General features: G+C 43.9%; 3 protein-coding genes and 1 non-coding gene across 5 annotated transcripts; 1 reads left to right on the top strand and 3 right to left on the bottom strand.

The window, feature by feature from the left end:
* The first annotated feature begins 238 nt into the window (after positions 1 to 238).
* CHRNA5 (cholinergic receptor nicotinic alpha 5 subunit) lies at positions 239 to 42,715 on the top strand. The gene is made up of 6 exons (XM_047796699.1): positions 239 to 551; positions 28,281 to 28,432; positions 33,713 to 33,757; positions 35,776 to 35,885; positions 37,815 to 38,646; positions 42,070 to 42,715. Exons 1-6 carry the CDS (start codon positions 425 to 427, stop codon positions 42,229 to 42,231), a joined length of 1,428 nt encoding a protein of 475 aa, XP_047652655.1. The 5' UTR covers positions 239 to 424; the 3' UTR covers positions 42,232 to 42,715.
* Positions 14,936 to 15,044, bottom strand: LOC125137078 (U6 spliceosomal RNA). The gene has a single exon (XR_007137383.1). It is a non-coding gene; the product is annotated as a U6 spliceosomal RNA (small nuclear RNA).
* Positions 42,716 to 45,978: 3,263 nt separating the features above from the next.
* Positions 45,979 to 64,555, bottom strand: CHRNA3 (cholinergic receptor nicotinic alpha 3 subunit). Its single transcript, XM_047796698.1, has 6 exons — positions 64,309 to 64,555; positions 62,504 to 62,643; positions 62,348 to 62,392; positions 60,328 to 60,437; positions 52,547 to 53,558; positions 45,979 to 46,475 (listed from the first exon to the last, which is right to left on the bottom strand). Exons 1-6 carry the CDS (start codon positions 64,388 to 64,390, stop codon positions 46,347 to 46,349), a joined length of 1,518 nt encoding a protein of 505 aa, XP_047652654.1. The 5' UTR covers positions 64,391 to 64,555; the 3' UTR covers positions 45,979 to 46,346.
* Positions 64,556 to 67,969: 3,414 nt separating this feature from the next.
* Positions 67,970 to 88,396, bottom strand: CHRNB4 (cholinergic receptor nicotinic beta 4 subunit). 2 transcript variants are annotated; one of them, XM_047797090.1, is made up of 6 exons: positions 88,178 to 88,391; positions 83,839 to 83,987; positions 75,414 to 75,458; positions 75,202 to 75,311; positions 73,446 to 74,433; positions 67,970 to 68,907 (listed from the first exon to the last, which is right to left on the bottom strand). In XM_047797090.1, the coding sequence occupies exons 1-6, from the start codon at positions 88,230 to 88,232 to the stop codon at positions 68,767 to 68,769; spliced, it is 1,488 nt and encodes a 495-aa protein (XP_047653046.1). In that variant the 5' UTR covers positions 88,233 to 88,391; the 3' UTR covers positions 67,970 to 68,766. The 2 variants fall into 2 exon arrangements, with proteins under 2 accessions (XP_047653046.1, XP_047653045.1); XM_047797089.1 differs by having other exon boundaries at positions 75,202 to 75,458; positions 88,178 to 88,396.
* Positions 88,397 to 121,896: the final 33,500 nt, after the last annotated feature.

Below are 121,896 nucleotides of genomic sequence, written 5' to 3'. Positions count from 1 at the left end.
CCTATGATACCATCCCCTGGTCTTCCTCTTGCTGGGGTTCTCAGCTCCAGAGTCAAACGCCACAGAAGTTGGGCGTGGAGGCGGGGCCAGGAGTGAAAAGGCGGAGCTAGAACGGATAGGGTGGGACCAAGAAGTGACTGGGCGGAGCGGAGTAGGTGCCAGAGAGGACTAGATGGGGCTGGGACCAGACAGGGGGCGTCCGGGGGCGGGGTTTGGGCGGGGCCAAGCTTCTGAGCCTCCTTGCGCGCCCCCAGCCCGCTGGGGTAGTCCAGGCGGGGCAGTGCGGACTGCCTCGGCCTTAGCTGAGGAGCGGAGCGGCGCTTCCGCAGCGGCTGCTCTCGTTCGACTATAACCCACACTCCCGGCTCCATCCCCCGAGTCCGCATTCCCCGTGGGGAGGCGGTTCCCACGCGGGTCCTGGGCGATGGCGGCGAGGGGGTCCGGGCGCGAGGTCCTCAGCCTCGGGCCCCACCTGCTTCATTTCCTCAACCTTTTTCAGCTGGTGGCCGGGCGCTGGGGCCCAGCGAGCGCGGGGGGCGGCGTGCCTAGAGGTGAGCCTGGGCAGCGGAAGGTGGTCCCGGGAGTTCGCTCTCCGAGCAGGTGGCAGGACGCCAGAAGGCTGGGGTGGCGCCGGGCGGGGGCCGCGGGGCTGCCGGGGTAGCTCCATGCGGGTGCGTCGAGAGCCGCGGGGCTGAGTGTCGAACCGAAAACCTTGTTTCGGAAGGAGGTTAAAATTTTCTCCTGGGGCCTTGGTCTGAGTTTTCAGTTTAAATGGTCAGATACATTGAAATGCAGAGAAAAGGCCACTTCGACTTTTGTTCCTTGACCTGCATCATTGGAGATTGCTGGGTGACTTTGTATGTACTTCGATAGAACTTTTTCAGTAAAAGATGCCGTCGTTATCCAGCAGGGCTTTCCTTTCTTGGTTTCAACTGGGCTTCCCACATTGTTATTTTATTCACAGGCAAGAACGGAGGCTCATTTAGTTTAATACTAGGCATTAGGATTTGATCTTCTACCCCTTGCCCCCACCCCTCGTCCTCCTCCCCAACTCGTCCCTTAGCACCCGAAGTCTTTCTTTTTGTCCGAAGATGAAACGCGTTAGTTGTAGAATGCTGGGCAGTGGATTTCCCTGGCTCCTGGGCTCACCATTTGCATCCTAGGTTCCTCTCTCCTTAGCATTTTGGAACAGAGATTTTTGTTTTGTTTTGTTTTCCTTTTTTCTTTTCAGCCTTTTCTATGTCAAAAGGGTTTGGACAGGAATAGAAAAAACAAAAGAAAATGCTTAGTATCTTTAAAAATTCAAAGCTTTAGAAAGTTTGAGTCAGCCCTCTCAAGACCTTGAAGAAAAATACTTTAACCTACGGAGTCACCTATAGTGTGATCCAAATATAGAAAGGTAAGAATCCTTTAAGCAAGAGATAAAAGCTGACGTCATTACATCAGTGCTTCAGTTTTTATGAGTGAGGAAACTTTATTTGGGGATAAGCAGAACCTTGGCTTTCCTTCCTTAAGGTTTTTAAACTATGACTCCTGGTTCTAAGAAGTGATGATCTTGAAGACTAGAATTTATTGCTTAACGTAGACACTAGAGAAATAACGTGGAGGATGATTTAAATGAATAAAGAAAATCCTGTGCAGAGAGAGTTAATAGTTTAACAGAAAGAAAGGAATGTGATTTTGGAGCCAGATAAACCTGGGTTCGAATTATGACTTTGCTGTATGTTGACTTAGATAAGATTTTCTCAGCTGTCCTCCTTTTTTGCAAAGTGGAGAGAAGCTGGTTACCTCTGAGTCATTTTCAGGATTAAATAATATGTGTGAAAGGCCAGCTGCTGTGCCTGATTCTCTAGAAAATGGTATCGTTTTCTCTACCGCTTTTGGTGAAAGTGGAATTTTTTTCATCTGCTTTAGTATGAAACATTATAGCCAAGATTAAATGGTATAAATAGCTATCTCTTTATGCTTGGGGTTCAATATAATATCCAAACAATCAGAGCTAATTAACTCCTTTCTGCCCAACTCTTCTTAGTAAATACCTCTCTTCTAATAACCATCATGTTATATTACTTTTATTTTATTTTATTTTTGGTGGCCGCCGTTCCCGGGTCAGGGCTGGAATCTGCGCCGCAGCTGTGATCTATGCCACAGCTGTGGCAACACCCGATTCTAAACCCACTGTGGGGACTCCATGAATTACATTTATATTTTCTTCTCTCTTGGTCCCACCCACATGAGCTCTAAAGAACTTTGTATCTAGGTTACTGTAGGAGCCCAGTAAATGTTTGTGGATGAATGAATGGAACAGTAAGATCTCTCTGGATATTAGTTTCCTCATCTGTAATATCATTAAAGGCTTCCCTCTCCAGCTCTAAGATTCCAGGATTCTGTTGCTCTTAATAAGTGATCATTTGAAGAAGAAAGTGATGTTGAATGGATGATGGAATTGCACACTTGCTACTCAGCGTTAATCTACTTCTGTGTAAAACTGCTGAAGTTCTGTCTGCAATCAGGAGATCTGCCATTAATTTGCTCTGTTTCCTTGAACATATTGCTCAACCTTGCTAATCCTTTATTTCTTCATCTTTAAAATTAGAAGGTGATCGTAGGTGGATTTTAGGTTCTTTGCACCATAATTAAATTTACACTTACATTTTATTGTTTTTGTATTCCTCTTAGAGTCTTAATAACTCTTCCTTATGGTTTTCTGTGAGCCAGTCTCTAGGAAAAGAAAATGTCTTATATGTCAGCAGCCATACTGTTTGGCTGGTGGAAGGTCACAGAGCTGTGAAAGGTGCTCAGAGAGCAATTTTATCTGTATTAAGTGTAGATCATTAAACTAGTACATTAAGACAGTTCAAGCCTTTTAAGCTGACCTGACCTGGTAAGGAGAGTGATTTATGGAAATTAGAGTCATTAGTCAGTTATATTTCTTAGCTGTGTAGTTGTGTGGTTGAAACTTTATTTTCAGTGTATATAGTGGCCAAGTTCTGTTTCATTCAAAGGAAAAGTAAATAACTATCTCACAGAAAATGAGAGCTTTGAAAGGCTTTTCTCTTCTCACCTTTAGTCATTTCCATTAACATTGTAAGAAGCTAATAGAAATACACATATAGTGACCGTCTACTCAGCTTTTGCTGTGGTTATATCCAAAAGAGTATCTAGAAATGTAAACTTTTCACACAGTTTAATTTGAAATGAAAAACTGTTTTTGTTTCCTTGCAAATATTGAATATGCTCTATGAACTAGACTTAGCACCCAGAAGGCAGGGCTTTGTAGAACTTCTGATTCATTTCAGGTGTACCTGATTTTGTAAAGGTAGCCTATCCATGGGACTTCGAGAAAGTTTTCAGTCAGAATAGGGTGCTTTTTTTTTTTTTTTGGTTTAAACCTGTAATCTACAAATTAGATCTAGCAAGTAATTTTTTATAATCAGTTTATATGAGTTTTTAGTACAGTAATTTCAATACAGAACATTTTTCTTCTAATAGCATTATTTTTCTCCCTTAAGAATTAGAATTCTTTCAGATATAATTTTAAGTTTAATACTAAATAAGCATGTCTTGACAATGAGAGTTGGTAAATATTGGAAGTTTTGAGAAAAAAGTTAACAATTTGGTTCTTTAGTAATCTGCTTGCCAGAGCAGCATAAGTATAGTTTTATAGTCACAAGAGAAGAGGTTATTTTTAATGATCCTTTTCTGCCCTGCGACTAAAATTTTACTTTTAAATGTTCTGGTCCCATTTGGGGGAAGCAAGGTATTATTTCTCCAAACTGTGTTTAATTCAGTGATCCTCGTGCTCATTTCTTCTAAAGGAGAACTGTAAAATATATTATAGAACTCTAAAAATAAATTATAGAACTATAATATATTATAAAATAGTAGCCATTTTGTGATAAAAATAGAAATTAAATATGAATATTTGAATTCTGACAGAAAGAATATGAACTTTTGATATTTGGTTTCTTTTTATTCTATAATTAATGGAATATATATGTAATCGGGCAAAACTGTTTTTCCTCTCAGTCAGCATTTCTCAATCTCTGAGTTTGGGGCCGGGTAATTCTTTGTTATGGGAGATTGTCCTTTGCCTTGTAGGTTGTTTGGCAGTAGCCCTGGCCTCTTATCCTCAAGCTACTGGTAGTGCCCACCCAAAAATGTCCCCAGATATTGTCAGATATGCCTTAGGGGACAAAATTGTTCCCCCTTTCCCCACCCTTGGGAATCACTGCTCTAAGTCTTATAGACCAGGGTTTCTCAAACTTTAATGTACACAAGACTCCTCTGGGAGGTTGTTGCAATATAGGCATTGATTCACTGCATCAGAGGTGGTGCCTGAGATTCTGCATTTCTAACAACCACTCCAGGTGATATGGATGTTGCTGCTCAGAGTACCACACTTGCAGTAGACAGTTTCCCACACATATGAACTGGATGCATTGAGAGGATCCAATGACAGTAACTATGGAACTAGAATTTGTGGTGAGCTCTAGCCCAAATAGCCTAAGACCAATAGAAACTAAGCTCTATCCCACCAGCCTAACAAATAGAGCTATCTTCCCATTTCCATGTATCCTTCCAGTCTCCACTAGTCATTCATAATTGGACAGTCCTAAGGAGGAACTTTGCAAAAGTCTTATCAAGGTCATAAGGCTGTAGTGAACTGAGGCAGCTCCATGTTCCATAACGCTGTAAATATACTAGGTCATAATTTATATTTATTGCCTGTTGAGAGGTTTATGGTGTCAAATTATGATAGAGAACTCTGCATTTATTTAATCTGATGATGCTCAGACTTTTAAAGTGTGCAAGTTGTCTCTTCTCCTTGAAAATTATTGACTGGACCTAAATTTAACACTGCCTAAGGTAATTTTCATACTGCAAGTGTCCTGAGAGTCAGCGCAAAATGTTAAATTAGGTTTACTAAAGCCTATCAGTTACAGAGAAACTTTATCCGATAATTCTGTGATACAAATCAATAGAAAATATAATGAAAATCCTGGAGTGAAAAAAAAAAACAAAACCCTTTGCCTTTCATCTATGTAATACTGAAAATAATGATTGGTAAGCATACCTATTTGCCACATGGAAAATGTTGATAGAGTATGCATTTCTCCTCATTTACAAAATGGTTGATTATGTTCACTTTTTAATCTGGCTGTTCCTTAAAATAGCCCTGCAAGGACTGCTGCAGAGAGGATCTTTAAAAAAGGTATACAAGACACGTTTTATTAACTTAAAAAAACATACAAGGAGACTTATAGCGGAGATGAACTACCCCAAGAATGCCTTAATTATGAATTAGGGGTATATATCATACATCACTCTTACAGACCTTTCGGATATATTATCTTATTTCATTCTTTGGCAGCCTGTAAAGAGAAAAGGGAAGTCTGGTGGCAGTAACCAGCAAAATTTAAAACATGTATGCCCTTGAGTCAGCATTTACTTCTAAGAGTCAGTGTCATGGAAGTCCGTGTCTAGGTGTAGGAAGATAGATGTACAAGGATGTTAATGACAGAACTTTTTCCATGTAGCATTGTTAGAAATAACCAAAGATTAAAGGCTGTATAGAAGTTCTCATTGTGGCGCAGCGGAAACAAATCCGACTAGGAACCATGAGGCTGCAGGTTTGATCCCTGGCCTTGCTCAGTGGGTTAAGGATCTGGAGTTGCCGTGAGCTGTGGTGTAGGTTGCAGATGCGGCTTGGATCCTGTGTTGCTGTGGCTGTCGTGTAGGTCAGCAGCTGTAGCTCCGATTCAACCACTAGCCTGGGAACCTTCATATGACCCAGTTATGGCCCTAAAAAGCAAAAAAAAAAAAAAAAAAAAAAGCTAAGACTGTATAAATGCTCACCAGTGGGGAAAGCTTCCATAAACTATGATCTACCCATAAGTGAGGCCGCTTTGTGGCTTTTGAGGAAAGAATGGAGATGGATGTATATACACTGACCTAGAGAATTGAATGGACATAAAAGCAATCACAGGAGTTAAAAAGAAAACATTTGTTCCTCCTCTGTGTGCGTATATTTTAAAAGATCTCCACAACAAATTTAACAGTAGTTAGCCTTCGAGAAAGAGAGATGAGGAAGAAGGGAGGGACTTTTTATGTGCTTTTGATTGGAATCTTGCCAATGACCACACATGACTTTTGTAACTAAATTGTTGTTTTGAGAAAAATGAGTCTGGGTCCTAGTTCTGTCTCTACTGCTTACCAGCTGTTGTTAGACCAATAATCTTCATTCAGGGGCAGTTTTGTGCCAGGATATTGGCAATGTCTGGAGACGTATTGGGGTGTCACATTGAGGGGTGGTATACATAGTCCATGGACGCCAGGGCTGCTGCCAAACATTCTGTAGCATCTGGGAGAGCCCCCACAACAAGGAATTATCCAGTCCAAAATATCAGGAGTGCTGAGTTGGGAAGTTCTGCGTTAGACTTCAGGGCTGCAGCCATATTAAGATATGCAAGCAGCATCCTTCCCATTGGGTGGTGTTATCTGCATAGCCATACAGTTTGTAATAATGATATAAAGAAAGTAAATAAATACGCTGATTGGAGTTCCCATCATGGCCCAGCGGAAATGAATCTGACTAGGAACCATGAGGTTGCAGGTTCAATCCCTGGCCTGGCTCAGTGGGTTAAGGACCTGGAGTTGCTGTGATTTGTGGTGCAGGTCACAGATTTGGCTCGGATCTGGCATTGCTGTGGCTGTGGTATATGCCAGCAGCTCTAGCTGCGATTGGACCCCTAGCTTGGGAACCTCAATATGCCATGGGTGCGGCCCTAAAAATAAATAAATAGATAGGTAGATAAATAAATAAATAAAGCAAGCAAGCAAGCTGATTTGTCTCCCCCAGCAAGGCAGGCACCAAAGTTTTCTGCTTTTTACCTCTAGCACCTACCACAGAGGCTGGCATAGGAAGCAGCCACTCAGCATTTGTTGAATAAATGAATGAATGAATCAAAGTAGGAGTCACTAGTATACCTACCCAAAGTAGGTATTTAATATACCTAGGTTGTAGAAGACACTAAAGATTTAAGACTTTATGGAAGTCTTAAACATTATATCTGATGTCTGTTCATTTATCTGAAGTTTGGCAAAAGATTGCTAATGTTCATATTTAGCTGCAGAACACCTTGGTAGATTTTTTTTCAATATTTTTTACTAAAAAAATCATGATTCTTCATGGGAGAATGCCAACAGAAGACACTCTTTTGCCTTATCTTCCTAAAAATTGGTTTTCAAAATCCTTAGCTATCTACTTAGCTACCTACTGGTTAGTGGAGCAAACTTAAAAAAAATTAAAACTACTTTAGACACTACCCAACATAGTAAGGTAATGGACTTTTAAATTTTATTTGCATAACTGTTGTGGCAGCAAAACCAACGTTTTTAAATTGTGGAACTGGCAGATGATGGAACTGTGATATGATAGGGAATACCATCAGGGGACCGTTTGGAGGAAGATCATGAACTTAATTTTGTATGTATTGATTTCACATAGACTAGAGAATTGTGGCATATGGAGGTTAAAGGATAATTAGTGGTGCTGCGTATTCAAGTTAAGGTTTTCAGCTTTGTGGTTTTACTAAATGATGTGAGATTTTGGGGGGAAATGAGTATTCAGGTGTGGACTAGGGGGGAGATCTGCATGGAAGATACTGATTCCATAAAAGCATCTCTCTTTTTCCTAAAGCTTATTTCCATTGCAGTTCCCTTCGAAATGACCTTTGGAGATTCCAGAGTAGAATTTCTGGAATCTGCATTGCTGAGTGCAGCTTTACAAGCCTCCTGAAAAACTTCTAGAAGTAATTATTGGGTACCTCAAAAATTCCCAGACAAAGTAAGGGTTAGATGTGCTTAAGCCAGTAGTTTCTGAAAGACTCAACTTGACTGGTGTTTCTGAAAGTGTGTGCTGAAAACAAACATCCCTGAGGTCTGTCAGGTAGTCAGCACTGGGATGATATTTTTGCATACTTTTACAGACTTGAAATGTAAGATTAACTCTGTTTTTTTAAGACATGTGTGCTATTGTGTTCTTTTTCTTTTTTTTTTTTTTTTTTTTGGCTATGCCTATAGCATGCAAAAGTTCCCAAGTTAGGGATTGAATCTGCACCACAGCAGTAATAAGACCAGATCCTTAACCCATTGTGCCACTTGGGAACTCCCATGGTTGTGTTCCTAATGTTTGCATTTTTTTTTTTTGCCTTTTTAGGGCCACGCCCGAGGCATATGGAGGTTCCCAGGCTAGGGGTCCAACTGGAGCTGTAACTGCCTGCCTATACCACAGCCACAGCAATGCCAGATCCAAGCTGCATCTGTGGCCTACACCACAGCTCACAGCAATGCCAGATCCTTAACCCACTGAGTGAGGCCAGGGATTGAACCCACAACCTCATGGTTCCTAGTTGGATTCATTTCCACTGTGTCACGACGGGAACTCCTAATGTTTGCATTTTTAAGGAATGTATATGCGATGTATTGATTGTCTCAGCTAACATGTTAATGTTGTGGAGTTTTGCTAAGCTTCGCATAATTTAAGGCTAGGTATTGACATTAGCTGTTGTGTTATATTCCATTTTATAGAAATGGATCAGTGGTTCAAAAATAGTGATAATAAATAGCAATGTACAATTCAGAATTTTGCTATAAAGATAGTGTGCACACAGGGTATAAATCTGTATGTTCTGAGATAAATATATCTGCAAATATAGTGATTTCACATACGCTGCACAAGAGGAAAGCAAAATAATGATTATCTGGAAGAAATCAGATTTCACCCTATCAGTAATCCATTCCCCAAGGGTTCTTTGATTGTGAAACTTTGTCAAATAATGGCAGCCCAGAAAGCCTTTGTGACATTTTCAAAGGACAGTGGCCTCTCTGATGAGCCAATTATTTTCTTGAATAAATATAAAATATTTATAAAATTATGAATATAAATATATAATTTATACTATATAAATATATAAAAATTATACTAAGTATAAAATTTATAAAAATAAATATACACAATTTTTATAGTAAATATAATTTATATATATAGCTATATATATAAACTATACTAAATATTTAAAAATTTAGTATAAAATTACAGAATAAAATAGATGAATATTATTGCTGACATCACAGAAGAGACCAAGTTCCCAGAGACATCATGCAGAATTGAATGAATTCCATGTACCAAAAGGAGTTTAAGGCCTGCTATTAATTAGAAGCTTGCAAATCCAGGCACGAGTTATTCTGCTTGAAGAGAAAGCAGACGTGACTATCAACGAAGCTGCTTTAACTGGACAGCTACATGTAAAAGAATGAAATTAGAACACTCTCTAAAACCATACACAAAAATAAACTCAAAATGGATTAAAGACCTAAATGTTAGCCCAGACACTGTAGAATTCCTAGAGGAAAACAGGCAGAACACTCTTTGACATAAAGTGCAGCAATATCTTTTTTGGTCCACCTCCTATAGTAATGAAAATAAAAACAAAAATAAATCGGACCTAATTAAACTTAATGGTTTCCTTTGCTGTGTAAAAACTTTTTACAAAACTAGAAGATGATCCACAGAATGAGAAAAAAGATTTGCAAATGAAGCAACCAACAAGGGATTAATCTCCAAATTATACCAACATTTCATATGTCTTTATATCAAAAAAATAAGCAACTCAACTAAAAGATGGTCAGAAGATCTAAACAGACATTTCTTCAAAGACAGACAGATGGACAAAAAGCACATAAAAGATGCTCAACATCACTAGTTAGAGAAATGCAAATCAAAACCACATTGATGTATCTTCACACACTGGTGAGAACAGCTATCATCAAAATAATTATCTATAAACAATAAATTCTGGAAAGGATATGTAGAAAAGGGAACCCTCCATGTTGGGAATGTAAGCTGGTGCAGCCATTATGGAGAACAGTGCAGAAGTTCCCTAAAAAACTAAATATAGAACTACCATATGATCCAGCAATCCCACTCCTGGGCACATATCTGGAGAAAACCATAATTCAAAAAGATACATGTGCCCCCATGTCCACTGCAGCACTGTTTACAATAGCCAAGATATGGAAGCAACCAAAATGTCCGTCTATAGAGGATTGTAGAATATTACTCAGCCATAAAAATGCATGAAATAATGCCATTCACAACAACATGGATGGACCTGAAATTACCATACTAAGTCAGACAAATATGTGAGATCACTAATATGTAGAATCTAATAGAAATGATACAACAAAACTTACAAAACAGAAACAGATTCATATATTTTGAAACCAAATTTATGTTTACCAAAGGGGAAATGTGGGAGGGTGCATAAATTACGGGGTTGGGATTGATATATACAGAATAGAAAGGTAACAGAGACCCACTGTGGAGCACAGGGAAATTTACTCAGTATGTGTGGTTTTTCAGGTTCTTTTATTTGGGAAAAGAACCTGAAAAGGAATGGAGGTATGTATAGCTGATTTACTTTGCTGTACACCTGAGATTAACACAACTTTGTGAATCACCTGTATTCCAGTATAATTTAAAAAAACCAGAGTTCCCGTCGTGGCGCAGTGGTTAACAAATCCAACTAGAAACCATGAGGTTGCCCGTTGGGTCCCTGCCCTTGCTCAGTGGGTTAACGATCCGGCGTTGCCATGAGCTGTGGTGTAGGTTGCAGACGCAGCTCGGATCCCGTGTTGCTGTGGCTCTAAAAACAAACAAATAAAAAAACAAACAAAAAAACCCCAAAGCCCCGTTATTAAATGAGTGTTGCATGCTGCGTGGTATTAATAGCATGCCGTGTGGAAGAGCTATGACCATCACGTGTGTGGGTTCCAGTGTTTTACTTTTTGGCTAGACGAAACCACTACCTGCAAAGCACAGATCACCCTTCAGTTTATGCATGGTACTGTGAGGGAGACGTGCCCACTGGCATTTTATTTTTAGACCCAAGGACTCAGGTTATAGAAGAAGAGACTAAATTTCGCTAGGATTCTGTGGTCTCTGGTGGAGACTGGAAAAGTATGCTGAGAACAGCTCTGGCAGCATCAGCTCCGTGGGCAGCAGGGCTGGTGGAGCTGTGCGAGGAAGTGGGGTTGAACTGGAGCACTGGGCTCCATTCCTTTATTCCCAGAAAGCCGCTGGTGGGAGCAGCGTGCTTCCTGATCTTGACTCAGAGTTGAAGGAGATAGTAAACGAACATGAATAAAGCGGATCACAGGCACCAAGCCCGGCTTTCCGCCTGTTGCAGGCAGAAATGGGCCCTCTGAGATACTCTGCTTTTCTGCATTGGGCTCTCCTGGCTCTCGAAAGGAAAAGGGCACACTTGAGTTCTCAAACTTCAGGGGTTTGAGAAAAACATTTCTTCATGATACTGATAATGCTGTTTTCCTAATTTTGCACGTTTTCAAGTAGCATAGCTCATTGGTACAGTCATATCTTGAATAGTCAGAACCAGATGATCTGAGGGGCAAACTATGATTTTTAGTTTTGAGGATGTTGGTGTGACAGGCTAACGTGTGTGTGTGTGTGTATTTTTTTTTTAAGGGCATGTGGAGGTTCCCAGGCTAGGGGTCGAATCGGAGCTATAGCCTCCGGCCTATGCCGCAGCCACAGCAACACAGGAACTGAGCTGCGTCTGTGACCTACACCACAGCTCATGGCAACACCAGATCCTTAACCCACTGAGGGAGGCCAGGGATCAAACCCACATCCTCATGGATCCTAATTGGGTTCCTTACCACTGAGCCATGGCAGGAACTCCCCAGGCTAATATTTTTGAAATATCAGTGCCCCTTTATGTTGGTCCTGGTTTTTCCTCTCGTCCTTTGGCTTTTCCCCTTACCTGCTCAAGCTGGCTGAGTCTGTGCTCATACTTCTGAGAAGGAACGTGATGTGACAGCAGACGGTGGGGACAAGGAGTTCATTTTTTTTGCCTTTTTCAGTTTCAAAAACCTGGATCATAGTGGACAACTTGGCATGGACCACGTAATATAAGCGCAGCCTCTTCTTGCTCAGAGAAACTCCTCCCCTGGTCTGGCAGGGGAAGAAAAGACACAGGGGAGGGCAAGAGAGAGTCAGCAGGACTTGAGGTGAAGGCAATGGGCTTGAAGGACACTTGGGTGAAAGCCCAGGTAAAGCCTGGTGCAGCACTCAGAGTCTTTTTCAGGTCCCTGTTCAAGCTGAATTTCCAGATCCACCAATGCTTGCTGCCATTCCTGAGATTCTATAGTTATGAGTTAGGATTTTCTTAATTAGTAGAAATGAAAAATTAGAAATCAGTTAACCAGGGGGCTCAGACTCCCATCATAAAGCTGGATGGTGAAAGATGATAGCACCCATCCTATTTATTATGAATGTCTAGTTCTTAGGTAAAAATAATACATAATTCACTTTTTTTTTTTTTTTTGTCTTTTCAAGCCTATATCCGGGCTAGGGGTCTAATCAGAGCTGCAGCTTCTGGCCTACCCCAGAGCCACAGCAATGCCAAATCCCAGTTATACACGCACACACATTCTTTTTCTCATATTATCCTCAATCATGTTCTATCACAAGTGATTGGATATAGTTCCCTGTGCAGGACCTCATTGTTTATCCATTCTAAATGTAGTATTTGCATCCACCAACCCCAAAATCCCAGTCTATCCCACTCCCTCCCCAACCTCTTGGGGACCACAAATCTGTTCTCTATGTCCATGAGTTTGTTTCTGTCCTGTAGATAGACTCATTTGTGCCATATTTTATTTTATTTATCTTATTTTATTTCATTTTCTTTTTAGGGCCACACCCATGGCACATAGAGGCTCCCAGGCTAGGGGTTGAACAGTAGCCGCCAGCCTACACCAGAGCCACAGCAATGCCAGAACCAAGCCACATCTTGGCCTACACCACAGCTCATAGCAATGCCAAATCCTTACCCCACTTAGAGAGGCCAGGGATTGAACCCAAAACCTCATGGTTCCTAGTTGTATTCTTTTCCATTGAGCCACGAGAGGAACTCCTGTGCCATATTTTAGATTCCACATATAAGTGATACCATATGGTATTTGTCTTTCTCTTCCTGACTTCACTTAGTATGAGAATCTCTAGTTCTCTCCATGTTGCTGCAAATGGCATTATTTTGTTCTTTTTGTGGCTGAGTAGTATTCCATTGTGTATATGTAACACATCTTCTTAATCCATTCATCTGTTGATGGACATTTAGGTTGTCTCCCTGTCTTGGCTATTGTGAATAGTGCTGCAATGAACATAGTGGTGCATGTATCTTTTTCAATGAAACTATTGTCGGGGTATATGCCCAGGAGGGGGATTGCTGGATCATATGGTAGTTATATTTAGTTTGCTAAGGAACCTCTGTGCTCTTTTCCATAGTGATTGTACCAATTTACATTCCCACCAACAGTGTAGGAGGGTTCCCCTTTCTCCACATCCTCTCTAGCATTTGTTATTTGCCATCTTATTAATGATGGTCATTCTGACCTGTGTGAGGTGGTACCACATTGTAGTTTTGATTTGCATTTCTCTAAAAATTAGTGATGTTGAGCATTTTTTCATGTGCCTGATTGGCCATCCATGTCTTTTTTGGAGAAATGTCTATGCAGGTCTTCTGCCCATTTTTCAGTTGGGTTGTTTATTTTTTTGCCGTTGAGTTGTATGAGTTGTTTTTCTTAGGTCAGTCTCCCAAAGAAATAGAAATAGAAATAAATCCATGGGACCTAATCAAACTTAGAAGCTTTTGCATAGCAAAGGAAACCATTAAAAAAAAAAAAAAGGTCAGCCTATGGAATGGGAGAAAATAATTGCCAACGATGCAACAACAAGGGCTTAATCTCCCCTTTCCTTTTTTGTACTCTCCCTTTCCCATCTCTTCTCCCCCCCTCCTTCCTCCCCTCTATACCCTTGTTAATTACCCTTGTTAGTTTAATTATGTGAACTTCTATAATTTTCCTCAGGTATATGTAATCATGTAGCTAGATAGATATACATAAATTTTAATAGCTGATTCTTTTAAAAATAGGATTATAGTATAGCCTCTTTTCTATACTTTTTTACCCTTAAAGAAATCCTCAGAGAAATCCTGACACCTTTTGCTATGTTGTGTTTAGTTCAAATTTTTATTTGATGCAACTTATGACAAACTCGTTTTTTGTTGTGATATTTCAAATGGCCTTTCTGTGATTATTGATTTCAAGTTATTTTTTAATAATTAAGAAAGTACTTAATGGGAGTTCTTTGGTGGCACATTGGGTTAAGGATCCAGCATTGTCACTGCCGTGGCTTGGGTCACTGCTGTGGCATGGAGGATTGGATCTCTGGCCCAGGAACTTGCACATGCCATGGGTTCAGCCAAAAAAAAAAAAAAAATTGTGTTAAAAAAGTATTTAATTGTGGTTAAAAAAACACATACATGCAATTTACCATCTTAACCATTTTTAAGTGTATGGTTCATTGGTGTTAAGTATATTCACATTATTATGCAACAGATCTCCAGAACTTTTTCATGTTGCAAAACTGAAGTTCTATACCCATTGATTTGCAATGTTCTGTCAATTTATGCTGTACAAGCAAAGTGACCCAGTTATACATGTACTCCTTCTCTCTCCAGGCCCTGGTAGCCACATTCTACTTTCTATTAATTTGACTACCTTAGATACCTCACATAAGTGGAATCGTACAGGTGTTTTTTTCATTTTCATTTTATTTTTTTACAAAGAAACCAGATTAAGCTTTAATTTTTCTAAACTTCACTGAATAATTCTCATTGTCTATATAAACACTAAATTTAAAAACATGAACGTCTTCAAAATTCATTTAACATTCAACAAGGATCACATAAAGTTGATACTAAAATGTGGTTAAAGATTAATTGCAATTATGATTATAAATGGAAAAATTACAAATACTGGTAACTAAGCTAGTTGGATACAAAAAGCAAAAAATATGAAACGCTTCATGAATTTGCGTGTCATCCTTGTGCAGGGGCCATGCTAATCTTCTCTGTATCATTCCAACTTTTTAGTATATGTGCTGCCTAAGCGAGGACGGAATCATACAGTTTTTGTCTTTTTGTGATTGCCTTATTTCATTTAGCATAATGCCCTCAAGTTTCCCTGTGTTGTAGCCTATTAGAATTTCCTTCCTTTTTAAGGCTGAAAATATTCTATTCTGTGTATATGTCACATTTTGTTTATTCATTCATCTATAGATGGACATTTCTGTTGCTTTTATCTCTTGTAAGTAAAGCTGCCATGTACATGGGTGTGCTAATATATCTCTTTAAAATCCTGCTTTCAATTCTTTGCAAAATATACCTATAAGTGGAATTTGTGGATCATATGATAATTCTATTTTTAATTTTTTAAGGAACCGCCATATCACTTTCCAAAGTGGCTGCACCATTTTATATTGCTACCAACACTCTACAAATGTTTTAACTTCTCCACACTCTTGGTAAATTTTTTTTTTTGGTCTTTTTGCCTTTTCTAGGGCCGCTCCCGTGGCATATGGAAGTTACCAGGCTAGGGGCCTAATCGGAGCTGTAGCCGCCAGCCTACACCACAGCCACAGCAATGCAGGATCCGAGCTGCGTCTGCCTACACCACAGCTCACGGCAATGCCAGATCCTTAACCCACTGATAGAGGCCAGGGATCAAACCACAACCTCATGGGTCCTAGTCACATTCGTTTCTGCGGCGCTGCAAGGGGAACTCCTGTTTTTTGTTCTTTTAATAATAGTCGTCCTACTGGGTTTGAGGTGATATCTAGTGATTTTTAATTGGTGTTTCTCTAATGATTAGTGATATTGAGCATCTTTTCAAATAGTTGTTGGCCATTTTAATGCCTTCTTTGGAGAAATGTCTATTCAGTCTTTGGCCCATTTTTTAATTGAGTTATTTGGTGGGTGGGAGTTGTTGAATTGTAGGATTTCTTTATATATTCTGGATTTTATCCTCTTACCAGATACATGATTTGCAAATATTTTCTCCATTTCACAGGTTGTCTTTTCACACTATTGGTTGTGTCCATTACTAAACCAAAGTTTTATTATAATTCAATGAATTTTATTACCTTTAGGGTTGTACAAAGAAGTTTTAAAGTAGATATATCCCCATTTGTCTATTTTTGTTCGTGTTGTTTGTGCTTTTGGTGTCATTTTTAAGAAATCATTGCCAAATCCAGTGTCATGGCATTTTCCCCTGAGGCTTTCCTCTAGGAGTTTTATAGATCTTGGTCTTAAATTTAAGTCTTTAATCTATTTTTTTGTCTTTTTTTTTTTTTTTTTTTTTTAGCTGTTTCTTGGGCTGCTCCCGCAGCATATGGACATTCCCAGGCTAGGGGTCGAATTGGAGCTGTAGCCACCGGCCTACGCCAGCAACGCGGGATCCGAGCCGAATCTGCAACCTACACCACAGCTCACAGCAACTCCGGATCCTTAACCCACTGAGCAAGGGCAGGGACCGAACCCGCAACCTCATGGTTCCTAGTCGGATTTGTTAACCACTGCGCCACGACGGGAACTCCTACTTTTCTTTTTTCCTCTTTTTGGTCTTTTTAGGGCCGCACCTGTGGCATATGGAGGTTCCCAGGCTGGGGCTCAAATCATAGCTGAGCTGCTGGCCTACACCATAGCCACAGCAACATGGGATCTGAGCTGCATCTGCAATCTACACCACAGCTCATGGCAACACTGGCTCCTTAACCCGCTGAGCGAGGCCAGTGATCAAACCCACATCCTCATGGATACTAGTTGGATTCATTACTGCTGAGCCACAGCAGAAACTCCTTTAATCCATTTTTCAGTTGATTTTTGTCTATGGTATAAGGTGAGAATCCAATTTCGTTCTTTTGCGTGTGGCTGTCCAGTTTTCCCAGCACTATTTTTTGAAGAAACTGTCTTTCCCTATTGAGTAGTCTTGGCACACTTGTCCTGTATACCTTTAAATGACTGCATATTATTTCACATAATAGATGTCTCACTCCCTTTGATTGTGTTTTTTTCCAAATTTTTGCTGCAATGTCTACTGTGGTAAGCATTTTTGTGCACATGTTCTTATGCACTGTGCTTTTAGTGCTTTGGGAGTCAGGTGTGGGGTTGCTGTTATTTTTGGATAAATTTTGCAAGATTAACATATTACAAAATTACTTTTCAAAAAGCCAGTAACACTTTACATTTCCTCTACCAGTGTCTGAGAGCAACAGGATTTTTCTTTAATCCTAGATCACTGGGGAGAGTTCCCATTGTGGTACAGCAGAAACAATCCAACTAGTAACCATGAGCTTGCGGGTTTGATCCCTGGCCTTACTCAGTGGGTTAAGGATCCGGCATTGCCATGAGCTGTGGTGTAGTTTACAGAGGCAGCTCAGATCTGGCGTTGCTGTGGCTGTGGTGTAGGCCGGCAGCTGTAGCTCTGATTAAACCCCTAGCGTGGGAACCTCCATATGCTGTGAGTGTGGCCCCAAAAAGAAAAAAAAAAAACAAGGAAAAAAAAACCTCCTAGATCATTGGCATCAGGAAGGCCTCTCCCAAGGAAGGGATCACATCTGTGACTAAGAAAAATGAAGATGTTTCCCTGCATCATTATCTATGTTAGTGCTTAACATTTAAATGCGTAGAGAGGCTCCTCTTCTCATTTTCCATAACCTCAAGAAGGCTACCAATAAGAGGAGAGAGGATTGACCTGGGTTGCAATTAGAGTTCTATGATTAACTAGTTCTTATCTTATCATAAAGGTGGAATCACTTGATGAGGAAAAACATGGGCCTTGGTGACAAACCTGGCTCAAAGCCTTGTGACAAGTCAACTTCTCAGCCTTTGCTGTATGATCCTGGGAAAATGACAGCCTCTCAGATCTCCAGTCTCTTCACTTATGAAGGATGCTCACAGATGGTGCTGTTGATGTTTTAAAAATGTGCAATTGAGGTTTACAAAGGAAAAAAAATGTGCAGTTGACATTTATATTACTCAAATGCTGCCTCAGTCTCTTTGGGCTGCTGTGATGAAATACCACAGACTGAGTAGCTGATAAACAATAGGAATTTGGGTTTTTTGTTGTTGTTGTTGTTGTTTGGATTTATTTTTATTTTTTTAAATTGTTATTTCCCCAATACAATTTTTTTCAACTGTACAGGATGGTGACCCAGTTACACATACATGTACACATTCTATTTTCTCCCATTATCATGCTCCATCATAAGTGACTAGACATAGTTCCCAGTGCTACACAGCAGGACCTCATTGCTAATCCATTCCAAAGGCAATAGTTAACAACAGAAATTTGTTTCTCGCACTTCTAGAGGCTGGAAGTCTAAGGTCAATGTGGCTGGTGGAGGACCCTCTTCCAGGTCTCAGACTCCTTGTTGTGTCCTCACCCAGCGAAGGTGCTGGGGAGCTCTCTGGAGCTGTTTTATAACACCCTCACCCCATTCGTGGGGACTCCATCTTCATGACTTAAGCATCTCCCAGATGCCCTACCTACTAATACCATAACCCTTGGAGGTTAGGATTTCAACAGGTATTTTGGGGTGAAGCAAATATTCAGACCCTTGTGAATGCCATAATCTTTTTTTTTTTTTCAAATAGTTAACCAAAAGAGATTATTAAAGACAAAACTGAGACAATAAAAAACCCCCAAAAACCTTAGTGATTGCCAGGGGCTAAAGACAGGAGGGGCAAATTGGTAAAGCACAGAGGATTTTTAGAGCAGTGAAAATACTCTGTATGATACCATAATGATGGGTTCATGCCAATATACATTTGTCCAAACCCATACAATATATAACATCAAGAGTCAATTGTAATGTAGGCGTTCCTGTAGTGGTTCAGTGGTTAAAGAACCCGACTAGTAACCATGAGATTGCGGGTTTGATCCCTGGCCTCACTCAGTAGGTTAAAGATCCTGCGTTACCCGTGAGCTGTCATGTAGGTCACAGATGGAGCTCGGATCCCATGTTGCTATGGCTGTGGTGTAGGCCAGCAGCTGTAGCTCCGATTGGACCCCTAGCCTGGGCACCTCCATATGCAGTGGGTGTGGCCCTAAAAAAAAAAAGATAAAAGACAAAAAAAAAGAGTCAATCGTAATGTAAACTATAGGCTTTGGTGATAATGGTGTATCAACATAGGTTCATCGCCTGCAAGGAAGGTACCACTCTGGTGGAGGATGCTGATGATGGGGAAGGCTGTGCCTGTGCAGAGAGCAGGGGTTAGAAAAACCTCTGTACCTTCCCCTCAGATTTGCTGTGTACCTCAGACTGCTCTAAAAGGTATTATTATTTTTTAAAAATTTCTTCTTATCACCACGGTAAGTTTGGTTAACCTCTGTCACCACACATAGTTAGTTTTTTTCTTTTTGGTTTTATTTATTTTTATTACTCAATGAGTTTATTACACTTATAGTTGTACAATGATCATCACAATCCAATTGTATAGGATTTCCATTCCACAACTCCAGCATATCCCCCCACCCCCCAAACTGTCTCCTTTGGAAACCATAAGTTTTTCAAAGTCTGTGAGTCAGTATCTGTTCTGCAAAGAAGCTCATTGTGTCCTTTTTTCAGATTCCGCATGTTAGTGAAAACATTTGATGTTGGTGTCTCATTGTATGACTGACTTCACTTAGCATGATAATTTCTAGGTCCATCCATGTTGCTAAAAATGCCAGTATTTCGTTCCTTTTAATGGCTGAGTAATATTCCATTGTGTATATGTACCACATCTTCTTGGTCCACTCTGTTGGTGGACATTTAGGTTGTTTCCATGTCTTGGCTATTGAAAATAGTGCTGCAGTGAACATCAGAGTACATGTGTCTTTGTGAGTCATGGTTTTCTCTGGACAGATGCCCAGGAGTGGGATTGCTGGATCAAATGGTAATTCTATTTTTAGTTTTCTGAGGCATCTCCATACTGTTTTCCACAGTTGTTGCACCAATTTACAATCCCACCAACAGTGTCTTAGGGTTCATTTTTCTTCACACCCACTCCAGCATTTATTGTTTGTATACTTTTTGATGGTGGCCATTCTGGCAGGTGTAAGGTGGTATCTCATAGTGGTTTTGATTTGCATTTCTCTAATAATGAGTGATGTTGAACATCTTTTCATGTGTTTTTTTTGGCCATCTGTCTGTCTTTAGAGAATTGTCTGTTTAGATCTTCTGCCCATTTTTTTGATAGGGTGGTTTGGTTTTTTTTTTTTGGTATTGGGCTGCAGAAGGTGTTTATAAATTTTGGAGATTAATCCCTTGTCAGTTGCTTCATTTGCAAAGATTTTTTCCCATTCTGTGGGTTGTCTTTTCGTTTTGTTTAAGGTTTCCTTTGCTGTGTAGGAACTTTTAAGTTTAATTAGGTCCCATTTGTTTATTTTTGTTTTTACTCTAGGTGGTAGATCTGAGAAGATATTGCTGTTGTTTATGTCAGAGAGTGTTTGGCCTATGTTTTCCTCTAAGAGTTTTATGGTATCTGGCCTTATATTTTCATCTTTAATCCATTTTGAGTTTATTTTTTATTTATTTATTTATTTTTGTCTTTTTGTTGTTGTTGTTGTTATTGTTGTTGTTGTTGTTGCTATTTCTTGGGCTGCTCCCTCGGCATATGGAGGTTCCCAGGCTAGGGGTTGAATCGGAGCTGTAGCCACCGGCCTACGCCAGAGCCACAGCAACTCAGGATCCGAGCCGCGTCTGCAACCTACACCACAGCTCACGGCAACGCCAGATGGTTAACCCACTGAGCAGGGGCAGGGATGGAACCTGCAACCTCATGGTTCCTAGTCGGATTCATTAACCACTGCGCCACGACGGGAACTCCCATTTTGAGTTTATTTTTGTGTATGGTGTTAGGAAGTGTTCTAATTTCATTCTTTTACATGTGGCTGTTCAGTTTACCCATTATTGAAGGGGCTGTCTTTTCTCCATTGTATATTCTTGCCTCCTTTGTCATAGAGGAGTTGACTGTAGGTGCGTGGGTTTAATTGTGGGCTTTCTATCCTGTTCCACTGATCTCTGTTTCTGTCTTTGTGCCAGTACCATGTGGTTTTGATGACTGTAGCTTTGTAGTCTAGTCTGAAGTCAGGGGGCCTGATTCCTCCAGCTCCATTTTTCTTTCTCAGGATGGCTTTGGCTATTCTGGGTCTTTTGTGCTTCCAAACGAACTTTAAAATTATTTTGTTTGAGTTCTGTGAAAAACGTCCTTGGTACTTTGATAGGGATTGCATTGAATCTGTAGATTGCCTTGGGTAGTACAGTCACTTTGATAATATTGACTCTTCCAATCCAAGAGCATGGTATGTCTTTCCATCTGTTTGTGTCATCTTTGATTTCTTTCATCAGTGTCTTATAGTTTTCAGAGTAGAGATCTTTTGTGTCTTCAGGTAGGTTTCTTCCTAAGTATTTTATTCTTTTTTGATGCGATGGTAAATGGGATTGTTTCCCTAATTTCTCTTTCTTATCTTTCATTGTTAGTGTATAGAAATGCCATTGATTTCTGTGTATTAATTTTGTATCCTGTGACTTTGCCAATTTTATTGATGCGCTCTAACAGTTTTATGGTAGAGTCTTTAGGATTCTCTAGGTGTAGTATCATGTCATCTGCAAATAGTGATACTTTTACTTCTTCCTTTTCAATTTGTATTCCTTTTATCTCTTTTACTTCTCTGGTTGCCATGGCTAGGACTTCCAAAACTATGTTGAATAGTCGTGGCGATAGTGGACATCCTTGTCTTGTTCCTGACCTCAGTGGGAATTCATTCAGCTTTTCACCATTGAGAATGATGTTAGCTGTGGATTTGTCATATGTGGCCTTTTTTATGTTGAGGTAGGTTCTCTTTATGCCCACTTTCTGAAGGGTTTTTATCAGAAATGGGTGTTGGATTTTGTCAAAGGCTTTTTGTGCATCTATTGAGAGGATCGTATGGTTTTTATTCTTCAGTTTGTTAATGTGGTGTATCACACTGATGGATTTGTGGATATTAAAGAACCCTTGCATCCCTGGGATAAATCCCACTTGATCATGATGTACAATCCCAGTTTTTTTCTTGTAATAAGGACTTATAAGATTCACTCTCTTAGCAACTTTGAAGTATGCAACATGGTTTTATTAACTATAGTCACTATGCTGTACATTATATCCCCATGACTTATTTATTTTATAACTGGAATTTTTTAACCTTTTGAGTCTCTTCAGCCATTTCTTCCAACCCTACCCCACTCCCCACTTCTGGCAACCACTGATCTGTTCTGCATCTATGAACTGGGTTCTTTGGGTTTTTTTTAATTTTATTTTTAAGAGTCCACAAATAAGTGAGATCATATAGTATTTATCTTTCTTATGCCCTGAAGATTCATCCATGTTGTCACAAATGGCAGGATTTCCTTCTTTTTAGTGGTTGAATAATATTCCATTGTGTGTGTATATTGTATGTATGTATCACATTTTCCTTATTGATTCATTTGCTGGTAGACACTTAGGTGGTTTCCATATCTTGGCTGTTGTAAATAATGCTGCAACAAACATGGGGTTGCATATATCTTTTCAAGTGTTTTTGCTTCCTTTGGGTAAAAATCCAGAAGTGGAATTGTTGGATTATATGTTAGTTCTATTTTTAATTTTGGGGGGAAGCTCCATACTGTTTTCACAGTGGCTGCACCAATTTACATTTACACCAACAGTGCATAAGGGTTTCCTTTTTCTCCACATCCTCACCAGTGCTTGTCATTACTTGTCTTTTTGATGATAGCTATTCTAATAGGTATGGGGTGATATCTCATTGTGGTTTGGATTTACATTTCTCTGATGATTGGTGAATTTGAGCACCTTTTCATGTACTTGCTGGCCATCTGTATTCTTTGGAAAAAATGTCTATTCAGATCCTCTGCCTGTTAATTTCTTTTTTGCCATTGAATTGTATGTTTTCTTTATATATTTTGGATATTAACGCCTTATCAGATACATGATCTGAAAATATTTTCTCTCATTTAGTAGGTTGTCTCCATTTTGTTGATGGTTTTCTTTGCTATGTAGAAGCTTTTCAGTTTGATACAGTTCTACTTGTTTATTTTTGTTCTTGTTGCCTTTGCTTTTGGTGTCAAATCCAAAGAATCTTCACCAAGATAAATGCCAAGGAGCTTACCTTCTCTGTCTTTTTCTAGTTTTATGGTTTTAGGTCTTATGTTCAAGTCTTTACTCCATTTTGAGTTAATTTTTGTGTATGGTGTAAGATAATGGCCCAATTTCATTCTTTTGCATGTGGCTGTCCAATTTCCCCAGGACCATTTATTGACGAGGCAGTCCTTTTTACTGTTGTGTGTATGTGCAAGCAAATATATACATATTTTTGATATTAAATATATATTAATTGAAGTATAGTTGACTTATAATATTAGATTCAGATGTACAGTGTATTTGATATTTTTATAGATTACATACCACATAAGCTTATTAAAAATAGTAATGAAATATTGGCAATGTTCTCTATGCTGTGCATTATGTACATTACATCACTATGACTTATTTATTTTGTAACTCATTATGTATTCTTGGATCCTTTATTATAAATTAGCTGACCATATATGTGTGGGTTTATTTTGGGTCTGTCTATTCTGTTCCATTGATCTTTGTGTCTGTTTTTATGTCAATACCATACTATTTTGATTACTATGGCTTTGTAATATAGTTTTAAATCAGGGCCCATGGTGCTGTCAGTTTTGCTCTCCTTTCTCAAGATTCTTATGGCTATTTGGGGTCTTTGGTGTTTCCATACAAGTTTTGGGATTGTGTTGTATTTCATGAAAAATGCCATTGGAATTTTGATAGCAATTGTATTGATATATAGATTGCTTTGGGCAGTATGGACATTTTAACAATAGTAATTCTTCCAATCCTTGAGTATGGTATATCTTTCCCTTTATTTGTGTCTTCTTCAATTTTCACCATTGTCTTATGGCTTTCAGTCTACAGGTCTTTCACCTCCTTGGTTAAATTTATTCCTGGGTATTTTATTTTATTTTTTTGATGCAGTTGTAAATGGGATTGTTTTCTTAATTTCTCTTTCTGATAATTTGTTATTAGCATATAGAAAAGCAACAGATTTTTGTCTATTAATTTTGGTTCCTCCAACTTTATACTGAATTCCTTTTCAATTTCTAAAAGTTATTTGGTAGAGTCTTTAGGGTTTTCTCTATATATAATATCATAACATATGCAAATAATGACAGTTTTACTTCTTCCTTTCCTATTTGGTCCCTTTTATCTCTTTTCTTGCTTAATTGTTCTGATTAGGACTTCTAATACTATGTTGAATAAAAGTGATGAGAATAGGCATCCTTGTCTTGTTCTTGATCTTGGAAGAAAAGCTTTCAGTTTTTTACCATTGAGTATGATATTAGCTGTGGACTTATTATATATGGCCTTTATTATATTGAGATATGTACCCTCTATACCTGCTTTGTTGAGAGTTTTTATCATAAATCGATGCCGAATTTGGTTAAATGCTTTTTCTGCATCCTTTGAGAGGCCCGTGTGATTTTTATTCTTCATTTTGTTAATGTGGTCCATCACACTGATTGATTTCTAGACACAGAACCATCCTTGCATCCTGAAGTAAATCCCACTTGATCAGAGTATATGATCCTTTTAATATATTGTTGAATTCAGTTGCTAATATTTTGTGAGTATTTTTGCATCTATGTTCATCAGAGATATTGGTCTGTAGTTTTCTTGTGGCATCCTTGTCTGATTTCGGAATCAGGATAATGTCCTGATACAATGAATTTGGAAGTGTTTCCTCCTATTTTTTTGGAATAATTTGAGAAGGATTGGTATTAATTCTTTGTTAAGTGTTATATAGAATTCACCATTAAAGTGCATGTCTGGTCCTGGACTTTTTTTTGTTGGGAGCAACAAAATCTTAACAAGTGCTGGAGAGGGTATGGAGAGAAGGGAAGCCTTCTACACTGTTAGTGGGAATGTAAATTGGTACAGCCACCATAGAAAACAGTATGGACGTTCCTTAAAAAACTAACACAGTTACCATATGATCCAGGAATCTCAGTCCTGGGCATATATCTGGAGAAACCTCTAATTTGAAAAGGTATATTCACTCCAGTGTTTTCATGGTAGTGATGTTTACAACAGTCAAGACATAGAAGAAACTTAAATGTCCAATGACAGAGGAATGGACAGAGAAGATGTGGTGTATATACACAGTGAAATACTACTTAGCCATAAAAAAGAATGAAATAATGCCATTTGAAGCAACATTTCTTTTAGATTAGAGAAGGGTCAACACTAGCTACTCTAAATCCCTGTGTATTACTATATGATAAATAAGCCGGTGACATTTTGTTTTAAATAAATGTTTTTTCCTTTGTAAAATCCTGAGTCTTAAGTAAATGTCATCCTTGAATTTCACATATTCTGCATTTCCTTGAGACTCCAGGGTCCAGACAACATTAAAAAAAACTCATTTCTTTAGAGGCTTATTTAAGCTCAGTAGAAGTATAAACATAACTGTGATCCATCCATCTAACCAGTCTTTGGTTATGGCATCTAAACCTTTTAAAATTTTGAATTTTTTTTTTAATCTTAGGTCCTAAGGTAATTGTATACAAATGTATAGTAAACAACAGTGTGACAAATCTGAATAGTTTTTATTCAGTAGTTATATATTAGAAGCATGTAAATTAAAGCATGTTTATTTTGTAGTTGGCTAATGATTTTTTTTTCTCTAAGGAGGTTTTTTTTTTCCATTTTTCAAAATTTAGTTTTATTGGAGTATAGTTGATTTGCAATGCTGTATTAATTTCAAGTGTACAGCAAAGTGAATCAGTCATACATATAAATATATCCATCATTTTTCCCCATATAGGTTATTACCCACTATTGAGTATATTTTCCTGTGCTATGCAGTAGGTTCTTATTAATCATCTGTTTTATGTAGTAGTGTGTATATTGTCATTCCCACCCTCCCAATTCTTCTTTTCCCCAAATGGTTTCACCTCTGATAACCCTAGGATTGGTTTTGAAATCTGTGAGTTTGTTTTTTTAAATAAGTTGTTTTGTATCATCTTTTATTAGATTCCACATAAGTGATATCATATATATGTCTCTTTCTCTGTCTGACTTAATTCACTCAGTATGACAATCTGTAGGTCCATCCATCCATCTGATTGCTGCAAATGGCATAATTTCCTTCTTTTTATGGCCAAATAATAGTCTACTGTATATATGTACACATCTTCTTTATCCATTCCTCTGTTGATGGACATTTAGTTTGCTTCCATGTCCTGGCTGTTGTAAATAGTGCTGCATTGAACATTGGGTGTATGTATCTTTTCAAATTAGAATTTTCTCTGGGTGTGTGCCCAGGAGTGGGATTGCCAGATCATATGGTAGTTCTATGTTTAGTTTTTTTAAGGAGCCTCCACACTGTTCTTCTTAGCAGTTGTACCAATTTACATTCCCACCAACAGTGTAGAAGAGTTCCCTTTCTCCACAATCTATTAAGCAGTTTTTGTTTGTAGACTTTTTGATGATGGCCATTCTGACTGGTGTGGGGTGATACCTTATTATAGTTTTCACTCACATTTTCTCTAATAATTAGGATGTTGAGCATCTTTTCATGTGTTTTTTGGCCATCTGTGTGCCTTTTTTGGAGAAATGTCTGTGGGGATCTTCTGCCTATTTTTGGATTGGGGTTTGTGGGTTTTTTGATATAAAGCTCCATGAGACATTTGTATATTTTGGATATTAATCCCTTGTCCGTTGCTTCATTTGCAAAGATTTTTCTCCTATTTTGTAGGCCATCTTTTCGGTTTTTTTTTTAATGGTTTCCTTTGCTGTTCAAAAACTTTTAGGTTTAATTAGTTTCCATTGGTTTATTTTTGTTTTTGTCATTATTCTAGGAGGTGGATCAAACAAGATAATTGCTGCAGTTTACATCCAAGATTGTTCTGCCTATGTTCTTCTCTATGAGTTTTATAGTATCTGGCCTTATGTTAAGGTCTTTAATCCATTTTGAGTTCATTTTTTGTGTATGGTGTTAGAGAATGTTCCAATTTCATTCTTTTACATGTAGCTGTTCAATTTTTCCCAGCACCACTTATTGAAGACTGTCTTTCCTCCACTTGTTATGTTCTTGCCTCCTTTGTCATAGACGAGTTGACCATAGGTGCTTGAATTTATTTCTGGGCTTTCTATCCCCTTCCACTGATCTGTATTTCTCTTTTTCTGCCAGTATCATACTGTTTTGATGACTGTAGCTTTGTAGTACAGTCTGAGGTCAGAAATCCTGATTCCTCCATTTCTGTTTTTCAATGTTGCTTTGGTTATTTTGGGTCTTTTGTGTTTCTATACAAATTTTAAAATATTTTGGCAATCGGAGTTCCCATCATGGCACAGTGGTTAACGAATCCAACTAGGAACCATGAGGTTGCGGGTTCGAGCCCTGGCCTTGCTCAGTGGGTTAACGATCCTGTGTTGCCGTGAGCTGTGGTATAGGTTGCAGACGCGGCTCGGATCCCGCGTTGCTGTGGCTCTGGCGTAGGCTGGCAGCTACAGCTCCGATTAGACCCCTAGCCTGGGAACCTCCATGTGCCTCAGGAACGGAAATGGCAAAAAAAAAAAAGACAAAAAAAATTTTTGACAATAAACTTTATTTATTATTTTATTTATTATTATTATTATTATTTTGCTTTTTAGGGCCACACCCTAAAAAGGAGGCATATGGAGGTTTCCAGGCCAGGGGTCCAATCGGAGCTCTAGCTGCTGGCCTATGTGCCAGAGCCACAGCAACACCAGATCCGAGCTGCGTCTGCAACCTACACCACAGCTCATGGCAATGCCAGATACTTAACCCACTGAGCGAGGCCAGGGATCACAACCACATGGTTACTAGTCGGATTTGTTTCCACTGAGCCATGATGGGAACGCCTGTTTCGACAATGAACTTTAATATGTGTTTTCTAGGTTTGGAATTTTATGACAAGAAGCTCCCAGCCCTGGTAGTTTAAAAGCTTTTGTTACTTAGATTTTAAATTACTCTGTATTAAGTACTGATTGCTTCTCAGGTAATTCAGCATAGTTACATGTGAATCATCTGATTTAACTAAGAAATATATCTTATCCAGAACATCCCTTCCTGATCACAAAAATTTGTAATATTTCATTTTAAAACCTCCTTTGGTAACAGCCTAACTTATATTTTGGTTCATTAGTAATGCCAAACTTTTTAAAAGTAGAGCTCTTTGGTGGGACAGAAGCCAATCCACTAACTTTTAAAAATTTGTTATGCAGGATTAACTGAACCGTCCTTTGTGGCAAAACACGAAGATAGTTTGTTTAAGGATTTATTTCAAGACTACGAAAGATGGGTTCGTCCTGTGGAACACCTGAATGACAAAATAAAAATAAAGTTTGGCCTTGCAATATCTCAATTAGTGGATGTGGTAGGTGTGCATATCATTACATATTCAACTTCCTGCAGATTTATGGAGAGCGTATTGTGAACCCGGGCACTGTGTTAAGCCACAGAGATTACAAAGGTGAATGAACATGGTCCTTTTCCTCAAGGAACTCACCAGGGAAGAATAATTATTATACCACAGACAGAGGAATACAGTGTATTTGTGTAATCTTGCATAGTTTGAAAATATTTTATCTCATTTGATAATTAAATCTATTTTTAAAAATTCGAATATACTAAATTTTATATGGAAGTTTTTCCTTAAATGTATTTAAAAATGTGGTCAAAAAGTCAAAAATTTTAAAAGAAAGAAATTCAAGAATAGAGTTTGAGGTTTTTAGGACCAAAAAGGATCTGAACAGACCATTGCCTCAGTATCACATTAAGACATTTCAGAGGTTTTTCCATGTGCTGTTCACCAGGGAATAAATTCCCTGATAACTCATTCTTATTGTCATGGATTCTTTCTATTTTAAACTAAAAGATCACACTGGTTTTTAAACTGGTTTCTTCCTATTCTGATCATGTCAATCAATAATTATTTCCCTGCTGTTCCTAGATTAGTCAACAAGTATATATGTGTTTATGTGTGTGTGTATAAATAACATAGATATGCCTTTTTTTAAAAAAAAAAAACTTTTTATTTTTTGCTTTTTTTAAGGGCCAGACCTGCGGCATATGGAAGTTCCCAGGCTAGGGGTCAAATCGGAGCTGCAGTTGCCAGCTTACGCCACAACCACGGAAATGCCAAATCTGAGCCACGTCTGTGACCTACACCACAGCTCACAGCAACGCTGGATCTTTAATCCTTTGAGTGAGGCCAGAGATTGAACCTGAGTCCTTATGGTTCCTAGTTGGATTTATTTCCACTGTGCCACAATGGGAACTCCTCTTTTTTAATTAAAATTTTTTTAAAAATAATTTTTTAGCTTTTAGGGCTGCACCTGTGGCATATGGAAGTTTGCAGGCTAGAGGCTGCATCAGAGCTACAGCTGCTGGCCTACACCACAGCCACAGCAACAGAGGATCCGAGCTGCCCCTGTGACCTACACCACAGCTCACAGCGATGCCGGATCCTTAACCCACTGAGTGAAGCCAAAGATTGAACCCGAGTCCTCATGGATACTTGTCAGGTTCCTTTCCACTGAGCCACAGTGGAAACTCCACCTTTATGATTAGAGAAGCAATGCATGATTTTTAGAGGGAGTTTGGAAAGATCAAAAAATACAAATAAGAAAATAAAAATTGTCTGTAATTCTACCACTAAGAGAAGACTTGGTATTCTTTATTTATTGTACAGTTTATTGTATTTCTTGCCAGTTTTTTCTTTGTGAGCATGTTACAAAATTGGAATATTATTTTGATTACTATTTTTCCCTGTTGTTACATGATAAACATTTTCTTATCACATAATCTTCAAATGTAATATTTAATGGCTATATGAGATTTATAATTCATGTAAACATTCTCCTATTATTGGCAGAAGCTCATTCCCAGTTTTTTTCTGTTATAAATGAGAAGGATGAAGATTTGTATATAAATGTCTGAATTTTTCCTTTCCTTAAGAAAGAAAGTGTATCAAAGGAAATACATTTTTTTTTTTGGCTTCCCCTGTAGCATATGGAAGTTCTCAGCTTGAACCCACACCACAACAGTGACAATACCAGATCCTTAAGCAGTAGGCCACCAGGGAGCTCCAGAAGTTCTACATTCTTGAAGTCTGTTGAGTGATATATGTTACCTAATTGCTTCCGGAAAGGTCAGTGAATCTGGACTCTGCTGATCCTTTGCTAAACAATACAGGGAGATTTTAAGTAGAAATAAAAAGGAAGTAGGAAGTAAATTAGGGCTTGCTCTCAACCTTTCTTGCTAGTTGAGGCTGTTGGCACATAAATGGAATAACATTAGAATGTTGGTGCACTAAATCATGATGTCACAGATATCGGGGAACTCAAATCTTGATTGAGATTATCAAAGAAGGCAGGGTAGAAGAAATGGCACTTGAGCTGGCCTTGTGCTAAGTATAGGATTTGGCATGCAGAGAGAATGGAATTTTAATAACAAGAAACAATAAAATCATAGGTACCTGAGGATACTAAGCCTCTTTGTTCGGCTGCTTAGATGGAAAGGTTAACGTTGGGAGCTCCACTCCATAGGAATGGTCTGACTGGGTGGTGGAGAAGTGAGGGGTGGTGTCCGCATGCCACTGTGCCTTTGCTCCTGCCATCGCTTCTGTTTGGAGAACTTCCTTTCTCGGCACAAGCCGTTTCTCCTTCAGGCCAGATGCATTTGTCAGATTCTGAAATCCAAATTTCCTAAGCCAGTCTCTCCTGTGTTCCAACAGCCCTTTCCTTTGCACTTAAATATGTGCTCATTACACTGACTGGTACTCAGGTGCTGGCATCCGCAAACCAGAGTGAGCTTCAGTCCTTGTGTCTGTTCCAGAGCCTAGCATGCTGTCTGGCACAAAGTAAATGCTGAATGAATGAGAGATCTGCTGGGTCACAGACAAGGTAAAGGCAGTACTTCAGCAAGATCAGTCAGGTAGTTAAACACGCGGCTTCGCAGAGTGAAAGGTTAGGTTAGAAGCTTGAGAGGCAGGTTAGAAGACCACGTATAAGAAAGAACAGGACCTGACCACTGAATATGGAGGGAGGCATCTCATTTTGAAGCCAGGTGGTTAGATGAGTACCCAGTTTGAAAGAGAAAATTGGTTATGGATGTAGGGCAGAGAAGATGAGGGGTTTGCTTTTGCTTTTTATATGCGGTCGTTGTGATGCATTCAAAAGAAAAACATTCATGTTGCTGTACAGCAGAAATGGACAGAACATTGTAAATAGACTATAATGGAAAATTAAAAAATGAAAGAAAGTGTTCACGAGGAAAGTCAGGACTGGCCTCAAGGTGAGAGATGAAGCTGAGGATGCTGGCCTGGGTGGTGGTTATTGAAAACTTTGAATCGATGAGTTTTTAAAGCAGGGATAACAGGAGCCTGATCCTTGAGGAACATTTCTAGAAAATGGTAGAAGCAAGAGTGGTCATGTTTTCTGCCTCTTCTGTGAAGTCTCCTCAGATTCCTGTCTTATTTCCTATGTGTTCTCACCCTCTCTGTAAAATCTATGTCAGGAGTTCACGTCGTGGTGCAGCAGAAATGAATCCAACTAGGAACCATGAGGTTGCAGGTTCAATCCCTGGCCTCACTCAGTGGGTTAAGGACCTGGCGTTGCCACGAGCTGTGGTAGAGGTACTAAGTATTGACAATGTGTGTTCACATTTTTCTGGGGAAAGGGTCCGTAATTTTCCTTAGACTCTCAAATATGACCTACTGCCATATAGCATCATAGGTAATATGTTTACTCAAAGTTTTTTCAATTTTTAATGCCTCTGCTTAGAACTTTTGCGTATTCTAATACAGGGCTCAGCAGTTACTCTGGATGGTGTGTGAGTTGGTGGACAGTAGAGCTGGTGGAGGAGAGTTTAAATTTAGGAGTTTTGAGTTCTAGAATCGGTTCTACCACTGCCTGGTGGTGTGGTTTTAAGCAAGTTGCTTCACCAGGCCAGTTTCCATATTTGCAAAATGAAGAGATTACAGTAGATAAAATCTCTAGGTCCTTTGCAGCTGTAGTGTTTTAATCAAGGCAGTTGCTCATTGGAACAGTCAGTGTTGGGGGCTGGCCCTGCTGTGTTTCCTAGGAACCATTCTTTCCATGCAGAGACCTAGCAACTGCCTTTGTCTCTAGGGACGTACTTCCTCTTGGTCTCCTCCTTTCTCTTAGGTCATTTACCTCTTGTTAGGATGGGATAAGGAATGGGGACCCTCCAGTCACCTGCGCTATTTATACCTCACCCTCACTGCCCATCTGTAGGGATTTCCTCATACTTCTATGGTATCTGGGCTCTGAGCATTGCATCCTACACAAGGTCTCTTTGTGATTGATCCATCATCATGAGCTTTTACTGGTTCAGTTGGCTCCATGATACTTCAGCAAAATTTAACACAAGAGCCGTCACTTTAATTAGACCTCGAACGTACAGTGAAGGACTGGCATAAGCAAAGATATGACAACAGGAAAGTGTAAGTGGCAAGTCCCAAGGACCGCTGGTTCTCTAGAAAAGTAGGACGTAAAAGCTTTATGAATCTGCCACTCAAGCATCTGACCTCAACGTTTTTTTCCTAACATAGCAGCCCCATGGAAAGTTTCAAATTTGTGCCTCAGCAGAAGCAAATGACTGCAAGTTGTAGTCTCTCAAGAATCGTACAAACACTGTATCTCACTGATGGCAAGATGCACATTTTCCCACATTTTGGCACTTTGGAAGTTAAGATGTGTCCTATAATTAATGACAGCTTACAATTCATTATCTGCCTTTTTCTTTCTTTCTTAGTGCTAAGAACAAAAAATAATTCTGTGCTTCTTGGATTGCAGTCAGGTTCGAGGAGATATACTAGTTGAGACTATTAATGTTAAATCTAAAAATGCCCCTGGTGGAGTTCCCATTGTAGCTCAGCAGGTTACAAACCTGACTAGTATCCATGAGGATGCAGGTTCGATCCCTGGCCTCACTCGGTGGGTTAAGGATCCAGCATTGCTGTGAGCTGTGGTATAGGTCACAGATGCAGCTTGGATTCTGCATTGCTGTGGCTGTGGCGTAGGCCTGCAGCTGCAGGTCCAATTTGATCCCTATCCTGGGAACTTCCATATGCCATGGTGCGGCCTTAAAAAGCAAAAAACAAACAAACAAAAACAAAAACAAACAAAAAACACCCCCAAAAAGCCAGTGGTATACTTTAGGTCAGCTTATGTGAAATATAGAGTATGTTGGAAGGAACCATGTAAAACTAGGCTGGAAAAAAAGATCCAGCTTTTCCAGAGAACCAAATTGATGAACAGAATGTAGGTACTATATAGAGAAGAAAGTTCATATAAAAATGAGAAAATTCTTATTTTAAAAAATTATTGTTGGAGTTCCCATTGTGGCTCAGTGGTAACTAACCCGACTGGTATCCATAAGGATGTGGGTTTGATCCCTGGCCCTGCTCAGTGGGTTAAAGGTCCAGTGTTGCCATGAGCTGTGGTGTAGGTCACAGACATGGCTCAGATTTGGCATTGCTGTTGCTGTGGTGAGGGCTGGCAGCTACAGCTCTGATTTGACCCCTAGCCTGGGAACTTCCATATGCCTTGGGTGCAGCCCTAAAAAAAAAAAAAAAAGAATTGTTTCTGTAATCAAAATAATCAGCCTTATTTAAATTTTTATTTTCTAGGATGAGAAAAATCAGTTAATGACCACCAATGTCTGGTTGAAACAGGTATGTATTAAATTCAAAGAGTTGGCTGGTGCCACTGTCATTGTAGGGTCTGTGGCACAAAAAGGGATGTCTTTGGTCTTGGTGGACTGGCAGGATGCAGAAAGATGAGGTAAATGGAGTTCTATTCATTCAGTTAATATTATTTGAGTACCTGCTCTATGCCAGGCACTATTCTGGGCACCTAGGAAACAGCAGTGAACAAAACAGACAAAAGCCTAGGCCCTCAAGGAACTTCATTCCAATGGGAGTAATAAATAGGAAGTTGTGCGGTGCATTTCAAGTTGATAAGCTTGGAGAAGAATACATTAGGAAGGCAGATGGGGGTGTTGGGGACTCTGCTTTTAAATAGAATGGGCAGGGGAAGTGCTGCTGAGAAGGTACCATTTGAACAGAGACTTGAAGGAGGGGGAGAAGCAAGGCCTGTGAGCATCTGGGGATGGAGCTTGTTCCAGACAAAGGGACACAAACCTGCAAAGGCCCTGGGGCTGGAGGATGCCTGGTGTGTTCAAGGAGCAGCAAGGTAGTTGGGCCAGGGGTAGGGGTATAGGAGAGGCAGTCAGCAAAGCAACGGGAAGCAAATGGTGCTCCTAGCAGAGCTTATGAGCAAGTGGCTCAAGGGCATCTAGGACTTTTAACCCTGAGTGAGATGAGAGTGGGCAAAAATGTAATGATTTTCGTAGTCCCTTTGATATAAAGGGATTTTTTTTTTTCTTTTTACTGGGCCATCATATATTCCCCAGCTGCTGTTGAGTGCATCCCTCTGTTCTTTTTTTACCCGTTTTGGCTGCACCGGCAGCATATAGAATTTCCCAGGCCAGGGAGTCTGGGCTGTAGCTGTGACCTAAACCACAGCGCGGCAGTGCCAGATCCTTAACCCACTGAGCAGGGCTGAGGATCGAACCCATGCCTCAGCAGTGACATAAGCTGCTACAGACAACGTTTCATCCTTAACCCACTGCACCACAGTGGGAACTTCTCTTTATTCTTTTTTTTTTTTTTGTCTTTTTGTCTTTTCTAGGGCCTCACCTGCAGCTTATGGAGGTTCCCAGGTTAGGTGTCAAATTGGAGATGTTGCTGCTGGTCTACGCTACAGCCAGAGCAATGCCAGATCCGAGCTGCGTCTGAGACCTTCACCACGGCTCACAGCAGCACCGGATCCTTAACCCACTGAGTGAGGCCAGAGATCGAACCCACAACCTCATGGTTCCTAGTCGGATTCCTTTCTGCTGCGCAACGATGAGAATGCCTTTTCTTTATTATTCCTAATTTTTAATACCTCCTACCAGTTTCCTAACCCCAAACTCCTGAAAGGCCTGTATGTTTTCCTTGGGGTGCAAATTTTTTTTTTCCCACTTTTTAGGGCTGCATCTGTGGCATATGAAAGTTCCCAGGCTAGGGACTGAATCAGAGCTATAGCTGCTGACCTATGCCACAGCTACAGCAACGCAAGATTCCCGACCCACAGGGAGCAAGGTGGCCAGGGATCGAACCCGCATCCTCGTGGATACTAGTCGGGTTCGTTAATCACTGAGCCATGAAGGGAATTCCAGGGGTGCAAGTCTTAACTTGACATGATCACAGAATTGTTACCATGTGGGTGTTGGACAAAGTGTTTATGTGAAATGTGTAATAAATCCAGCTGCTCTTTGTTTGGACCAGTCCAGCTAGTCAGTGACAAAAAGGCTAGAAAAGAGGAGGTTTCCCTTAAACCTGGGCTTTTGGTGCTCTTGGCTGCAGCTCCTGGGCATGGTTGGTTGGTGGGAAAGGGGGTGTTGAGCAGAGCCATGAACACCCAGCTCTGGTCCTCTACTGTGTCTCCTGAGAGCCATGGCTAGAGCCACTGCATGAGGGGACAGGGCTGTCCCCCAGTGCCTGTAAGAAGGACATGGAGGGGCTTCCTCTCTACTGGGAGTGGAGATGCTTTCATGTTGAAGATGTCTGTGTTTGGTAAAGAGAGTATCATTTTCATGGTTTTTGACTATTTTATTGAAATCAAATCCGGTTTCTTTGTTTTAAAGGAATGGATAGATGTAAAATTAAAGTGGAACCCGGATGACTACGGTGGAATAAAAGTTATACGTGTCCCTTCAGACTCTCTCTGGACCCCAGACATCGTTTTGTTTGATAAGTAAGTTATAACCAAAATATCATTTCATGTTTTCATGAGAAAACAACTGTATTACTATTAGGCACTAGGAATTTTTTCTTCCTTTTGAAAATTGTTTAGCTATAAAATCTCATGACTTAATCTCAGGTCCTTTTGTTTCACGAACCTACAGGTTGGTCCTCTCCCCTGCTTTGGCATATTGTTTTCTGATCATAAGCGTGCTCTTCGATTTCAAAAATGTGTGAAACATTTAGGAAATCCAGCAAGGTGTAAGGAAGCTGAGAGGGGATATAATCAATCCCGTTATCCCATCGTGTAGAGGCAATTACTGTTATTAGTGAACTTACTCTGTGCCTGGCAATGTGCTCAGTGCCTTTCATGCTTTATTCGTTCCGTTCTCACAATAACTTCATGGACTAGGTGTCATTACATCTATTTGATGGATGAAAAAACAGAGGTGGAGGGTGGTTATACGTCGTCCAAGACCTCACAGCTCACATGTGGTAGTGGTTGTGGGGGGAGCGGACAGGGTCACAGTGAGGCAGCCTGACATCCCCATTTAGCCACTTATGTTCTTATTCACATTTTTGGCTGACTGCCTTCCAGATTTTTTGGTTTTGTTTTTTAAACAGTGAAGGTCATGCTTCATGTTCATATGTTCATCCTTCTAATTTTGCTGAAATACTGTATTGTAATTTCCACAACAAGGAACGCTGGAAGGTTCTGACTCTGGGCACGTCCATTGTAATAAGTAGCCTAATCACATTTTGTAAATAAAGTGAGATCATTTAGTTATTTGTGAACTCATAGTTATGGGTATTCTACCCAAGTGTGTTTTGAGGATGGTTTTTTATGTAGGGTAAAGGCCACTTGTGGATATTAGTTTCATTTTTTTTTTTTCAAGGACCACTCCAGGACAATTCCAGGAATTTGTCCTCATGCTAAAGCACTTGGTGTTATTTGCGTGAAGGCACTGGCATGGGGGAGAGAGCAAATGCTAAGCAAAAATGTCTTTAACTTTTCAAACCTTTACCTCCATGCTTCTCAACATGGAAGCAGTGAACAAAGCCTTAAGGGTAATAGGATGCAGCTCCCTGGAGCCTCATTTTACTCTGAGTCCTTGCAAAACAGTTTTTTTTTTCTTTTTTCTTTTTCTTTTTAGGGACACACCCGCAGCATAGAGAGGTTCCCAGGCTAGGGGCTGAATCGGAGCTACAGCTGCCAGCCTACACCACAGCCACAGCAACGCAGGATCCCCGACCCACTGAGCGAGGCCAGGGATCCAACGTGCATCCTCGTGGATGCTAGTTGGCTTCCTTTCCGCTGTGTCATGAAGGGAACTCCCCAACACATATATACTTAACATGGATATATTACAAAGGAGTATGCAAAATCGCATGAATTTTAAGATAAAGAGCAATATTTTGAAGATGTTCTTGGTGGTGGTGATGCTTCCTGCTGGACTTGTCTGGTGTGTGAGTTCACTTGGTGGCAGAGCTGAGAGGGACGGCTGTTTTCCAGTGTCGCGCCTGGCTGGAGACTGTTGTTCTCTCCCTGTCAGGGCAGGAAGCATCCAGTACTTGGCGTGGATGGGGAGGAGCACTGTGGGCAGCCTAGGAATGTGGATTCAGGTTCTGACTCTGTGCACGTCCATTGTAATAAGTAGCCTAATCACATTCTGTATAAAGTGAGATCATTTCAACCACTTGAATCTCAGGATTCTGTCAGTTTAGCTCTGTCCCGGAGCCGATGTGGAAAGAGGGGTTCCTTTTCAGCAGAGTAGATTTTTAAAGGCCATGACCTTAAACTAGAGTCCCATACTTGTAGCAGGTATATCTCAAGTATAATAATTTTGAAAGCATTTCGTGCGCCGGTATAAGCTTAGGCTTGTAAAACGCACGCCCAGGATGGTTAATCTCTACATTGTTACTATGTGCATGTGTATTTCAGTGCAGATGGACGTTTCGAAGGGGCCAGTACCAAAACTGTCGTCAGGTACGACGGCACTGTTACCTGGATGCCACCGGCAAACTACAAAAGTTCCTGCACCATCGATGTCACATTTTTCCCATTTGACCTCCAAAACTGTTCCATGAAATTCGGTTCTTGGACTTATGACGGATCCCAGGTTGATATCATTTTGGAAGACCAAGATGTGGACAAGAGAGATTTTTTCGATAATGGAGAATGGGAAATTGTGAGCGCTACGGGAAGCAAAGGAAACAGAACCGACAGCTGTTGCTGGTACCCTTACATCACTTACTCATTTGTCATTAAGCGCCTGCCCCTCTTTTACACCTTGTTCCTTATTATACCCTGTATTGGGCTCTCGTTTTTAACCGTACTTGTCTTCTATCTTCCTTCAAATGAAGGTGAAAAGATTTGTCTCTGCACTTCCGTACTTGTCTCTCTGACCGTCTTCCTCCTTGTAATTGAAGAGATCATACCCTCGTCTTCCAAAGTCATCCCTCTGATTGGAGAGTACCTGGTGTTTACCATGATCTTTGTGACACTGTCCATCATGGTCACTGTCTTTGCCATCAACATCCATCACCGCTCCTCTGCAACCCACAACGCCATGGCTCCATGGGTCCGCAAGATATTTCTTCACAAGCTTCCCAAGCTGCTTTGCATGCAGAGCCACGTAGACAGGTACTTCGGTCAGAAGGAGGAAACGGAGAGCAGCAGTGGACCGCAGTCTTCTAGAGACACCCTGGAGGCGGCACTTGATTCTATTCGCTATATCATGAGACACGTCATGAAGGAGAATGATGTCCGTGAGGTACCTGTCCACATGCGTGCATGCGTGTGTGTGTTTACAAAGGCTGATCTCCTTCGAGGTTAGGCTGGGCGAACAGTGTGACCTTTACGGCTAAGCATAGACTGAGGGCCAGAAGTGTTGACACGCTGTCCTGTAAAAGATTGCTGCTAAAATGTGTTTCAGTTAAAACATGTGCAAAATGTGGCACGTACACAAATGTCACTGCTCCATTTTCCCCATCAGCATCCTTAAAAAACTGTGTTACGCTGAGGCATCGTAATCCGGCCGTTCATTTCTTGGCTTTGACGTGATTCACCATTTCCAGTTTTTAAAAAACTAATTAATTAAAAAAAATTTTTGGTCTTTTTAGGGCTGCACCCGCAGCATATGGAAGTTCTCAGGCTAGGGGGTCGAATTGGAACTGTAGCTGCCGGCCTACAGCAATGCCAGATTCAAGCTGCATCTACACTGGATCCTTAACCCATTGAGCGAGGCCAGGGATTGAATCTGCATCCTCATGGATACTAGTCAGATTTGTTTCTGCTGAGCCAGGACAAGAACTCCTAACTGTTTAAATTTTGTCTTCAGTAACTTTGTTTCAGAATTCTGTGATAATCTGCAGGCACAACTGCATTGTAATTTATCAAAAGTGATTTTATTTCTTAAAGAATGGAGGCATTATAAATTTAGCCAAGGTCTTTTTCTAGGATAAATCTTTTTGCAGTTCACTTACAAGAGAATGGTAGTGAAATTAAAAGCAGTCAGGTATTCTCAGGTGTTACGTATTATACATCAGGGTGTACATGTGAAGCATAGTGTAGTACTTAATAATATGCTTAATTTGCTTAAAAACAAAAATTTGCTCAACAATTTATTACAGAAAAATAACTCATTGGCTCCTTCTTTGTTTTATTAATGTTTTGCAAGAATCAAACAAGAATATATTTTATTCATGTGATCATATTGAACTGGAGTCCTTTCAAAACATGTAATATTTCGGAGTTCCTTTGTGGCTCAGTGGGTTAAGGACCTGACATTGTCTCTGTGAGGATGCGGGTTCAATCCTTGGCCTCACTCAGCAGTGAAGGATCTGGCATTGCTGCGAGCTGTGGCATAGGTCGCAGATGCAGCTCTAATTTGAACCCTAGCCTAGGAACTTCCATATGCCACAGGTGTGGCCATTAAAAAAATGTAATATTTCAATCTTATTACTATCTTTTATTTGTCTCGTGTAACATTTTTAGAGCTATGATTGTAATACTATTTTCATAATTGAGTTTACTTTGAACAGTCTCATTAAAATTATGTGAATTCTTTCACAAATATGGAGAACAAACTAGTGGTTGCCAGTGGTGAAAGGGAAGAGGGAGAAAGATAGGGGTTAGGGGATTAAGAGGTACAAACTTCTATGTATAAAATGATAAATTATAAGGATATATTGTACATGGAGTTCCTGTCGTGGCTCAGTGGTTAACGAATCCGACTAGGAACCATGAGGTTGCAGGTTCCATCCCTGGCCTTGCTCAGTGGGTTAAGGATCTGGTGTTGCTCTGAGCTGTGGTGTAGGTCGAAGACGCGGCTTGGATCCCATGTTGCTGTGGCTGTGGTGTAGGCTGGCAGCTACAGCTCTGATTCAACCCCTAGCCTGGGAACCTCCATATGCTGTGGAAGAGGCCCAAGAAATGGCAAAAAAAAAAAAAAGGATATATTGTACAGCACAGGGAATATAGCCAACATTTTATAATAAATGGAGTATAATTTATAAAAATTTTGATTCACTATGCTATACACTTGAAACTAATATATTGTAAATCAAAAAATAATAAAATAGTACCTAGCATTAAAAATATATATGAATTCTAATCTCTAAAGCTTTTTTAAATGGAAAATTTTTTAGCAGGTATGGTAGGCAGATGGAATGAATCTGTAAAATAACAGCCCTCTCCGCCAAGGAATGTTTGACATATGTTTCTAATAAACTCTTTTAAAAAATTATTGAGAAATAGTTGATTTACAATGTTATATTAATTTTTGCTGTATAGCAAAGTGATTCAGTTTATATATATATATACATATATCTACATATATGTATATATATATACACACACACATATATACACTTTTTCTAATAAATTTTTTGTTTTGCTTTTTAGGGCCACACCTGTGGCACACTGAAATTCCCCAGCTAGGGTTCATAGTGGAGCTGTAGCTGTGGTCTACACCACAGCCACAGCAATGCCAGATCCTTAACCCACTGAGGGATGCCAGGGACCCAACCTGTATCCTCATGGATGTTAGTAGGGTTCATTACCATTGAGCCACAATGGGAACTCCTTCTAATAAACTTTTAATCCTGTGGATTATCAAGTTCCTATTTGCTATAAATAGTTTATAAAGTGAGGCTACCAATGGAGTCTTGAAAAATATAGATATTAGGCAGATTGAAAAAGAATTTAATGAATGTCTGCAAAGTGTTGGGCAAAATGGTCAGGGCTCTTTCCATGAATAAATGGGGCTTATTTTCAGGGGAAAAACTAAGCAGAGAAGTGGTAAGCTGTTAATCCATTAAATTCTACATATCCTGAAACATGGAGAACAGTTCCTATGGAAGACCCCACGCTTCAGAGCAGAAGGCTAGGGAAACCCCTTGTTAAGGACATGGCCTTATGGGAGGAGCCTCTGGTGCTCAGGGCCTGGTCTTAGCCTGCACCTTGCCTTGAGGTCACTCAGACCTGCTGAGCCAGCTCCCTGCCTGGGCTGCAAAAACGGGGAGGGAATGCCTTACAGGCCAGCAGATCTGAACTCATGAGCTGAATTCAGGGGCCCTAGGAAACCCAAGACTAAATAATCAGGTGAGGTGAGGAAGATAAATATATCTATTTCAGCTGCTGAATATATATTATTTGGACTAGCTTTTGTCTTGAAATTAACCTCAGGCTGCATTATCTTTAAAAATTAAAATAAGTAAACACTACCGAGCCAGAATAAGTAAGAGAAATAATTGTATATAGTAAGAATAATTAAAAAAAATTTACTACGAAATATTCGAGTACTATATTTTGATTAAAAAAAAATCTATCAAGGGAGTTCCCACTGTGGCTCAGAGATAACAAACTCAACTAGTATCTGTGAGGACTTGTGTTCAATGCCTGGCCTTGGTCTCCGGGTTAAGGATCTGGTGTTGCCGTGAGCTGTGGTGTAGGTTGCAGACATGGGTCAGATTCTGTATTGCTGTGGCTGTGGTGTAGGCTGGCAGCTACAGCTCCGATTTGACCCCTAGCCTGGGAACTTCCGTATGCTGCAAGTGCAGTCCTAAAAAAAAAAAAAGACAAAAATGTATCAAAATGAGCCATTTGTATTATACTGCAAGTCAATTTGTAAATTAACTAGTTATGTCATGTCTTTTAATTATTTAATGTGTTTTTATTTTTTCTTTTGATACAGGTTGTTGAAGATTGGAAATTCATAGCCCAAGTTCTTGATCGGATGTTTCTGTGGACTTTTCTCCTGGTTTCAATTGTTGGATCTCTTGGGCTTTTTGTTCCTGTTATTTATAAATGGGCAAATATAGTAGTACCAATTCATATTGGAAATGCAAATAAGTGATACTTCCCAAAAGACAGTAGCAGGAATTTAGTTAAAAGGCACATATCTATTATGACCCTATAAAAATTCTGAAAATGCAAATTAGGTTTAAATCTGGTGCAAGCCCTAATAGATGACAGTTACCAACATTGCTTCATCTTAATAGATTGCCCATTAGAACACTTAGCTGCATGACTGAAGTATGATACTAACATTTGATTTTATAAAAATAGCAAAATGTTATCTAAACTGTACTAGTAAAAAATGTTTGTATCCTGGCAAATAATTCTACTTTGTAATCAACAGTGAAGTTCATCTTTTGACTGAGCTGGAAAATTCCGGTTGTATTTGAAGACTGATTCCAAAACTTTCTGCATTTGGTAAAGGTACACATTTAAAAATTCTCTTGCCCTGTGTTTATTGGGTAACAGCTAATATTTAGTATAATATTATACTGCTATATTAAATAATCCGACTGCTTGGTATCATAATGACTGAATATGATATTTCTTTTCTATAACCAATATTTTTAAAAAATGAAAAATGGGGACTGTGAACTCCTTTAAGGCTTATTTTATTTTTTAGATGCTTAAACTGAACAATTATTGTATTAACTATTTTTACAGCTTACCTTCCATTGTGAAATCAACAACTCATGTGGACATGCAGTAACATATCATTAATTTCAATCCTCTTGTTCACATTTTCCACAATTAATAGAACCACCTTCTATATAAATTTATCCTTGATCTTAGAAGTATCTACTACAATTAAGTGAAATCCATTTTAACAATCTGTCTGTGGATACTACTAAATTATTCTGTGAAAAAGCCATCTTCCAAGATTCAAGATTGCATTCTAATTATGTATAATTAGGCACCTTGTTACATACCTATAATGTTTCAATTTTTTCTCTTTCAACAGTTACTGTACAAGAATCTTACGGCTGCAAGGGCCTTTAGACATAATGTAATCTTAGCCTATTACAGCTTACTTAGTACAGTGTCATGTATCACAGGTAGAGAAGATAAAATTTCATCTCTAAATGACTCTGATTCAACTATGACTGGGAAGAAAATACTGATAGAAATCTTGCATTTGATTTAGAACTCTGAGCTCTTGAGAGAACAAATGCCTTATTTATTCACAGCAAGTAACTGGTTTAAGTTCAAGTCAACACTCTTTGGAAGGCGTTAGGGGATCCTGTCTAATTTGCATTTTATTGTAGCTCCGTGTTTAATGCTGTTTGATGAGTGAGTCTCCTTGCTTGATGAGTTTAAATTGCCTGGTGGCTGTCATAGCATGTATACATCCCTGATGCCTCTTCTTAGATCTCCATTACTGTTACTTTAAAATTTTTGCATGTAAATACATTTTATAGAAATCTTCTTTTGACTTACTGAAACACGAGTCAGAGTGGGTTGCAATTTTGTCAGTTTTATTTTTGCACAGGAAAAACATCGTAAGGACTAGTGAGAAGAGTGCAATGGTCTCTGTGAATCACCAACTCTTGCCAGTGGTTATTCAGATTCAGAAGTGAAGGAGTTCCCTGGTGGCACAGCAGGTTAAGGATCTGGTGTTGTCACTGCTGTGGCTCAGTTGGCTACTGTGGCGCAGGTTCAGTCCCTAGCCCAGGAACTTCCACATGCCAGGGACATGGCAAAAAAAAAAAAAAAAATGGAGTATGGGGTACTCACTCCTTAATAACTTCTCTAAAGCAATGGTTCTCAGCCAGGAGCAGTCTTGCCCTGAGGGGACATTTAACAATCTTTGGAGACACTTTGGGTTGTCACACCTGGTGAGGGATGGGGATAGGTGTCTAGTGGATAGTGGCCAAGGTGCTGCTGAAGATCTTACAATGCATAGGACAGACCCTACCCCCCGACACAGAGTTGTCTGGCTCCAAATGCTAATAGTGCTGAGGTTGAGAAACCCTGTTTATCCTGGCCATGCGCACAGCATATGGAAGTTCCCAAGCCAGGCATTGAATCTGCGCCACAGCAGTGACAACACTGGATCCCTGAATCCTTAACCCGCTAGGCTATCAGACTCTGAGAAACTCTGTTCTAAAGGTTCATTAATAATGAATGTGTGGAGTTCCCATTGTGGCTCAGTGGGTTAAGAACTTGACTAGTATCCATGAGGATGTGGGTTCAATTCCTGGGCTCACTCAGTGGGTTAAGGATCCGGTGTTGCCGCAAGTCACAGCATAGGTCAGAGATGCAGCTTGGACCTGTGTGTTGTGGCATAGGCCAGCAACTGCAGCTCTGATTCCACATGCTATGGGTGCGACTCTAAAGAGACAAAAACAATGAGTGTGTGACTAGCCATGATTTCTCATAGTATAAAAATTTAGAATTATGTGAGATAGATAATTGAGGTCCTCTGCGGTGGGGGCATGGACCTTTAGACTCTTGAAAAGCAGTTTCAAAAAAAAGAAGTGGTGCATGGTAAGAAATAATAGTAGTGAGGTCTTGCTGAAATAGTATACAACTTCAAGGAGATTATGGGCCAAAGAAGAAAACCATCCATTATGTCTCAACCACCAAAGGAAAAAAAAAAATAGTTTTCATTTTAACATGGTCCATAGCACAGCATGCTATTTATCACTGTAGAAGAATTATGTTTTGACATTTCTTTTCCTTACCCAAAAGGTTGGTTAAATATTCATTTACATATAATACTCTTGACATTTTTCTTGCATGAATCATTTTTTTCCAACAAAAATCAAGACTACTGGTTAATAAGTAAACCTTGAAATGCCAAAAACAAAGCCAGTAGCTTGATTATAGGAAGTGTGTTACTATTAAGAGCTAAAATATAAGACCTAAAACTATAAAACTCTTAGAGGAAAACAGGACAAATGCATTATAACATTGGATTTGGCAGTGATTTCTTGGACACGAGAAGCACAGGTAACAAAAGAAAAAAACAGACAAATTGGACTTCATGAAAATTTAAAAATTTTGTGCATTGAAAGACACTATCAACAGTAAAAAGGCAAAGCACAGAATGGGAGAAAATATTTGCAAATCATATACCTGATGAAGGATTAATAGTATATAGAGAGCTCCTAAAACTTAACAACAACAAAACCAAACAACCCAATTCAAAAATGAGCAAAGATCTTGTTTTTGGTCTTGCCCTTGGAACAGATGTTTGTATGGAAGTTTCCAGGCCAGGGATCAAACCTGAGCCACGGCAGTGACAACGCTGGGTCCTTAATAGCTAGGTCACCAGGGAACACCACAAAGATCTTGAATGGACATTTTTCCAAAGAAGAGATATGCTTGGCCAATAAGCACATGAAAAGATGCTCAAAATCACTAATCATTAGATACAAATCAAAACTACAATGAGATACTGCCTCACAACCAATAGATTTGCTGTTATCCAAACACCAGAAAATAGTAAGTATGATGAAGTTTTCCAGTAGAGAAACTGGAACCCTTGTGCATTGTTGGTTGGCATGTAAAATGGTATAGCCGTGGTGGAAAACAGTATGGAGTTTTTTTAAAAATTAAAAACAGAATTACCATAGGATTGAGCAATGGCACTTTTGGGTATCTACTCAAAAGAATTGAAAGCAAGTTATCACAGAGATATCTGTACACCCATGTTCATAGCAATGTTATCCACAACAGCTAAAACAGATGAATGGATAAGGAAAATGTATATACTTAACAGTGGAATATTATTCAGCCTTAAAAAGTAAGGAAATTCCGCCATATGTTACAACATGGATGAACCTTGAGAACATTATGCAAAGTGAACTAGGCCAGTCACATAAAGACAAATACTGTATGATCTCACCTGTATGTGGTACTTAGAATCGTCAAAATCAGAAAGACAAAGTATAATAGTGGTTGCTGGCAGGGAGGGGAGAATGGTGAGTTACTTTAATTGGTCTAGAGTTTCAGTTTTACAAAATGAAAGAGTTACGGGGATGGATGGGGATCATGGTTACACAACAAGGTGAATGTATTGAATAGCACTGAACTGTGCACTTAAGCATGGTTAAGATGATAAACTTTATGCTAAGTGTATTTTACCCCAATAAAAAATACAATTAAAAAGAGCCTCCTTCCCCCAACACACACATAAGTAAGCTCAGGCTTATGTGCTGAGCTTAGTGCTTATGCATCATCCCTGGCCATCAGGGGTTGCAGAAACAATCCTGCTGTCCCTAAAATGCACACCAGGATGAAAACCCACAGGAAAATACGATCAATCACCATGGCAACATACTTCCAATCGTCTTGAATCTGAAAGACAAAAGCAAAGATCATGAAAGAGGAAGAAAAGCAGGAAGAAAAAGACAAAGTAAACACATTTTCAATATCGAATATTTAATAAACATGTTTCTGTAGGAGAAGCCATCCTGCCATCAATATGCCAAAGAACTTTTTTTTCCTAATTCATGTAGTCTGAGGAAATCTACAATTCTCAAGATCTTTTTTGTGCACTAGAAAAACTAGGAATAAAATATCTGTTATGGTACATCTGCTTTAAATCAGAAATTTCTTAATGTATACATAACCACCTTTTTTTTTCCCCCCCTACATTGAATTCCAATTTATAAAGTTAGTTAAAACTAGTTACTTGACTGATGCCTCTGGAGGAGGATCCTGGGCCTTTGTTGCAAAAGCTGATGCAATCCAACATCATTTCCCGCTATTTCAAAGTACTAGCTCATATCCCGTTCTAGATACTAATTTCCTTTTGCCATGAAAGGAGCACATCGGGGCAAGCCCATCATCTCTCTTTCTTTTCCACTGCCCCCAGCTCCACAATGCCCAACTAGCCAACTATTATCTTCAATTATACGGGCAAAGTATCACGGAATTTCTGTAGAATTAGAGAACAGGTTGAACATCAGAAATAATTTCTGGCAATAAAGTAGAAGATGGAAGAAAGAGCGAGACTAATTGCATATAATAGAGCTTCAATTTAGGCCTGAAATAGGAAGAAGAATTGTACATTAATTATACTCCTAGACAACTCAGAAAGCAAGGAAACCATAATTGAATTGAGGAAAAAGAGAACCCATGAATCAACTGATTTGAAGAAATAATCACATAATAAAGAGGCAGCATGTGATTTAGTAATTTAATTAAGTGCACTGAAATAGGGCTGGGAGACAGGGTTTTTATTTCACCATTATGAGCCTGAGTAAATGTGTCCTCTTGATGACACTGAGAAGTCAATGGATTAGAACTATAATGCCCTATTTGTCACAAGATGCTTTATATAAATTCCTAAGACTTTGGTTTATAAAAGCTTCAAATATGCAATAGACCCTGTGATTCCTACCAACACCCCCACCCCACCCCCAGCCACTGGCTAAACCTCCTAAGACTCTAGGAGGCAGTGGGGTAGGAAAATGGAGACTCATTATAATCCTGGCTCATGTTCCTTTCTAGGTGTAAGAATCTGGGTAAATTAAGTGACCCCTTTTAGCCTCAGTTTCCTTATGGGTAAAAAGGGGATGAGAACAGTATCTACCTCAGACAGTTGTTATAAGGATGAAATGAAATACATGCTTGGCACAGGGTCCTTAGTGAATAATACCTTTGGATATTAATATTGGCTCTTTTTTTTGTCTTTTTTTTTGCCTTTTCTAGGGTCCCACGGCATATGGAGGTTCCCAGGCTGGGGGTTGAATTGGAGTCGTAGCCACTGGCCTACACCAGAGCCACAGCAACGGGGGATCCAAGCCGCGTCTGCAACCTATACCACAGCTCACAGCAACACCGGATCCTTAACCTACTGAGCAAGGCCAGGGATTGAACCCCCAACCTCATGGTTCCTAGTCGGATTCCTTAACCACTGAGCCATGACAGGAACTCCAAATATTGGCTTTTAAAATAACCATTAACCAAGTATAAATCTCCCTCTGAAACAATTCACATGGTTTTATCCTGGACAGCAAAGATGAGACTTGAGTCTTACACACGCATACAGGTCATCCTGCAAACAGAGCTGGGTGAAAGTTAATTTTCTGTCTAACTCTGGGTATTTAAGTCACAATGATATTGGCCATTCTCTGGAAACTTGGGCACTTTTTCTTTTTACAGCCGTGCCTGTGGCATGTGCAAGTTCCCAGGCCAGGGGCTGAATCAAAGCTGCAGCTGCAGCCTATCCCCCACAGCAATGCAAGATCTGAGCTGCATCTGCAACCTACACTGCAGCTCGTGGCAACATCAGATCCTTAACCCACTGAGTGAGGTCAGGGATTGAACCTGCATCCTCATGGACACTATGTTGGATTCTTGACCCACTGAGCCACAATGGGAACTCCAGCTTTGGCACTTATGAGTTCAAGTAGATGAATATTAGGCAAAATGGTGAACTAGCCCAAGCGCCTGGCTCCCTCTGCCAGTCCAACTCTGGAACTGTCCCAGAAATAAGAGGAGACCATGCTTTAAAGATGGGAAATGTCGCCTGGCAAACACAAGCAGAGGGGTTGGAGGAGCAGGAGGAGGGTCTTGGAGGGACGCACAGGGGAGGACTTTGGAGCTGTGTTCTCTTCTACCCTAACACTGTGTCTCTTTCCAGCCTGCCACTCCCAGCCCAGAGATGCAGGCAGGGTCACTTGGAGGCAAAGCAGCACCTGGCCAAGGTGCAGAGCGGGTGCCCATTGACTGGTGGAGCCTGATGTTTCCCTCCTTGCTGCCCCACATCAAAGACAAGCAACCGAGTTGAATGAAAGGAACATGGAGGAGATCAGAGCCTGGTGGGAGGTCAAGAGAAGTCCCTGGAGGGGAGGAAGCACCCCTGAAGGAGGGTCCGGCCCTGTTTGTGGCCCTGCAGGTCCTCTGCCTTATGGAGCCTGGGTTTGCGCCCCTCCCTCCAACACAATTCAGGAAGGATGGCTGACACCCCCAGAGAAAGTGAGTTTATAGGCCCCCAATACACAACATTAGGTATTTGAAAGAAAATTCATGGAACAGATAAGCTGAGGATCTAAACCAAACATGATATTCTCTAGGAGAGAATATTGCAAACATGAAGTGTGAACAAGCTGTTATAGAAGAATCAAGTGGAAATACAAGGGTGAAAAGTAGCAATAAAGACCTCAAGAGCTTCGGTGACTGGCAGGGGTAAATACAGTCCCAGAAAGAAACAGAAGAGTGAGGCCCTTTCCTATGGCACCAGAAAGGAAAAGAACAACACTTGGGTTACCTTAAAACTTCTCTGAAATGACACTGAAAAATGACACTGGCAAAAAGGCCAGGGAGTATTATTTTTTAAGTATGTAAGGAAAACAACTTCAACCCTAGAATTTTGTATCCAGCTAAACTTTCTCTTTAAAGTGAAGGCACAAAAAAAGTGAATGGAAAACATGAAATAAAATGACCAAAATGTAGCTAACCCTCATAAAACAGTCATTACAACACATGGAAATAAATCATCAATGAAAAGTCAGACTCTGGTTGGAATGAATGAAATAACAGATATACATACATATATATATTTCTTTGTAAATTTCCACCAAATAGAAAACAAGTTGTCTCAGGATATGATCAGAAGAAGATCATGGCTCTGCTCTATGCACATCTCTCAGACTTCAGGAGCAACTCCTACAGAGGAACCAACCTTGGAATGATCAGCTATCAGAACCATCAACAGAGACTATTAATGTGGGATCACAAGCTCCCTACTTAGTTCTCTAACTTGTAACTCAATCCTAGCCCTATCTGAACTTACAGTATTTGTTAAAGTCTTCACTAATAAGACCAAGTGTGAGCAAGTGGGGATGACCAACACAAACACAAACAACAGCCAAGGCAGGTGACACAATGACACTTCTGTCCCTTTAGGACCCAGTGTGTCCAGGGATGGTTGTTCACAGGCTTTCAGCATGCTTGGGAGATGGCTCTGGGAGAACTGAGCCTGTTTAGTCCAAGTTCCTGAGAGCCCAGGACAGTTAAAACCAGCTAAGAGGGAGCCAGAGAATTAGGAAATTAAAAATATTCTTGGAAAATGGTTTTAGAAGCATGTCAGTCACTCAGTAAGAGAAAAAGAAGGAATTCTTCAGACTGAGTAGGCCTCTTTATTCTAAGACTTGTCACCCTTTCATAAACAGGTGCAACCCACTGGCCTGTGGTCCTCATTTCTGCTTTCTCTGGAAAAACTGGAGGATCTAACAACAGTGGGGCCACATTCCCCCAAGGTAACAAACAGATGACCAGAGGTGAGTGGTGGCTGCCACTCGAGATGAACCATGTTCCTGTAGTTGACCACAGTCAGGCCGTTCACTCATTTCTCATTTACCTTCCTGGCATGTCACCTATGATACCTCTTTCAGTAACATTTTTAGAAAAATGTCTGTCTCCATCACATGTCTTGTGGAAATCTAACACTAACCAAAACTCTTGGGAAGCTCTAACATTCTGTATGGTGCCCAGTAAATGATTTTTTGGAATAAAGACAGTTTTGAAGAGCCTGACAAAGACTATGGGTACTTAGAGCTCAGTCTTTAGCAAATTGTCATGAACTTAAAAGAAGTGATCATTTAGAAAGTGGATCAAGAAACAGTAGAGAATAATCTGCAGAAGTGATTAGTGGCAGACAAATGAGAGATTTTCCCAACCATTTCCTTAAAGTCCAACAACTGCTTCTACTGAATTTAAAGAAGTGCCTGACTTCCTGGTTAAATTGCTGGCATCAGCGGGAGATTTTACATTGTTATAGTCACAAGGCTCATAGTTGCTCAGAGGGTGGGACGAAGACACAGGGCAGCTGTCTCCCTCCTGTGTCTCCCACTTTGGTAGGCCATTCACAGCAGAATGAAAGAGGCTCCAGACATTCCCTCCCAATGTTAATTACCTACAGTGCATCAGAAGCTGAAATTATCTGCTAATTAGCTCTTTGCTAATAAGCAACTTAAGGCAGAGCCAGTTAAATTTAAAGCAGAGCTTCTTACAGCATTATTGAACGTGATTCTGGAAACCCTGGAGGGAAACAAGGTGGGAGCAGCCAAACCCAGAAGTGTAAAACTTCCCCATTATTAATCCCTGTCACTAATTCTAGCATGAGATTTTTGGAGGAAATAGTTCGCCCAGTTACAAAGACACGGGCAAGAGTTTGAATAGCTATTTCATGAAAGAAGATATCCAAATGGCCAGTAAGCATATGAAAAAGAGCCCTAATCACTACTCCACAGGGACGTGCTAATTAAAAGTGAGAGATGCCCCTTCACCCACGTTGGCGAGGATGAGGATGCGTAGCGTAGCTGCTGAAACTCTCAAATCTTGCCCTGGGGGCGTGTCAATCAGCTCAAACCCTTTGGAAACCTCGCAGTGTCCACTAAAGTGAAACGTGCTTCTCTCCAGTGATCTAGCAATTCCACTACTACGTATGTATCCATGAGAAATGAGCATATATATTCACCAAACGACATGTAGAAGAATCTTTATGGCAGCTTTATTCTTAATAGCCCCGAATAGAAACGAACAAGTGTCCAACAACTGTAGAATGAAAAAAACAGAGGGCAATGTTGTCATATTGCAGAATATTGAGCACTAATAAAAATGATCCAAAAGAATAAACCTTAGACATTTTGTTGAATGAAAGAAGTCAGATATGAAAGAGTTTTTACTATGCAATTCCATTCATAGGAAGTTCAAGAGGGGGTAAAACTACTCCATGTAAAAGAGGTCAGGATCAGTGGTTACTGAGGAAGGAGGAGGGGGAGGAGGCACTGGCGGGGGTGGGGAGCAGGGGGGGCGCACAAGGGAACTTTCTCAGGCACTGGAAACACTCTATATCTTTCCCTAGATCATAGTTGACGGGTATACACATAGTGTGAAAATCCACTGAGCTGTACACTTAAGAGACTTGTCCTTTATGCCCACTTAAATTGGGCAAGGGGATGACGTGACGTTTAAAATGTCAGCAGCTGATCAATACTGACTGGAGATCATCTGGCCTCTTGCCCTTTGCAGCCAACATCCGAATCCACTCAGGGCATCAGGTGTTCCCACAGCCCAGACGGGGGCAGGCCAGTAGCTACATGCAGGGCACACCTCACAAGCTTTAGCATCCCATTTTACAGGTGAGCAGACAGACCCATAGAGGTGGGGCAGCACATCCAAGAACATATAACTGGTAACGAGAACACTGACAAAAGTAACTTAAAACACCCTAATTCAACGTGGGAAGAAACCAAACCAAAATGCTTTAAAAAAAAAAAAGGAGGAGGAGCTGGTCTAAACACAAGCCACTGATGCCAGTCTAATTCCTTAACCCCACCCTAAGCCTTGCCCATATGGACCCAGTAAATGTTTGTTGAATGAATGAATGACCGATGTCATAAGAGACATATCCTTACCTCTTTGGCTTCATTTTGCGCTTTCATATTTTCAGCAATGTACCTGACACTTTGGATAGCTTCTTTAATTTCCGGCGACAGCGCAGAGAGGGACAGCACGGCGTCAACAGATTCAGAACTGGAGCTCCTCGTGAGGTTGGCACTGAAATTTGAGATTTTTACCCGGCGGTGGTGGCAGTAGCCACACAGCCCGTCCTGACAGGGGTAGCCTTCCTTGCAGCCCTTGGACTCGGTACGGTTGAAGCAGTTCAGGTTTGAGAGCTCAGCGCTATGGAAGGGTCTGGGCTTCGGAGCGTTACCCTCGGTGCTCACTGGCCTGGTCATGAACATGACCCTGGGGAGCAGGTCCAGGAATACAGTCTTCACCCATGTGGGCATCGTGTGCGTGGTTGGGGTCCTGTAGTGCACGTTGAGCACGAACACAGTGATGACGATGGACAGGGTTACAAAAATCATGGTGAACAGGAGATACTCGCCGATCAGGGGGATCACCAGTGACGTGGACGGGATGGTCTCGGTGATCACCAGGAGAAACACGGTCAAGGAGAGGAGGACCGAGATGCAGAGGGTCACCTTCTCGCCGCAGTCGGAGGGCAGGTAGAAGACAAGCACGGTCAGGAAGGAGATGAGCAGGCAGGGGATGATGAGGTTGATGGTGTAGAACAGAGGCAGGCGCCGGATGTACAGTGAGTACGTGATGTCCGGGTAGATCTCCTCGCAGCAGTTGTACTTGATGTCGTGTTTGTAGCCGGGGGCTTTGATGATGGCCCACTCGCCGCTCTCCCAGTAGTCCTTGAGGTTCATGGAGGAGCCGATCAGGACCAGGTCGATTTTTGCCTTGTCGTAGGACCACGAGCCGAACTTCATGGTGCAGTTCTGGTAATCAAATGGGAAGTAGGTCACGTCGATTTTGCACGAGCTCTTAAAGATGGCCGGGGGGATCCAGGTCACTTCCCCCGTGTACTTGAGTAACGCTTTGGTCTTGTCGTCCACCTGGAAGTCCCCCACAGCGCTGCAAGGACAAAGAGGAGGACTGTGGCACACAGGTCGTTACCAGTGGTCGTCAAGTCCAGCTTCTCACACCACCAGCAGGTACACAGCAAGTCACGATTTGTCAGACTGTGGAATATGAGAGCTCGAAGTGCCGTGAAAGGTCGCCCCGTTCCCCACCCCATGTGCCGGTGGGGATACTGGGGCTTAGGACCCCCGCCCCCCACCACCCTGTCATAGTCATCACCCAGGGGGATGCTACTGGTTCATTCCACACCGTAAACTCCCAACTTGATATTTATTGAGACACACCCAGTGCCAGAGATGGTTTTCTCCTTTCATTAAAGAAATAACAGAAATCAATGCAAGAGGTCATCCGGAGGCAGGTGTTTACAAGAGCTTTGGGGATGTTTGCCACTTGCCGTCTCTGTGGTTTGGCACTTGTTAATGCCTCCTCATTCTGTCTCCATTGGGTGCCCAGTGTGTGACACACATGTATGTGAAACCAGACTGTGGACCTGGAAGGGGCTGCAAAGACCACTGTGGAGCCCACTCCCATTCATCTGAGCCAGTTTGATGGGTCTAGTAACAGGTCCTGCCTCTGGATCCTGATTCTGCTGTTCGCCACACTCCCCATTCTTCCCTGCACTGCATTAGAGGGAATAACCCATGTTTTCTGATTCCTTGTCTTTCAAGTCCAGTAAGACAGGTCCCTTTGCCATCTGTGTTCCTGTCTTTCCCCATTTTCTCCCCGTGTTCCTTCTCCCTTCCTTTTAGCTATGTGCACCCTGGCCTCCCTCCCTATTTCTTTTTTTTCTTGCCACTTTTGCAGAAGTTCCCAGGCTAGGGGTCAAATTGGAGCTGCAGCTGCCAGCCTACACCACAGCCACAGCCAAGGCAACAACAGATATGGGCCACGTCTGTGACCTACACTACAGCTTGTGGCAATGACGGATCCTTTAACCTGCTGAGCGAGGCCAGGGATGGAACCCACATCCTTATGGACTAGGATGAGGGATCTTTTAACCCACTGAGTCACCACAGGAACCCCTGACTTTCTTTCTATGCAGAGATATACGTGATTCCTAGGACTGGTCTGTTGGTATTTATCAGCTGGTTTGTGCAATGGAAGATTTGCTGGTGACCAACTCAACACCCTGTCCGGTCTCGCCTCTGAGAGTGAAGCCTGTCTCTCCTTGTGACAATGGCCTTGCCGCCCAGTGAAGGCTCTTGACATTTCGCTGGGTCAGCCTGTGAAGGTGTTCATGTCCTAAAGGGAACCATCCCCGAACCCATTTGCCTGAAGAGCGGAAAAAGATGACAACCTAAATGTTTAGGGATATCCTGTCTTCTTGTTCCTGGACAGAACTGTGTGAAAACAGAAGGGGACGTTTCAGGGCCTCCCACCCTCACGTGGTGTCTATGGAGCAGGACAGTGATTACACGTGAAGACGAGGTGCCAAATCCACTGCCTGCCTTTACTCCAGCCGCCTGGGTTGCTGCAAAGGTGCCCTGCTGGGTTATACACTCGTTGGCCCACTTTTCTCCTTCTGGGCCCCCAGTTTCCCACAGGAAGATGAATCCCAGCTCCTGGCCCCAGAAGAAAGGAGGGCTATGAGAGGGGGATGCGGGGTCAGGGGGGACCCGCACAGCCCCGAATGGACTTGAGTACGTTTGGCCCTGAGGAGGTCCGGGAGACTGGCCCACACCAGACAGAGGGCTGAGGGCACCCTGGGAAAGGCAGAGGCTGCCAGAACAACCTTCCTGATAGCATCATGGATCAACAAAATAGACCTTCAGAGCCCAGGGTCTGGTCCAGGAGTTGGCAAATCATGGTTCACCAGCCTGGCCCCTATTTCTGTAAATAAATGCTGACTGGTGCAAACCTTTTTGGTGTCCACTGTCTAGGGCTACTTTTGAACTATGAGGGCAGGGCTGAGCAGCCGTGACAAGAGTCCACAAGGCCCACAAAACTTATAAGAATTACTCCCCAGCCCTTCACAGAACAGTCTATCTAGTCTGATCCCCTCCTTTTACTGAAGAGGAATCTGAAGGTCAGAGAGCAGGACCCACCTGCTCAGGATCCAACAGACAGCTGGTGGCTGAGCCTTGAACCTGAGTCATCAAGTGTGTGTCCAAAAGGCCAAACACCAGAGATCAGCTTACCTTGGTTGCTGGTGTGCATTTCTGCTATTTTCCAGGGTTCCTGGTACTGTGGCTGCTGCCTACAGAGCCCCGGGTTGTGTCTGCCCAGACCAGGAGGCCTGCTGGCGGCAGTGTCAGCAGCCTAGCTCTGCCACTGGGAGACAGAAGATGAAGACCTCGCCGGGGACTGGGGCCTGGCACGGCCCCAGCCACACAGAGCGCACTTGGTAAGCATTAGTTGACTGAATGAATGACCGGAAAACAAATGATCTTACCCCGTGGGTGCCTAAGAGATGAGGGTCAGCAGAGGGGGGGAAGGTCAAAGCCAGTGTGTTGCTGAACCGTGTGAGTTGATTAAAAGAGGAGGAGGCAGGGACGGTTCAGATGATGAGCAGGGGGCATCTGAGCGAGGGTGATGATGTGAGAAAGATATAATAGCATCTGTTTCTTTCTTTCTTTCTTTCTTTTTCTCTTCTCTCTCTCTCTCTCTTTCTCTTTCTCTTTCTCTTTCTTTCTTTCGCTTTTTAGGGCCACACCAGCTGCACATGGAGGTTCCATGCTAGGGGGCCAATCGGAGCTGCAGCTGCTGACCAACACCACAGCCACAGCAACGTCGGATCTTTAATCCACCAAATGAGGCCAGGGATTGAACCCATGTCCTCATGGATTCAACTCAGGTTCGTTAACCACTGAGCCACAGCAGGAACTCTGGCTTCCGTTTCTTTAATCTCTCCACATTTCCTCAGAAAAATAGGGCAATCTATGGCAACAAGATAGCAAAAGAAAAAACAAAACAAAACAAAAAAAGCGCTGTCCACAACGTCTGCAAAGTTAGGCTATGGAGAACCCCATGCACCCCAGATACGAGAGTGTGGGGTTGAGTCACCACCAGCAGCAGGCCCTACATGGGATTCTTGTGGGATTAGCTGCTGTGGAGGTGGCCAAGCTGAGTTCTCTTATCTTGAGATCCCCAGATAGAATCATCAAGAAGTATCCGCCCTTGAAAAAAGAAGACCTTAGGGTTCCCGCTGTGGCGCAACGGGATCGGCAGTATCTTGAGAGCATTGGGACATAGGTTTGATCCCTGGCCTGGCACAGTGGGTTAAGGATCCGGCATTGTCACGATTGCAGCTTAGGTCACAACTGTGGCTCAGATCTGATCCCTGGCCTGAGATCTCCATACGCCTTGGGGCAACCAAAACCAAAAAGCAAAAACCCACAAACGTCTGCATTTGTGTCATATCCTGAGCAAAGGGAACACCGAAACAGGGAGGGCGCCACAGGTTCCAGTTTGTGGGAGAGGACAGATGGGCGTCCCCCGAGGCCTGCAGAGCGGTCTGGGCTGGTGTGGGCTCTCAAGCTCAGAAAGACCCACCCTTCCAAACTGCTCTCTAGAGGACAGAGACCCACCCCGAGCAAAGCTGCCTAGGGTAGGATCCAAATTGAACAGGGTGGGAGACAGGCTGAGAAGACGTTCAGAAACTAGAGAAGCAGTTGTCTAGAAGGCGCAGGTCTTGGGCTTCGGAGGTGTCCACGCAGAGCATTTTAATGCTTCAAGGGAACTCCCAAGTAAGTAACACAAGGGTCCCACCCCTACTTATTCCCCCCACCACCCCCATCCCTGGGGAGCCCATCTTAAAAGTACAGCAAAGACCATCTATTGAACCAAGAGCAACCAAAAAAAAAAGGGTTAGCCTGAACCCCATCTTAACATAAGAAACATATCAAAAATAATTGAATAACACACAAGCAGGTAAGTGCACATCACAAAAATAGAGCCACAGAGCAAATGAAACCGACAATCTGATATTTCAAATTAAACTAAAGGAAACTAAGCAATCTTTTACAACTGTAAAAGAGCAGCATAAATCAGAAACGTTAAGAAATAATTTGGGTTAGCAGTGGGAGGATGACTAAAGAGCTGGCAGATCTTAGGAAAGAATAGGAAAAAATGAAATTTTAAACATCTCATTTTAGAAATAAAGACTAGGAGTTCCCATCGTGGTGCAGCGGAAACATGGTTCCAACTAGGAACCATGAGGTTGTGGATTCGACCCCTGGCCTCACGCAGTGGGTTAAGGATCCGGTGATGCTGTGAGCTGTGGTGTAGGTCACAGATGTGGCTCGGATCCCACGTTGCTGTGGCTGTGGTGTAGGCCAGAAGCTATAGCTCCAATTGACCCCTAGCCTGAGAACTCCCATGTGCCATGGGTGTGGCTCTAAAAAGACAAAAAATAAAATAAAGACTGAGCTAAAACATTACATTAAGCAGACACCATGGAAAGTGTAGTGATGGGAATAAAAAAACAGAAAGAAAAAAATTATTTTAAAAAAGTGACAAAAAAGAATTTGAGAGAAAATAACATAGACTATAGGTAAAGAAGTTCCAATATATGTGAAAATGAAGTTGCTGGAGAGATAAAGCAATAGAACAAATCTTAAAAACTCTGATTCACAAAACATTTACTGGAATGAAAAGAAGGCTTATTATGTATCTGGTACAGAGTAAAAAACTAGATTCTAAAGATAAAAGAAAAAAATATCTTTGGGTTACCCAAGAAAAAGAACAACCCACTTAAAAACAAGCTGACTCTGCATCCCAATTTAAACCAGGACAGTGCTGGTTTACATCTGTGGTCCTGGCACACTTATTACTAGAGCTTCCTTTCTCTTGCCAAAGTCACCAGATTTTACAAGAAAAAGAATATTCGATTGACATTAGTTGTCACCATGAGTCAGCATTTTAAAGATTTTCATAGAAGGGAAATAGGAGCCAAAGATTTTATATCAGCGAAAATGACCTAAAAGAATTGCCTGAAAAGGCTACAGTCAATTATGAACTTGTGAGAACTTACGCTATATTGTGTCCAAGAACACTTCCTGAGGATTCTACTAAAGAATGAACTTCAGAAGACCAAAAAAAAAAAAAAAAAAAATCAAGGAGAAACTCTCACCAGAGGTTCAGTCCTGAGAAACCAAAGTTTTAACAAGGAGAGAAGACTTGGATGATTTTCTGTAAATGTTATTTTCAGCTTCAGATTCCAAGGAAATTCCTTAGGATATTTGTTCCTCTCCACATCCGATTTGAAGCATTTCACCATGTCTCTCAGTAGTGTTAAAAGCATACATCCTACAGTACTCCAGCTGTTCACCCAAGATTGCCAGCAAAAAAGCAGCTATGAAATTCAAATCGTAAGATTAAAATCTGTGCCCCCTTTCTTAATTTTAGCTTAGCAAAAATTCTCACCACCCTGCCCGGCTCCCTGAGAGCCTTTGGACCAGGAGATTCCTAGGATGGTTCATATTCTGCAAGCCAGTGTAATTTATCTTCTGTCTCAGTTCTTTAAGGACCAATTTACAAACTGCATGAAAGAAACATATTTATGAATGCTGTCTTTTCTTGGGAAAGCAATAAATGAAACATGGACCATCTTTGGAATGGTTCTTTTAGCCAGTGCCTAAAAAGTGGGATTCAGCCAAAAAACATAGCATCTCTAGTCCCAATACTAATAGCGAAACATTAATTTGTACTAACAGAGCATAAAAACCTAAACACAGAATGGTTTTATTCATTAAAATCAGATTAGGTTAATTCTATATGAAGAGTTTTGCTGAAATAGGCTTAATGTGGATTTTTATTTTGTTTGTTTGTTTTTTTTGTCTTTTTAGGGCCACACTCACGGCATATGGAGGTTCCTAGGCTAGGGGCCAAATCAGAACTGTAGCAACTGGCCTACACCACAGCCACAGCCATGTGGGATCCAAGCCGCATCTGCGACCTACACCACAGCTTATGCAAACACTGGATCCTAAACCCACTGAGTGAGGCCAGGGATCAAACCTGCATCCTCATGGATACTAGCAGGGTTCATTAACCACAGAGCCATGACAGGAACTCCAACTTAATGGTTTTTTAAGACATTATAATGCCAGAGATAAAGCACAGGTGCAAAAATGAAGCTTTCTAATACTAGAGAACAAACTGGTATATACTGTAAAACATCAATTAAGATTACACTTGCCTAATAACAGAGGTTAAACATGTCAGGTTTGTGTGGGCTTAGGGAAGAGAGGCAGGTTTTGCAGTTACCGCGATGGGCAAATTCACACCGGCAGAGGAAGAACCTTTGCAAGAAAGAGGGGAGGCTTTCTACAGCTGGTGGGCAGAGGCACACAGGCAGCATCGGGCAGGGGCAGGGAGCATTCATCAGGAAGGTAGAAGAATGAAGCTTGCCTGTGTCCTAACCCGGGGGGGAGGGAGGGGGGGACGGCACCCAGCTTACAGGGAAGGTCAGGTCCCAGGGAGGGCCTTAGTGATACACCCCCCTACCCCACAACACACACACCTGGATTGCCTTCCTCACCCTTCCTCCAGTCTGTACTAGCATATTTGGGCACCGTAACTCAGGCCTGCCTTTCCTGGTGCCTGGTCAACTCCTAGAGGCAAAGGGAGGGGGCATCTATTTTGTGCCACTGTACCTCTGGCACCTGGCATAGAGTAGATGCTCAATAAATACCTGTGGAATGAACCAAATGAAGCCCTCTTGGCAAAGGTCCCGGGAAGGCTGGGCTATAGAGCACAGCAGTCCAAGGACCCGGGTCCAGGCTGACAGCCCTGAGAGGGTGGGGGCCACCAAGCACCTTACTTGTTATATAGCACAATGTCTGGCTTCCAGATCTTCTGCGCAGGGACACGCATGAACTCCGCCCCATCATAGTCGGAGGGGTTCCACTTCAGCTTGTAGTCATTCCAGATCTGGGGGGGAGAGGGCAGCGGAAGAGCCAGCATGGTGTTGCTTCTCATGACACCACCCACCCTGCTGACCTCCCCGCCTCTGCGGTATGTCACAGCCACCTCCTTGACCCAGACCACATTGGCCCACTTTGTCATGTGGGTGCTTGTGGGGGAGACAGCACTGGGTTGAGTGTGCAGGCTGCCTCCTGGCTGACAGGAGCCACTGCCTCTGTGATTGGGATGGGCCCAGCCCTTATCTGGCTTTCTCCAGTCATTTTCAGTGCCAAGTCTGGGTCCCTGCCTTAAGCTCCTGCTGCTTATGGCCCTGAAATGGCTCAGACATGCCGTGAAGCCCCAGTAACAGCACTAAAGACACACGGAACCGCTGTCCACCTCCTGGTTAAGCAGGGAAGGCCTCTGAAGGGTTCTGGGGAAGGAGCCATGATCCCACCAGCCCAAGGAGTGTCTGGGTGCAGAGGCTGGGAGATCTGAATCCGGAGCACCTGAGGACTGAGAGATAAGGCTGGAGGGATGGGAGCCCCAGAGCGGAATGGGTGTCACGCCTACCAGCCTCCCGGGAAGGAAGGCTTCATGAGCTGAGTGCTGAGTTGGCTGGGCCAGTGGAAGGATCACCCTTAGGCCAGTGAGTTATCTGTCCACCTCTGCACAAAGGCTCCCTGAGGAGAACAAGGGGAAGCTGAATTCTTTGGCCTCAATCTAAACAGCAAAATCCAGAACCCTTGCTCCCACCCTCCCAGCAACAACACACGGCATAGGATTCTGACTTAAGGATGAGTTTTTAGCAAGAGGAAGAGGCCCACCCTAGACACTCCAGGCCCAGGCCAGCCCCATTGTGTGTGAGCATGGAGGTGTCTCTTTCCAGGCTGCAATCTGTCATCTGTGACTTGAGGGCCTGGACCCTGTAGTCCTTCCAAGGGGCTGCAAAGCAGTGCATGTGACCCCAAGTCCAGGAAGAGACAGACCAGCTGAAGTCCACACTGGAGTATCCGGCTGTGGGCGTAGGGACCTCCAGGGAGCGTGCCCCTCCAGGAAGGCATCCTGGTTGGCTCTGCGGTCACTGTAGGCCTGTGTGACTGCTCTGGGGCCAGTGCCACCCATCCCCGCTCTTTTCCCCCTTCCTCTGGAGGCAGAGGGCCTGAAGAGGGGCTCTGGGGACCCAGGCATCCCCAGGCGAGCTGGCCACAGACCACTGGGAAGACAGGCTTCCAACAAGGTGAGCAGGTGAAGCCAAGCACTGGGGTGCCTCATCCTTACCGGTGGTCAGGGGCTGGGTGGTGTACCATGGCTCATGGCTAGTTGGAAGCCCCCATGCACTGTCATTGACAGGGGAGGTGGCTTTTTTTGGGGGGGAAGCAACTGAGGTGTAGCTAAGCAGATGCCTCAGGACCCTGGAAGTGAACTTGGTGGCTGCCCGTCCTCCTCCTTTACCTCCCAGAAGCCTCCCCTCTTTTCTTTCTCAGAAAACCACAGTGGTCCTTGATCAGAGCTTACTGTGGCCTGGAATGGTCCCTTCTCCATGGAAGGGATGTTTGCATTCTGTCCTGCAGGCTGTGGGGGGAAGCAGCCATTTTCCCTCTCAGGCATCCTCACTCCCAGTTGGGCAACGGAAAGGGAAAATCAAAACACAACTTTCCCACAGAAGCAGGAGTAGCCCTCCTATCCCTGTCCCTGACATGATCCCCCTGAATGATCACAAGAGCCCCCGAGCCCCGCAGAAGAGAGAGGACCAGTAAGAGTGAACAGGTGTTGTGTGCTGGCCACCGGGGTGTGGCTGAAAAAAATTCAGCCAGCCAGTGGACCCCTGATCTGGGTCCCTGGGAGCAAAGTGGGGGCTTTGGCCCTTGGTTCACAGACAGCAAATAAAGTAGTCACCACCAGGGGGCAGCAGTGCTCAGGGTCTGGTCACTCACTTGCTTGAGCCACAAGTTGGTCTCCATGATTTGGTTTACTTCATCCTAGAAAGAGATTAAAGTAGATGTTGAATTACAAAAACAAGACTGATTCTGGGAAAGGCTGTTCCAGAAGCTCCATACCCCACGACCATGGCTTGTGGCTCTGGCACTCACCACTTTCACCAGCTGAGACATGGACACCTCAAACTGGATGATCACAGGGTCAGACACATTGGCCACTGGCCGGATGATCTCATTGTAATCTTCAAACAGCCGCTCAAACAGACGATGCTCAGCGTCGGAGGTGCTGGCCGCTGAGGGAAGTAACCCTGTCAGATCCTGAGGAAGTCATCACTTTCCCTCACAGCCACCTACAGCCTCCTTCCCACCTGCTGGGGGTTCTGTCTGGAACTCCAGACTTGCAGTCTCACTCCTTCAAGTTACAGATTGAGAAACTGAGACCCAAGAGAGGAGGGATTCCAAGAGGTCACACATTCAGTGAGGACCAGAATGGTTATAAGCCCAGGCTCTGAATTTGGATCACTCTGGTGCAAATCCTGACAAACTGCTGGTGAGCTGTGTGAGCTTAGGCATGTGGCTTAACCTCTCTGAACCTCAGTTTCTTCATCTGTAGAAATAAAGATTATAAATGTATCCACCTTGTAGAGCTGTTATGAGTAAGTGCCTAGCTCAGTGCTAGCCTATGGTAATAGCTCAAGAGCTGTCTTTACCTTCTTTGTTATTCCAGGGCAGGTGTGTGATACCAGTGCCATCTGCCTGGGTACAGCACCTCACTGCTTCCACGATGGCAAGGTGACCAGACCACTCTCAAGACAAGGCAACATGGGGTCACCCAGGGCCAGAGAGAGACTGAGGCCCAGGACTGGGGCTCTCCTTCCCACCTAGGGTCCTGTAGGGGTTTGGCCACCAACTCTCTTAGAAGCAGGTACCTGCATGGCTCCCATGGTTCCTGCCCTTGCTGTCTTCACAGCCAGATCAAAGACCCTTTCCTCTCAGAAACCCTTGGGGACCCTCTTTGTTTATAAGCCACACCCCAGGCATCTTGAGTCAGCTGTTTGGTGCTTCCCATTTACAGATCTGGGCACAACCTGGGGAGAGGATGAGGGGAATCCTTGGTGAAGTCCAACCCACTTCTCTAGGGATATGGACCTCTCCCCGCTCCCCCTAAACAAAGGAGAGGCCACGGGGGGCGGGAGGGGAGCCCAGTGGGATGTGCTCCGATCACCGGGCGGGAGGTGGGGACAGAAACAGAACGCTGGGTGCAGGGCCACAACCGCTCTCCCAACCTAGAGAGCGCCAGCAGCCTTGCCAAATCCCTCCTCCCTCGCCCCTTGGTATCTACCAGCCCTCCCAGGCTTTTTGGCGGCGGGTTAGGGCCGGCTTCTCCCTAGCAGGTTCTTCTTAGACACCAGGCAGAGGACAGAGGCGCGCTCCGCTGCTATAGGGGTCTCAAAGCAGCCGGCCAGGAGCGTAGAGAGGCCAAGACGACGAGGAGAGACCGGCGCCCCCAAAGCGACTCCCTCCTCTGCCCCAGCTGGCTCCGGTCAAGTCTTTAGCCATCTCTGGCCTCAGCTTTCCCATCTATTCGCAAAATGAGGGGGTGGGCAGAATGCAGATGGCGGAATCCACGGCCTGGACGAACTCCGCGCCCACTCAGGGCGCGGAGCAGGACGATGGGCAGGGCAGGGACTCGAATCTGTACCCTGGGCCGGGGAAGGAAGGGCTCCTGTGAAGGCCCTCCCCGCGCCTCCCGTCCGCGCTCAAATGTCTCTCAAAGAGGAGGAAACCGAGTGGGAAACGCGCACCCCCCCCAACTCGCCGCCGGCCGGGAGCCAGTCCACCGGCCACCGCGCCCTTCTCCCCCCTTCTCGCACTCCACACCACAACCCCTTCGGACCCCCAGTCCCCGCTCGGTCGAGGTACTCGTCCCTCAGTGCCCCCTCGACCCGCGCCCGCACCTGGCAGCAGCAGAAGCAGCAGCGGTAGCACCCGGAGCAGCGAGAGACTAGCAACTCGGACTCTGCCCGGATGGGCGCCCATGGTTGGTGGGCTGGCTCTGACCAGAGGCTCCGCGCGGACGGGACGGACGGCGTGGGGCGTTCGGCACGAGCGGAGCCAGACCGTCGGGAGCCCGGCGGCAGCGGCGAAGACAGACTCGCCCCACTGGGCTGCACACGCAGCCCGCTCCCTCCAAGCGAGACCCGGGCGCGGCGCGTGCGGCCAAGGCTGCTCCGCCCCCAACCCCGCCCCCAACCCCGGCGCTGCCCCGCCCGCCGCTGTGGGTTTCGCCCGCCCGGGAGAAGAGGGACCGGCGGGCCCTAGTGTGCTGTGCCGGCGGTCTCACCCCTCCCTCTGTGGTCCCTGCAGCCCAAGGACGGCTGCGCGCCTGGTCAACCGTAGCCCGTACTGGCAGACCACGGGCAAGAATAGAGGCTGAATCTCTGTCTCTGGCTTCCTCGGTGAGTGCGAGTCTCCTCCATCCCCCTGGCCTGGGGACCGCGGGACCGTCTGCCTGAGGTTGTAACACATTCTCAAAGCGAGGCCTCAAGATTTTGACACGATTAAGTACTTGTTAATTATTTCAGTATAGTGGTATTTGTATTTTTAAGAGTTCTCATAGTTTACGACGGGGGGGAAAGTTGGAGTCAGTTGAAACAATATCGGCTATGAGTTGATCATTGTTGAGACTAGATGAGAAACACTTGGAGGATGTTACCCTATTTTACTATAAAACGTGTTTGAAATGGCTCTTGATAACAAGTAAAAGAAATAACAAAATTTAAAATGAGATTTCGAGATGGAGCCATCAGAGAGCCCTGCACTTCGCGCCCCGTCCGTGCAGAACCTCCTGTGCCCACCCGCCTATCTGCACCCTTGGGTGCCCCAGGACAGTTCTGTGATGAGCAAGCAGCTTTGGCCTCTTTGACCACCCACCAGTTGTGGGGTGGGGCTCCTGAGGGCTTCCTTGGAGTTCCTTTTTCACAGCACAGGTGAGTTGCCTTCATTATTTCCAGAATGGGCCACCTACCCGCATGAAAACCAGACAAAAGGAGATATTTTGCAGGACTCGGAAAATATTTGTAAGAATTGGAGCTTACTCTCAGACCCCTGTTTAGAGCATTCTCCTGGCAAGAGCCCTTTATTTAGAAAATATTGCAAATCATATATCCAACCAAGGACTTATATCCAGAAGATATAAAGAATCCTCAAAACTCAAAAGTAAGGATAGATAGGTATGAGGGATGGTGTTGGGGAGATGCCAGTGTTCTATAACTGGGTTACCCAAATGCATTGAAAAGTACACTTAAAATAGGTGAATTTTATGATATGTCAATAAATAGTTATTTTAAGAAATATCTATTTTTAAGAACTCAGTAGTGAGAAAACTAAAACCCAGTTTAAAAATGAGCAAGAGTTGGGAGTTTCCGTTGTGGCGCAGTGGTTAACGAATCCGACTAGGAACCATGAGGTTGCGGGTTTGGTCCCTTCCCCTGCTAAGTGGGTTAATGATCCGGCGTTGCCGTGAGCTGTGGTGTAGGTTGCAGACGCGGCTCGGATCCCGCGTTGCTGTGGCTCTGGTGTAGGCCAGTGGCTACAGCTCCGATTCGACCCCTAGCCTGGGAACCTCCATATGCCGCGGGAGTGGCCCAAGAAATAGCAAAAAGACAAAAAAAAAAAAAAAAGAGCAAGAGGTAAACAGACACGACCAAGATAAAGTCAAAAAGTTCATGAAAAGATGTCCAACATCACTAGCCATTAGGGAAAGCAAATTAAAACCAAGGTGGTATTCCATTTAACAGCCACTGAGATGGCAATAAACAAATAAACAAACAAACACACCCCAAGTGCAGACGAGGAAACAGCAGCTGGCTCTCTCATACTTTGCTGGTGGGAATGCAAAATAGCATAACCGCTCCAGAAAACAGTTTGACAGTTTCATATACAGTAAAACATATTCTCCCCATATGACCCAACAATCCCATTCTTGAGTATTTATCTAGAGAAATGAAAATTTCTGTTCATACAAAATCCTCTAAGTGGATGTTTATAGCAACTCTATTGATAATCGCCCCAAATTAGTAACAACCTAAATGTGCTTCAACATCCATATGACGGATATGAAAAAACAAACCCTTTGAAACCTCACCAGCTTGGATGAATCTCAAAGATATGCTGAATGAAAAAGGCCACTCCCCAAAGGTTCCATGCTGTGTGATTCATTAAAATGCATTCTTGAAAGACAAATACCATATGATATCACTTATAACTGGAATCTAATATCCAGCACAAATGAACATCTCCTTAGAAAAGAAAATCATGGACTTGGAGAAGAGACTTGTGGCTGCCTGATGGGAGGGGGAGGGAGTGGGAGGGATGGGGAGCTTGGGCTTATCAGACACAATTTAGAATAGATTTACAAGCAGGATCTCCTTGTAAATTAGTAACAACCTAATAGCATTGAGAACTTTGTCTAGATACTCATGTTGCAACAGAAGAAAGGGTGGGGGAAAAAATGTAATTGTAATGTATACATGTAAGGATAACCTGACCCCCTTGCTGTACAGTGGGAAAAAAAAACAAAAACAAAAAACAACAACAACAACAAAAAAAAAATGCATTCTTGGGAGTTCCCATTGTGCCTCAGTGGAAATGAATCTGACTAGCATCTATGACGACACAGGTTCCATCCGTAACCTCCATCAGTGGGTTAAGGATCTGGTGTTGCGGTGAGCTGTGGTGTAGGTCACAGACTCGGACTGGATCTGGGGTTGCTGTGGGGTTAAGGATCTGGTGTTGCGGTGAGCTGTGGTGTAGGTCACAGACGCGGACTGGATCTGGGGTTGCTGTGGCTATAGTGTAGGCCAGCGGCTGCCGCTCCCATTAGACTCCTAGCCTGGGGATTTCCATATGCTGTGGGTGCGGCCCTAAAAAGACAAAAAAAAAAAAAAAAGCATTCTTGGAGGAACTAAACTATACTAATGGAGGAAAGCCAGTGGTTGCTGGGGTGGGAGATGGAATTAGGGGTGGAGGGGCACATGGCCATAAAGGAGCAGCAGTGATGAGTGTCTGATTACATGAATCTATACATGCGTTAAAATTAATAGAATGGGAGTTCCCGTCGTGGTGCAATGGTTAACGAATCCGACTAGGAACCATGAGGTTGCGGGCTCAATCCCTGGCCTTGCTCAGTGGGTTAAGGATCCAGCGTTGCCATGAGCTGTGGTGTTGGTCGCAGACGAGGCTCAGATCCCATGTTGCTGTAGCTGTGGTGTAGGCTGGCAGCTACAGCTCCAATTAGACCCCTGGCCTGGGAACCTCCATATGCCGTGGGAGTGGCTCAAGAAAAGGCAAAAAGACAAAAAAAAATTAATAGAATAGTAAGTAAAAGTCAATTTTATTGTATAATTTTATATATATATATATATTTTTTTTTTTTTTTTTTTGCTTTCCCCCACATGCTATCTTTTGAAAGAGACACAGCTGACCCAGTGGGGGTAAAAAGCAGAATGTAAGCTGGGCAGTGGGGCCAGGAGAGAGCCATTCCTTCAGGAAGGGAGCCAGGAAATGCTGCTCAGAGGAGGGAGCATCTGAGCTTGAAGGAGGTATCAGAGCCATGTATTCATTCAACAAACATTTATTGAGCACCTGCTATATGCCAAGCTCTGTCCTAGGCCCTGGGGATACTGCAGCAAACACCAAGGGCCAGGTCCCTGCTCTCATGGAGCTCACACTCTAGTGCTGAAATGTGGACAGTAAACACTCTGTCACATGAGATTCTCGGGCACAGAGGGCTGCTGGAGGAGGGGGGCGGGGTCACGTGGCTGTGGAGGAGAAGGCTTTGGAATGAGTACCTGGGGAAGGCCTCTGGGGAAGGTGACATTGGACAAATGATGGACCGAAGCAGAGCCCTGAATGATGCAGCCCTGGGATAGAGCTCAGGAGGCATCAGGGGAGGAAAGCTTGGGTAGAACATACAGCAAATGCAGAGGCTTGAAGCTGGGAAGACCATGAAGCACGGGAAGGCCCAAAAGGCCAGGGAACCTAATGGACAAGGAGGAGTGGAGGGAGATGGAGTGAGAGGTAGGCCGGGATGCAGACAAGATGCCTGGCACATGGGATGCCACTGTTACGCTCATCTTTATCCCCTGTGCCCGCTGCAGGGAAGGCAGAGAGGCCAGGTTCAGCTGTTCAAAGACTCCCCTGAGGAGGCTTTCCTGGGGTTCCTCCAAGGCCTTCAGAGGAGATGGTCCAGGCCCCCATCCTCACCTCCCACCCCCTCCACAGCCTTGGCTGTTTGATGGGGCTGATGGCTGGTAGACTCATTTCTTTAGGGCCTCATCAGCCGTGACCCAGAGGGAAGCAGCATACTGTCCATCTGGCCACTCACGTCATCTCACCCTCAGTAGCTGGGCAGCCTAGGACCCTTCTGAGGGCGTGTGGGTCTGGAAGAGGGGAGGTAGGAAGAGCCCCACGGTGCCGAGCACACACACAACCACGAACACCCACAGGAACAGCCGGTCCACCACCATGGCCACGTACTTCCAGTCCTCAATGACCTGTGGGCAGAGAGAGGGGCTGGTTAGAGGGGTCCAGCTCGTAGCTCAGGGGGTCTTCCCTGCTTCCCCTCTTCCTTCTGAGTTGGGGTCTCACTATCTGGCCAGGGACCCTGCAGGCCACTGAGAACTTAGAGTGGACAATTCTGCGTCTGAGGCCAGTCTTCCCGCTGGGCACCTGTGTGCCTCTCGGGTCCTCAGTCCATCCCTTATCTGCCCCATGAGGCATCACAGAGTCACTGGGAACTGGGCTGTGCAGGAAGGTTAGGAATGGACGGGGTTATTAATACCACACATTGTGATTCGAAACCAACTTGGATTATAAAGAAGGGGGATGAGACCCGAGGATCACAAAGCCCCTGCTCTCATTTTTGCCCCAAGTCCCCGGCCTGAGCTGGTTTCCAAGGCTTGGGGTGCACCAAGTTGAGGGGGCATGGGCAGTGGAGATCCTGCTGCTTAATTTTCTCAATTCTGTCAATGGCAGTGTCTGCCAGTTCCTGTAATTAAGATCTAGCCTCTTGGAGTTCCTGTTGAGGTGCAGTAGAAACGAATCTGACTAGGAACCACGAGGTTGTGGGTTCCATCCCTGGCCTTGCTCAGTGGGTTAAGGATTTGGCTTTGCTGTGGTATAGGTCACAGATGCAGCTCAGATCTTGGTGTTGCTGTGGCTGTGGTGTAGGCCGGCAGCTGTAGCTCTGATTAGACCCCTAGCCTGGGACCCTCCATATGCCTCAGGTACAGCCCTTAAAAAAAAAGATCCAGCCTCCTTTCATGACATCTGGGTCCACACCCCCCCAACCCCACCCTCACCCGTTTCTCTGGGTCTTCTCGGACCCAGTTGTGGGGAATACGATTGGCAGAAACATGGCTGGTCTCCCAAAATGCCACCATAGATGTACCTGCCGTTTTGGCCTGGGAGGTGCCCCAGAGAGACCCAGCATCCTGGTCCCCCCTCCCTTCAACCCTGCTTTCCCACCCCAACCCCTCTGGATCCTTTTGCATGCTTACTTTCCCTGATGGGGAGTGCCCGGATCAGCAGAACTCAGCAGAGGCTCTGGAGCTGCAAATTTGGGCATCAACGGGCAAGCTGATGTCAGTGACCCAATTCGTCAGAGCCCTGGTTAGCAGTGTGCATCTACCCTCCTGGATGATCCCTCGTCAACCAGCTCCACACCCGCAGCCCAACACGCCGCTAACTCCATCTCCCAGACACAGCAGGCAAAGCACATTCTCCACCAGGCACTCTCCTTGAGGTCCCGGGTTTCTTTGTGACAGTCCTAGTTACAATCGTGTGAGTGTGAGCATGCACCCTCCTTTCCCCTTCTTTTTATATTTTTGTGCTATTTATGGTGCCCAGTTAATCACTAGAGAGGGTGAAAGTGCCAAAGATGAGAAACAGCCTGGCTGGCTTAGGGGTGGGCACGCTCTGGGAGTGGGGAGAGCCTCTTCTCTTCAGCTAGACATGAGAAAGCCCATCAACCAGTAAGGCCACTGTCTGCAGGGCAAGATGCTGGGAGGGGCAAGGAAGATTTAGGACACCAGAAAGATCTGGGCATGGAGCCTGTTTTGCTCTGTGCCAGCTGTGTGACTTTGGGTAAGTCAATGAGCTTCTCTGGTCCTAGCTTTCTCTATCGTAAAATGGGGGTTCTAGTAAAAGCCACTTCACAGGTTCCTGGGAGAGTTAGCAGTAACGTATGCTGGGTCCTGGCAGAGCACCTGCTGTGTGGTTGGAGCTCAGTGAACACTGGTGATTATAATAACTGTGGGTCTTGCCTGGCTCCTTCCCACAAGATGCTTTTAATTAACTGAGTTAGAAACAGGGGGAGGCCTGTGAGTGTCTAGGGGCTGGTGAGGCCTTCGGAAGAGAGTAGGGGCAGCTCAGCCCAGGGTGCAGAAGACCAGCTTCTCAACCTGCATGTGCAGAAGAACCAGGGGGAATCTGGTTAAAAATGTAGCTCCTGGAGTCCCCATTGTGGCTCAGTGGTAAGGAACCTGACTGGTATCCATGAGGACTCGGGTTCAATCCCTGGCCCTGCTTAGTGAGTTAAGGATCCAGCATGGCTGTGGCTGTGGCTGTGGCATAGGCTGGCAGCTGTAGCTCCAATTTGACCCCTAGCCTGGGAACTTCCACATGCCACAGTCAGAACAGGTGACCCCAAAGCTGAAGTTTTTTTTTTTTTTTTTAATTAATTTTATTTTTTGTCTTTTGTCCTTTTAGGGCTGCATCCATGGCATATGGAGGTTCCCAGGCTAGGGGTCTAAGCAGAGCTACAGCTGCCAGCCTACGCCAGAGCCACAGCAACACCACATGGGAGCTGCGTCTGTGACCTACACAACAGCTCACAGCAATCCTGGATGCCTAACCCACTGAGCAAGGCCAGGGATCGAACCCACAACCTCATGGTTCCTAGTTGGATTCATTTACGCTGCGTCACAACAGGAACTCCCCAAAGGTGAAGTATGAAAAGTTGCTCAAGTGATTCCTTTTGAGCCAGCAGGGCCCCAGGCTTTTTATTAACATTGGGGAGCCAATCAATGAATTAGGTGATGCTGAGCTACTGAATGGTTTTGATCTAAGGCAAGTACAAGTAAATTAATTTTTTAGAACGTGAAATGTGATTGTCCTCTGGAGCCGTGCTTCTCAAACAGGACCGTGCCTACGGATCCCTTGGGGATCTGGCTAAACTGCAGTGGCTGAGCCAGCAGGTCTTGGGTGGGCCCTGAGATGCTGCATTTGTAACCAACTCCCAGGCGAGGCAGGACCACACTCCAAGGATGAGGACAAGAGGGTAGAAGGGCTTGTGTCCTACATTCCGCTTGTTAGCAAGTCTCTTTCTTTTTTCACAGTGTATTTTGGACCCTTTCTGCCCTGCTCTTTTCTCTCCGTGCTAATGGAATCCCATGCTTTCCCTCGAGAATGCAGCTAGTGAAAAGCAATTGCAGAAAGGTAAGAACAAGGTGAGGCCCTCTTTTTCCCAGGCAGCTGTGTGTTGTGTTGTAAAAACCTTTTCAGAGAACTTGATCTGATAAGGTGTTAAAATAAGAACATTCACAAGACTTTGAAACTTGTTCTCCTGCCCAGTTTGGAAATGTGTGAAAATTTCTGTTAACCATCGCGTTCTGTGTTTGTTATTAAAAACTTGTCCAGGAGTTCCCGTCGTGGCACAGTGGTTAACGAATCCGACTAGGAACCATGAGGTTGCGGGTTCGGTCCCTGCCCTTGCTCAGTGGGTTAACGATCCGGCGTTGCCATGAGCTGTGGTGTAGGTTGCAGACGCGGCTCGGATCCCATGTTGCTGTGGCTCTGGCGTAGGCCGGTGGCTGCAGCTCCGATTCAACCCCTAGCCTGGGAACCTCCATATGCCGAGGGAGCGGCCCAAGAAATAGCAACAACAACAACAACAACAACAACAACAAAAAAGACAAACAAAAAACAAAAAAAAACTTGTCCATTGAAGCATTCCTTGTTCAAAGGAGCTGGTTGAGACACCTAAACTCTAGAACTCACTGCTTTGTCCTGTGAAAGTAAATTTAATCTTTTCAAAGAAAACTGTAATTGTAGTTACCCTACTTGATCATATATTACCCTGGTGGCAATAGTGTTTCAGTAGATGGTTCTAGACTCCTCAAAGCTACATATGTTTGGGAGTTCCCGTTGTGGGTCAGTGGTTGAGAAACCCGACTAGTATCCATGAGGACGAAGTTTCGATCCCTGGCTCCGCTTAGTGAGTTAAGGACCCAGCGTGGCTGTGGCTGTGGCTGTGGCATAGGCCGGCAGCTGCAGCTCTGATTTGAACCCTAGCCTGGGAATCTCCATATGCCATGGATGCAGCCCTTAAAAAAAAAAAAAAAAAAAAAAAGCTATTCATGGCAAGGCTGACAAGAATGGGAGCAGATGCCCTTGGTGCTCCGGCCCCCCTGTGACCCTAAAGGCTGTGGAATCATTTTCCAACCCACGGACAGCCTCCCACCTCATGCCTGGTTCTCTCTTCTCTGCCCCAAGGCTTTTTCCAGCACCAAAAAAAGCTTGCTCCAGAGCCAGCTGGCATAACCAGGAAGTGCAGAGGAGTTAATACCCCAAGGCTACTCAACCCATGGGGCATGGGAGTCCTTCTTCCTCCGGGAATGACTCTGAGGCTTGTTCCCATGCTTCCACGGGGGTCTCCACCTGGACTAGCCCTCAGGGGCCATGGCAGTATCTTGCTCACTAACACCCACCTTGGCTTTCCACCTCTCCCGTCTCACTTTCCCCACTTCTTCACTGTGCTACCCGGGATCATTTTTCAAAAAAACTGCCTCTGCCCAGGTCCTCATCTCAGGCTCCACTTCGGGGGAACCCAAAACAAACAAAAAAGGGTCACTGGTACTCCTTCCTCTCCCCTGGTGCAAGAAACTAGAATGAAACTCATTTCAGGTCTTGGATGCCTTATTCAAACAAAGAGTTTGAGAGCCCCTATCGCCTGACTTTGGGAAGTGGGAAACTGACTATTATCTGAGCCTCTTCCACTGGGGAGGTGTGGGGGGCTGGGCTAGCAACTTACACTCTGGTCCTGATCGTCACTCTTCATGTGCTGAGCGATGAAGCTGACGCCCTCTAAAGCCTCCTGCACGTCCTGCTGGAACCTCCCAGAAGACCTCAGTCGGAAATCCCTGGGGATACCTGCCACATCGGAGCCGGCTGGAGACTTGGGCGCTGCAGAGGCAGGATTCACAAAGTACATGGAATTCCCGTAGAGGTTGGAGGAGCTGGCGGGGCCCAGGGCAGAGGCAGTGGCGGCTGCCTCGGACTTGATCAGGCGAGCCTGGCTGGGCTGGGGGGCCCTGGAGGGGCTGCCATCAGGGCGCTTCATGAAGAGGAAGGTGGGCAACTTGTGGAGGAAGCAGCGCTTGACCCAGGGTGCCATGGTGTGCGTGCTGGGCGAGCGGTGGTGCACGTTGAGCACGCAGACGCTGGTGACGATGGAGAAGGTGACCAGCACCATGGTGAACATGAGGTATTTGCCGATGAGCGGCACATCGAGGGAGGTGGGCGGCACAATCTTGGAGATGAGCAGCAGGAAGACGGTGAGCGCCAGCAGCACGGAAATGCACAGCGTCATCTTCTCGCCACAGTCCGACGGCAGGTAGAAGACGAGGATGGCCAGCGAGGTGATGAGCACGCATGGGATGATGAGGTTGATGGTGTAGAAGAGCGGCTTGCGCTTGATGATGAAGTCGTAAGTCACATCCACGTAGCTGGGGTCCTGCGGGTTCACTGTCCTTCGCCCAGGGAGGGCCACTATGTCCCATTCACCACTGGGGGTAAAGTCATCCATGCTGGCCTTGGGTGACTTGAGGACCATGTCGATCTCCGTGTGGTCGTAGGTCCAGGAGCGGAACTTGAGGGTGCAGTTCTGCTGGTCGAAGGGGAAGTGCTTCACCTCGATCTTGCAGGCGCTCTTGTAGATGGCAGGGGGCAGCCACAGGATGCTGCCATTGGAGCGGACCAACACATTGGTGTAGAGAGACACCTCGTAGGTCCCATCAGCGCTGGAGGTGGGGACAGGGCATGGAGAAGAAGATCGTGAAATCCCTGGACGGGGCTTGGCTGTTCTCAGGACTCACCACAGAGCCCTGCAGGGTTATTTCTTCCTATTCACTCTCCCAGCCCCTGGTGCCCTCCCTGGAAAGGCCTGCTTTATCTGGCAACAGCACGGCAGAGAGAGCCCTGCCATGAAGCAGCCTGAAGGCTTCACATGAATTAGCTCATTTAAGCCTCACAACAGTCCAATAAAATAGGTGTCATCATTCCCATTTTACAGATGGGAAACCCAAGGCTCAGGGAAGTTCATTGACTTCTTCAAGGTCAGAAAACTAGTAAGCAATACAGGCCAGATTTGAAGTCAGGTCTTTCCTTAGACCACATTCTCATAATCATTTCATGCTTCTGCTGGTACAATTAAGGCCTGGGAAGTCTCTTTAGACCCCTCTGCCTACTTGAGATATTTATGCATATTAAGTCAGTGCTACTGACAGTCAACACTGATGAAGCAACTGAAGGTCAAAAAGTCAGTGTGGAGGACAGAGAGAGTGCTGGACTCGGGGTGAGGATGCTGGCCCTGGTTCCAGCCAAGCCAGAGTGAATCATAAGGCCTTCCCCATCTCTGGGCCTCCGGTTCCCCATCTGTAACTGAGGGTGCCAGCTCTGTGCATCTCTAGTTCCTCTTGCAGCCTGATGGCCTGGAAGTCAGAGTCAAGTGCAGGACTGGAGGACCCCCTGGCCCGGCCCTCACCGCCTTGGCCAACCCTGCCACTCACTTGTTGTAAAGCACGATGTCAGGCAGCCAGACGCGCTTTGCAGGGATCCTTAAGATGTTCACACCCTCATAGCGGGAGCTGTTCCAGGCCAGGCGGTAGTCCGTCCACTCCTGAGCAGACAGGCAAGGCCCTGTCACTTGTAGGTCCCTCGCCGCCAAGGGGCAGCCCTGGAGAAAATGCCTCCTGGGCTGGGGACCCTGTGGGGCACTTACCTGTTTGAGCCAGACATTGGTGGTCATGATCTGTTCTCGCTCGTTCTGGGGAGGGAAATGAGGCTGTCAGTTCTCCGGGTAGGAGGGGAGTGACCTCACTTTATCAAGCAAAAGGTGCCGAGCTCCAGGGCCATGTGACCAACCGCCAACCTAACATCCTTGGCTGGCTCAGAGGTATTTCCCACCCAGCATGCCTATGGCAAAGCTCCTGACCTTCACCCAGAACTGGGACTCCACTGGCATTGCCTTCTCAGTGGAGGGCACCCCCAGCCATGCAGTTCCACAAGCCAGAAGCCTGGGTTGTTTCTGGCTCCTCACTCTGATCCATCAGTAAATCCTGGAGATTGTATCTCCTACACGAGTCCCAAATTTGTCTGCTTCTCGCCATCTCCTCTGCCACCATCATCTGTTGCCTGGATTCCTGCAGTAACCTCCTAACTGGCCTTCCTGCTCTGCCCTGGCCTACCTTTAGTCCATTTTCTACAGGACAGTCAGGGTGATTATTTTAAAATTTTTACTCCCCAGACTATGTTGCTCTGGGGAAACTCTCAGCTCCCCTCCCATCTCATCCAAACTGAAAGCCAGGGAGTTCCCGGTGGTCCAGTGGCCAGGACTCGGTGCTTTCACGGTGCTTTCACTGCTGTGTGCTGGCTTCAGTCCCTGCCCTGGGAACTGAGATCCCACATCAAGCTGATGCCCACTATGGCCAAAAAACAAAATAAAAACAACAAACTGGAGGCCAAAGTCCCCACTTCCCCTCTCACTAGCTCTAGAACCTCTAGTCTCAACAATCTCCCATTAGCTCTTCCCACTTTGGCTACACCGGTCTGTTTGCTCCTGCCTTCGCATGTGCCGTTCCCTCTTCCTGGAAATCCACGCAGCTGACTTCCTCAGGTCTTTCTTCAGGTCTTCCCGACCATTCTATATAAAACAGCACCCTGTCTCCTTCTCTCCCTCTTACCCTGCTTTATTTTTCTTCATAGCACTTATCACCACTGGACACCTCTATTTGTGTATTGTGTGCCACCTCCTCCCAGAATCCAAGTTCCTTGAGGGCAGGCATCACCTAGAAGAGTATCTGGGATGTGTCAGACATGCAGTAAATGTTTGCTGAAGAATGTAAGAATCTTAGAGACCACCATAATCCAATGCTCACCTGGACCACCTCAAGAACCTCCAAACTGGTCTTTGTCCATTCTACACACACACACACACACCCATGCACACACACATCTATTTGTCCTATGCAGCCAGAAGACACTTCCAAAGTTCCTGCCATTCCCCACTCAATCCTATCTTTACTTAGGTCACTTCTGTGGCTTTCTTCACACATAAAATGAAAGTCCAAAACTTTCACAGGGTCTGCAAGTCCTTACCAACCTTCCCAACTTCATTTCATCTTTATTTTGCGTTCTGGGTCTTCTTGTGTTAAATTATTTATTTATTTTTTTGGTCTGAAAATATCTTTATTTAACCTTCATATTTGAATTATATTTTCACTGGTTTTCCACTTCTAGGTTTGCAGTTTTTTCTTGCAGCATTTAAAAATGTCATTTGATTTTCTGGCTTTCATTTTCAACGGTTAGTTTTATTGTTTCTCCTGACTTTTTTTCCTCCTGTCTACTCTTAAGATTTTCTTTGTCAATACTCCATGCTCCTGCATTGGAAGAATTAATATCGTAAAAATGGCCATACAGTCTACAGATTCAATGCAATCCCTGTCAAATTACCCATGACATTTTTCACAGAACTAAAACAAACAATCCAAAAATTTATATGGGACCATAAAAGACCCAGAATTGCCAAAGCAATCCTGAGGAACAAAAACCAAGCAGAGGGCATAACTTCCCAGACCTCAGGCAATGTCACAAAGCAGCAGTAATTGAGATAGTGTGGTACTGCTACCAAAACAGACAGACAAACCAATGGAAAAGAATAGAGAACCCAGAAATAATCCCAGACACCTATGGTCAATTAATCTTTGACAAAGGAGGCACAAATATAAAATGGGAAAAAGACAGTCATTTCAGGGAGTGGTGCTGGGAAAACTGGACAGCTGCATATAAATCAATGAAACTGGAACACACCCTCACACCGTGCACAAAAATAAACTCAAAATGGCTTAAAGACTTAAATGTAAGACAAGACACCATCAAACTCCTAAAAGAGAACATAGGCAAAACGTTCTCTTAGATCAGTCTTACAAACGTTTTCTCAGGTCAGTTTCCCAAAGCAACAGAAGTAAAAGCAAAAATAAATCAATGGGACCTAATCAAACTGACAAGCTTTTGCATAGCAAAGGAAACCATAAAAAAAAAAAAACCAACAAAAAGATAACTTCTAGAATGGGAGAAAATAATTTCAAATGATGCAACTGACAAGGGTTTAATCTCTAAAATATACAAACAACTCTTACAACTCAACAGCAAAAAAGCCAACAACCCAATTGAAAAATGGGCAAAAGACATTTCTCCAAAGATGATACAGATGGCCAACAAGCACATGAAAAAATGCTCAACATCACTGATTATTAGAGAAATGCAAATCAAAACTACCATGAGATACCACCTCACCCCAGTCAGAATGGCCATCATTAACAAGTCAACAAATAACAAATGCTAGAGAGAGTGCGGAGAAAAGGGAACCCTCCTTCACTGTTGGTAGGAATGTAAACTGGTATAACCACTATGCAACAGTATGGAGGTACCTCAGAAAACTAAATATAGAACTACCATATGGTCCAGCAGTCTCACTCCTGGGCATATATCTGGACTAAACTTTCATCGAAAAAAGTACATGCACCCCTGTGTTCATTGCAGCGTTATTCACAATAGCCAAGACACGGAAACAACCTAAATGTCCATTGACAGATGAATGGATTAAGAAAACGTGGAGGAGTTCCCATCATGGCGCAGAGGAAACGAATCCAACTAGGAACCATGAGGTTGTGGGTTTGATTCCTGGCCTCGCTCAGTGGGGTAAGGATCCGGCATTGCCATGAGCTGTGGTGAAGGTTGAAGATGAGGCTCAGATCTGGTGTTGCTGTGGCTGTGGGATGGGCTGGTGGCTACAGCTCCGATTAGACCCCTAGCCTGGGGACCTCCATATGCCACAGCTGCGGCCCTAAAAAAAAAAAAAAAAAAGAAAAGAAAATGTGGAATATATACACAATGGAATACTACTCAGCCATACAAAGAACAAAATAGTGCCCTTTGTAGCAACATAGGTGGAACTATGGAACTAGAGACTCTCATACTAAGTGAAGTAAGTGAGAAAGAGAAAGACAAATATCATATGATATAGCTTATATCTGGAATCTAATATATGTCACAAATGAACCTTTCCACAGAGAAGAAACTCATGCACTTAGAGAACAGACTTGTGGTTGCCAAGGGGGAGGGACTAGGATGGACTGGGAGTCTGGGGTTAATAGATGCAAACTATCACATTTGGCGTGGATAAGCAATGAGATCCTGCTGTAGCACAGGGAACTATATCCAGTCACTTGTGATGGAACATGATGGAAGATAATGTGAGAAAAAGAATGTATATAGGGAGTTCCCGTCGTGGCACAGCGGAAAAAAATCCAATTAGGAACCATGAGGTGGCAGGTTCAATCCCTGGCCTTACTTAGTGGGTTGAGGATCCGGTGCTGCTGTGAGCTGTGGTGTGGGTCCCAGACGCAGCTTGGATCTGGTGTTGCTGTGGCTGTGGCATAGGCCAGCAGCTGTAGCTCCGATTAGACCCCTAGCCTGGGAACCTCCATATGCCACAAGTGCAGCCGTAAAAAGACAAAAGACAAAAAACAAAACAAAACAAAAAGAATATATGTATATATATGACTCGGTCACTTTGCTGTACAGTAGAAATTGACAGAACACTGTGAATTGGAAAAAAAAAACTAATCCTCGATTAAAAAAAAGATTGTCTTTGGTTGCTAGGAGTTTGAATATGATGTAGCTGGGTATGATTTTCTTCATATTTATCCCTCCTGGGTTTGATAGAGCCTCTTGAATCTGTAGCTTAATATCTTTCGTCAGTTTTGGACAATTCTCAGCCAGTATCATTTCAAATATTGTTTCTGTCTAATTTTTATTTCCACTCTTTCTAAATACACATGTTAGAGCTGAACCTTTTTATCACATATCATATTATCTTTTCTGTATTTTCCATCCTTTTTTCTACCACTTGTTTAGATATTTTTCGTTGACCTCTCTTCCAGTTCATTAACGTTCTCATCTGCTATGACCAGTCTGCTGTTAAACCCACCCAATAAGTTTTAACTTCTCCATTGTAAGTTTCTTGAACATATTAATACATGGTATTTGCTTTTTAAGAAAAATTATTTTGTTTGGTGGTAAAATATGTGTAACAAAGTTTACCATCTTAATGGTGATTGTTTTCAAGTCTATGTCTGATGACTTTAGTATCTGAATCATCTGTGTGTCTGTTTCCCCTCTTTTTTTCTCTTGGTTGTTTCTTATTTCATCTTGTCTTCCTGACCACTTGGTAAGTTTTTAATCTGTCATTATCTGCCTCCAGGTAGGCTTTATGGCAGGCCATTAGAGAAGGGACAGATCATCTTCATCTAGTCTGTGACTGAGCTGGTTCAAAGCAAGTTTTAGTTTTTATGAGGTTCAGTCTGTTCTTTTATTATTATTATTATTATTGGAGTATAGCTGACTTCAATGTTGTATTAGTTTCAGGTGTACAGCAAAGTGAATCAGTTATACATATACATATATACAGTCTTTTTTCCCATATAGGTTATTACAGATTTTGAGTGGATTTTCCTATAGGTCCTTATTAATAATCTATTTTATATGCAGCAGTATGTATGTTATTCCCATCCTCCTAATTTATTCCTCCTCCCCACACTTTCCCCTGTGTAACCATAAGTTTTATTTGGAAATCTGTAAGTTTGTTTTGGTTTTATAAATAATTTCTTTTCTGGAGTTCCCGTCGTGGCGCAGTGGTTAACGAATCCGACTGGGAACCATGAGGTTGCAGGTTCGGTCCCTGCCCTTGCTCAGTGGGTTAACGATCCGGCGTTGCCGTGAACTGTGGTGTAGGTTGCAGATGCGGCTTGGATCCCGTGTTGCTGTGGCTCTGGCGTAGGCCAGTGGCTACAGCTCCGATTCAACCCCTAGCCTGGGAACCTCCATATGCTGCGGGAGCGGCCTAAAGAAATAGCAAAAAGACAAAAAAAAAAATTTCTTTTCTATAATTTTATTAGATTCCACATACAAGTGATATCATATGATATTTGTCTTTATCTGGCTTCTCTTAGTATGATAATCTCTAATTGCATCCATGTTGCTGCAAATGGCATTATTTTGTTCTTTTTTATGGCTGAGTAATATTCCATTGTATACATGTACACATCTTTATCCATTCCTCTGTTGGTGGACATTTAGGTTGCTTTGGGGTCTTGGCTATTGTAAATCGTGCTGCAGTGAACACAGCACTATTCTTTTTGAATTATTGTTTTCTCTAGATATATGCCCAGGAGTGGGATTGCTGGATCATATGGTAGTTCTATATTTAGTTTTTTAAGGAACCTCCATACTGTTCTCCATAGTGGTTGCACCAGCTTATATTCCCACCAATCATGTAAAGGATTCCTTTTTCTCCACACTCTATGAGGGCTGGTTTGTTCTTGATTCATTTCAACTCTTAGGAATGGTCCTTTCCAGGTCCTCACCAAGGCTCCATCTGCTTAGTGGGGCTCCACTTCCAGTTTGTGTCATTCAAGCCCTGTAAGAGCACCAAGTGTTCAGCAAGGCTTCCCAGCCGCTTAGCCACCACTTATGCTCAGCTCCCTAGCCATTTGGCCCTATACTGTTTATCAACCATCAAATGAGGGGAAAAGCACCAGAGACTGTGTCAGGGTTACTCCTGGATCCTGGGTCCTCAAGTCCTGAGCTCTCCGAGATCTTCAAATTTAGGGGTTGGGAAAGGAGAGACATTTTTGTCTGGCTTTTTTCTTTCCTTTTTTTTTTTTTTGGTCTGGCTTTTTTCTAATTGTTCTTGTGGAAAAGTTATTCTGCACCAAGCTATTTTGTCATTACTGAAATGTGAAAACCTTCATGTGTCTTTAAAAAAAAAAAATTTTTTTTTAAAAGCTGGGGTGTAATTTACATACAGTGAAATGCATAGATCTTAAGCATACAGTTTAATCAGTTTTAACAAATGCATTGTCCAGGTAACCCCCCTCCTTTTAAGGTACAGAACATTTCTATCACCCAGAAAGTTCTCTTGTTCCTTAATCCTATCACTCACTCCCCTTTACTCCCCCAGCAGCTGCCTTCCCAAAGGTAGCCCTGACCTTCCCAAAGAGCTGCGTCTGAGGGCCTGCTGGCCTACACAGCACAAACTCCCTGTCTGCTCTCCAGAAACTTCCATCTTTACATTGGTCATGCTCATAACCCTCTTTCCTTGAAAACCAAACCCTGAAACACAAAAGGAAAAATAAGCCGTAAAACCTCGTATTTGCCCTATACATAGCTTTCAGGCTTATGACAGCTCACTGTGCTACATTCAGAGGCGTGGGGGCTGGAGGCTATACACCCTCCTCCTTCTGTTACCTCAGAGGGCCCACAGAGCAGATGTGGCGGGGCCAGCCTTGGCCTTGAAGCATGGCCAGAGCTGCCTGCCTGTTCACCCTCACCAGGGCAGCAGCTGCAGGGCAGCAGCTGGGCTCACTCCATTAAGCAAAAAGCCCTGAGCTGGACAATAATACTCAGACACAAGCCTGGGAGCAGCCTGGCCGGAAGCTCTTATTCCTTCCAGTTGCCTGTGGAGGGGGGAGGGAGGGACAGAGAACACAGGCTGTTCACCCCTCCCCCATCCTTGGGCTGTACTTCCTCCCTGGGGAGGGAGCCATCCATTAATTTGGCCAAAGCCTTCCTGAGGGCTGTAGGTTGGCAGGGCTGCTGTTGTGGATGACAAGTATGCTGAACCTCCCCTGCACCAGAGGAGGTTCAGTCCCCTTGGATAGCCCCTTCCCCAGGGCTGGACACAGGGCCCTCACAGGGCTCCTCATGGTAACACTCCCCTCAGAGCTGCTTCCAGAAGCGGGGCTCCAAACCTGTGTGTGTGTTGGGGGGTGGGTGCGGGGTTAGAAAGGGCCACCCAGCCACCCAGGGAAGATTAACAATGGCCAGGGTTCCCTCGGGCACACCCAGGACAGCAGCGGGGAGAAGGGGAACTCCCTAGTACCTCAGCCTGCCTCAGCACCCCCACCCCAGCCCCACACCCACACATGACAGCCCTGCTTGTGCACTCTGTAATCCAGTCTTCCTCTCCAGTGCATCCAGCACCCTCATTTACCTGGACCCTCACCCAGCTGGCTAGACTGAGGCAGCAGCTGCCTCTGGTCCTGTCTCTACACCTGGGTTTCCATGCCCATCAATCAAAACCTCAAGAGGTAGGGCGTATGTGAGGTCATCTGTTGAGCAGGCTAGGGGAGCTATTAGGGTAGGAGGAAGCCATGTTGGAAGCCTGCCTGTCTACCGCAGGCCCCTTGGCTGCCTACCCAGTGGTCATTCCCCCCTCACAACTTCCTTGCTAATAAAACCATGAATTTGTTAGCTGTTGGATACTCATGAACTTCCTGGGCCCTTCTCCAGCCTCCATGCCATGTACTGCTAAGTCTTAGCTAACCATGGTAATTTCATTCCTCCAGCTAATAATCAGTTAAGGCTTAGGCATGAGCTAGAGCCCTGGCCATTGTGGTAGGGGCTGCCTAGAAGGCAGGTCTCTAGGAAAGTTTTCCTTGTACTCAAAAATGGAACCAAGAAAAGATTTGCCATTTCCTGCTGTAGACATTGTCAAGTTTGGAGCCATGGGCACCATCTTGTGATCATGGGGGAGAAAGAAGAGAATCACAGAGTCCTGACAGCACCGTTAACAACCTAGAATCCTGAGATCATTGACTTACTACATTAGCCAACACTGAAACGATTGGCCAGCTATCCTGTCAGGGGATACAACAGATGGCCTTATTGTTTTAGCCACTCGTAGCTGGATGTTTCGTTGAACATCCAACTACGCTTGAAGCCAAAGCATTTTAATTGGTACTGAGATCGTGGATTTGCAGGTGGCTCCACGCTGTGGAAGTGGAGTGCACAAAGCGGGCAGGACGTCCCTACCAAAGAGAAGAACGCTCGCAAAGGCACAGACCACAATTTTGGAATGAAAGAATCATAACTAAGAGACAGAGTCAGGGCTCTTCAAACTTTAGGCCAATTCCTTAATTTATGCATATGGAAAAATATCAGATGCACAACCTAGGACCTTGTCCAATCCTCTGGCGGTGCCAGAAGTAAATCCCTGACTCCTTTCCCAGGACCTGGCCGGGGCGCTGGAAACCCACTGTGCCTCACCTCCTGAGCCTGGAGGCCCGGCTGCCCCCTGCACCTACCACACTGATGAGCTGGGCCAGGGAGAGCTGCAGCTGGATAGAGATGACCTGGGAGGAGCTGGTGGCTGGGCGGATCAGGTTGTTGTAGCGAGTTTTGTTCAAAAGGTCATCCATGAGCTTCTCCTCAGCATTGGCCGTGCGGCAGTCCCCTGGGAAAGGACAAATCAGACCTGCTGGGTCCTCATCTGGCTGATGGCACTGAAGGGGAGAGCTGCGACGGCCAGGACGTGCAAGAGCCCTCAGGGCTGGCTGGAGCCGCTAAGGTCCCACAGGCCTGCCTCTCCTTGGGGACATCAAATTAAGTCCATCCAAGACAGAGCTCAGCTTTCTCCTCCCAGGCCCTACACCTTCCTTCTCCTGTTCCCTCTAGTACTGAATAGCTCTAACACTCTAGAAATCTAGTCCAAACCTCGGGTGTCTTCTCCCGACTGCTCCCTTGGTTCATCCGAGGGGCCACCCAATCTTGTCTAGTCTACTTCCCAGGTCTCTCATACTGTCTTCCCCTATCCACCCCTCCAGCCCTGGTCCTGGCTCACCCCCCCTGCCCCAGGCTCTTCCAGTAGGCTCCTTGCTGAGCCCCCCACCCCCACTCTGTCCCTGCCATCATGTACCATATAGTGCCAGAGTAGTCCTCCTGCAGCTACTGGACCAGAGCCTGTCCCTGGCCGTAACCTCTCAGAGCTGTAGGCAGAGTTCAAACCCAAATGTTGGGGCTTGGCATCCACAGCCCTTCGCCCCTGGCACCAGCTTTTCTTCTTCAACCTGATCTTTTCTTGCCTCTTCACTTTGACACCCAGGCACTCTGTATTTGGCCATATATACATATTTCCCCATGTGGCTAAGTCTTCGAGCACACTCTTTCTTCTGCCTAGATGTCCCCCAGGCCACCAGCCATCGACTGTCTGAGTGTCTTTCTTGTGCCAGGCACTGTGTTATGTACTGGCGATGAAAGCAAGCAAAAAACCAGAAATGGCTCTTGCCATTCCACCACCTCCAGTGGTGTGGAAGAGAAATACTGCGCACAAACGTGGGTTTGTGTGTAGAGCTGGGGGGCAGGAGGGATGCTTTCATTTAAAGAAAGAGGAATTGCACTAGGGGGAGCTTCCTGGCTTCACACCCGGCTCTGCAGAGTGCAAGGTAGACACGAAACGGAGAGGTCCAGCTGGCAGCTGGAGCTTGGTGGAGAGGTTTGGGCTCAGAGTCATATTTGAGACCCAGCAAATCCAGCCTCCTTCAGGGAGCTGACCAGGCTCTGAGCTCCCTCAAGTCCCCATGGTGCCAGATCTGCCCCTCTTGACACCCCAGATCTCTTGCCAGGTGGCATTTGAGTCTTTGTCCCCCCTCACATGTCTGGAAGGTGAGGTTCAGGAACTCCTTGTGTACTCTGGTGTCTGCAGGCATGGGCAGCTGGGCATGGGGGGATTGGAAAGAGGGAGCCTTAGAGGAAGGTCAAGGACACCTGAGCAGGAGACCCCAGGAGCATAGGAAAACAGGAAGGTGTGCAGAAGAAGTAGTGGGGGGGGCAACAGATGGAGAAAATAAGTAATAAGGGAGGCTGAGGAGGCAGGAGTGGGTCTGCTGGCTGCCGGGTCCAGGACCGGGATTACATCCCCCCCACAAAGGGCCAGTTTATTCTCTTACCAAATCCCTCCCTCTGGATGCGGCCAGAGGGCCCAGAGTGTGAACTGCCTGATGGAACAAGTCTGAGGTGGACTCCTGGGTGGATGCTGGGCTGGACACAAGGCCATGGGGAGTAGCCACCACCCTGCCTGCTCCATGCACTTTCCAACTCGTTGCCTATCTGGAGCAGATGCAATATTTAGTGCCTGTGAAAGATGCTCCCAGCGCACCTGCTGCCTGCTGTCCCTCCCCCAAACTGCCCCAGGCCGTCCAGAGGGGGTCCTGTGGATGCTTGGCCTATATTCTGAGCCGTGCCTCTCATACCCTGGATCCCCTCCCAGAAGCCAGCTGCTTGAATACCCTAGAAGTCAGTCTGTAGCCCCAGGCTATAGCCGGGTCTCTCCCACAGCCCCTCATTATTTTATATATTTGGTCTGACTCATCATTTAAGTGGAATATGACTTGCCCAAGTCCATCTGGCATGTCTGGGGCAGATTGGGCTGGGGGCAGCTGGATCCCACATCTCTGCATCCCCAGGAGGCTGGTTTACCTTGGTTCCTGAGAAGCCACGGCTGCTCTGCGGGCTGTGGAGGCTTGTGTTCCAGCTCTGAGCCCACCTGGGATGCTCTGCTTGCTCACCTTTGCACCTGTCCTGCCTCTCAGGTATTCTGCTAGCCCCCAGGGATCCTCGCCCATTGTGAGGACCAGATATAGGCTCCAGAGTTGTAGGTTTTGAAAGCTTTAGACCATTTAGCCCACTCTGTTTCTTAGCTGGGAAACTGAGACCAAATAGGAGCAGGAACTTACTCAAGGAGCTCCAGCAAGTCAGAGGCAGAGCCTGGTCTAGGAAGCTCTTTTAGGTCAAGGCCCTCCCCCAAGCCCTGTGCCTTCTTTCTTTCCCTTTCTAACTTCTCTGTAAGGAGATTGCCCTTGCAGAGGCCGTCTTGATGTCCAGAACCCAGGGTGTACTCAAGCCTGCATCTGTGTTTACGAGTTGGGGCAAAGAGGTTCAGAACAACACATGTTTAGGCTTTTCAATCTGCTGCTTTATGCCTGTGAGGCCTGCTGGGTTCAAAAGACAAGAGACAGGCCTCTCACGCCCAGATGACAGAGGTGGCAAAGAATGGGTGGAAGCTTCTAGGGCAGAACTGGGGGGTGGGGGTCACCTCCCAGACCTGGGGCTGGCACAGTTAAACAAAGACGCCACCACTAGGGGTCAGTCATGACTCAATGATTCTGAGGAGTGGGCCTGACCTGACTTGCCAAGCTTTCTCCAGAAAAAACTTCTCCCCATCAGTTAGGGGTTAACAGTCTGAGAGGAAGCCATAACTGGGATTCTAAACGGTGTGCATGTGTGTACAGTTTGAAAAGCTGACCATAAAGTTTATATTGGGAAATGGAAAGGCAATATTTATTGGTTTGGAATACAAACCACAAAAAGTAAAGGGTCAGTGGACTCTTGGCAAGTGGGCACTTGAAAGGCAGAGTGATTTGCTATTGGGGGTGTTTGTCCTTAACTAAAGAAGGGAACAAGATTTGTATTTACTAAAAGGCAGCTATGGATTTTTCTTAAAAGTTGAGCTTTTTACTTTTTACAAAGAACTCACAATGTATTATCAGTAACTTTTCCAATCACGTGTAAGAATCACCTGGATGCTTGTATAAATTCTGATTTACAGGCTCCATTCCCAGAGATCCTGATCCCGTGAGCCTAGGATGGGGCCCAGGGATGTGTACTGGGTGTTTCTGATACAGGTGGCCCCAGGATTGTGCTTAAGAATCATTGCAACTGACTCACATCTGAGTCCCTCAGTATGTAGCCAGGGCATCTCTTCTCCATAGAGCAGAGAGGGAAACTGAGGCCCAGAGAGGGTCAAGGAATGGCACAGGGTCAACTGAGCAAATGGTGACAGAGCCAGGACACACACATGAAGTGCAGACACCATCTTTGGTGAGATCTCCGCTTCGCCATAGGAATCGTGTATGTCCTCCACTCCTACTGCCAATACCCCCTGTGGTGTGTCTCCGTCCAAGGGAGATGTAGGCCTGGTCCTCTAGGCTGTCTGGGGCTGGGAGGACAAGCTTGGGCTGGAGGGTAGGAACCGAAAGAGCCCTTGGAACCCAGGTGGGGAGCCAGGCTGGGAGCAGGCAATCCTCACCATATATGGACTATGTCTGGGAAAGGCCGATTGGATTTCCCTTCCAGGTGTCAGAGTCTTCAGGTTCCTGAGTAGTAGGCCAAGCTAGCTGTCCCAGCTGGCCAACCCCCAAGGGGAGGTGACTAGAGGCAGTGGTACCAAAAAAGTGTGTTTCCCAGGAGATCCACCCCCCAAACACACCCGGGCTGGCGATTTAGGCACCCTCCCCACGCCCCCAGGCTAAGTTTCCCTATCTTCACAACAGCGCTGGGATTGAGCAGAGCTGCCTGTCCAGCGGGTACCCCTCAGCTCCGCTGCCCAGTTCAAAGGCACTCCCTAAGGATGGTGGCCCTGGCCGCCGCGCGGAGGAGAGGCGGTCCCCACCCCAAACCTCGCAGACCCACTCATCCTGGCCCGCCCCTGCTGCCTTGGCGAGTGGGCTCAGCCCCGCCCACGCCCCCATTTGTCCCAGACAACCTAGGGCCACTCCTCTGGGCACCTTCCTACCCTCCCACCTGTGGCCAGTCCCCAGAGCTCTTCCTGACCAGGCGCCCCTCCCTCCTTCCCCGAAAAGAACTCACCGCGCCAGCAAAGGGCAACTAGGGAGAAAAGCAGCAGGGGAAGCACACTTCTCATGACGGGTGGGGGGCTGAAGAGGCGGCTGAGGCGAACCCAGCGGGCCGACCACCCAGGCACTGGAAGCCGCAAGCAGGCGAGTGAGCGCTGCTGCCCACGGCCTCGGGAGTCTGAAGACGCGGTGATGGCGGGCACTAGGACCCGGCGGAGCGCCCAGTTGAGCCCCGCTGGGGGCCCGCAGCTGTGAGCTCCGCCCACCAGGGGATGGGGCGGGGTAGAAGAGTCCCTGGGACCCTGGCCGCCACCTTCTGGCTCTACTGTCTCCTCTCCACCTACCACCTAGGTTCGTCACCCCAGGGGCTGGCCTTGGTACTTCCGACCAACTCTGGCTTCCAACCACTGAAGGGAGGCCAGCAGGACAACACCTGCACCCTTTGTGCAGTTGGGGAGACTGAAGCAGACACGTGCTCTGGATCCCTCTACTGTTGGAGAAAGCGGGTGTGCTCCAGCCAGGAGGTTCCTGGGCTTTGCCTGCTGTCAAGACTCGGGAGGTCTTTCAGAAAATAATCTCAAGTATGTGTCCACGTAGCATTTCAGAGAATGGGGAGTAAGCCACCTGGAGTGGAGCACAGCTATTTACAGACATCGGTGCAGGGGAGCGGGAAGCTTAGGACAAGTGTGTGTGGAGGGTAAAAATAGTTCAGGGAGCCCTTACCTAGACTGAGTGACTGGGAAAGGAGTGGATGGGGCCAGAGTTGGCTGGCTGTTTCCTCACCTAGGGCCTTGCAACTTGTGCAGACCACAGGCAGCTCAGGTGATTCAAAGGGGGCAAGCCCCCACCCCAGCAAGGTGGCCCTTGCTAACTAAGTGTTGGAATCAGTATCATTCCCTTGGAGGTTGGGGATCTCACAGAACAGACATCAGCGCCAGGGCAGCCCTACTTTGGGACCTGGCTAGAACTGGTGCTTCAATCCAGAATCCAAAAGGTCCTTTGACATATTCCTGTAGCCCATGTCACCCCTTCCTCTCCAGATCCCCAGCTCCTTCCCTCTCTGGGCCCCAGTAAGCAAACCTAACACCTGGAGGGACAAAGTGGGAAGGATAGGATCTGGGAGAGTGAGCACCTAAAAAAAGGCACCTTGGCCACCTTCTCTCCAGGACTCGCAGTCTTGCTTTCATATTGCTTCTCCCAATGTCTTTTTTGTTACAATCTGACATGTTCACATGTAGACTTTTAAAAGGAACAGTGTTGAAAAGGAGCTGATTTTCTTTTTAAAATGACTTGGAGAATTTAGGTGTGAGTGTATCCTCTCCAAACTGCAGTAATAAATAGGTGAAATACATAAAGTAAAGCAAAAAGACATAACCAGGCTGAACAATGAGATCTCTATGAAGCAAAATCAGAAAAGAAATGCCAGCGGATGGGAAGGCTGAAGCCTGGAGTCTACTAGGCTCTGGAAGCCAAAGGCAGTGGCAGGTCCTCAGGGATAAAAAGGGACTGAAAACTCTTGGCTAGGAGCTGGGGGCTTGGATGTACCCCTGAAAGGAAGCTGAGGTGGGGGTGCTGCTGCTGATCAATCTTCTGAGGCCCTAGCTTTATAGGATGTGTATTACTCACCATGTACCACAGTACAAGAGCCTGAAAAATGCCATAAAACCTGGAGGCAACTGCAAAACCTTAAGTTAGGTGAGCAAAGGTTGGGGGCAGGGCAGGAAGGGAAAGAGAGGGAGGGAGAGGATATAATATCCATTCAAAATAACTCATGCCATGGAGTTGCCATCGTGACTCAGTGGTTAATGAATCTGACTAGGAACTATGAGGTTGCGGGTTTGATCCCTGGCCTCACTCAGTGGGTTAAGGTTCCGGCATTGCTGTGAGCTGTGGTGTAGGTTGCAGATGCAGCTTGGATCCCGCATTGCTGTGGCTCTGGTGTAGGCCGGCTGCTATAGCTCCAATTTGACCCCTAGCCTGGGAACCTCCATATGCTGTGGGAGCAGCCCAAGAAATGGCAATAATAATAATAATAATAATAATAACAACAACAACAACTTGTGCCAGAACATAAGCAAAGGGCTCAGAGAATGGTGGGGCCATGTCAGAGGGACCCAGAACCACCTTGAAAGGGCTCCACTGATCAGATCTGGGACAATTTGAGCATTAAAATAAATAATGACTGTGAGGAATACTCACTGAATAAAAATAGAAACTATAAGCCTGTATTGGAGTAAATAAATGATGAAAGTTTGATGAGAAATGGGGAATTTACATAGTTTCAAAATACCTCCCCATAAAATACTTACTAATTTTAAGCGAGAGAAAAGGATTTAACTTAACAGAGGGTAAGCTTGGCAGATACTGCCCATGGTAGGCTGAATAATGGCCTCCAAAGATGTCCGCACCCTAATCTTGGAACCTGTGAATGTCACTTTATATGGTGAAAGGGACTTTGCAGATGTGAGTAAATTAGAGGTCTTGGGATTAGGAATTTCTTCTGGTGAGACTAACGAAGTCACCGAGATCCTTATAAAAGGGAGGCAGGAGATCAGAATGAGAGAATGTGTGCAAAGAGAGAAGCAGAGGTTGGAGTGATGTAGCTCTGAGCTAAGGAATGCGCAGGCAGCCTCTAGAAGCTGAGAGAGGCAGGTACAGATTTTCCTTTGGAACCTCCAGAAGGAACTAGTCCTGCTAATACCTCGATTTTAGCCCCATGGGACTGATTTTGGACTTCTGATCTTCAGACCTGAAAGAGAAAAAAGTATGTTGTTTCAAGCCCCTACATTTGTAGTAATTTGTTACAGCAAACAGGACAGTTTTCAACAGGAAACCAATACAGCACCTTTACCAAGTGATCGAGGATAACATCATGAGTAATGGAGCAAATCAAAATTGTACACCACCTGATAGGATACAGTTGCAAGAAGACCGAATTGCTTCTCTGATATCCCTACCAAAGATGTATGACTTGAGTCTAATCATGAGGATACATCAGACAAATCCAGATTAAGGGAAATTCTATAAAATAACTGATCTGTTATCATCAAAAGTGTCAAGGTTATGCAAGTCAAGGAGAGACTGAGGAACTGTTTCAGATACAAGGAGACTCAAGGGACATCACAACTAAATGCAATGCCTGATTCTGAAATGGATCCTTTTGCTACATAGGACATTAGGGGAGCAACTGGCAAAACTTGAGTGGGGTCTGGGGATCAGATGGTTGTACCATGTTAATTTCTTACTATTAATGGCTGTATTTTGGCTATATCGGAGAGCATCTTTGCAGATAATGCACATGAAAGTGTTCAGAAGCTTGTGTTGGGAATGCATTCGAAATGATGCAGCGGGGGGAGTTCTTTGTATGGTACTTGAACTTTTCTGTAAATTTGAGATTTTTTTAAAAAAGCGAAGTGAGCCTACAAACCAAGATTTGAAAACATGAGCAATCAAAGGCTAGGAAAGATAGCCAATGAAATAAAGAAGTTGGCAGATTCACTCCAGATGAAATAAGTTTTTATAGAAGTGTGACAAATAATTTTTAGAAAGAAAAAGATTAAAAGCTATCCAACTTATTTGTTGAGGATAGTATAATTGTGGTACCAAGCCAGACAAGGACATACTAGAGAATTATAGACCAATCTGATTTATGAGTCTTTGTCACAAGGAGATGGCATGAATAGGGGTTAGTGTATGGCCTCTGGAGCCAAGCAGTCTGAATTTGTATTCTGTTCTCATTACCCTCTGTGACCTTGAGGAGGTGACTTGACTTCTTTGTACCTCAGTTATGTCACATCAGAGGAGGAAATAACTTTCTTAATAGGCCTTCTAGGATGGAATGAAATAATTCTTGGAAAACGCCTTAATGGTGCCTGGAATATAGAAATCACCTAATAAATGTTAGCTATTATTAGTTAACATGAACATAAATTCAAAAAATTCTAAATAAAATAATACCATTGAAAATAACAGTGTACACAAAAAACAATGCATGGTGGAGGAGTTCCTGTCATGGCGAAGCAGAAATGAATCTGACTAGGAACCATGAGGTTGCGGGTTCAATCCCTGCCCTCGCTCAGTGGGTTAAGGATCTGACATTGCTGTGAGGTGTGGTGTAGGTTGCAGATGTGGCTCGGATCCTGCATTGCTGTGGCTATGGTGTAGGCGGCCGGCAGCTGTAGCTTTTATTAGACCCCTAGCCTGGAACCCTCCATATGCTGCAGGTGTGGCCCTAAAAAGCAAAATAAATAAGTAAATAAAAATAAAATAAAATGTAATGCATCATGGAAAAGTAGAGCTTATTCCAAGAATACAGGAGTGAGTCAACATTAGATAACTTACTAACGTAATATACTACAGGAACAGATTACTCATGCAATGTGACCTATTAGCAAACTAGTTTCCTTAACCTAATAAACAGATAGCAATGATCATACTTAATGGTAAAACTTTAAAAGCAATTTCCATCAAGGTCAGGACTCAGACAAGGATGCCTTCTATTATGGTTTCTATTTATCACTACAGTGGAGGTCCTAGTCCTTCATATGTTAGCTTAAATTATATGAAATTGCCTTTTTAGGTCACAGTCTGCCCAACAGCAGCGTCTTATATAATTCAACCTATATAATTCATCTTATACCATTCAGTAATTCAGTAGAAAGAAAGAAAAGAAATAAGAATTGGAAAGGAAAACTACCTGTATTTACAGATGATATGGTGGCCTATATAGAAAACCCAAGAGAATATACAGATAAATTATGAGAACTAGTAAGAGAGCAAGATTGCTGAATTCAAAGTCAACTTAAAAAGGATTAATAGCAGAGTTCCCGTTGTGGTGCAGAAGAAACGAATTTGACCAGTAACCATGAGGTTGCGGATTCAATCCCTGGACTCATTAAGTGGGTTAAGGCTCTGGCGTTGCTCTGAGCTGTGGTGTAGATTGCAGATGTGGCTTGGATTCTACATTGCTGTGGCTGTGGTGTAGGCCAGCAGCTCTAGCTCCAATTTGACCCCTAGCCTGAGAAGCTCCATATGCCATGGGTGCAGCCCTAAAAAGCAAAAAAAAAAAAAAAAAAAAAAAAAAAAATAATAATAGTATTCGTATATGTGAGTAGTACCAAATTAGAACATGTAATAGGAAAAGAGATTCTATTCACAATAGCCATAAAAACCTGAGAATGCATCAAGCAAAAGATAAACAAGAACTTCATGAAGAACATTCTAAAAATTTCTCAGAGTTCCTGTCGTGGCTCAGTGGTTAACCAATCTGACTAGGAACCATGAGGTTGTGGGCTCGATCCCTGACCTTGTTCAGTGGGTTAAGGATCTGGCGTTGTCATGAGCCAGATCCTTAACCAGATCCTGTGGTGTAGATCACAGATGAGGCTTGGATCCCAGGTTGCTGTGGCTGTGGTGTAGGCCGGCGGCTCCAGCTCCGATTAGACCCCTAGCCTGGAAACCTCCATATGCTGCGGGAGCGACCCAATAAATGGCAAAACGACAAAAAAATAAAAATAAAAATAAAAAATAAATAAAAATTTCACGAGGACTTAAAGGAAGAAGTGACTTGGAAATAGAGATCATATTTATGAATATAAGGACTCAAGTTATAAAATGGAAACACATTTATGAACTAGAGAACCTATGTTACAAATATATGACTTATTACCAAATTAATCTATAAATTTGATGTGATTCCCAAACAAATCCCCATAGAATTTTTCATGGAATTTAATGGGCAGATTGCAAAATCCATGTAGAAATCAAGGGGCCAACATTAAAATTAAAAAAATAGAATGTGTATATAGAAAGTATATATGTATATGTGACTGGGCCATCTTGCTGTACTGTAGAAAATTAACAGAACACTGTAAAATCAGCTATAATGGAAAAAAATTAAAATCATTAAAATAAAAAAAAAAGAAATCAAGGGGCCAAGAATAGTGTAACAGATACCATTGTGCCCTGCCCTACCCCTCAGCATCACCAACTCCGTACATGCCAGGGAGTTGTTGCTTCCAAGAGCAGCCTTAGTGCATCAATCATGACTTTTTGTTTTCTGTGTTTTCTTTTTTGTTTGTTTTGGTTTTTTGGTTTGTTTTGGCTTTTTAGGGCCACACCCATGGCATATGGAGGTTCCCATCCTAGGGGTCGAATAAGAGCTACAGGTGCCAGTCTACACCACAGCCACAGAAACGGATCTGAGCCGCACCTGTGACCTACACCACAGCTCATGGCAACTTCCAATCCTTAACCCACTGAGCGAGGCCAGGGATCGAACCCATGTCCTCATGGATACTAGTCAGGTTTGTTTTTGCTGACGATGGGAACTCCAATTTTCTATATTTTCTGATATTCTGACAGCTGGGGCTTTGCTGATCCTGGAGAGACTGCTGCTCCCAGGGGTTAGCCAATTCCTAGAGATAAAAAAAGACTCACCTGTAAGTGCAGCTTTCATAAGCAAACCAACCATCCAAAGCCCATAGCCCTCAACCACCTCCTTATCAGGCTCCTATAATCTAGGCCACCATCCATTTGCCCTAGTCATCCTAGAGCCAAATACTAGACAATTGCAGACAATTGATATGCCCCAGAGCCCCTGAAATCATTCAAACTAGCCAATCCTAAGCCTGTGTACCTGACTTGCCTTTCCTGCAAAAAACCACAATAAAGGCTCAAGCCAGGTTTTGCCTTACTTCCTCTGCCTCCTGTCTGATCTTGGTGCTTCCCCGTGTGGCCCTGCATGCTGTGCCATGCCATGCCTCCTGTTTCTAGGGATCTGTGAGTGTAGAAAATTTCTTCCTTTATGACAGTCATTTCTGTGTCTATGTGTCTTATCATAACCAATTAAAACGAATCATGGGTACATTTTTATTTTATTTTGGGGGGAGGTCACCCAGCAGCATATGGCTCTCCCAGGCCAGGGATGAGATCCAAGCTATAGCCAAGAACTAAGCTGCAGCTACAGAAATGCTGGATCCTCAACCCACTGTCCTGGGCTGGGAATGAACCCATGTGCCAGTGCTCCCAAGACGCTGTTGACCCTGTTGTGCCTCAGCAGGAGCTCCTGAGTACATTTATAAATAGCCAATGAGGAGTGGGAGTTTGTGATAAATACTCCAGTTTCTTTACCCCTTGGTCGTAGTAACTCCGAAGTGCCCAGTGAGACAGCTCCGGTGGCTGTCCCTTTTGGTCTTTAACACACCCTCCACTGGCTTTCTTCCCTTCCCTATCTCACTTCCCCACTCTTTCCTGTCCTTCCTAGGAAGGCTTCCTAAAGAAAATTCTTGCACCCAAATCCTTGTCTCAGGCTCTGCTGCTGGGTGAACCCAAGTGAATTCATTTTTAAAGAATAGGAATGAGGCAGGTGGTAGTGGTAATGGAACTTATTAAGATATTTAGACATAAGACCATAGAAAGTAAGACAGTGCAGCATTGTCAAGGGGATGGACAAGTGGACCATTGGAAGAGAACGAGAGCCCAGCAAGAGATCTATGACACGTGGAAACTTGAAATGAGACAGGGATTTCCTGGTAGATCAATGAGGCAAAGTATGGAATATTCTTATAAATGGTGTTGGGACAATGGATTATCCACCCAGAAAGTAAATCAATTCAATACAACTGGATCCGTAGCTGCCATCATCCCCAAAAGAATTAAAGATTAAATTAAAGATTTAATTCTGGATTAAAGATTCAGTTGTGAAATGAAAATTTTTTCAAGTATTTAGAGGAAAGTATAGGAAGATAGCATTATGACTAGAGTAGTGTCTTTGTCAGTTTGGGCTGCTATCACAGAATACTGGAGCCTGGGTGGTATTAAATCATAAATAATTATTTCTCACAGTTCTGGAGGCTGGAAGGCTAAGATCAGACCTGCTGCATGGTTGAGTTCTTGGGGAGGGCCCTTCTCCTGGTTCACAGACAGACACCTTCTCCTTGAATCCTCACATGGCAGGGAGCAGAGAAAGAGAAGAAGCAAACTTTCTGCTGTTATCTTCTTATAAAGGCACCTGTCCCATTCAGGAGGACTCACCCTCATGATTTAATCACTCCCCAAAGGCCCCCACCTCCTAATGTCATCACACAGGGGTTAGGACCTCAACAAATGAATTTGGGGGTAGGCACAAACATTAAGTTCATAGCAGGTAGAAAATAATTTCTCATTTATTTATTTTTATTTATTAACTTTTGGCTGTTCTCCAGGCATGTGCAAGTTCCCAGGCTAGAGATCCAACCCGCACTGCAGTAGCAACCCGAGCCACAGCAGTGACAATGCAGCATCCTTAACCCACTGCACCACCAGGGAACTCCAGAAAGTAATGTCTTAAAAAACCGAAAACATAAGCCCCAAAGGAAAATTATCTCACTTAACTGTTTAAACTTCCATCTGACTAAATAGATCTCAAATTGAGTTTCGAGAGAAACCATAGACTGAGAGGAGATCTTAGCAATTCATCTAATTCACAAAGTATATGCTCCAGAATATTTAAGGGATTCCCATAAACATTAATGTTTTAAAAAGTCAACCAGCCAGAGAGAAAATGGAGCACTGAAATGCCGTGGAACACTCGATTCACAGGAGAGGAAGCTTAAGTGGCCCACAAATGTTGGCAAAAATGTTTAACCTCGGGGGGTGGGGGATGCAAATAGAAGAAACAATGAGATACTGTTTCACATGATTTTGAAAGCCCTGTAACAGCAGGTGCTAATGAGGATACAGAACAATAAGGATGCTCCTAGGCTGCTGCTGGGATGTCAACCAGCACTGGTTACACAGAGAAGTTGGCGCTGCATCATGAAGTCTGGATGCTTGGGTCGTGTCCAATGCCCAGCCCTTCCATGGCTTGCTGGGCACTCACACGTTTACACAGTGATGTTCATAGTCGCCCTGTGTGTGTAACAGTGAAAATTGGAAACAGCTGAAATGTCCAGCAATAGGAACATGAAGGAATGCACTGTGGGATATTCATACAATAGAGAATGCTCTAGAACCAAATCTGGCCCATAGCCTCTTTCTGTACAGTCTGGGAACTAAGAAGAATGGTTTTTCCACATTATTAAAGGAATGTGAGAAATAAAACAACAGCAATATAAGCAAAACAAAGAATGTGCAACAGAGACCATGTGTGACCTGCAAAGCTAAAATAGTTACTATCTGGCTTTTTACAGACAAAGTTTGCTGACCTCTGACCTAGAGTCATGTTAATTAATTTTAAATAAATCTTTTTTTAAAAATAGTGTGATATGAAAAAGTAAATCTTGTACCATCCATTATATATGGATATACATATTTGCTAACATCTAAATGTTTGGGGCGGAGTTCCTGTCGTGGCTCAGTGGTTAACCAATCTGACTAGGAACCATGAGGTTGCGGGTTCGATCCCTGGCCTCGCTCCGTGGGTTAAGGAACTGGCGTTGCCATGAGCTGTGGTGTAGGTTGCAGACGTGGCTCGGATCCCACGTTGCTGTGGCTGTGGTGTAGGCTGGCAGCTCCAGCTCCGATTCGACCCCTAGCTTGGGAACCTCCATATGCCGCAGGAGCAGCCCTAGAAATGGCAAAAAGACAAAAATAATAATAAATAATAATAATAATAATAATAAATATTTAGGGCATTCCAATTGTGGCTCAGCAGGTTACAACCCGACTAGTATCCATGAGGGTGTGGGTTCGATCCCTGGCCTCGCTCAGTGGGTTAAGGATCCAGCATTGCCATGAGCTGTGGTGTAGGCTGCAGATGTGACTCGGATCTGGCGTGGCTGTGGCTGTGGTGTAGACTGGCAGCTACAGCTCTGATTCAACCCCCAGCCTGGGAACATCCCTATGCCAAGGGTGAGGCCCTTAAAAAAATTGAATAAATAAATAAAATATGTTTAAAGATACTCGCAAAAGTAATCAAAATCTAAAAATTACACAGGAATGATTAACTCTAAGTTCAGAGCAGTGGTTACCTCTGAGGACAGGAAGAGGATTAAGCTTAGGGAGAAGTTCAGGGTGTTTTAACTTGTTTCAAAAATGCTTTTATTTCTTAAAATAAGAAAAAGAGAACTGAAGTAAATATGACTAAATGCTATTAAGTATGATAAAGCTGGAGAGTGGTACCCAGGTATTTATGAGGTGATTTCCTACAGATTTGTGTATGTCTGAGATATTTCCTAATTAACTTTTTTTTTTTTCCTAAAAAGGGGTGCCTTTCAGTGACTGGGCCCAGGAGGAGGATGGCTGTGGAGATGGGCAGTACCCTCCCTGCTGTGTGCTGGGGCCTTGGCTGGCTTGGCACCAGTTGCAGGCTGAGCAGTTCTCCAAGGGCCAGAGAGACAGGCTGATGTCCTGGCCTGGGGCTTGGCCTATGACCAGTGTGTGTGCTTCTGGCCATTGCCTTGGCCATGGGTGAGGCCAGCTGGCTCACCAGCTGAGGCCAGGCTGCAGCAGTTCTGGCCAGAGACAAAGAGAAGCAGCCTGGGATCTGCCACAATCTATGGCAGACTCAAAGCCTGGTTTCTCCATCAGCAGTGAGATGGTAGATTGTGTATTCCCCAAGGATTCACCCAGCTCTATTTTCTCATGTTCAGGGTTGGTCCTGAGGCCTGTGGCTTATGCCTTGGGTAATAGGGGCTAAGCAGAAGTCTGCTTCTGAATTCCTGGAGGTTAATCCCTGTCCTGAACTGCCGTTGCCTTTTCCTCTTTTCCTTTCAGTGCTTTCTTCTTAATAAGAAACAAACACTGGACACACACACACACACACACACACACACTCTTAGGCATCTTCCAGCCACAAGACATCTAACTCTCTACCCTTCAGCGTCCTCTCATCTTTCATTTGTATATAATGATGTTGTCTCTGTAAGGATGCGGGTTCAATCCCTGACCTCACGCAGTGGGTTAAGGTCCAGCATTGCCGTAAGTTGTGAGGTAGGTTGCAGATGTGGCTCAGATCCAGTGTTGCTGTGGCGTAGGCCTTAGCTGCAGTTCTAATTCAACTACTGGCCCTGGAACTTCCATCTGCCGCAGGTGTGGCCATAAAAGCAAAGAAAACAAAACAAAACACTGCTTAATGGGTATGCAGTTTTCTTCTGGAGGGATAAAAGTGGTTTGGAATCAAGTAGAGATGGTAGCTGCATAGCATTATGAATGTACTGAATACCATTGAATTGTACACTTTAAAGGGTTAATTTTATGTGATGTGAATTTCACCTCGGTGAAAAAGAAAAAGGAAAAAAATGTATTATTTTAAATCATTGTGGTTCCTGGCTCTGGGGAGGCCACTATGTGTTCGAGGTGGTGCAGTGATGTGAGGGCTGTGACAGATGAGTGCCCAGAGATGCTGGGAGCTCTGAGGAGGGAGAAACTGGCCCTGCAGGAGGAGTCAGGGAAGGCTTCCTGGAAAGGTGATCCTCACACTGAATCTGGAAAGAAAAGGCTGCTCTTGCCAAGCCTGGTGAGGGGATGGGCCGGGAGGAGGCCCTGGGCAGTGGAAGCAAGGTTGACAAGGGAGGGGTTGGCTTGGAGAACATGACGCACCGAGGGAACCCCAAGGAGTCGGCTCTGATTTGATGTGGAGCATGAGGGGCCATGGTGAGAACCGGAGGTTGAAGAGAGGCAGTTTCAGGGACATGGTCTGCTGGGAAGAAGGAGTTGGGAGCCACAGCAGATCTGGGGGTGATGTGATGATGCTCAGATTTACAGTTCACATGTTTGAAGTACAGCTCTGGAGACTGCAGCATTTGGGGGTGGAGAAACCAGGCTGTGGGGTTAGGGGTGGGCTGGGGGGTGAGAGGTGGCAACCATCCAGGGGGGTGCAGGAGGAAGACTGAGCAGGCTGCAGTCATGGGGAGAGCCCATTTCCCCAGACGCCTCCATGAGCTTCTGCATCCAGGCTGCTCCCATTCAAACACTACAGGAGCCAGGACCTGGGTCTGGGTGAAGAGTTTGGTTTGGTTTGGTTTTTTTCCCAAGCATTCAAATCATTTTGGCAAGGGTCACCCTTTCACTTTGATGCTGGAGCCAGGACTGAGCTCCTGTAGCTGCGGCATCTTCCTACCCAGCTCCTGACACTGAGCTGTGGAGGGTCCCAGGGCCTAACAGGCTAGATTCTGGCTCTTGGGAAAGTCTCAGATTTTCAGGCTCTAGACAGTAGTATGGTGGTTCTAGCCCCTTTTGGCCAACACCGACTCCTTCCAAGGTCTGAGGTCAGCCCTCCTCAGCAAACTTAACCCCTCCTCCTTCTAAACCCTATCCAGATATGCCATGAGTCTGTTCCCTTCCTTCATTCACACCATAAACATTTATTAAACGTAACAGTTCAGTTTGGGGTTCATTATAAAGAGTAGGAAACAGGAGTTCCCATGATGGCTCAGTGGTTAATGAACCCAACTACTATCCACGAGGACACAGGTTCAGTTCCCAGCTTTCTTCAGTGGGTTAAGGATCCAGCATTGCTGTGAGCTGTAGTGTAGGTCACAGATGCGGCTTGGAACCTGCATTGCTGTGGCTGTGGTGTAGGCCGGCATCTGTGGCTCTGATTCGACCCCTAGTCTGGGAACCTCCCTATGCTATGGGTGTAGCCCTAAAAGACAAAAATAAATAAATAAAATAAAATGAAATAAAAAATAAAAAAATAAAAAAGTAGAAAACAAAAGTAATAGTGATATAAACAAGATAGAAATCTACTTCTCTTTCACATAGAAACCTGGGAGTTGACAATACAGGACTAATATGGTCACTTTATTTCAAAAGCTCCCTGGGGACACGTAGACCTTCCAGCTTTCTATGCTATCATCCTAAGATTCCTTGTCTGTATGTTTCAAGAATGGCTGCTAGAGTTCCAGCCCTCACATGTTCACTCCAAGCAGCCAGAAGAATAGAGTCAAGAAGAAAGAACTAAGAGCACAGGCCAACTGTCTTTAAAGAAAATGCCTTGGAAAACTGCCACACAACACTTCTGTTTACATCCCACTGAGGTCTTAGTCACACTTAGCTCCATAGGAGCGGGGAAAGTACTCTTTGTTTCGGGTGGCTATAGTTCAGCAAACAATCAGGGATTCTACCATGCTGGAAGTAAGGGACAATGGGTATTAGGGCATAATAACAGACTATGCCCCACGCATCTACTTTGTGCCAGGATCTGTTCTTGGTGCTGGGAATAAAATGATGACTAAAAAGAACCTCGGAATTAACAGGCTAGTAGAAGGGAAACACATTAAACCAACACATAAATAAAAGAAGATTGACAAATAATGATGAAGAAAATTACTGAGTCTCCAAGAGGGAACAACAGGTGTATATGCGGATGTGGGGGCGCCTAAGGTGGGACCAGATTGGAATGTTCATGCCTCTGAGCCTTTGCAAGTGCTGTTCCCTCTGCCTGGATGCCCTTCCTTGTCTTTGCTTCCTACTCATCCTTTGTGGTGGTTTATACTGCGTTGAGTTGGTTAAGCTGGAACTACATTTCCCAGAACCCCCTCTGTGTTTCGTTTGGGGCCGAGACTGCTGAAAGAAGAATTGGTATAGATTCAGAAGGCAGAAGTGAAGAGACAGCCCTTACTGTCTGGAGGCTGCTCTGGTTATATGTGGTGATAGATGTAGCAGTGCCTGTGGGGTCCAGCTCTTCTTCCCAGCTGCTGGCCCTGTTGACCAACACTGATGCCAGGTCCACCACCGCACCCACAGATGTGGGAGCTCCAGCTTGGCCCAGTTGTCCAGCGTCCTCTTCAGGAGCATCCCCTTGGCAGTCCCACTTAGGTGGCAGGCTTCTTAGATTGAGCAAAGGGTGACCGCTTCTCTGATTCTCTAACACCTCCACTTCCCCAGCTCCTCCCATAATCAAGTAAGGTCCAATTCCTACAATAAATCCCTCAGCCCATAACTCCTGGTGGATCTGCTTCTTTGCTGATTGAACTCTGACTCTTCCTTCAAGGCAGGCTTGAGTGGCAAGCACTCCACCAGGATGCTCCCTCCTCCTCCAGGAAACCTCCCCTTCTCTCCCTTGGCAGCTCCAGGAAGACTTCTTTCATGCAGGCTCTTAGCAGAATTGTTTATTAAAAGGGTCAGCTTCACTCAAGTTGGAAAGGGCTTCAGAGACAGGGTAAGGTCTTTGATCCTCATCTCTGAGGGAAAGTAGGAGGGAAGCCACAAGGTGCCAAGCCTCTTGAGGTACTAGATACTCCATAATGTTTCTTCTCACTTTGTCATCCTAAGAGTTTACTGTCCCATTTTATAAATGAAGGGGAAGTCAATGGGTGGAGTTGGTATTTGAATCCAGGACCAGCAGGGTCCAGAACCCACAACTCTTCCACCTACCCATGCCTGGGGCGGGAGGTAGAGCTGTGATTTCTACCTTTGTCCAGCCTCTGTTGGATCCCATGGCCCTTGCTCCCTGACCCTGCTGCTCTCTCCCCCGCCTTCCCCCGCCACCCACTCCTCCTCCACCTGCTCCCTCCTTGCCCGCCAGGGAGCTCCACTCTCCATGAAGCTAATCAGCACCTGGGGTTCCAGGAGCTGAGACCACAAGTCAACAGCGTTAGTGGCTCTGCAGCTGGGGCTCAGGGACACGGGTCAGGCTGACTCAGAGCTGAAACCTTGCCAGTGCAGCCACCCAACCCGAGGGGACAGACACAAAGAACAGCTGGTCCCCTCCCCTCTGGCCAGCCGCACCCCAGGCATTTCTGCTGGCTCAGCATCTGGGCTGCTGCCATCTCAGTGCCTGCTGCTTGGTCTCAAAGAGTCCTCCTCTGTTATGTGGCAATTCCAAGGGAGTTTTCTCCATCATCCTTCCAGCCTCTAGACTCAACTTTCAAAACACAGGGTGGTAGTTAGGACTGTGAGGTCGACAGACAGGGTTCCCGTCCTGCTCTGCCCCTTGGGAACACCATGACCTTGGGAAAGTTACTTTCTCCTTCCCACCCCACCTCCAACCCCAGCGCTAGGCTGTCCTGATGATTAAATGATGTAATGTGGGTAAAACAAGCAGCCCAGCAATGAAGTGCTGGGAAGTGAATGCCACACCAGGGGAAGCTGTGACACTGGGTGAGATGCAAGACACAGAGTATCACCAGCTCCCGGAGATGCCCTGGGCCCCTTCCCAGTCACTACCCTCTGCACATGGAGCCACTGTTCTGGCTTCTAATGGTGTAGATTAGTTTCATATTTCAAAAAAGATTCATCTACATTTCTGGAGGTATAATTGAATGACAATAACCTGCAAATATTTAAAATGTACAATTTTGGAGTTCCCGTCATGGCTTGGCAGAAACAAATCTGACTAGTATCCATGAGGATACAGGTTTGATACCTGGCCTCGCTCAGTGGGTTGGGGATCCGGTGTTGCTATGAGCTGTGGTATAGGTCGAAGATGTGGCTCAGATCCCACACTGCTATGGCTGTGGTGTAGGCTGGCACCTGTAGCTCCTATTCGACCCCTAGCCTGGGAACCTCCGTATGCCTCAGTTGCGGCCCTACAGAAGCCAAAAAAAGTACAATGAGGTCAGTTTTGATATTTATATATACCCATGAAACTAACGTTCAGTGGGCAAACATTTCCGTAACGCCTCAAACTTTCCTGTGCCCCATGGTAATCCGTCACTCCCTCCATTCCTGTCCCTGGCAGCCACTGATCTGTTTTCTGTCCCATGGATTAGTGTGTACTTTCTAGAATTTTGTGTAAATGGAATTATGCAGTATGCCCTCTTTGGGGATGTGCCGAGAGGAGTCTGTTTTCTTTGCCTCAGCATCATGAGCTTGCGATTGCTCTTTTTTTTTCTTTTTTTTTCTTTTTTGCTTTTTAGGGCCATACCCGCGGCATATGGAGGTTCCCAGGCTAGGGGTCTAATTGGAGTTGTAACCACCGGCCTACACCACAGCCACTGCAACTCGGGATCTGAGCCGTGTCTGCGACCTACACCACAGCTCATGGCAACGCCGGATCCTTAACCCACTGAGCAAGGCCAAGGATCAAACCCACAACCTCATGGCTCCTAGTTGGATTTGTTTCCGCTGTGCCACAATGGGAACCTCTGAGATTCCTCCATTTTATCAAGTGTGTCAATAGTTTGTTTCCTTTTATTGCTGAAAGGTATTCCATTGTGTGACTACTCCATGGTTCAGCTATTTGCTTGTTGGTGGAAATTTGAATTGTTTCTATCCTTTTGCTATTGCAAATGATGCTGTGAACTTCCTTGCTCAAGCATCTGTATGGAAACATGTTTTTGTTTCTTTCGGGTAAATATCAGAGAATGGAATAAATGGGTTATGTGGTAGGTGTAGGCTTAATTTGTGTTAAAATTTGCATTTCCCTGATAACTAATGATATTGGGCTTTTAAAAAATGTGCTTATTAGCCATTTCTGTATCTTCTTCTGTGAAATGACTGTTCAAATTCTTTGCCCATTTTCTTACTGAGTTGTAAGAGTTCTTTATACATTCTGATGTATCTTGTCCGATAAATATTATGATTATTTTCCCAAGAATATGGCTTGCCTTTTTTTCTTATAGAGCAACAGTTTTTTATTTTGATGAAGTCCAGCATATACATTTTCTATCAATCAACTAAAATGCTTTTTTATTCTATCTAAGAAATCTTTGCCTATCCCAAGGTTGTAGAAATAATCTCCCATTTTGGTCTAGAAGTTTATAATTTTAGAATTTACATTTTGATCTCTGATCCTATTTTGAGTAAAATTTTGGATATGAGGTATGATATTATTGTTCATTTTTTCCTCACTGGTTATCCAGTTATTTCAGCACAATTGTGGAGAAAAACTTCCTTTTTTCATTGAATTGCTTAGTACTGCTATCAAAAATTAGTTGACCATACATGTGTGGGTCTGTTTCTGGACTCTATTCTGTTCCATTGATCTATGTGTCTATCTTTTCATCAGTAAATACTAAATGGTATTGATTACTGTAGCTTTAATGAAGTCTTAAAATCAGCTAGGGTAAGCTCTTATTTTTGTTCTTTTTCAAAACTGCTTTAGATATTCTGGGTCCTATGAATGTCCATTTACATTTTAAAATTCAATTTTCAATTTCTGAAAAAATGTGACTACTGGAATTTTGATTGCGATTTCATTGAATTTATAGATCAGTTTGGGGCAGAATTGCTATGTTAGGTATTTTGTATCTCTCAGTGCAACAACTGGCGTATTTCTCCATTCAGGTCTTCCTTAATTTCAGCAATGTTTTGTTTCAGTGTAGAGGTTTGATAAATTTATTCCTAAGTATCTGATAAATTTTGATGCTTTTTTTTGTTTTAAATGGCCACCCCTGCAGCATATGGACGTTCTCAAGCTAGGGGTTGAATCAGAACTGCAATGCCAGATCCAAGCTATGTCTGCAGCCCATGCTGCAGCTCATAGCAATGCTGGATCCTTAACCCACTGAGTGGGGCCAGGGATTGAGCCCACATCCTCATGGATCCTAGTCAGGTCCACTGAGCCACAAGAGGAACTTCCTGGTGCTATTTTAAAGGGGATTTCTAAAATTTCACTTTCAAATTGCTTTGCTGCTAAAAACTTTCCTGAACTGTCCTTCCTTTCCTAACAGAGATGTTGGGAACACCTGGATATAGGGGCATTCTTGCGGCACTCACTGGCAAGCACTGGAGGTAAGACGTCAAAAATCTGAAAGAAGAAGAGCAGAATGACTGATGGGGCTCCAAGGAGAGCACAAAAAGCTCCGTCCTCCTGCTTCCCTGATAATGCTTTTAACTTTTTATTATGGCGCGTATGTTGCTATGGTGAAGAGAGTTGGGGAGATCCTGCATGGGAGGAGCTGGGGGAGCGGCTAAGTCTTCTTCCTATTCTATTCTCTCTCCCTAGTGCCACCCACATCCATGCTTTCAATATCTTCTACACAGGAGTTCCTGTCGTGGCTCAGTGGAAATGAAACTGACTAACATCCATGGGGAGGCAGGTCCAATCCCTGGCCTCACTCAGTGGGTTAAGGATCCTGCATTACCCAGGAGCTGTGGCGTAGGCCAGCAGATTACAGCTCCAATTCGACCCCTAGCCTGGGAACCTCCATATGCCACAGGCGTGGCCCTAAAAAAAAAAAATCTCCTACACATTGGCGACCAGGCATCTCCTCTAGGCTCCAGGCATGTCCCCTTACAGGACCTCTAAACTCAGCATTTCCATAATTGAATTCACAGTCTTCCCTCAAACCTGTATCTTTTTTCTTTTATTTCTTTTCTTTTCTTTTTCTTTCTTTATTTCTCTCTTTCTTTTTCTTTTTTTGGTCTTTTTAGGGCTGTACCCATGGTATATGGAGGTTCCAAGGTTAGAGCTCGAATCAGAGCTGTAGCCACCGGCCTACACCACAGCCACAGAAATGCCAGATCCAAGTCACGTCTGCAGCCTATACCACGGCTCATGGCAATGCTGGATCCTTTAACCCACTGAGAGAGGCCAGGGATTAAACCTACCACCTCATGGTTCCTAGTCAGATTCAGTTCTGCTGAGCCACGACAAGAACTCCTGTTTCTTAACCAATATTTCTTCTACTGCGAATAGCAACCTCCACCAGTTGCACATACCCAATAGGAATAGTAGTAAGTAAATACCTAGTAAATATTGCTATATGGATGAGTAAATGCAGATATAAACTATAGACAGTGATCTTATCCTAAAGAAGATTTGAAGAAAGTTGCTTCCTTTGAGCTGGTTTGGAAAGTCTCATGCCTGTTGCTATAATGCTGGAGACATGCAATTTAAACAAAGTTCCGTGAGATGCTGCATTCCAGGGATGGTTTTTTCTCCTGTGTCACTCTGGATCTCACTGAGACCATAGCTATAAGCGGAAAGAGGGTGGGACATTTCTGCTCCGAGGGGCACAAAAATCATTATTCCTTGCAAGGACTGCCTCTCATTCATTTCTATATCACCTATGCGTTGGCTTAATCCTGGAACACAGAATATACTCAGTAAATGTTTGAAAGAATGAATAAATGAGAGAGTGAGTGAATGGATGAATGAATGAAACAACTCCATGGTCTACATACTATTTCTCTTTTTTTTTTAAAGATGAGGGTACTAAGGCTCAGAAGCTGCCCAATTAGGAAGCAGCAAAATTGGGGCGGTCCCCACCACCCAGATTCCCAGAGCAGTGATCCCTCCACTGCATCAGGAAAGTTGTGACAATCAAGTATAGATTTCATTTCATTTCCCTAGTTCTTTTTTAAATTATTGCTCAATGAATTTTATCACATTTATAGCTGTACAATGATCATCAAAACCAAATTTTATAGCATTTCCATCCCATACCCTCAGTGCATCCCCCCACCCCCAACCTGTCTCATTTGGAAACCATAAGTTTTTCAAAGTCTGTGAGTCAGTATCTGTTCTGCAAAGAAGTTCATTCTGTCCTTTTTTTAGATTCCACTTGTAAGAGATACCATATGATGTTGGTGTTTCTCACCGACGAGACTTCACTTAGCAAGACAATTTCTAGGTCCATCCATGTTGCTGCAAATGCCGTTATTTCTCTCCTTTTAATGGCTTAGTAATATTACACTTTGTATATGTACCACATCTTCTTTAGCTCCTCTGTCAAAGGACATTTAGGTTGTTTCCATGTCTTGGCTATTGTACAGAGTGCTGCAATGAATACTGGAGTACATGTATCTTTTCGAGTCATGGTTTTCTCTGGATAGATGCCCATGAGTGAGACTGCTGGGTCATATGGTAATTCTATATTTAGTTTTCTGAGGCATCTCCATACTGTTTTCCACAGTGGTTGCACCAATTTACATTCTCACCAATGGTGTAATAGGGTTCTCTTTTCTCCACCCCCTCTCCAGCATTTACTGTTTGTAGACTTTTTGATGATGGCCATTCTGGCCATTGTAAGGTGGTACCTCATAGTGGTTTTGATTTGCATTTCTCTAATAATGAGTGATGTTGAACATCTTTTCATGTGTTTTTTTGGGCCATCTCTATGTCTTCTTTAGAGAATTGTCTGTTTAGATCTTCTGCCCATTTTTTTTGATGGGGTGGTTTTTTTGTTTGTTTTTGGTATTGGGCTGCAGAGATGTTTATAAATTTTGGAGATTAATCCCTTGTCAGTTGCTTCATTCACAAATATTTTCTCCCATTCTGTGGGTTGTCTTTTCATTTTGTTTAGGGTTTCCTTTGCTGTGTAGAAACTTTTAAGTTTAATTAGGTCCTATTTGTTTATTTTTGTTTTTATTGTCATTACTCTAGGTGGTAGATCTGAGAAGATATTGCTGTTGTTTATGTCAGAGAGTGTTTAGCCTATGTTTTCCTCTAAGAGTTTTATGATATCTGGCCTTATATTTTCGTCTTTAATCCATTTTGAGTTTATTTTTGTGTATGGTGTTAGGAAGTGTTCTAATTTCATTCTTTTACATGTGGCTGTCCAGTTTTCCCATTATTGAAGGGGCTGTCTTTTCTCCATTGTATGTTCTTGCCTCCTTTGTCATAGATGAGTTAACTGTAGGTGCGTGGGTTTAATTGTGGGCTTTCTATCCTGTTCCACTGATCTCTGTTTCTGTCTTTGTGCCAGTACCATGTGGTTTTGATGACTGCAGCTTTGTAGTCTAGTCTGAAGTCAGGGGGCCTGATTCCTCCAGCTCCCTTTTTCTTTCTCAGGATGGCTTTGGCTATTCTGGGTCTTTTGTGCTTCCAAACGAACTTTAAAATTATTTTGTTTGAGTTCTGTGAAAAATGTCCTTGGTACTTTGATAGGGATTGCATTGAATCTGTAGATTGCCTTGGGTAGTACAGTCACTTTGATAATATTGACTCTTCCAATCCAAGAGCATGGTATGTCTTTCCATCTGTTTGCATCATCTTTGATTTCTTTCATCAGTGTCTTATAGTTTTCAGAGTAGAGGTCTTTTGTGTCTTTAGGTAGGTTTATTCCTAAGTATTTTATTCTTTTTTTGATGCGATGGTAAATGGGATTGTTTCCCGAATTTCTCTTTCTGATTATTTGTTGTTAGTATATAGAAATGCAGTCAATTTCTGTGTATTAATTTTGTATCCTGTGACTGCCAAATTCATTGATGAGCTCTAACAGTTTTGTGGTAGAGTCTTTAGGATTCTCTAGGTGTAGTATCATGTCATCTGCAAATAGTGATACTTTTACTTCTTCCTTTCTAATCTGGATTCCTTTTATCTCTTTTACTTCTCTGATTTCTGGGGCTAGGACTTCCAAAACCATGTTGAATAGTAGTGGCGATAGTGGACATCCTTGTCTTGTTTCTGATCTCAGTGGGAATTCATTCAGCTTTTCACCATTGAGAATGATGTTCGCTGTGGATTTGTCATATGTGGCCTTTTTTATGTTGAGGTAGGTTCCCTCTTTGCCCACTTTCTGAAGGGTTATTATCAGAAATGGGTGTTGGATTTTGTCAAAGGCTTTTTGTGCATTTATTGAGAGGATCATATGGTTTTTATTCTTCAGTTTGTTAATGTGGTGTATCACACTGATGGATTTATGGATATTGAAGAACCCTTGCATCCCTGGGGTAAATACCACTTCATCATGATGTACAATTCTTTTAATGTATTGTTGGATTCAGTCTGCTAGTATTTTGTTGAGGATTTTTGTACATATGTTCATCAGTGAAACTGGCCTATAATTTTCTTTTTTTTGTGATACCTTTGTCTGGTTTTTGTATCAGGGTGATGATGGCCTCATAGAATGAGTTTGGGAGTATTCCTTCCTCTGTGATTTTTTGGAATAGTTTCAGAAGGAGAGGTGTTAGCTCTTCTCTAAATGTTTGATAGAATTCACCTGTGGGGAGTCCCTATTGTGGCACAGTGGAAACAAATCTGACTAGGAACGATGAGGTTGCAGGTTCGATCCCTGGCCTCACCCAGTGGATTAAGGATCTAGCGCTGCCATGAGATGTAGCATAGGTTGCGGACACAGCTTGGATCTGATGTTGCTGTGGCTGTGGCGGAGGCCAGCAGCTGTAGCTCCAGTTTAATCCCTAGCCTGGGAACCTCCATATGCCACAGGTGCAGCCCTAAAAAGCCAAAAAAAAAAAAAAAAGGAGAATTTGCCTGTGAACCCATCTTGTCCTGGACTTTTGTTTGTTTGAAGTTTTTTAATCATTGTTTCAATTTCAGTACTTGTGATTTGTCAGTTAATCTTTTCTATTTCATCTTGGTTTAGTCTTGGAAGATTGTACTTTTCTAAGAATTTGTCCATTTCTTCTAGGTTTTCCATTTTATTAGCATATAGTAATCTCTCATGATCCTTTGCATTTTTGTGATGTCCATTGTAACTTCTCCCTTTTCATTTCTAATTTTATTGATTTGATTCCTCTCTTTTTTCTGAATAAGTCTGGCTGAGGGTTTATCAATTTTGTTGATCTTTTCAAAGAACCACCTTTTCGTTCCATTGATCTTTTCTATGGTTTTGTTTCTATTTCATTGATTTCTGCTCTGATCTTTATGATTTCTTTCCTTCTGTTAACTTTAGCTCTTGTCTGTTCTTCTCTAGCTTCCTAAAATTAAAGTTAGGTTATTTATTTGAGCTTTTTCTTGTTTCCTGAGGTAGGCTTGCATTGCTATAAACTTCCCTCTTAGAACTGCTTTTGCTCAATCCCATAGGTTTTGGAGTGTCATATCTTTGTTGTTATTTGTTTCTAGGTATTTTTTAATTTTCTCTTTGATTTCTTCAGTGACCCATTGCTTATTTAGTAGTATGTTGTTTACTCTCCGCATGTTTGTGTTTTTTGCAGTTTTTTTCTTGTCTTTGATTTCCAGTCATACAGCGTTGTGGTCGGAAAAGAAGCTTGATATGATTTCAGTTTTCTTAAGGTTACCAAGTCTTGATTTGTAGCCCAGAATGTGATCAATCCTAGAGAATGTTCCATGTGCACTTGAGAAGAATGTGTATTCTGTTGCTTTTGGATGGAATGTCCTATAAATATCTACTAAGTCCATCTGGTCTAATGCTTCATTCAGGGCCTGTGTTTCCTTATTGATTTTCTGTCTGGATGATCTGTCCATTGCCATATGTGGATGTTAAAGTTCCCCGCTATTATTGTGTTATTGTCGTTTTGTCCTTTTAAGGTTGTTAGCAGTTGCCTTATATATTGTGGTGACCCTATGTTGGGTGCACAAATATTTGAATTATTATATCTTCTTAGATTGATCCTTTGATCATTATGTAATGTCCTTCCTTGTCTCTTAAAATATTCTTTATTTTAAGGTATATTTTATCTGATATGAGTATTGCTACTCCAGCTTTCTTTTGATTCCCATTTTCATGGAATATTTCCTTCCATCCTCTCACTTTCAATGTGTATGTGTCCCTAGAAGTGAAGTGGGTCTCTTGAAGACGGCATATATATGGATCTTGTTTTTGTATCCATTCAGTCAGTCTATGTCTTTTGGTTGTGGTGTTTAGTCCATTAACATTTAAGGTAATTATTGATATATATGTTCTTATTGCCATTTTATTAACTGTTTTGGATTTTCTCTTGTTGCTTTTTTTCTTCCTTTCTTCTCTTATTCTCTCCTCTTGTGGTTTGGTGACTATCTTGAGTGTTGTATTTGAATTGATTTTTCTTATTTGTGTGGGTATCAATTGTAGATTTTTGGTTTGCAGTTGCCCTGAAGTTTTGATATAGGAGTCTATATAAATACAAGATTGTTTTAAGTTGATGGTCTCTTAATTGCAAGTGCATCTTCAGTGTCCTGCATTTGTACCCTCCTCTTCTCATGATTTCTGATTTTGGTAGCACAATTGTGCATGGATTATTTCCTATCTTTACTGTATATATGCCTTTACTGGTGAGCCTTGTCATTTGTGGTATTTTTGTTTCTAGTTGTAGCCTTTACTTTTCTGCCTAGAGAAGTTCCTTTAGTATTTGTTGTAAAGTCCATTTAGTGGTACTGAATTTTCTTAGCTTTAGTTTATCTGTAAATCTTTTGATTTTTCCTTCAAATATTAATGAGAGTCTTGCTGGGTAAAGTAATCTTGGTTGGAGGTTTTTCCTTTCATCACTTTAGGTATATCATGCCACTCCCTTCTGGCCTGCAGATTTTCTGCTGAAAATATCTTCCAATAATGTTATCAGGATTCCCTTGCATGTTATTTGTTTCTTTTCCCTAGCTGCTTTCAGTAATTTCTCTTTGTCCTTAATTTTGGTCAGTTTGATTAATATGTATCTTGGGGTATTCCTCCTTGGGTTTATTGTGTATGGTACTCATTGTGCTTCCTGGATTTGAGTGAGTGGTTCCTTTCCCATGTTAGGGAATTTTTCAGCTATTATCTCTTTGAATATTTTTTCTGTCCTTTTCTCTCTCTCTTCTCCCTTTGGCACCCCTATAATGTGGATGTTGGCACATTTAACATTGTCCCAGAGTTCTCTGAGACTCTCTTCATTTCTTTTCAAACTTTTTTCTCTTTTCTGTTCCACATTAGTGATTTCCACTAGTCTGTCCTCCATCTCACTTACTCGTTCTTCTCCCTCCTGTATTCTGTTGGTTGCTTCTAATGAATTTTTTACTTCAGTTATTGTATTTTGCATCTCTACTTGCTTAAGTTTTAAATCTTGTATTTCTTTGCTCAGAATTTGCTGTAAATTATCAATCTTTGCCTCCAGTTTACTTCCAATGTCTTGCATCATCTTCAGCATCATCAGTCTAAAGTCTTTCCTAGAGACTGATCATTTCCAGATCACTTAGCTGTTTTTCTGGGTTTTTTTCTTGTTCCCTTATCTGAGTTGTAATTCTCTGCCTTTTCATTTTTATAGGTTATTGGTGTGGTCTCCTTTCTGCAGACAATAGAGTAGCCTCTCTTATTTCTGATGTCTGCCCTCCTTGGACTGAAGTTGATATGAAGGCTTGCTGTAGGCTTCCTGATGGGAGGGACTGGTGCCTGCCCACTGGTGGGTGGGGCTGATTCCTGTCCCTCTGATGGGTAGGCGTTTGTCTCTGGGTGAGATTAGAGGCAGCTGTGTACATGGGAGGTTTTTAGGCAGCCTGTTGACTGATATGTGGGGCTGCTATCCCATCTGGATTATTGTTTGGCCTGGGGCTTCTCAGCACTGATGGGTGGGGCCAGATTTTCCAAAAATGGCCACCTCCAGAGAAACACACACTGATGAATATTCTCAAGAACTTTGCCTCCAATGTACTTCCTCACAATGAGCCACAGTCACCCCCTGTTTTCCCAGGAGATCCTCCAAGAACTGCAGTCAGGTGTGACCCAGACTCCTATACTTTCCCCTGGGACCCAGTGCACATGAAAGCCTGTGTGTGCCTTTCAAGAATGGGGTCCCATTTCCCCCAGTCCCTTGGAGCTCCCACACACAAGCCCAACTGGCCTTCAATGCCAGATGCTCTGGGGGCTCTTTCTCCCAATGCCAGATCCCCAGGTGTGGGGACCTGAGGTGGGGCTTAGAACTCTCACTCCTATAGGTGAGTCTCCGTGATACAATTTCTTTCTAGTCTGTAGGCTTCCCACCCAGGAGGTATGGGGTTACTTATATCACATAATCTCCCCTCCTACCTCTTGATGTGGCTTATTCCTTATCTTCTGGAGCAGGATATCTTTTTGAAAGTTTCCAGTCCATTTGTCGAAGGTTGTTCAGCATTTGGTTGTAATTTTGTTGCTTTCATGAGAGAAGTTGAGCTCCAGTCCTTCTCTCAGCCATCTTAATCCCGTCTCCAGCAATACTTTTTGAGAAAGATCTTGCATCTCTGGCAGTCAGTGACACTACTTTGCTACTGCCAGCAGAAAGAAGAAATCTCAACTAATAGTTCCTAAGTGCTTCATGCCTTCCAGGCATTGATAACTGGATTTATTAAGATTGGATTAAGCTATTAACATCCTCCTGAGAACACATAGGGTTAGCCATGAGATTTTGACACACACACCCAAGTCTTTTTCCTAGGACCCTGACCTGAATCAATTCTTGGTCATCTAAAGCAGGCATCCCCAAACAAAGATTCCCAGGGCCCTCTCCTGGCAATTCTAATTCATTCATCTGCAAGTGATGTCTAGGAGTCTATATTTTAACCACTGCTTTGGGTTGTTGTGGTCTATAACCAGTCTTGGGAATAGGCCAATAGGAATACTCCAGACAGAAGCGTTGTGAAGGTGTAGAGTTAAACCCATCTTAAATGTAAGAGCATTTTCTGTGTCCCAGTCTAAGGGATACTAAGTCTTAGTGATACACTAATAAACAAATCAAAGTCCTGTTCTCATTCATTCTGCAGAGGAGGGGGAAGTAAGAGGGAGAGGAACCAATAAAGAAATGAATGAATAGGTAACCTCTCACTGTGGTGTTAAGTACACTGGAGAAAGTATAACAGAGTGGTGGGGTGCAGAGTGACTGGGTATGGGGTACCCCAGCTGTCTGAGGAGGTAACATTTTGCTGAGACCCAAGTGACAGAAGGAGCCACCTGTATGGAGCTCTAGGGAAGAGTGTCCCAGGCAGAGGGGATAGGAGATGGCCTAGTCTCCACAGAGGGGCAGACTTGGTGTGTGGCTGGCAGGATGTCACCAAAGGGGAGGAGAGTTGATAATGTGGTTAGAGAGAGTGAAGCAGGACGCATATCATTTAAGCAGAAGCTCTGGATTTTCTTCCGGAGGGTTTTAAGCAATGACGTGACTGTTTTAACTGACTTGCGCTGGCTGCTGGATGAAGATAGGGGTCCCCACAGGAGACCACTTAGGGGCTTGAAGGAAGGCCCAGCTAGAGCTGAAGCAGCGGGAGCCTAGGTCGCGAATGGGGAGGTGGAGAGAAAGGGACAAACCAGAAATACTGCTGCCAGGAGGCTTTGATGGGGAAGGATCAGGGATGGCTCCAGGTGGGGAGTTGAGTAACTGGGAGGATGAGGAACTGCTGACTGACATGGGAAGGCGAGGAGGTGTGCTGGGGTGAAAAGCAGCTCCCCCAAAGTCACATTCACCATCAAAGGCTTTCTTCTTGTTGAACTTTAGACAGGCTCCTCTGAACCCCTTTTTGATGAGGCTTCAACTTTGGTCTGTAAAAACTGCAGACTCAGCACAAATGATCTGCCTGATCCCCAGCCCCACACCAAAGGCCTTGAACAAACACTAACAGAGTCTCTGACAGCTGAAGCCTGCCTCTCTATGACCCCACCCCCCTTGTTAAAGTGTCTGCCTGAGATAGTGCCAGGCTGCCAGGAGAATCACCGTGTGTTCCCAGTCAAGACCCCATACTAGACAGGCTCCCTGAATACCCACCTCCCAAAGCTGCTGCTTTAGAAAGCTTGCAGTTGGAAATCCTCTCTCCCTCTTTGGAACCGCAGCTCTTCCACCACCCAGAGCTGTCTTCTCCAGGAACTGAGAGCTGTCTCTTTGAAACGCACACATTCGGAGAAATAACTCCCTTTCTCCCTCCCAGCCCAGTGGGCACCTCCATGCTGACTTACTTCTACCAGCTGTCATAAAGATAGAGATGTTTGCTTCTCCAGAGAAGCAGCAATAAACAAACCTAATCTCTCCTCTCCCCCTCCCTCCTCTCTCCCTTTGCAGTGCCCGCTCATCTCTGCACAGATTGAAGTTGAGTTTGTGGGTGCTTTTCCCCATGGCAGTAATTAGCACTGAACAAAGTCTACCCTTCCCACTTTCATGTCTGGGTTTATGTTTGACACTTCTCGGAACCTGCAAATGTGACCCTTTGGGGACATGGTGTCTTTGTAGATGTCATCTTATAAAGATGAGGTCATGCTGAATTAGACTGGATCCTAATCCAAGGACCGGTGTCCTAATAAGAAGCTGGAAATAGAAATTCAGAGACAGACACAAGGAGAATGTTGTGTGTTGGAGGCAGGGACCGGAGTTATGGTGCTGCGGCCAAGGAAGCCCAGCAGTAGCCACAAAAGTCCTGCAAGAGGCATGGAGTGGCTCCTCCTTCATAACTTCAGGAAGGAACCAGTTCCCCAGGACAGCTTGACACTGGGCTTTGAGCCTCCAGAACTGGGGGAGTATAAATTCCTGTTTCTAGTACTTTGTCACAACAGCCTTAGGATGTGAGTACTGGCAGAAACCGGTTTGGGGAGCACCATATACATTTGCAGCACCTGGCACAGTGCCAGATAGAGAATGCTGCTCAGTAAATATGTGCTGAATGAATTAATCAGTGACTTGCTCCTTCTCATCCTGCCCCAAAGCAAACATAACATCCCCCTGGCTTGGAAAAATACCTGTTGGCAGTATTTGTGGTAACTCACCATATTTTTTCTAATAAACACGTAGCAGGGGACCAGCACGCTCTCCTAGGCATTTGGCAAACATTCCCTCTGTCTTCCCATCGAGTGTGCGAGGTAGGCATGGTTAGTGCCATTTTACAGGACATCTGCCTTCTTGTCCTGTCCAGGGGAGTCCACTCCAGAATCAGGACCCCAGGGTCCTGGCAGACAGGCAAGCTCCCTCCCTCTCCCTGCAGCCCAATGGCTCTCGGCTCCGGATACCTGTGCTGGGGTGGGGGCCAGGGTGCGGTGACTCTGCAGCTGCTCCCCAACATGCCCATTGCTTAGAGGAAGCAGGTGACCTGTGGGGAGAGCTGACTTCCTAGAACTTCTGCTGTGCCCGCTGGGCACAGCAGTTAATGAGGAAGGAGGATGACCTCTTCCTAATGGACTTTTCAAGGCCTGGGGGGCAGGGGGAGGGTTGGAGAAGCTGGGCTTCCCAGCAAGACCAAGAGCCCGCTGGATGTACCACCTTTGACCTTGTTTATTGTCAACATGCGCTAATGTGAGAGTCAGAGTCAGAGAGAGAACAATATCTCCAGATGCAAAGTTATCTTCAAGTTAATTTATAAATCCCAAGCAAGATCCTAAAGGAATGGCTGGGGGGGCAGGGGCAGTGGTAGTGAACTTGATAAATCCAGTCTAAATATCACTGGTAAATTGGAGAAAATAGTCAAATAAATACTGAAAAAAAAAAACCAAAAGAATATTGTAGGGGACTATGATACTTATAAAAGATACACCAATGTAATGTAATAGAAAGCCCAGAAGTCCAAATATATGGGAAATATTTAGAATATGACAAATGTGCCATTTCAAAATGGGTTAGAAATGAATAAAAATGGCTGAGAAAATTAAGGATTTGCTTTTTCCCTCAAACCACATACTAACATAAATTCCAAATGGGATAGAGTTAAATGTAACAATGATACCAAAAAGAGAATAGAGGAAAATATTTAATGTCAGTATAGAGGAAACCACCCTAAGTTTAACCCGGAAAGCAGAAACCATAAAGAAAAGATGGGAAAATATGGCAGTAAAAAAGTCTTGCACATCAAAAAAAAATTATAAACAAAATGAATAAGCAAATGATAAATTGGGAGAATTCAACATATATCTGACAAAGGGTTAATATTAACCCTGACAAAGAGTTACAAATTAATAGAAACAAGACATCAGCCCAACAGGAATGGACACTGACCATAACACACATGTGGTTTAGAAATAAGTACAGATCCCCAGTAACCATGTGAAATCATTTGCAATGATAATAAAAGAAATGCTATTAAAACCATGAGAAACATTTTTCTTCCAGCTGAACTGGCACAGACCAGAGGATAATTTTTAAATGACACCCAGACAGATGAGTGAACAAACAGACTCTCACATAACTGCTGTTGGGGCTGTACATCGGTGCAACTGTTCCATAGGGTGAAAGCTTTTAAAGCTTTCCTTCTTTTTGCACCAGAAATTCCAGCTCTGGAAATTGACCGATCCTAAAGAAATAATCTGATGCACAGAATGATTGCATTAATGGGCGTGCATCACGGTAGGCAATATAAACTGCCTAAATCTGCATCCATGAGTCCAAACCGCCTCTCCTGCATCTCACTCCAACAGTCACTCAAGTCCTCCTCCACCCAGGCTTTTAGGACAAGTGTGCCTTTGATTTCCCTTAAAGAGCAAGCCAGTTCCCAGTCTTTCTCTGGTTTGAACCTCACAGCGCCCCCTCGTGGCACTCAGGGCAGGGCCGGATTTAGCTCTTTCTGGTGAGGCTGGATGTCCCACCAAAGATCAGGGAAGACCAGGTAGCAGCTGAGGATTTAACTTGTGTTTGCTTCTTGGTCCTGAAATCCAGAAGGATTCTCCCTAGGAACCCGCCTGTGTTTCTATGACTTGGCTTCTTACCACTTTCGGGCCCTCAAAGATCCACGTGGTCAGCTCCATCCTCACCCCTCACCCCAGCTGGGAAGCCTCTTGGCACCTCTAGCCACACAGGCCTACTTCTGGCTTCTCAGACTCATCATGCTGTTGTCTTTGTAGATGCTGCGGCCTTTGCCCCAAACGCCCCTCCCTCCCTCTCCTGTTTGATTCCTTGAGAACTCAGATGGCCCCATCTCCGAAGCCTTTCCCTGTTTCCATAGCTTCTTTATGATGTGTGCTCTAGTTACAGTTTTACATTCATCTATGTAACTGCTTTGTTTCTGTCTGTCTGTCTCTCTCTCCTAAGACTCTCTGCCATGTGGCAGGACTGTGTCAGTTATTGCTCCAGAAGCCACACATTATATGACACATAGTAGAGCCTCAATCTGGCCAACCATGGCCCTCAGAAATTCTCTTTTATTATTTCTTCAGTAACCCCTTCCCCCTCGCTTTTTTTCCCCTGTCTTCTTTCCAGAAGGTCAACCAGTTGGATGCTGAACTTCTTGAATAATTTCTCTAAGTAGTATCTCTCCTCTTGTATATTTTTCTTGTTGACATTTTGTTCCATTTTCTGGAGATTTCACCAACGTTTTTTCCCAAACGTTTCCTATTAAAAGTTTTATTACGGCAAAATTATTTTTAATGTTCAAAAGATTTTTAAAATTTGTGCGCTTGTGTTCATAACTGCATCATTCACAATAGCCGAAAGGCAGAGACAACCCAAATGTCCACTAATGTATGTACATCCAATATAATAATTTTCAGCCTTAAAAAGGAAGGAAATTCTAACATATACTAGAACATGGATAAACCTTGAGGACATTAAGTGAAATAAGCCATTCACAAAAGGACAAGTACTATATAATTCTGCTTGTATGAGGTACACAGACTAGTCAAATTCACAGAAATAGAAAGTAGAATGGTAGGTGCCAGGGGCTGGGGGAGGGAGGGGAGAGGACTTAGTGTTTGATGGCTGCAGAGTTGCATTTTGCAAATATGCTGGAGCTGGAGGGTGGTGATGGTTGTGCAACAGTGTGAAAGTACTTAATCCCCCTGAACCGTACACTTAGAAATGGTTAAGATCACAAATTTTATATTGCTTATATTCTATCACAATTTTTTAAAAGTTACTTCTTTTTTCTAATTGTTATTTTTTTTTCTTTTTCTTTTAAGAGGCAGTATATTCTTGGGCATTCCTTAGAATACTAAACTTCTTTCTATTTTTATTGACGTATGGTGGACTTACACTGTTGTATTCGTTTCAGGTGTACAGCAAAGTGACTGGGTTTTATACATATTCTTTGTTCAGGTTCTTTTCCATTATAGGTTATTATAAGATATTAACTATATGTCCCTGTGTTGTTTAGTAGGTCCTTGTTTATTTTATGGATGGTAATGTGTATATGTTAATCTTAAACTCTTTAATTTATCCCTCCCCCTTTCCCCATTGGTAACTATAAGTTTGTTTTCCATTTCTTTTTTTTTTAATTTTATTGAAGTACAGTTGATTTACAATGCTGTGTTGATTTCTGCTGTATACACACACACACACACATATATAATATATATGCTTTTTTATATTCTTTTCCATTGTGGTTTACCACAGGATATTGAATACAGTTCCCTGTGCCGTACAGTAGGACCTTATTGTTTATCCATCTGATATATATTGTTTGCATCTGCTAATCCCAAATTCCCAATCCTTCCCTCTCCTCTCCTGACCTTTGGCCACCACAAGTCTGTTCTCTATTATCTGATAGGACTCTATGTTTCATAGATATATTCATTTATGTTGTATTTTGAATTCCACATACAAGTGATATCGTATGATATTTGTCTTTCTCTGACTGACTTCACTTAGTGTGATAATCTCTAGGTCCATCCATGTTGCTGCAAATGGCATTATTTCATTCCTTTTTCTGGCTGAGTAATATTCCATGATATATAGCACATCCATTCATCTATTGGGAGGCATTTGTTGTCTTGCCTATTGTAAATAGTGATGCTGTGAACATGGGGGTGCATGTATCTTTTTGAATTATCATTTTGTCTGGACGTATGCCCAGGAGTAGGATTGCTGGATCATATGGCATCTCTATTTTTAGTTTTCTGAGGAAATACCTTACTTTTATCCATAGTAGCTACACTAGGATATATTTCCACCAACACTGTAAAAGAGTTACCTTTTCTGTGAGTCTATTTCTGTTTTTAGATAAGTTCATTTGTAGCATTTTTTTAGATTCCACATATAAGTGATATGATATTTGCCTTTGTCTTTCTCTTTTTTTTTTTTGTCTTTTTTTTTGCTATTTCTTGGGCCGCTCCCGCGGCATATGGAGGTTCCCAGGCTAGGGGTCGAATTGGAGCTGGAGCCTCCGGCCTACGCCAGAGCCACAGCAACGCAGGATCCGAGCCGCGTCTGCAACCTACACCACAGCTCACGGCAACTCCAGATCCTTAACCCACTGAGCAAGGGCAGGGACCGAACCCGTAACCTCATGGTTCCTAGTCGGATTCGTTAACCACTGCGCCACGACGGGAACTCCTATTTTTAGTTTTTAAAGGAACCCCATACTGTTCTTCATTCCCACCCACAATGTTAGAGGGTTCCCTTTTCTCCACTCTCTCTCTCTCTTTTTTTTTTTTTTAGGGCCACACCCATGGCATATGGAGGTTCCCAGGCTAGGGGTCCCATCAGACCTGTAGCCACTGGCCTACACCACAGTGACAGCAATGCCAGATCCTTGACCCACTGAGCAAGGCCAGGGATTGAACCCACAACCTCAAGGTTCCTAGTCGGATTCGTTTCTGCTGCACCATGATGGGAACTCCTCTACTCTCTTTTTAAAGTTGTCTTTTATTTTCTGCATTTTCTCTTTCTCCTTCAAAATGTATGGGGCTACTTGGCATTTTTTAGTATTTTGCAGGCTGTCCTAGAGATATGTACACAGGGGCAGAGCCTAGAGTGAACAGATGGGGGACCAGTTGGTAACTACAGGCCCTCAATACTGGAATAAGGGAGACTTACTCAAGAATGCTGATGACATGCTAGCAGCACCCAGGCTCACCAGGCAGCTCATTCAGTAGTCTGTAGAGGAGAAACTCTGGTTTTCTTCCCTAGTGCAGGTAGGTGTCTGGCTGCATTCATGACTTGGCAGAAGGGACACAGAATATTCACACTTGGAGCTTTGGGGGCCTGCCTGTTCCAGGCCCACTTTTCACTGTGATACATGCCCTTGTGGCCATAAGCTCAGGTTCTGCTGCCAGACAGGTGAGCCCTCCTGGCTCCAGCCCCTTTGCATGTTTTCTGGGCTTCTGCTCCCTCTCTCAAAGGTCTCCACCTCCATTCCATCTTCCAGAAACCCCTTGCATGCTCTTTGCTATTGTAAGTCTAGACCTTTGGACCACTGACCCATCACTTGAATGAAACAGAGCATATGAAGTTGTCTTCTCTGTATCCATCTTGAACTACACTCTGCTTGTCCTGGGACCTCACCAAGTGCTTGTCCAGTCATCACAGGGATGCAATCAGTGCCGACCTCAGCTTTGAGCCCTTGGATACCTGATCACCAGGCCACTCCATGAAGATGCTCTGCACACCCTGACACCA

Source organism: Phacochoerus africanus, chromosome 9, assembly GCF_016906955.1.
Source record: "Phacochoerus africanus isolate WHEZ1 chromosome 9, ROS_Pafr_v1, whole genome shotgun sequence".
NCBI lineage: Eukaryota > Metazoa > Chordata > Mammalia > Artiodactyla > Suidae > Phacochoerus > Phacochoerus africanus.
The sequence above is the reverse complement of the archived record's forward strand: the minus strand, read 5'-3'. Positions and strand labels throughout refer to the sequence as shown.

Coding starts and splice junctions, on each gene's coding strand:
- CHRNA5 (XM_047796699.1), top strand. CDS start 425: ATGGCGGCGAGGGGGTCCGGGCGCGAGGTCCTCAGCCTCGGGCCCCAC. Junction 552..28,280: donor GGGGGGCGGCGTGCCTAGAG/GTGAGCCTGGGC, acceptor TTTGTTATGCAG/GATTAACTGAACCGTCCTTT. Junction 38,647..42,069: donor AGGAGAATGATGTCCGTGAG/GTACCTGTCCAC, acceptor CTTTTGATACAG/GTTGTTGAAGATTGGAAATT.
- CHRNA3 (XM_047796698.1), bottom strand. CDS start 64,390: ATGGGCGCCCATCCGGGCAGAGTCCGAGTTGCTAGTCTCTCGCTGCTC. Junction 62,393..62,503: donor TGTCTCAGCTGGTGAAAGTG/GTGAGTGCCAGA, acceptor ATCTCTTTCTAG/GATGAAGTAAACCAAATCAT. Junction 60,438..62,347: donor CCAACTTGTGGCTCAAGCAA/GTGAGTGACCAG, acceptor TCTCCCCCCCAG/ATCTGGAATGACTACAAGCT.
- CHRNB4 (XM_047797089.1), bottom strand. CDS start 88,232: ATGAGAAGTGTGCTTCCCCTGCTGCTTTTCTCCCTAGTTGCCCTTTGC. Junction 74,434..75,201: donor GACATCGTGCTTTACAACAA/GTGAGTGGCAGG, acceptor CCCCACCTCCAG/CGCTGATGGGACCTACGAGG. Junction 68,908..73,445: donor GTGACGATCAGGACCAGAGT/GTAAGTTGCTAG, acceptor CTCTGCCCACAG/GTCATTGAGGACTGGAAGTA.